Below are 144,179 nucleotides of genomic sequence, written 5' to 3'. Positions count from 1 at the left end.
TCTTTTTAATACAGTAGCAAATATACTGCCTGGTTTGGCTTCATGCCAAGATTAATTTTAAATTGGACCTCATGAAATATTTATGAGGTCCAATTTAATGGGATTGCTTTCTCTGGCATTAAGCCTGTGTGGATAGCATCTTAAACACTGATGTTTTTAACAGAACCTCAAGACACACACACAAGAAAATCCTTGGGTATTAATAGGCTTATTAATAAATTGTTTAACACTATGACAGTCTATGTTAGAAGTATTTTGACAGGCCCTTTGTAGTGAATCTTTACCTGCTTTTCTCTGAGCCCTTTGCACTCTGTCAAACAAACGCTGCTTAGCATTTAGCTAAATGGTAAATCATCATTAGCTAGAAACAAGCTGAAGTAAGCCTGGGTAAAGAGCTAATCACCCTTAGGTAGGCTTCCTGGGGAACTGACAATGCTCAGAAAGCTACAGACACCACTCAGCTCCTCTGTGGCTTTCTTGACTCACTGAGACACCATTTACCTTTGGTTTCTAATTACATTTAATAGTTCAATAAAAACACTATATTGAGACACACATACTTACAAAAACCCTCAGTGTTTCGTACAAAGAAAACATACTGAATAATTGATAAATCATTTTCCTTCCCTTTTTCAATTAAGAGCATGGGCCTAATCTCTAGAGCAAATTATTTCAACTGCATTTGAACCCATTTCTGAATAGCTGCTTCACTGCTTCTCCTCAGTGCTCACAGTGGACCTTTAGCAACCAAAGACATGAATGGAGTGCAGTGGCAAAGCCAGTACAGACCACAGCCAAATTTGACCTCAGCCTGCTACTACTAGACAGCACTGTTGATGTGTGACCCCTGTTAAATGTGGGAACAATACTGCTGAAACCAAATGACCCCCTAACTCCATGGATCAGCTCTGCAAGCTGTAACGTGGTGCCTTCAGTACAGATCCAAGTGGGTAACAGAGAACAGAACCTCTCTCTTTCCTACAGGCAGCTTTGGGAAGCCTGACCAAACAGGGGCTTGTCTGGAGTGGAGGGCAGTCATGTTCTGCACCACAAAACACAAAATACATCCCTGTGTTTCCCAGCAGGACCCTTTCAGAAGGGCCACAGACACCTCACATGTCTTGGGAAAAAACAACTAACATGAGACAGTCAGAAAAATGTTGTCCATCTGACCTGCTTGGTTCAACAAACATTTGCAAAAAAATAAAGGCTGCCTTCCAGAAAGGTAAAAAGTACCAGGTAAGCAGGAGTGAGTAGCACACAATTCAAAAATTAATTTATGTGTTTGGGTAACTGGAATTCAAGAGCTAAAAGAGGCACCGTTCCATGTGGGTGCCCTCTGCGTCTAGGACAAGTGACAGTCACAGAGTGGGACATGATTATTGAAAAATGTGCCTCAGTTCCTTTCTGCTGGAGCTAGATATGTTGCTATTTAAACCCCATATCCATATCAGCAGTACTGCACTGAAGGAGCACAAAGCTGGATTCCCCATTTGCCTTCCCAGGACCCAACATGCTCAAGAGTGAGAGCCCTTTAACAAAAATAGAGCCGAGCTACCAGGAGTTTGGAACTAAATATAAAAAGATAATGATCTAAATAATGAAACTACAAGGGAGTTTTAGGAAGGCAGATTGTAATTAGCCAACTGGAATTTAGCCAGGACACCACAGCTAACACCTCTGTGACCTTCAATCAACACTCTTTTAATATGCATGAAGTTGAGTTTCTTTATCATTAATAAACTGAATGAAAATCCAGTTGGAGCAAATACTCTGTTGGTTGATTTTCATCATTACAGAGCTGCTGGGATGATGAAATTCTTGGGGGGAATATTGGTGAATAGTCAGTTTTAAATGCATAACAAGCTAGCATTCTGTCCCCTCTCTAATACTTCTGATGCTTGACAGCTGTTGGACGTGCACAGAAAATGTTTTCACACTCATATCTGGGGCGCACAAGCAACATGCTTCGGATGTCTTCCTGGCAGAGACCCAACCACCCCAATTCCCACTGAAGACAGTGGGATGGAAGAAGAATCTGTAGAAGGACACCTCAAATTCTCTTTCACACCCCAGTGAGGCCACCTTGGCATATTTCCTGAATCACATGCTGCACCTTCCCACGTTATTAAGGCGTAAAAGTACCTGGTCAGAACAGCACAAAACCTGCTCATTTTGTTGCTCCCACACAGATCAACACCCCCAGCACTAAAGAAAAGCTAATCACAGAAAAGCCACGACTCACAGGCAGCCATTTCAAATGAAGGAATCCCACCCCACACAAAGCAGCTCTATGGAGTAAAAACTTTGAACCAGCTACCCCTGTTTAGGAGTGTTGATAGCAAGATTAATTATACTTGTGTTGAGAGGCAGAAGCTGCCACAATGATGTGTCACCAGCACTTACCGAGCAAGGATGTATTCATCACAAGTGACAAGACTGCAGAGAAGTGAAATTCTTGTTTAATATGTGTCTGTATGCTAATGCAGTTTGAAAACAAAGTTCTCAAAAGCTGGATGAGAAGAAAAAAAAAAGAAGAAAAAAGAAACAGAAGAAGAAACGCTTTAGCCAAAGTAAATGACAGGAAGAAGTAAAGCAATTTAATTTTTTTACTCATTTTACAGACCTTTTGAGATTTAATCTGCACAGCCATTAGGGATTTAAAGAGGACTGATGTTTAACTTGTTTGCCCATTTGACTTAAGACAAATCCATCTGACAACAACAAAGCACTTTCTTTGTCTTCACCACCACTTAATTTAAAGGGGACATGTTTACTAACAGCTTAATCTGTTTAATACAAATAGTCTTTTACATTCTTTAATCTTGTCAAAAAAAAAAAAAAAAAAAAAAAGAAAAAAACAAAACAAACCCTCAGAAACCATTTTTGTCCTTTCCAAAGCCCAAAGCTGGACATTGTGGAATGCGATATCAATAAAATACAAACACAATGAACAATTTATATATTCTTTATAAAAGCAGGAAAAATACCTTATTTTTAAAGTGTCTGTTGAACACTATATGTTTTTTTGTAAAAAAGCTACTAATCTGCAGGAATTCTATGGCAAATAGACATATTTATTTCACAGGACTGCATGCACAAAACTTTAGTTAGCATTCATGAGGATTAATGTCAAAGAGTATAATCACCACAACATCTCTCAATGTCACACTATTTCTAACAACTACTCAGGAGAGTTCAGTGGTCTTTTTTCAATGCACATATAGGCTCCAACTGCATATGGAATGCCTCTTTTTCTAATATATTCATTTCCATCACGACTGGTGTCACTTGGTTGTTTAATGCTAATAAAGATGGAAAATGTCTTATTCTGTAAAAGTGTTAACCACCTGCTGGTCAGGTTTATTATTTTCTGATTGCATTTTCTTTTCTTTGCTGTTGATGTTAATCACAATCCAGCGAAAAAAAAAAAAAAGAGTAATGAGAATCTACAGATTCCAATAGTCTCAATTCTGCAACTGTCTGCTGTATCACCTCAAATAAACAATTCAGCCCCAAGCCAGCATAACATGTGGGCATATATATAAGAAAAATCATTCATCATAAAGATGCACTTTATTGTCTCGTTGCATAGAAGCCTTGCCTTTCCTCTGCATTTCAATTTCTCCATCTGCAAAATGCACTAAGAACAATTCCAGCAAAAAGGTTTTGCAAATAAAAAGTAATATTCTCGTCACTTTGCCTGAGGACTTTGTTCAGGTAGTATCAAGCTATCCTGTAAGGTGCCAAAGATTAAATTTTGTGGTTCACATTTAAAATTATTAGTCCACAGGGTTCAGAGCCTTGCAGAACACTGTAGATGTACCATGTTACCATTTGTTCTCCTTGTATTTCAAAAATTCTAACAGCATCCATCTTTCCTCTTAAGAATGAAGGAGAAAATATATATATCTGTAAAATGCATTCAGGGATTAGCATTTTTAAAAGAAGGCAGTATAAAAATTGTGTATTCTTTTACTTAATACATGAGTGTTGCTTTAGGAATTAGACAGTTATTAAAATAAAGCCTTTTATCTTCAGATTCAAAAAGGAATGTAACGTAAAGACACTTCTGTCAAAATACTCATAGTGACTACATTCGTGAGTAAACGCAGCCATACAAAAGCTAAGTGATTATTAGTCCTGGTTAAACAAGGAGCTCGTGGAAGAAATGGGAGCAAGCCAGTACTAAGCATTTACATAGTCCTTTTCACACAAGAATTTAAAACATTTTAAAAAGAAAACAACAACAAAAAAAATGGCACTAGATTCCTGAAGCTCAGTCTTCTGTTGTATCTACTACACATGGATCTTCTCCAGGAGATGTTGGTTTTAACATTTGCTTTGTTCCATGTATTTTCACTCTGCCTCTGTAGCAGGTATGCTGAGTAAAGTGCAATTTTATACCAACATGCATGCTTTTGAAATCCGACAAATACTTGAATTTCACTGTGGAGACTTCTATAAAACCAAATTACACCCCGTCCTGTAAAAACAATCTTTGATAGCAATAATAAAAACATATGACAATAATTGTATTTTCACATTAATAGCAAAATAAAGAGCTGCTAGAAGGTAGTCTTTATCAGCTTACTACCATGCTATATTTTAAAAAGACCATGGCCACAGAATAGGTTAGATATTCAGAGCTTTATCTGAAAATTTCCCCTTAAATTATTATCTCAGGTTTTACATTGTTTTGGAGGAAGGCTGTCTATTTATATCGTGTTTGTATAGCACTGTATCCTATCTGTCAAAATCCTAGAAATAATGAAAAAAATCCTGGCAATATTTTCATTAATATTGTGCTCATTGCTTGATGGACACCTCTAGCTTGGTCTCAGAAATCTTACCATTTTAATCAGAAACAGAACATCTTTAAAAAACAACCCAAAAACTGCCTCAAAGCGTTTGTGAGAGAAGGACTGAGGGACCCACTTGGCTATAGGTGTAAAATGTGCATCCCAGCTTTACAGACCCTTTTTGAAAGCCTCACTGGGCTATTCTTGAAAGCATGAAGATACTAACTGAGAGGCTGTCTTTCTCTTTAGCTGCAAAGTATACACAGTGGGTAATTAAATTGCAATTAACTTCTAACCACCTTGTCTCTCAACAAAGTGATTCTCTCCTGTGGGAAAGGAGAAAGTAAACGGGATTTGGAGGTGTGGTGTGCTTCCCTCCCTGCTTTCCCAGAGCTGATGAATGCCTACTCCAGCTGGAAAAATATAAACAGCTCCAGTGAATCACAGAAGTTTGGACATCCTGCTTGGTTACTTGATGCCAGATATCTGATAATGCAGACACCCACTAATCCCCCATGTACATGGCATTTTTGGAGTAAGACAGAGTATGAATAGTCTGTTGGTGAAGGTGGGGACTTTAATTAACCTTACTTTGTGGGGATTTACAGTTTTAGACAATGCAAATGGTGGCATTTGAATTTTCTGCCTTATCTCTCATGCATATAAAGAGTAAGAAAAACCTTGTGTGTCCTCCTTTTTCAGAGGCAGGCCAAAAATGTTCCTTGGATGCAAACTCAGTGAAGGAATATAGACATAAAAAAATAAAGAAAAAAAATGAGGTTAAACATGAAGAGTTCTACAGTATGTAACAATCCCAAAGGCATGGGAGCAACCAGGCATTTTCCAAACATGACCTCTCCCAAAGCCAGTGAAATGCTGGATGTCACACTGGGAAATGGGACATTTTTTATTGGGTTTTAATTAAGGATGATCACTTCAGCTGTTCAGGCAAAAGAATATGCCAGAAGCAAGTGCAGGTGAAAGAAAACATCTTTTTGCCACAAATTTTTAATGCAGATGTTCATCTACATCAAGATCTTCTATGCCTGCATCTACATTAATTTAGATGTTCATCTACATCAAGATCTTCTATGCCTGCAACCTCACTGTAATGTCTCACCACTACCCAAAATCAGTTGAAACTGGGCAGGTTTCTGCATGGCAGGGGATATCAGTGTAAGGAAAATCCCCCTTACAGCTATAGTCTCCAAATCTGGGATGTATTTTGTTGTGTGGTGCTTCAGTTTCATCTGAAATGATACAACCTGCTAGACAACCAGTAAATCTGTTGTGGGAATGAAAACTTCTGCTTCTTTGAGAACACCCCATCTTCCTCAGCTTTTATAGCACCTGCAAGTTTTACGGATGGATTTTTCATTGTCTTTGGACTTTATTATTTCTCTATTTAGCACTGAGAGTAAATATCTCAATTTATGGATCAAATACTCTCAATTTCTCACTAATGTGTCTGTGCAGGAAAAATTAAGACTGCCCAACCCTGTGACATGTAAAAAAGCATTAGGCATTTGGTGGGACTGTCTGAGTTGCAATTTGAAAATTCCCACTTTCAGTGCATACCTTCTTGTGTCTAAATCCATTTCACATTCAAAATATCCTCACAAAATTTATCACACAAATTATTCTTATTTTTAAGAAGCTTTTCATTACTTTCAAAATCATTGGCAGTGTAGTCAGAAATTATCAGAATCAAGAGTTAGGGTAAAGATTACTCATTTATTCATGCCCTTTGCATCAAGAACCATGTATCCCCTATGAGGCAAATTCTGTATGTTTAATTTACAGCAGCTGGCCTGAGCATCACAGTAAAACCAGGCAATGTAAGAGCAAAGTTTCTTCACTGAAAAACAACAGAAAGTCAAAAATGCAACTTGTTATTACAGCAAATAGAAGACAAATTACTTAAGATTTTTCTCTTGTCCACTTCTCTTTTTGCTAAAGGAGTCTGCCAGGACATAGGGGGGTGTTTGCAAGTGCACTTGACAAAAACCATAAAAAATGGATGACAAAGAAAATAAACTTTGAGTGTATCAGGGCTCACAATCAGACATTCACCATGAATCTGGGTGAGCAAGCCCAAAACAGTCACGAGGATACTGAGGCCTTTCAGCTCCAGATTCTGTCTCTAAAGGAATGGTTGTTTGAAAGTGTTGTGTGCAGAGCACATTTTAGTAATTGTGCTCACTGTAACTATCTATTGATGCCAGAGAGAACTCCACTTTCACATGCCTATTGGAGGATGTGATGGCAAGGCATCCAGAATACGGTATGGAATTCTTTTACAATTTTATAAGTAATTAAACATTGATTTATGGTAAGTTCTGTGCAATTACAGTAAGAATTGAGAACGTATTGCAGAAAAGGTAAATTATTCACGTGAGTTCCTGGTTTTATTATAAAAATGCAGAAGAGGACCTGTAGAACCTAGCCATGCAGAATCTTATTTCATTATCTCATTATCTTTTATTGATGTGAGGAGCTAATCTGATTTTGATGCAACTCTGTAAATCTGGCATGGGGAAGAATCCATTCAATTGTTTTGGTTGCCATTTGTACCCTTCCTACTCTGTTTCACAGCTCAATTTCTCCAACCAGCCTTCACCTCTTATGATGCACCAGCATGGTTCCATCTTACCTCACCCTTGACACCACAATTCATGGCTGAGGGAAGGTTAAGACTAACTGGAGAGTTTGTCTCATTGAGGAAACTGGGAGGAAGAAATGAAAAATTGCAGTCACTCAAACCTGCATAAGCATCTATTTATTTTTAAAAATCACAGTGCCTTGTAGCAGAGGAGAGAATTGTAGTAGGTTATGTTAGTGACAAAATATGAGTATTTGATAAAATGCTGAAGTGAAATGCAAAAACCTGTAATCCAAAAGACACTTCTTTTATCAAATGTGTACAGGATAACAACTGCCAGCAGATAACATTAGTAGCTAATGTTTAATTAATGTCTGCTTAAGCCAGGTCTTGGCACTCAAAGTTTAGGGTCAAATAATGTTATAAAACAACAGAGATGATGAAGAGATAGACACAGATTAAAAGACAAAAATGGAAGGATGTGAGGTACAAGAAGAATGCTGAAAAGAGGCACAGATCTTGGGAATATGAAAATACAACACTGGCTTAATTCTCATTTGTATTATGGAGGCTTTATGCCTCTCTGTTAGCTTAAGGTGGCTTTGAATGAAAGAAAATTAAAAATCCATCACCACACTGGAGTTACTAGCATCATTTCATCTGCTTCAGTACTGATTGGTGAGAATTTAAATCTTACTCTTCAATAAAATTAAATTATTTAATACTAGAACTGGTTAAATACAGGAAAAAAAAAAAGTAGTATTGACATTCCAAAATCTAAGTAGATTTCTAATTTTTTATTCTTCATTCATGTATATTTACCTGAAGTCATTTTCAGTTGCATGAATGGAGAATATTTCAAAAAGTCATTCTTGATGTGAACACCCTGTGCTCATACACCCTGTGCCTGTGCATCAACAATTCAACGTAGTCTATTCAGAGAGCAAAACCATCATCAGATAACCAATCCCAAAGTACCAATACATTCTATAAATATAATCAACTGCTTTTTGGGCAAGTTCAGGTCAGGTTTTAGCTTGAGCTGCTTCAAATCTGAGTGATTTCAAATTTCTCACAGAGAATTGCATTGATTCTGCCACAGGAATAGGTGTGTTTCAAAGCAGCTTTTAAAAAATTAACCCCAAGTGAAAGAATAACCCTGTCACTTATATGGAAATATCAGGGGGAGACAATCCAGACTCATATCTTGCAGTGATAAATCTGAATACCAGATGTGCTAATATATAAGTCAGAGAGCAGAAATTCCTTACACATACTACCCCAATCAAACCTCTCTCATAAAGGAGGGAAATGGAAAACTGTTTTCATCCCAGCTTCCTCATATGAATCTCACTGTCAACAGAGTATCAACTGCTAATGAAAGGTTCCTTCAGACTGCCTTGTACTTTATTCTGAATCAAAGTATCATGACTGCTTTCACCTGCTCCTGCCAGGATAATCATCTGAAAGTTGATCAAACATATCTGAGCCTGTACAAGAGCAATAACTGATGGAGACGGATGCTGTCAGGTAGGAAGATGTCTTCACGCGCTGTTTGTTCAGCACTTGTCACCTCTGGATCACAGAACCTCTGTGTGCACCTTTCTTTTTTATTATGACAACACTGCAGTCCAGCAGCTTTCATTCCTGCAAGCTTGATGAAAATACGTGATGATTTTTTGAAATATGAGAAGAAGCTGCTTATCTCTGGAAAGATGTTTTCTTTGATGCTGGTGTAAAAATGCATGGAATGCATCTAAACTCAATTAAGGAATATTTGTAGTATCACTTAACCTCTTGCAAATGCTTCCTGGTCAATTGTAAAGGAGCTGACATTTTCTTTGAACAGAAGAAAAAAAAGGATCAGGGAGATACATATTAAAACTTACTTGTTGTGGGAATATGGTCTGGGAAGTTTCTTCCCAGGAGAGAAAAGTTTTAGGGCTTACATAAAATGTAGCATTATGTAACTTCATGTCATTGCTTACAGGTTGGATATAGAAAATATTCATTACCCAAAAGAAATAGTCCACCTAAAGGTGCTGGGCAGGTAGCAAATACATCAAAAGTTGGTTTTGTATTTAATTAAATAATGTAACTACAATGAAACACTGTACCCTAGTTCTTCTACTGCAGACTTTTACCACTTCCTAATGACAACATAAAAAAGCATTTTCCTACCCATGGAGTTAGATTTGAATACTCAAGAAAAATTGGTATGTTATTCAGAGCTGCTTTCCAGTTCATTCAATTCATTTAAGAGTTTCATTACAGCAGATAAACAGGAACATAATGGAAAAGATCTGAAAAAGAGCAGACTGTAGGATATACCTCTGATATCCCCAAACCTGAAGGAATACAGAGTTCTTCTAAGGTGACCATTCCAACCTAAATTCACAAGATGCTGTCAAGTGCTGTTACTACCTTACTATTCAAGTATTTTATGTGCCTCAAGTTATTAACAAAAAAAACCCCAGCTTCTCTGCTCCAAAAACTTCACACCAACATCTCTAGGAAACACTCTGGTGAGCATTCCTCAGCTCCTAAGGTCTTGTGGTCCAGATTCTCACAGCCCCAACTCCATCTGACATTGAACTGCTGTAGGTTGCCTTTGGGCTTTCAAAGAATCTCAAGCAACAGAAAGCATCAAATGAGTAGAGATTAGACTGCGTGAATCAAGGGTCTCCATGTCCAGATCCATACTGTGTCCCTCCAGGGGACTTTTTTTATCATAAAGCCTTAGAGGAAGAGGGAAAGGAGAGTGCAGTGCAACATCCAGCATTTTCCTCCCCAACTCCTTCAGACGAGAGTGACAACTCCAGGAAAGTAATTCCCAACAGGTCTACAAGCATAAATAAAAAGTAACAGAAACTGAACTGGTTTGGGGTTTTACACATAGTAAGAACAAGGAAAAGTGTCAAAAGTCAAAACACTCCATACTTTTGAACTTCAAATCTCAGCTGTGTTCTCTAACTTACATGGATGATACAACCATGACATCAACAGGCTCTTTAAAGAATGATAGTGGGCAATGAGAAATGGAAAATAAGAAAATTATTTGACTGCTCCAAAAAGGCTTCCTAAGGGAGGCTGTGTATTTATTCTGCAGTAGGATAAGGCTGAAGGTGACAGATGAGGAATTAAGCAGCCACCTGAAAACATCAGCACTATGAAATACTATTCACAGGGACAAGGTGCCAGCTGTCCTTGATTATCATTCAAGAATAGTAATGGAATTGCTAATGTACCATGGAAAAATCTTCTCCACCACACTTCTGCACACCAGATAAACATGGTAAGTAACCAAAAATGAGTGGAGTTTATGCGGGCAAACTCATAGAGTTTGTTGCTCAAAATAAAGTGCACTGCCACAGTATCTACACACAGTCACTGCCATGCACAAAGCCATCCACAGCCTGTCCTGAATGAGGTTTGCTCAGACACTCTTCATGCCAAATACCCAAGTATTTGCCAGACTTCCTGGAAGGGATTTACAGCCCATACTCCTAATATCATTATTACTGGCTGTTATCTACTTTTTGCACAAAAGGTACAAACTGTTGACCAAAGGCCATTTATTGTATCATGAGATAAATGACTTCCTGGAATTCCCTGGATAAAGGCACTGAGAGATAATGCCAAGCATAATGACCTCAGGTGGTCTTTAGACTAAGACTAAGCTTCCATAAGCAGGAGAAACTGGCATCTCCTACACTGTTTACTGAATGGGGCATATTTTAGTAGTTCCCAGTCAGTCTGCTTTAACACCAAAGAAACAGAAGATCAGTGAGGTTTGGAATTTTAAGTCCTTGTTCTTGTAGGGCTTTATTGCAAATAAGGAACAATCACACTTGCATATCTCTCCTGGTTCCTCCTGACAGAACATGGCAAGGTAACTAATGAACACACTAAACCATATGAAGAAACACAAATTTTCCCAATTTTTTTCCTCCAAAATATTTTTTTTCCAATTTGTTTTGCTTCGTTTGCAAAGTGTTTCTTCATAAAGGTTTATCAGAAGAGGAAGGCTCACTTTTGCACTGCTCCAATTCACACTGCAGGTGCTCTGCTCTCTGTTACCTAAGTGATTCAGAGTGGGAAGATTTTCCTTTCTGCAGGTTTTGGATCATCATGAGCAAAATATTCTAGGTCACTTCGGTGCTTAAGCCTGAATCCAATTGCATTGATACCTGATAAATACTTCACAGGTATACTTGAGATATTGTATCCTACCCTGGAAAAAGGTAGGGTAAATTAAATAGGGAAAAAGTAAATTGGATTTACTATGTAAAGAAGGAAAAAAAGATTCCTTCCACATGGAGCTCTTACTTCTAGATATAAATCATATTCTGTGGGAGATCAACAGAATTCTCTGCTTTCTCCTTTCTTCTTTCATTCTTCTAGTTCCTTCTCCCATGTAAACCTTTCCTTCTGTAATGACTCCTTTTTCCATCCCTCTTGGAAAGAATGCTCAAATGCTTTCAACACAAGAATACAATATAAAAATAATGAAAAAAAAATAATTAAAATCCTTGAAAATAGAGGATCTTCTTTACTACTGGACTGAAGAAGAAACAAAATCAGTAGGATGCAATCAGAAATAATTGAGACACAGAATGGAAAAAAAACAGTGTGGATTTGATAAACATCTATACTAAACACACTTGCATGTAATTTGCCTGAGATTTAAGGCCTTTTGATAGCCTAATCTAAAAGTTAAACACCCCAGGAAATGGGAAGAGCTGTTGATTGGACAGGGAGGATATCAAAGAAAGGCCTTCAGACATGGAGAAGTGTAGGTAAAGTGTTGGCAGGTCACCACAAGAATCAATACAAGGACAGTTTCACTCAAACTGGATCTAACATAAAATAAGAGCACACAGCATGGCAGAGGAGCTCAGCAGTAACTAAAATAAAGATGGAATTGTATTAAGTTTGACACCAATAATTTTACAAGTGATCTAGACAAACTAGGAAAGCATTTAGCTTCCTTATTGTAACCAGAATTGAAGCAGGATTAAAGACATTTTTACAACACTAAGAAATAATAAAACAAAACACATTTTGTGCTGGAAATCATGGCAAGAAAGCTCCTCCTGATGAACAAGTACAGTTTCATGTGTTTAGTCTCTCCTATCTGCTAATGTCTCAGTGCTCAGCAAAGCTCTCTTTATGAGTTAGAGCAGTAGTAAAAACACATACACTTCCTAATATTTACATGCAAAGAGAAATCTCCAGCTACACTTAACCTTCTCAGTGGGCATAAGAAAAACTTTTTCTGAATCTGTTTTGTTCTAATAAAGATCACTGCTTAAAATACTCTTTCAATGACTGAATATAAGCAAACAGGTAGTCAAATATTTTCTTCTAGCACTAGGTTTAAGAGGAGTATTATATCACTTTTCTTAAATAGACACCTAAATACAAAAATTTTCATTTTTTTACTTAAGAGACAGGCCACATTAAAAATATCCTAAACAATAATGTTCTTCTTCCTTAGCAGTTAGACAGCAAGACCACTTTCTAGAGATCAGTAAGGAAGAATGACATTAATCTGACCTACAAGAAAATTCTACTTCAGGAAGTGCTAAGAGCACCACTGTGAATAAGCAAAATAAGCAAAATTTCCAGATAAACACATTGGAAGTGAAGCATACTGGTTAGTTACAGTGTCAGACAAGAACAAAAAAAAAAAAAATGGACAGTCTTCAATTTAGAAATTCAACCTTTTTTTTATATTATTACAACTATTTCAGGGAATTCATCATCTTACACCTGTTCTAGCAATAGCCTCAAACAATAAAGGCATCACTTTTGGATTTCAAAATGCTATTTAAAACAAACAAACAAACATAAAAATGTTTTTCATGATGCCAGATGAAACAGGATTTATCTGTGCAAGGACTGGAGTAATCAAAACAGGTATTTCCAAGGTGGTTAGGAGGCACTACAAGAGGAATGAACAAAGCATTCTCACCAGTAGAAGACTATGGTTTATGGTAGAGAAGATACTTTCTACAGGGGACAGCACTCTTAGATAAGACTGTCTCAGACCTCCCACTAAAACACCATTTCTACAGGAGTTCACATCTTCCCCAAAATGTAATGATTTGGGATGAGAGGCTTGAAAATTGCTAAGGCTGAAATATTTGAGAAATGTTGACCTAAAAGTATTCTGCTCCTTCTCAGGGCTGGGAGGATGAATACATTTCTTTCCCTATTCCCTCCTCCCCCCACCTTTTACATATTAAATAAAAAATACTTTTTTTTGGTGGAGATGCTACTGCTCCCTCCATGACTCAGATCAGGATTTGGAAACATGGCACAGCAGTTGCTATAGCACCAATATTCTGTTGTTCTTGTGAAAATGTCCACAAACTCAGCCAAGTTTCGAGTTTCTGCACATCTGCCCACAGAGACTGAGTGGAAACTTTGACTGTAGAGAAAATAAGAAGCACAGCTGGACCCACTGAAGCCTGTTGGGGCAGAGACTGCATTCGTCCTCCTGAATCACAGGTCCATCCCCTGGCAGGGCTTGGTGAGCCTTTCTGTCTGTGTGCACCCACCAGGCTCACCAGCAATAGAAGTTGTACATTTTCTCCTTCTTGTGCCTTTTATTGCCTCTCTCTGCTATCCCCCCTCTCCTCAGTCATGGTTAGAAAAGAATTATCCCAGTAGAATGAGAATCAGGCAGAAAAGTTTAAGCATTATTGGATAAAGAAGTTAAATTACTAAGTTCAGAGTGGAAACTGGGCCACATAAGGAGGAACAACAAATGGCAGCAGATTGTCCAGTGCATCCAAGGATTTTGTCTTTGTTAGTGTCTCAAGCAATCAGAGTGTGCAGCTTTACAATCACCTTCTCAATAAATTTGAAGTTTCCCTTCATTCCACAGGATGGCATTATGAAAAATAAGTCTGGGAAAACCCCAGCACTCTGGAATTCCTCCATAACTTTGCTCCAGTGCCTCAGTAGTTTTGGACCTTCAGATGTTCATCTACATCAACATTTCATTCCATGTACCAAGAGGCCAGCAGGCTGGAAACCCATCACAGCTGGAAATGTAGAGGAAATGAGAATGGCGTCTTTAAGAACCTCTCTCCCTTACAGCAGGAGTTGAAAGGCAGTGCATGAGGAAAGTTAAAAATGTGGTCATAAAATTAAAGAATATAACCCTCAAGTATAATAAGTCAGGTCAGTTTTGGCCACAACCTATATGACACTGAAAATATTGCCTCGAACTTTGCACTGCTGAATTCTGACTGTCTGGCCCTGACTTTCTGAAAATCCAGATTGCCTGAAATCACAGTTCTGATTTGTGAAAGAGCTGAGAATCCAGAACTGCAAAAGTTGACCAGTTTTCCCTACAAGAAATGTAAAATATTCTGAAATGTAAGAGGTTTAAGGCATCTCAAATTCATAAAATTGACCACTTTTACCTTGCATTTCACCATTTTTTCACTCCCTGTGCATTAAATAGCAAAATACATTTAAACAGTGATTAACAAAAATAAACCACCCTCTTATGTTAGCACTATATAGAAAGACACTTGAGGAAGTTGATAATCATGCATTCAATGCTGGACAGAATGGCGTGCAGCAAATAATTCAGTGGCATACACTGAGCAATTCAGATAAAAAGAAACATTTCATAAAGCTTCTATTCAGCAATCTCTTTTGTATATGTTAAAGGCACAGACATCTCATGGAAAAAAGTAGCTATGCAATCATGTAATTTAATATCTATGTCAGGATGATGGTGAACAATTGAAAAAATAACCAGAATTAAGATTGTCCATGTATTTTCTGTTTTCTCTACACTTGACTTTACAACCTTAACACTCTTGTAACAAAGCGTTCGATATACTGACTTACCAAAAACCATTTTTTCACTTCTGGGCATTTCCATACCAGGGCTTTGTAAATTCTGTTTCTTTATTGAAGTCCTAATAACACGTAGAAAAATCAGGAACTTTTAAAAGTCACAGAAGATTATATTCAAAAATATAAGTTTATTATACCTTTCTAGTAATTTGGAATACTGAACCTGCCTTTCAAAAACACATGCAAATGCTATCATTTATCAAGTAAAGGTGTAAGACCATGTTCAGTGACCCATTTAGGAGGGTATGGGGGTAGAGGCCAGGAATCTGAAAATATCCACTTTAAAATGTCTCCCTTCTTTAACTTGGATCAATTAGGGAAATGGTTTGCCATTAAGCTATGGCTCTCCCACACACCATTTAAATACACACTTGACTCCCATTGAAATGGTCAGTTCAACTTAAATTAGATTGAACTGTGCATAAACAAAAGGCTACTGGAGAGCACAAAACTCCCATAGCACCCTCTGCTGATAAAGAGGGAATGGGATTAACATTCATACAGAGCAATTCCACAGAACAGGCAAAGTAACAGAGGAAAGTGAAAATGGGTTTTCATTGCAGTTCAGAATTTAAGCTGCAGCTTTATAAAGGGACTCTTTCAAGACATTACACTCAAAGGTCCAATCCTGCAGTCCTTACTCTGGCAAAATTCCAGCTGAAGTCAATGGGAATATTGCCTGTGTAAGGACTATTCAAAATTAGTCAAACTGTCTGAATATCATTCAATCAGCTCTAATCACTGCATTGAGAATAAAGGCCGTAATTTTAGCAGTTTTTGTCACTTTAAATTCTTCAACAAATACTTGCATTATTCTCTGTAAATCATCTTGCCAAGCAGTATTTGTCAAATAATTGGACAATTTTTTTCCATCAACCATTGAATAAATTATGAATAACAAGCACTGATTTAACCATGTGACTCCCATCAGTCAATTCTTAAGTTTCCTATGAAGGGCTTAACTGGAGGTTTTATTGGTGGCTTAAACATTAGAGAAAATCTCATTCAACAAGAACTACTCAGCAACCTTTCCATCAGTATTGACAACGTTAAACCTGAATGGCAATTTACTTTTTTAATTGTATGGACTACCATAAAAGTTAGCATATTTTTGACAGAATGTCTGATTTTACTTTTTCTTTCAAATCCAAAGTATAATTTTAGAAAAAAATAGGCAAAGCTCTACTTAGGAGAGATGATATATGTAAAGAGATTTAATAATATTTGTCAAATTAACATATATACTTGGAATAAATATTTATTTTCTCTCAGGCACATAAGCCTCACACAGGCACAATAGCTACATCACATTAGCAACATAATTTGTGTCTCCTAGTCAACAAATATTATGCTGATTCTTTCACCTCTGAGACAAATTCTAATTAGAAATATGAGGGTTATTGGGAAATTTTACTCTCTGCTAATAAAAAATTAAACTAGAAAATAAATACACATTTAAACAGGCATTTCACAGGCATTTAAAATAAAAAATAGGGAGAAAAAATAATTTTAAGTGAGAAATACTAGGGCATAACCATGCACAAATAGCCCAGTGACCAGTATCTAAAATATTAAGTGTCTTCTGGTTTAGAAGGAGAAACATTCCTTTTAAAGATCTATTATTGTGCAATACAGTGTTAGGAGAAAAACTTGGTTTTATCTGAAGTATGGCAAGTGTATGTCACTATAATGTGGAAAAAATAATTTTGGATATTAATGATGCCATCTGAAATTGTTCTTCAGTAACCCTGAATTACAGAAGGCATTACAATTCCATGCAGTGGCTTGTCCTACAGAAGAAATGGGGATTCCCTCTCCTGCCCATGTTGAGGTAACTATTTGCACTGTTTTTTACCTCATTAACTCTCATTAACTTTATATTTCCCTCTCATTAATTCACCTTTTATTTCAGGTAGTACCAGGAAGTGTAATTAGCTGCATCAAGCACATCTTCACTACACAAATTATTTAGCTGGTAACTCTGTTTATAATTAAGTGGTTTAACACCACTTTATTACATATTTTCAGTTGCTCACAACCCTGCCAAACCTGAGTTGTTTCCCATGCCAGGTTTCTGTCTTGGGAAGAAACTTTTCTGGAAAATTTCTGTGAAAGCCTTCTATGTAAGTGGAAAAACTGTTTTGTCTACATTCAAGACACGCCTTTCTCAGATATTGCTGGTGCAGTAATTGCAGAAAAAGAGATAATATTGGGGCATGTCTCTCTCCATGTGCTCAAGGGAGTCTTGTTGGAGTTGGCAGATTTAAAGCCTCTATTTGGCTAATATGTTCCATCTTCCCAGAGCTATGAAAATGGAACAACTATGACCATATTTTACCCCCAGAAGCTGACCAGCCTCTGTTCTTATCCTACTAGTCTACACAGAAGGTTTTTTGCAGCAGCGTAGGAAAACACAGACACCTAGATCAGAAAAACTGTGGCTTTTACACAGCCTGAGATCTGTGGATCCACAGCTTGGTGGAACAACCTGGGCAGTTTATCCACATCTCCAAGCCTGCCTTGAGTTCAGTGTGGGCCACCCACACAAGCATTAACTTGGTTTTCCAGAAAGATTTTCTAGCTCTCTGCTCTGTGTGATGCAGAGTTAGTGTTAGAGGTAGAACAGTTCCCTGCCTTGGAGCTAATTTGGGCAGATGGCAGAGGAGTAAAAACACCCTGACATACAGCTGTATGGACTTTGGAACTGCTTACTGCACTCTCAGTGCTCCCCTTTTGCTCTGTGTGCCAAGGGAGCACAGTTAAAAAAGCCTCCCTGACACCAGAGCTGGAACTGGAAAAAGGTAGGAGAAAGGACTAGACTGGAGCAGACTGGGATATGACAGAAGAAATCTGCATCCTACAGCAAAAATTAGAAAGCAACTTTGCATTGACTGTAAAAACTGATCCTAACCAGCACTCAAAAAACCCCACATCTCTAAATACACACCCTCTAGACTTGCTTTCATAATTATGTCAGTCTCTTGCTCTAGGTCTCTGCTATAATCACCCTGGTTTTCATATTAAAAACATATTGGGGTAGGTTCTCTGCTGCTGTAAATTGGCAAAGTGCCCTGATTCTCGTGGAACTGTGCCAATTTTCATCAGCTGCAAATCTGGACCATTCTTGCTAATTTACTTGTAAAGAAGCTCCCCACATGCCTCTAATCATTTCCATTTTCCCCCTTGACCCTTCCTGTGTTTGAGGTTGGGTTTTTATCCTAGAAACACGGTGAGAAAATGCTTTATTTTGTTTCATCAGCAAATTGGGATATCGTTAGTCACCATTTCTAGCCTCTCCTCCAAAATCAGATTCACAACAGGGTGCAGCACAGAAAGATCTGTGACACCTCCATGGTTTGGAAAGGTGCAGGGGGGGACACAGACAGTGCAGCTCAGGGAGTAAGACCTGCTGTCAGAAAAAGAGGTAGCATGTGCTCTGTGGCAGTTTAAACACATCTACAATGACCCTTGGATATCCCACTGATGTGTTTTTCAAAGGAAATCTTCTGTTTTCTATCACCAACCTAGTTTTCCCCCTCATTGGCCTTATTTGTGTCACCTTAACTATAAAGTTTTTATTTTTATGTTGAGCTGTGCTGCTAACTTCTCCAGAAAAACTTTGTCTAGTATTTTTTGTGAAACTCTCTTTTGATAAAACTATATATGCACTTGCAAACTTCTCCATTAAATTGTTAATCTTTGAAATACACTATAAGGCTGGAGCAGCAAGATATACTGTTGCACAATCAGGGTTATTTTTCCTTAGACTTATACTCCATCCAGGTTCTTTGTAGATTTGGGTCTTTTATCATTAATGACTTTATCAATTAAGTTTCCTGACACCCAAGAAGTTCACCATTGTAATTCCTGGAAGTATTCTCAGAACCACTTATCCCAACACGGTTTGTATGAAGCTGGCTACCTCAAGTTTTCCTCTATTGTATCACATTTTCCTGATTAATTACCTAAGTTTTAATAGGAATTCAGTTAGCAATTCTTTAGCTTCTTCAGATTCCTTGGATGAATGCCACATATTCTGACTTTCACTGTCATTTAATTCCATGGGTTGTTGCAAGCCCTGTATATACATCACTGCTTTTGGCAACACTTGCTCTTTGTAAATAGAAAATACTGAGAGAAGTTGTTCCTTGTGATCTGCTCTGATGAAGTTCTAAGCCACCAAAACACTTTGTTTCTGCATTAGCTCTTTGTCTTCTCAGTTTGTTCCCTCTGTGCCTTGGTGACTCCTCGTGTATTTTCAGCAGGTTATCACTGTAAACATTCTTCAAATTTCCTCTGAAGTATTTGAGGTTAACTACACTTGTATTACAAGCAAATGGCTTCGAAATAATAATAAACCCCTATTTTTTAACAATACACAGCAATGCTGTCATCTAGCTTTACTCATATTTGCCTTAAAATCCTGTCAGAGAAAAAAGCAGTCTTTGCTTTGTGCTCTTTACTGTCACTCATAACCTATTCAAGGTAGGATTTAGCCCATGTATTTTCCCTTGGTCCTATGAACTCTTCACTTTTCTTGTCTAAAAAAAAACCTATGGGATTTATAGAGCAGCCTCCCACTTCCACATCCCAATCTCTTTCCTACACAGGATAGAGAAATGAATTATTGTACCTCATTGATTTTTTAACTTAGCACCATATTTCACAAGTGATAAATTATACCCACATTATCCTGATGCCAGACATTAAGCCCTACTCAGAGTTTCCTTCAGGCTCCTTATATCAGTATCTGCAAGTTTTATTATTTTACTGAAATGTTCCTCTCTAGAGGTGTCATTTCCCCCTTGCTGCACCACAGATGCAGTTGTTCATCATGTCTTCTGTTCCTGGGTGCATTTTGCAAAGATGAGAGGTCTGAGAAACATTCAAGAAATTGAAAATTTTCATCTCCAAACACAAGAGGAGAAAAGCAAAATTATAGGAAAATACCCTTTCTTGTAAAGATTGTTTTTTGCTGCATACACTTTTGCTCTATGAGGAAATGTGTAACACTAAGCAAGAATAAGAAATATTTTTGTTTTTTATAAGTTGATGAAAGAAATAACAGAATACTATATTTTTCAAGAATCTTCATTTTTTTTAATTGAAAATTTCTGTAATGTACAGGGTGCAAAAAAGACAGGAAAATATTCTAGGCCTAGGCAAATGTCTGGAGAGTGGTCTGACAAACCCAATCTATTCAGATTAACAACAGAAATTGAGGGATGACTTGATGACATCGTTAATGTATCTTTTCAAGGAGAAAATAATACCAGTTAATAAAGAGCTCTTCAGCCTAGATGAGAGAGGCATAAAAAGAGCAAATGGTGAGGAGCTGATGCCAGACAAATTCAAATGAGATATAATAAAGAGTAACAGTCATGATGATTAATCACTTGAACAAACAAGCTCCTCCAAGTTATGAAATTTTTAGATGAAAACTGGATGGCTTTCTAAAATACATGATTTAAACAAATGGTTGAAGTTCCAAACAACTGCATAAAATTTGTTGTACAATCTTAGAAGGCCAAAGTGGGTGATCAAACAGTGCCTCAACCCTGAGTGTTTTAACATGTGGCAGCTTCCAGAGCCACATAACCATTCATAACTACTGCTTTTTAGGTTGTTTTTTTTTAATTTTCTTAAAATGCTAAGTTTGTGAAACAGTTTTCTAGCCCTCAGTCTTGTTACACAAAAGGTTCATTTCCCTTCAGACATACCAGGTAAAAAGCAGGTGAAAGTTGTATTTAGGAAAACACTCCTGTTTCAAATAGCATTTAACATAAAGAGAGGGGGAGGGAAGGAGAAAAAGACACAAACACCAGCTCTGGAAGTATTAAAAGCATGCTCTGAAAACCTCTGTGATGACAGTTTGAAGAAAGCAGCTTTTATGTGCTACTGAGCCCATCTCCACAATGTCTTTTAAATGCAACTGTTTACCTAGAAAATATCAGCAAGGGCCAGAATCTGGACTAGATGAGGCACCTTTTGATTGCAGACACTGAACTGAATCCTCAGCTAATAAATTGTTCCACACCTTTGTCTGAAACAAGAAAAGCAAAGGTCTTCATTTTCTCACAAGAATGCACAAGCCCCCTCAAAAGCAGTATGGTTTCCTACATCTAAGTCTCAGTATTTGTTGACTTAAAGAGTTTGTATGAATGACAATGCACATCACTGGTTTGTTACTTCTGTCATCTGTGCTACTGAGTGTACCTTGGCTCAGATCAAAGTTGAAAGCTTCTTAAAAGACACACAAACCACAATGTGACAAATAGCATGCTTTGTTTGACACAGCAAACAAGAAATTACTTTCATCAACCCAGGGAAAGAATCCTGTGTTTTCAGTGCTAATTCTGAAGGCTGCAGTGATGGAACCAGAGCTTTACTTCATCTCCAAGGAATGAGGACCTCTCCAAAGACAAACAGAAAAGAAGAAACAATATCAGTGCATTAAATGCTGACAATGGTATGAATTCAAGGCTTGCACCCTACAGGACACATTTGCAGAAAATTCACCCTTTGCACAATTAAATGGATTTCCCACAAAGTGAAAAATGTCTCCATTAAGCAAATATTAATCTGACTGGAAATTACAAATTAGAACATTCTCAGCACTTCACAAACAGATCCAAACCTAAACATTCCTACGTCTACCACATTACACAGCCTCATACCACACATGGTTAATGCACAGGCATCAGAAATACTGCAAACAAGATGTTTTGTTCTTTTTACAGCAACATTGCCTAAGCAATTGCCAACACATTCTTATAAAATATTTTAACATTTTCACAAATATAAAGCACATTAGATCTATAAATCCTTCCTAAATGTGCACTATTGGAGTAACAAGATTTTCACTAAGACATATGCTCAATAAAAATCAATGGTCATATGTGAAATCACATTTTGGTTGGAATCTAATTTGATCCAATAATGTATAGATACAAATTTACCCCTAAATTAAGCTTTTTCTCCCTGAGCAGGAAGAACACTTAACAGAACAGATTTTTAATTCAACTACAAACAAGTGACAGTATTTTCACTGATTTGTAAGGGCTTTAAATGAGATCAAACAACATCTCTACTACCCTTACAAACTAAAATTGCTCAGCTTTCCTACTGAGTTGGAAGCACATGCCTCAAAGTTAACAGAAATTCACAGAAAATGCAAACAGTAAGCAAATAACACAACAATGACAAATACATAGAATGCCCATGCACCAACAAATATGTATTTAATATATGTGACCAAAGAGCAAATGAGGTAAAACATTTTCAAACTCCTGAGAAGAAAGGGCAGACACCGTATTTTTGTAATTAAGGATGTCTGATTCAGTTCTCTTAAAACAACTTTTAACAGGGCAACTACAAAGGTCTGTGACATGGTGCTCCTTGCTGAGTCAAAGGCAGGGCTCACATGTGCAGATTTGCCAAAACCTGCCCTCCTCAGCCAGCAGAATTATTTCAAGCTGGAATTCCTCTTTAATGCGTTCAGACTCAGTTCTCATTGTTTATGACAGCAGTACACTCAATTCTCAGAAGAAATACTGGCTTGTAGGATTCCAGTAGCATAAATGTCCTGATTTCCAGTGGGAGAAAAAACCTCTTTGTTTACACATGCAGGGATTTACCCATCCTGCTCAATGTCTGCACCCTGGAGCCTGGTTGGGAGGCAGTGCCACAGCCCAGCATCCCTGGGACAATCCTACCCATCAACCCTTTAAGGGATAAGCTCGGGGCAGGTAGAGCCCTCATCATGCTCACTGCTCTCCACACAGGCTTTATTTGCTGTGGCAATATTTGTAACACATCCTTTTAGAAACCACCATTCAGTTTGAGCCAACCTGCACTATTGTACTGCTTTGCTTTCACTTATATTCCTATTTTTATCACACTTTTTCAACACAACTAACGCGGCAGGCAGCAATGTTTCATGATGTAAAGACATGATGTAAAGACGATATTAGTGAAGCTTACTACAGCTGCTATACTAAAAAGTTTGCTTCAAACCTTTGCCCCAGCACTGCTGTTTCTGTATCAGATTTATTCAGCCCACACAATTTAATAGTTCTTCCTGAAAAGTTACTCTCCTGCCATTGATGACAGCAGGCCACCTGCCTCTGCTAATTAGCAGTACCATGCCCATTTGCAGCTCTACAAGAAGAAAATAGATTGGCTCTTTGATGCATTTCATTCTAGAAGACCAGAAGCTGTTGAATCTGTGTCTTACTCCTCCTTTAAAACCTTAAAAAAAGGTTTTTAACTTTACTGCAATATACAATACCTCTGCTGAGTGCAGCTAACCTATGGCTAAAAATCCTCATTTTTCCTAAGTCTTCTTAAAAAGGATTCTGTAAAAGTCAATCATTTGAGACAGATCTAAGATGTCAGCACTATTTAAACATACAATTAACATTTAAAAATTATACACATGGATAAAACCAGGTATCATTAGTCACTTATTAGTTACCTTCAAAACAGGCAGCGTGTTCATTATGCTAATGTCCTTGGAGTGTTTAAAGCAACCTTTTGCATTTGAAGTGGAGGCTCTTGGTGAAAGGTGGCACTTAATAAGAAATGGCAATTACTAAGGCATGTTACTCTCCAGAAGACTGCAGTATGAATTTTAATTTCTTCCTGTCCATGTATCAGTTAAGGTTAACACAGGCATTTTAGTTTAGAAACAGTAGGAAGTACAGTAAAAGTGAAAACCAAAATAAGAGACGACACTAATCTTCTCTGAGATTCAATTAAGGCCCAGCACCTCTGGATTAAAGGCTTATTTTAACGAAAAGCCTTAATTAAGCATACATGTGTATAGGATCACCTTAATGAGGTATGACAGAAATAGAAGAGATTGCAAGCATTACTTGAAAAGAAGCTTATTAACAACTTTAGGAAAGTCAGTCATAGATTCTAAACAGAAATGGAAGGCAATATACTGAAAAGACGCAAGAATGCTGAATCATGCTCAAGCATAAAACCAAAATAGGCACAAGAGAAGTAATTTTCAATATATTTTTATCCATATTGGTACATGTTAGTGATTTTTCTACACATCAGTGGGTTGGGTTTTAAAAATTATTTCAGCATATTCCCCTTTCATTTTACCTTTAAATTTTAGACAGCAGAAAAATTGAGTTTTCTACTTTATTTCCTAATTAAAATTTATTACTGAAAATCTCTAAAAGTTTATACTGTAAAACATCTCTTCATCATATTTGGTGCCAGGATAACTTGCAAGTTCGCCTTTAAAACTGCTATTTTATCTTTTTATTCCTGTCTTTGAAAACAATCAGTGATTTAATGTCATTTTAAAGATAGCCACTTCAGCTGCATTTTACATCTTCTCCTACCGTACAGAGAGGTATTCTCATTTGCAGATTTGACTTTAAAGTAATTACTTGTAATTACAGAGAAGTGCATCCAGTAGATTAATCACTCCATTTATATGCTGCTCAAAGGATTAGTCTCAGGACAGCCTCACTGCTTTTGCTCAGAAAATGTCACTTCCACAGGAAAACAAATCTCTCAAGTCAGCAGCAGCTGAGAAGGACTCTGACAAGTATTTAAACCCAAAAAATCAAAGAAATTGCACACCTGGATTTGAGGCACCATCTGTGCCTGTTCTCCTTGTGAACAATAAAGGGCCACCAAGTGAGAATAACCAGGAAAATGGCCAGAGGAAGCCTAGACTCCTGCCAGAAGGACTTTTGCACAATTCTGGATCTGAAAGAAACACATCAGTGTTAATCAAAGACATGGGCAGTGCTTCTGGCTCAGAAAGCCACACTTGGAAGTGTGGGAAGTCCCTGAAGCAGCTGATGCTGTACTGAACACATTCCTACCACGTCCCTGAGCCATTTTCTTTCTTGTCTTGGACAAAAATGGGGCACTGGGGGACAAAGATCTTCATTTGACCCATGTGGATACCATTCATCTGACCTCTTTAGGAAGATTTCTTTTTCTTTTAGTGGTGATTCTATTATAGAGTTGCCAAAGACACAGGTCACCCAAAATGCCAGTGAGGAAGCTGCTGAGGGCTCTGAAGCACAAGTGCTGTGAGGAGCAGCTGAGGGAGCTGGACATCCTGGAGAAGAGGAGGCTCAGGAGGGACCTTATTGCTCTCCACAAGCTGAGAGCATGGAGGCTGCAGCCAGGTGAGTCTCTTGTTACAGATAACAAGCAGTATGGATGAGAGAAAATGGCTTCAAGTTGGGTCAAGGGAGGTTTAAACTGGAAATTAGGAGAAATGCCTTTACTGAAAGGTTTGTCAAGCACTGGAACAGGCTGCCCAGGGAAGTGTTTTCAAGTCATTTCAAACCTAAGCGATTCTATAAATCTATGATAATCACAGGCCTGCCTCCCATCTTACTACCTGCCAGGTTAAAAATACACATTAAAAATTGAAAAACACAGCAAAAAAATCTTTGAATCCAAATGCACATGGAGGAACACAACTAATGCTCACTACCCCCCACAGTACCACACAGACATGGAGTTAAAGGGGAAAACACTGCCTAGGGACAGTGGGATATGGGAAAGCCAGAAAGGAATCATTCCCAGGGGCTTCCCTGTGGGCAGTGACTGGTATCAAGCCAGGAGAGGCTCCATTCCACCCTCTGAGGAGAAGGGAGCAACACCTCCCACTGCCACCCTTCCCTCAGAGCCTGCGTGGGACTGTGGGTCCGGGGCTGTGCAGGGAAAAGGGACAAGAGGTTAAAAAGAATCATCATGGCTGGGAAAGACCTGTAAGACCAATGAGCCCAACCATTAACCACTGCCCAGTCCAACACAAAACCATGTCCCCAGAGGCCACATCCAGAGCCCCTCTGGTCACCCCATCTTGAGTCGTGAGTGGAGAAGCACTGTGCTGGTAAAGCAACAACCGCACACTGGAACTCCAGATCTGGGGTCCCCAGTGTGAGAGGGACACAGACCCGGAGGAGTGAGTCCAGGGGATGCCACAGAGATGATCAGGAGGAGGCTGGAGCACCCCTGCTATGGAGACAGGCTGAGAGTTGGAGCTGTTCAGCCTAGAGAAGGGAAGGCTACAAGGAGACCTTAGAGCGGCTTCAGGTGCCTAAAGGAACAGCGGGAGAGGGAACAGAGTGATAGAACAAGGAGGAATGGCTTTAAACTGAAAAGGGTAGATTTAGTTTGGATATTAGGAAGAAATTCTTTACTGAGAGGGTGGTGAGGCCCTGGCACAGGGAAGCTGTGGATGTCCCATCCCTGGAAGTGTTGAAGGCCAGGCTGGATGGGGGTCTGAGCAACCTGGGACAGTGGAAGGTGTCCCCAGCCATGGCAGAGGTGTAGAACAAGATTATCTTCAAGTTCCCTTCCAATCTAAACCTTGCTGTGAGTGTGAGACAGGACAGCCCTGTAAGCAGTGGTTCCTGTTTGTCCCAGCTCAGGGGCCTCACTTCATCCCCTGCAGCCTCCACCCTGGTGCCAAGTCATGTTCCCCTGCTGTACCAGGAGCGTTGGGATCACAGCGGGGCAGCCAACATCATCCCTGCCCTGTGTGCCACAGCCTTCCCTGTCCACAGGCCAACCTTGCAGAACAGCTCTGTGGGGTTTATTGCTACAGCCACATCTTTTCCTCAGCTCAGACAGAAATTCGTGATTCCTGCCATTTGTTTTGAATGCATTCCCTGAACATTGCAGGCAGCCCACTGAGGGTGAAATGAGGTTGAAAGGAAAGGAACAGACTTGGTGATTTATGGATCCAAAGTTAACTTCTGCACCTGGAACAGATGTTAAGCTCTTTTCCATGAGATCCTGAGGAGAAAACAACAGAAACTGTAGGTTTCTTATCTGCTATTGATGAGGCTGCTTCTCCTGAGAAATATTATTGAAGTCCTTGTACATGTCTGCTTGTGAAGGAACACTATTCTTGTCAAATCAGCTAAAGATCATCAGTGGAACATTGTGATTTCATATTGTACTATTTCACATCTCCTAAAATAAAGCATAAGCGTGGGAAGAAATGGAGGAACAGGTAGATAAGCCCATTCCCTGTATAAAAATGATACATTCTTGTTTATATTCAGTGTTCTGGAAGGCAAAATTAGCCTTTGGGATTGTTTCTAATTATATGAAATTAGAATGTGTTTGGGCATGACAAATTTTTATAGTTCATAATGAGTTTATTGAATATAATAATTATGAGCTCAGTAATTAAAAGTTTAAAATTACTGTTATTTTATTTAATATAAATGATAAATCAAAGATTTCGTTTGACTTTTTATAAGTTAAAACTAGGCTGTGTCAGAAACATCAATCTTCAATTTCATATTACAGTAATTGCATGTTAGGCTTCAAATACTGGAGTTGTATGTGTATAAAAGCATTTAACAATTCAAAAATATTGGCTAAGTACAGAGTTTCTTTTAATTTCCTATAATATGTACGGTTTTAAATACTTTATAACAATAATTATTCAAGATTGGTTAGGGGTTTTTTTCTTTTTAGGGCTACTCCTCTACACAAGAGACAAGAGCAATTTCTGCAGAGCAGCTGCTCTACAGTTATATTATTATATATATTAATATATTATTTTTTATTTTATTTCTATATTATATATTATATTTATTATATGTTATATAATATAAAATATATTATAATTAAATAATTATATATTATTATATATTTATATTCTATTATATATTATAATAATATAGAATTATATATTAGAATGTATTATATATATTATATAATATATATTATATTTATTATACTTATTTTATTTATTTTATTTATTTTATTTATTTTATTATTTTATTATTATATTATCATATAATACACAGTCATCAGCTGCAGGATCTTTTATTAAGAGTCCTTCTAAGTCAAGGACAAGGAATACCAAGAACTTTTACAAATCCCATGAATCAAAGAAATGGTCAGAATAATAGTAGATACTAGTCTAAGAAAAAGAGCACAAAAGCAAGAAAGATGCAGAAAAGGAGAATCTTCTTGACCCCAGAGCTCCACAGCTGGCATTAGATAAACCATTCTCATCTGTAATTTTTGTTTTTATTTAAAATAAACTAAAATGTGGAAGCTTTCTGTCAGAAGGTGATTTAATGCTAAACAGCATGGTATCTTGTTTTAAAATTTATCAAAATTCAGCAGTTTAAGCCACTAGGTAAAAAATGGGATCGTCATCAGTGGCTTAAAAGTGTCTTTTCATATCTGAAAAGCATTTAAAACATTATTCTTCCGACAATGAAGGTAAAAAGGTGAAACTAGTGCATCTTGATGAAGATGTATTCTTCATTAGAAGCAAAAAGTACTTTTAATGTCTATTGAATGTTATAACCTTCTTTATATTTTATTTTCAAGAAAACATCAGTGATTGTATTTAGTCAGGGGAAGATTCTAGCATTAAGATTTTTTTTTATGTCTATTTGAAATGGTCTGGTTTATTCCTTTTTCTGTAAAAAAGACATTTAATAATGCTTCATGAAATGTATTCTTTGTTAATCTATACCCAGCTTTGCTCAAAGTTAAAAAGGTTTGTATTTACAATGGTCCTGGGGGCTAAACTAGGGAAGAATTAACACCTGTAGCTAAATACCTTTTTCAAATTTAGAAGCAAACATGCAGCAAGATAAAAGTCACAGATGTGAGGGCTTGGAATGATGCCTGGTGAGAAAACTCACTTTTAAATAGTGCTATAATAATACAGTGGTGGAGCAGCAGTGCAGATATTGCTTAGAAAAACAAAGCCAAGGAGCATCCTAACAGACCAGGAGAACAAATGTGCTTCTTGCCTCTCAGTTTTAGACCTGTATTTCCCTTTGCTAAAGATTTCAACAGTATTTTTGCCATGAACATCTTCTTTTGTCCATCCTTTCTGTTGCCTTGATTAGGCATTCCTTAAAGAACCTTCTGGCTCCAAAATTTGCAGTTTTGAGCAAAATAAACTTTCACCATCGTTAATAACTATTTAATTTATTCTTTTTCATGGAAATGCCTTTTGGCCTCTCTGAAGATCAGGTTGGGTTTGCCACAGGAACTGTCACAGCAGTCCCAGCTCCAGAGGGAACCCATTAAACCAGGGATGCTCCATCCAAGCATCATCTGCCTTTAGAATCAGCTGAAGATTCAGAGGGAGACTTCAGATAGTGAACAACAAGTGAGTGCAACCAGTGACAGGACAAAGGTAATAAGATGAGGTAATTAACACTATATTTACATGGTTATAGTTCTAAAGATGGGAGGATTGCTGTTTTTGGGGGGGTTTTTTGTTCATTTTGAAGAGAGGATAGCAGGGGGAAAAACAGAAAAGAGGTATTGGGGTTAAAATGAACATCAATAATGAGTGATTATGGAAGCTAAAGGTGAAAAAATGCAGCCCAGGTGTGAGCATGTTTTCTGCTGTTATTAGAAAAAGTATTTTCTCTTTAAATCACAGCACTGACTGAATTTTCATAAAGCCTTTGTGCAAGGGATTCAAAAGACTGTGCTGAAATATTTTTTTGAACTTTCAATTGTTCCAGGGTTTTACTTTGTTGTATTTTCACCAATATTCTCATATTATTCCAAAACACATCTGTCAGACTTTCTCTTCCTTAATAAGGATTGTGTGATTTAAACATTAAAACTGCAAAACAACTTTGAATATGTAATTTAATGCAACATTTTCTTCTTGAGTTTATGGGTAATCAAGAAAAGTCTCAAGGGTCTGTGTCATTCATTTTTATCAATAGGGGTTTGATTCCTAAAATCCAGCAGTAATAGTTTAAAGGTTAATGCATGTAAACTCGTCAATAAGGTTCATTTTAGGATAAACAACTTGGTTTTAAACTTGATGCATAAGGATAAAAATTCTAGCATGTCTTGAGCTGTGATAAATGTAGGTTTTCATTGCTTGTATTTTTTCAAAGTGCTACTTTGAGAATCTCTCCACAGAGCCTTTTTCTTTGGCCACACATCCCTCCTTGTGTGCCCTACTGCCAGTTTTCCTTCAGAAACTCTGTTGTATAATTTTTTTCCTTCTAAGCACCTGTACAACCTGTCTTTCACAAGAGTCCTATCTGTTTGTATTATTTAGAAGTCCAACTTTGCTGCCAATCTCTTCTTGTCTGGAAGTTTAACTAATCCATTTCTGAAGGCTTTAAATAAGCATTTTCTCTTACCCTGGGGATATACAGAAGGCTTTCCACAAAGCCATCCCATTTTCTTCCTTTAAACAGTCTCTGACCACAGTGCTTGGAAAGAAATCAAAAGAAGGCATTTTTTAGGTTGTGATACAGCATGATTTCATGCTGTCCCTGCTTTGTTTTCTTGCTCACTCCCCCTGTACCCAGATTTTCACATGACAGAGGCCATCACTCCATATATTGGGCTATCAAAATGGGATAACAAATGTAACAAGGTGGGGTCTTAGGTGAACCAAACCACATGTAGTGAAATCAGTCCCCACATTGTTCCAAAAGCATAAAATGACCCAGTCGAAACCTCAAAGCTGTTGCTCTAAAACGTGGATTCAAATTGATTTATGTTTGAAGGATGTCATGACCTCACAAGGAAGCAGGTTAGGTGGATAGTTCAAATGAAGGGAAGATAGTATTCCTGATAGATCCTTTAGTACCTCTCAAAAATTCTTTTCAAAGATCAAAGGCAGTTTGTGCAAATTTTAGGTGATTGACGATATACATCTGTAGATGGATGAGCTCAGAAGGAGAATTTTTGCCTCAAAAATTAACAAATCCTGCCCTAGAATAATGAGACACTTGAGAAAGGGGATCACCAAAACCCCATGATTTGCTAGGATTTCTTTTTTCTTCATGAGAAATGGGTTTGGATGCACAAGCTGCCTGATGGGGGTTTTGAAAGCTTACACAGGACAAATACGTGCTGCATAGCAATGCCAGATTTATGCAAAGATTTCAGTATGAATGAAAGAGTTTACCCTTTCCTTCCCATCTAGGACTGGAACTCTCATCTAGGCACCATCAGCTTGCATTGTAATTATTGTAATTATTGTATGTTGCTCTTCCTTTCTTGTTTTGTCAAATACCATTAAGGCCTCATCATGGACAAGTTACTGGCTTCTTACACAAACCTTGGACACTTCTCCATGGATTCTGGTCAATCAACACAAGCAGCTTCTTCTGGTCTTCAAAGATGATAAATATCTATATTCTGCTCACACATGGATTTTACTGCTGAGGTACTGACACTGGGCTTTATCTGCCACTTGTGGGGGCAGGCAGGAATACTGCAAATGTTTCCACAGATTCCTTCTTTAAGAAAGCAGAGATTTCACGTGTAACACAGCAAGACACATCAAATTCATTGCTGAAGATGGACAAGCTCAGCTGTAACAGTGACAGTTTCACTGGCCTCTTGTGACCATCTCCTTTTCTCTTTGTGCTCTTTATTTCTCTTTCTTATGTCACAGCCTCATTAGACTTCAGAATTTTGCAGCAGCAGCCACAGTTCTTTATTATACCATTTGAATATTTTTTATTTTTAAGAATGCATAAATGCAATGCTGAGGAAAACTTCACAATTCTGAGATTTTATTTATACTGATTATTTGAAATTATGTCGTTGTTACATTCTTTAGTTAATCCTATTTTAAAGGATTTTTATACTCTGAAAAGTATAAAAATAAATTCAAGTTACTCAGCAAATAAACATGCACAGTAAAAAAATCCTGTATAAATCCTGTATGTAAAAGAGGTTCTGATAATTACTGAATAGCTAATCCATTAATGATTTTGGTTGGAAGGGGCCTTAAAGATCACCCAGTTCCAGCTCCCTGAAATGGGTACTGACACCTTCCACTATCCCAGGTTGCTCAAAGCCCCACCCAACCTGGCCTGGAAAACTTCCAGGGATGGAGCAGCCACAACTTCTCTGGGCAACGTGTGCCAGGGTGTGACCACCCTCCCAGGGAAGAATTTCTCCCCAGTTTCTACTCCAAGCCTACCCTTTCACAGTTTGAAGCCATTCCCCCCTGCCCTATCTGTCCATGCCCTGCCAGAAGCCCCTCTCCAGCTCTCTTGTACCCCCTTATGCTACTAAATAGTAAGAAATACATGGCCTGATGGTTTCTTTGTCTGATGATAGATTGATATGAAGTATCTGTATAAAGCATTTCTCAGCAAATGCATTATTAATGAATTTCATATGAAGAAAATCCATTGTCTGTAAAGAACAATGGGTTTTATTCAGTGATTTGTTGTTATTGTTGCTCAGAAATCAGGTGTAGTTGAGCACTCGTCCTTGTCATTTCCTGCTGAAAAGTGGGTAAAGAGATCCACACAGCATGGAAAATCCATACAGCACTGTGCAATAGTCAGGAAAGAATTTGCAGTTCAACCCAGAGTATAAATATAACTGAGTAATTATGTGTGCTTACAATTGTGTTTACTTATTTTATTTTCCTGAAGTACTGCTGAACATCATCAGCTGGAGGAAGAAATGAAGGAAAGATTCTACTTTCAGACACCATTTAGCTTTGAATAAGTGGACCCACTCAGTGGCCAACTCTGATATTGTTTTGAACACGACATGGTAGAGGAAGACTGGTAGTATTTGTGGACTTCTGGAGTTATGACAGTAGAGAGGCCTTTTTATCTGTTCTTGCAAAGTAGGTATAGCCTATTTTCTGCTTCACATAAACTCCTGATAGATTAGATTCTGGCCTTCATTATTCAGGTAATTATTTGTTGTTTGTACAATTCAAGGGGTTTTTTTTGTCTTCTCAAAAGTTTTGTTGATTTCAGTTTAGCACAACAGTTATTTCTATTTGGAAAACAAAGTAGGTGCACACCCAATGCCAGGCAGCCACTTCCTCAGGTTATCTGATGAAATGCCTGCATTTTACCTTGATGGCTTGCTCAGTGCACATGTGTATCATGGGCATAAATACATCCTGCTTTATTGCATTCTCTAATCTATCATCTTGAAAATATTAAGCAACAGAGACAAGTGGCTGATGGAACAGAGAGCTGCTTTGGAGAGGTGATGATGGTAATTAGAATTATCCCAACTGCTTACATGTTTCCTTCCACAGTATATTTTAGGGTAGTTTTTCTGCCTGCTCCCCTTTTACATTTTTTAGAAGACTTTTCACAGTCAAGTCTGTTTTGTGAATCAAAGTCTCTGAATAACCTTAGGTACAGGACTTCTGCTTCTTTTTACATCAATATTACCTGGAGGTGAACAACTGTCCACGGAGAGGTGGGAGAGGTCTGGAAAGATCTGCCAATTTCTAGCTACTCTGAAAGTCTGAAACTTCACAAGAGAGAGCAAATGACAGTGCTCATTAAAAAGGTTACTTTAGATTTGGCACAAAAAGGCAAATGCCTCCGGAATTCTTTTTGTCCTCGGTGTTTCGTTAGCTTTCCTCCCTCCAGGGAAAAGCCACTGTATCTGAAAGCTTTCCCTCCAGCTGGCTGCTGGCCATTAATCCTCTTGTGTTTGCCAGCTCAAGAGTGCTCACCGCTTGTTCTGGGCTTCACTCCTCTCCCAGGTTCCCCTTCCTCTAAGAGCCAACTCTTTTTTTTGTCCAGCTCTGTATCTTTTGTCAGGACAGAGATCATCAGCATTTGGTGGGAATTTAGGTCAGATAAAGGTGAAGTTTTCTTGTAGCCTGTCAACTTACTTTCTCTTTTGTTTTATTGTGTGAGAAATGCTGCATTTGATGTGTATCTCCTCTTGAAATGTAATGTCTCTGTTGGGAAAGGGGAGAAAAATTAATCAGATTTCTTTTTAAATGTTTTATAATTTTTTCCTCCAGTCAGTAGCAGTTGCCAGTTCTTGCTTTCAGCCACCCCATGTGTTGTTAACACAAAATTCACAATTTCATAAACTAGTTTTATTTTCACTCAAAGACAATCATAACCACAGAAGGAAACTGATGACCTTTCACAATTTTTCTTGTCAGCATTTTTTTTTTTCCTTTTCAGCTGTTAGAATGCTTTAAAGTCAGGTTTGGTTCTGGGGTCGTTTTTTTTCCTTTGAAAAAACAGGTGCTGCATTCATATTCCCATGTAGTCCATTAAGGGAGTACATTTTTATATAACTATTCAAGCACATAATACATGAGTCTTTTAATTAAACTACCTAAGTGAATATCTTAATGAATTAAATGTAATCATCTTGAAAAGTAATTTTGATTCCAGATTTTTATGGTAAGAAATATAATTTAAAGCTATTTTATGATGAAGCTCTTTATTCTTTTTAATAACCCTTTTTAAAAGCATATGGGAAAACACAGTTTGTAACTGAGCTATACAGGAGTAGAGTAACCTGAAATAATTTAATCCACAAAATTTTATGTGAATATGTGGAGATTTACAAAATTCTCTTAATACTTTAATTTTAAAAATATGCATGTGGTAGTGTTCACAGATTGATTAACTGGTTTTACATTCTGTAATCTAGCCTGTTTCATGCATACCAAGGAGATGAAATATATTGTAAGTAATTGTAATTATAATTATTTTTTCAGTCATGCTTGAAAACCTTTGAAAAATTTGCAGGTAAAAAGTGTAGAAAAGAGCAGTAACAGACCAGAGTAATACATGATGGGGCATGCTTAGTTAAATTGAATTAATTAGGTAAGCCTTACTCCTGCTACAGGTGTGTCACCAGACAATATTTATTTCTTAATAATGTTCCAAATGCATTGCACTTTTAGTAAGAAACTAGACAGAATGGATGCACTACAAAAGCTAAAGTTTAAAGAAATGCATTAAATCATTGTTTCATATAAATAATTAAATTATATAAATTTGAATTTCCTCTTCTTGAGCAGAATTTTGTCTTCAAGCCTCCTGGAAGGGATATATTGCTAGAAAAGAGCATAAAGACTTGAGAGAAGCAGCAGCTCGTAAGGGTAGGAAATTAAGAAAGCAATTATTTGACAGAAAATTATTTTGTGTTTGCTTCCTTGGTCTGTTTCCTTGGGGCAATTCAGCTTCCTTAAACCAGAGTGCCTAAATATCAGCTCCCTTTTCACTTATTCCTTCTTATTCATACCAAAGAGGCAGCACTGGAGACACTCAGCGTTTTTGTCAGTCTGTTCATTCCATCCTCTTTAGAACCGATGAAAAATCCTTCCCGGTAGCACAGAAAAAGAATATGAAGGTGAAAATGCTGATGTTACACTAGAAGTGCTCAAGCCCTTAAGTTTGGAATAAATTAACCTGTCAGCAGGTTGTGACACTCCTCAAGAAGCATGACTGGAACAGACAACAGCAACACCTTGATTTTCCTGCTGTTTGAAAGCTGGGGCAGCAGATGTAGGCCTGTTTCCCCAGAAGGCTGCCAGTTTCCCATGGGCCCAAGAGGCTGTGCTAAGCCATGAAATAAGGTGTCAGCAACAGGAGGTTGAAAAAGGCTCCTAAATATGCTGAAAGCTGCAGCTGAATGTCATTGGTCAAAATTTCTCACACTGAACCTCCAGTGGCTACAGCAGGAACCCTCCAAGCTGCCTCCCCTGGGCCAGCTTTGGGGTCTGTGTCTTTGGTACCCAGCTGCCCACATTTCAGCCCACAGTTTTAAAATCCAGGGGAGGTTTTCATCCAACCTCCAGTGTCCAGAGAGAGGCCCCAGCACCAGGAACTCATTCTCACAGGTTACACTTCAGGATTTTACAGGGAACAAAACGGGCACCGCTTCTCCACCTTCCATTAAGAATAAATTTATAAAGTCTTCTCATAACAATGAGACAGATTTGAATAAATTCAGTGCAAGCTGTGATTAAAGGACCTGCACTTATTTTTCTTAGTGGCTTTCAAGTGGGAACTGTAGATGAGTTTTCCTGCTGTTCGCTCTGACACTTTTAAGTGTTGGTTAACAAAAACATTAGAGAGTTTTCACAAGGAGCTATCCATTTCCAGACACTAAAAAGCTTTTCTAAAATAAAATTTGCTTCTCAAAATTGAACTGTGGTATTAAAAGGTCACTCCCTAAACATTAGCATAATCAAATGGCATCACAATAGCTTAAAAAAACCCCAAAAAACTATTTTTTTAATAACCCTGCTGCCTCTGGAAGAATCACAAAGGTTAAATGTCAAGTTTCATATGCTTAAATAAATATCACAAAATAAAAAACAAGGTCTGAAATATTAGTGCTAGGAAGGACACATATTGCTTGTTTCAGGATGCTACAGTAGCCCTTATTATACCTGACATTAAAATTTTTAATAATCTAGATCAAAGGAGATAAGAAAGGTCACTGAAACCAAAGTAGGCTACTTTTTAGCACTCATATACACAGAGAGCAGTGTTGCTTCAGCATGTTAGGTAGTGAATTTCTTTGATCCCACCTATAAATGTCACTCTTTATGTCATTTAATTGTGGTATAGCCTTTTATTAGTGCAATTAAATCTTTTCTAATGCATTACATTATCTCCAGCTCTGCTAAAACCCTGCCATTGTTTAGGAAGCGAGGTAGGTCACTGTGAAATGATGCAGTTGACTTTAGCTTCTTCCTCCCCCCTCCACATGATTTCTCCCAATGATTTTAATTTAAATCTCACCAAACAATATAATGGTCTTGGAATTTGTTTAGTCGTTTGACTTCCTTTATCACACAGAGATGGTAAACATTCTGTTGCTAACCTGAAGTGGCTCCAAGCAGCAAAACTAGGAGGATATTAAACCAGTAAAAGCTTATCAACTGATTCATTGATACGCTGTAAATTCCAGCCTTTTCATTTTACTTTTGAGGGTTGCCATAAGTCAACACATTAGTAAGCAATTTGCTGACATTGGATCACTTAAAAAGGCTTCCCCGTGGACAAAGTTCAGCTCGGCGCTTTGTTTCATCGTTTCATTTTATCATAGTCTTGTGCTGCTGTACAGATGACTGATGCAGCTTTGCATACCGATGGGGGATTTCACAGTCACTTTATGCCACTCTGTCCAAGCTTTAGGAAGTCTCAGACCTAAAATGTACAGGGTATGGTGTTTTCAGAAATAAATTCAATTGCTCTGCTTGTTATTCTAGGATAAAAAAATTTATTCAGTAATACGTATTAAAACAGGGTAGAATTTCATTTTTACATCCTAGAACGTGACAATAACAAATTATTAAAAATGCTGACTTCCTCTCCATTCATGCTGATAGTTCATGCTGACTTGCCAGGTAAAATTCTGGATTAAATTTCAGTTACATTTCTTTTTCTTCCCAACCTTAGACTTTATTTACTGCTTGATGGATAGGAGTTGGGTCAGGTAATACTACAGAAAATCCAGGAGTACCTCAAAGAACATAGTATCTTAGCAGCAGAGGAACTTCATAGATCCCTGTTTCATGCAGGAAAAAATTTTTCCTCTTATTTTTTTTTACAGGTCAGGTCTGACACCACTGCAAATGAAGACCAAGCATAATTCAGGGCCAGAAGTGTTTTCAAATGGATCAACCTTTACTTGATTGTGATCAGAAACACCAAATTACATAAGAGTTTGGTGTAATCTTACCTTGTTCTTCCTGAAGCCAGATTTTAATATGAAATCAGTAAGGGCATTTAAAATTGCAATGCAGCGATTCAGTTCTAGAACCCAGCAAACAACAGTCAGGTAAAACTTACCAGGGGTTTTATTGATTAAATACATAATCACATTAAAATATTAAAGATATAAGCAGTGTTTCACGAGTCATTCAGAGAGGCACCGCTAGGGATTGTTTGGAGATCACAAAGTGTAAATATTAGAGGAGGCCTGTGGTGGGACTGTTGCTTGTGTTTTTTGTTTTACACATACCACTGAAGGTCAGTGTGAATGTCTGGGTGGGAGAGACCGGGATGTTTCTTTCTTTACACTGAGCAGTTGTGAGGGGAAGCACCAGGTTCCCCACCTGCTCTTTGCTACACAGAATTCTCTCACAGAGTACAGGAGGGGCTGCTGCTTTTCCCATCACTTGGGAATTGAAATACATCCACAATACAAAGGCTCTCAGGGAACTTCTTTTATGTTACATTGCTAGATCAACATTTACTAAAAAGGAAATTAATCCAATTCTACTGACAAATGGATACATCCTTTCAATATCCTGTTGTGTTAGGGATCATTTGGGAACACAGTGAATCGTAGCAGTTCTCAGCACTGAATCAGACCACAGAATAAAAAGAATATGAGGTCATGCTAGCAGAAAATTTAGGAAGTTCAAAGCTTATATAAATTCTTAGTGAGTTTTCCACATAATTTGAGGGATTCTTGTGAGATCTGTGCTCTTGGTTTGTTTGGGTCTAGAGAATTTCATTTTAGCTACTCTGATCTATGCTATGAAGGGTCACTTTTGCAGCTGGAATGGAGCAAATGTACTGGTAGAGAAAATGTACCAAAAGAAAAAAAAAGTTAAATGAAACAATAGGAAAGTGTTCAGGTGCCATGAGGCTGTCTGACCTTGAGCTCAACCCTTCTGCCACCTCACCTCCCACTTCCCAATCCACACTCCCTGAAGAAATGGCTTCTTTTCCTATCAGTTTTCTCTCACAGGAAATGAAGAGAAAGGCTCACGTTGCCTGGTCATGATACAGATGTCAAAATGCCTCTTAAAACTACTGCACACAGACAAGCCTAAGGCTTGTGTGAGTCCCTGCAGAGCTTTCAGATACAGGAGTACATTAGGAGGAAGTGGACACAGTGAGCTAGGATTGCACTCAGAATGATTAAATTCAAGAAAAGCAATCCTTTTAGACATTTATTTTGTTGAGCACCTGTGGGAGCATCTTCAGATATGAAGGCCTTTATGCAACATTCAGAAACATACTCAAGACAGTAAGAAGGCATAAAAATCTATACTGAGGACAACCCCTGAGATGCCTCTTCTCCACTGTCTGTCACAAAAACCAACCCAAACTGATCAATGACAAAAAAATATAAAGAAATACTGAAGACATGATGTAGTGCCAGAGCTCAGGCTTGGAGGTTTCTGTGTCCACTTGAGCTCTGCATTTCCAGAAATACATAAGCATACCCACAGATAGCAAAAAGTATGATAAGACACTTCCATAAAACCATTGAGGGAATTGTGGGTCACTTCTCATATAGGAAATAAAGGGAAATGTAACCTTTCAGGTGTGGAAAAAGCTGGCGCAAGCAGAAAGGTTTGTTTCACTATGGATGTTTGAGAATAAAATTAAAGCTTAAAGCATGACAAGGGCCCTTCACATTTGACATTTCTGAAATCTTGGACAATCAAACACTGGAATATACTGCCTAGAGACAGCACAGCAATCCCATCACAGACAGCCCCTGCCAGGCTGGTTAAATACCAAGAATAACACAGCTATGATCCTGTGCAGCTGGATGGATCAAACATCTCCAGGTCCCTTCCAGCCACGTGATTCTTGAACTTTAAAAACTGCCTAAACTCTCCTGTGAAATGGAATTTAAAGTCTGAAGCTGTTTAAGTTACAGACAGTTTAGGAAGCATGGTGGTCAGGGGTTTAAGATGCAAAAATTGCCCTTCAGTCAAGCCATTAAGCAATTGAAAATTACTTACAAATTACATAATGAGCATACTTAGCTATAAACAATCCCCACTGGCCTAAAGCAGAGAGTTCAAAATAATTGCACACCTGTCTTAAAACACAGGGCAATGATGCCTCTGAATGTAGAGCAATCTCCATCACTTTCCCTACCTCAGCTATTTTAGAAATGCAACCAATTTGAGAATCTCAAAAGCAGGTTAAATTGGGAGGAGGAAGAAGAGAGGAATTATTCATACCAAGTACTGACAGGATAATTTCGAATGACAGATTCTTCTTTTTTCATTGCTTTTAACAAAAAAAGACACAAAACTCTGCTATAAATCACACTTTACCTTTATTGAAAACACAGTAAAAAAAAAGTTTCCTACAAAACATTCAGTGTAACATTTCAAACAAAGGAAAAAAAAACATATTACCACTGCTTTCCACGAAACAAAAAAAATCAGCCTAGCTAAGGCAACAGATATTTTCAATTTTTTTTGTAACACAACAAAATACCCACAACAAGAGAACATTATAAATCATAATTCTGGATGACCTAAAATGAACCAGGAAGGGTTTGGTGGGGAGAAGGTATCTACACCAAAAACTGTTGTGATTGAAATAACACTCAAAGCACAATTTTTCAGCTGTGTTATACCTTGGTCAGATACATCCATGTGAAAGAAAAGTCAGTTGCTCAAGACTGTGGAGTTTACAAAACCTAAAGCACAAATCAGACCAAGAGGGAACCACCAGTTCCATTCAGCATCTCCCACCCTCACACGGTTTATGGATTGTGCGTAATTTTTAATTATTTTTGTAAACTGTGATATTAACCAGTAACACCGCAGTGACAAACCTGAATGTGCACAGTGAAGGTACCTGCTGCCATCATCACAGCCCAGTCAGCAGCACCAACAGCTAAGAATTGTGGTTTTATGGTCATGCCATCCAAGCACACTTGAAGCCAATTCCATGTGACAGGGATCAGGGTGCCAGCAGCACCCTGAGAATATCCTCAGTCTCCTCACTGGGAATTTAAAAGACAAAATTTTTAATTTTTAAAGACAAGAGCAACATGTGATTTCTGTTTAGGTGGTATGCAGTTGGGTCCCAAACCCCACAGGAAAGGAAATGAACCTTTTTTGTGTACATGTGTTTCATACACACACACCAAGATTTCTCATGACCCAAATGTATCTTCTTTTTCTATCCACTTCTCTTTAAAGCAACAGAAATCACACCAAATAAGGCAAAAATACTTTGGAACTTACATTTAAGAAAGTAAAAGTGACTGAATTTTTTTTGTTATACTAAGCCAAGGAGGAGAAAGTACTCACTAAGATTTTGTGACTCTTAATAATTTTGGTCCAAACTGGAATAAACTCACGGTTATGGGGGAAAAGGGAAATCGTGCACGGGCTAATTTTCTTCTTAAGCATTTAAACACACCCACTGAATCCACTGCACAAGTATCACCATCATGCCACTTCTCTGAATGGTCAATTCACATGGGGAGAGAGGACCCAAAATATACTCACACACATGAAATACAAAATTCCAGAGAACAGGGGAAGAGCCTCACCTCAGCACCTCATAAAGCCTGACCCTGATGAGAAAACAAGAGCAGACACAAAGTGTGTCCACCTCCCACTGAGGGAGGCAGTGAGAGCTGAGGTCTCTCTGTACATCCCACAGTAGATGAGCTGCAGAGCAGGCCCACAAGAGGAGCCAGCCTGCAGTGACAGCCACCCAGGGGCTCCCAGCAGCCCAACCAGCTCATTCCCCTCACTGAAAAGTGGGGCTGTGCCCTCATACCACTGGAAGCTAAAAGCACAAATAGATGCAATGGCTAAACCCTCTCATTCATGATTCAAACTGACTTGAACTCTTGGTAATTTGTTAGAGGACCCTCTAGTGACAGGATTGCTTAAATGGAGTCTAGTGGTAAAAAATTAATAAAAGTGAACATTTTTGTAGTGGAAGAACAGTTCTAACAAGGTAATCTCTCTGTACAGGCTACATGGAAAAAGAAATTCATTAAAATCAAAGCAAGTGGCCCAATACTTCAATAGCTGGTACCTATGGAAGCAGGGAATAGATGAGGAATGCAAAATAAAGTCCTGTTCAGGACAGGAGCTTCATCCAGTGATGCCGACTATAAAACTTAATGTAATGGGGATAGGGAGAAAAGCAACAGCAACACTTGGGGTTAGTGATCAACAAACACCTAGAAGCAGCATTCCAAAGTGCTCAAGTAGGTACACATCTACATTCAGATACCTAAAAGCCTTTAAGGATTAGGATTTCCTAATTTCTATGTTGAAATAAGGCCTTCATACAGACAGTTTCTAAATAGCTTGGAATTCAGTATGTCAATATCAGCATTTACAGAATATTTCTCACACTATCTCTTTGACTGTTTGGAGTCATATTTGTTAAAACATTTAATGCTATATATATATTTTAAAAATTATGAGCACTAAATGAAACTAAAAAGTTATGATAAAATATGGTAATTAACATAAAAGTAGCAAGCATTCCCAGGTTTCTGTTGCCAAGACAGAGATACCTTCAGAAGTTCACAGGCTTCTATAAAAGTCCAAGATACTGTTTCATTGTGAATCACAAAGAAGGTTTCAAGAAGTGATGAATTTTTTTTTCAGTGTCAGTGAATTACTGGCTTATTTAGAGAACATACAATTGACATTTGTATACTAATGATACACAATCTTCTTTCTCTTTGAAAGAAGAGTTTTAGGTGCTACAGTTGTGAAATATTTCAAAACCCTTCAATTAAAATTGCCTTTAGTATGTTTTCTTACAGTACATAAATCAAATCTATGTGGATTCTTCTTCTATTTCATGTTTTGTCTGTCCCAAGGGGGCAAGGTAGAAAAGGGGACAGAAGCTATATCACCATGTGGCTGGTGGCTGTGGCCTTAGTTTGCACTTGCTGAATGGGATACATTTTTGTAAAGTTCAAATCCTGACAATGTGACTGATAAACTGCCAGATTACCAACAGCAACTTCAGTGTTCACGGGTTGGGGAGGGAAGTCAGTGTAGGTAATATTGTCTCAACTCAGCACTAAAATAACAACACAAATCCTAACACTAGGAGGTAGGGAATCTTATTTCATTAAAGCAATTAAAGCTTCACAGTTCACATTAACACTTTTAAATAAAACTAAGAGCATTTCTTTTTGAAGAGGTTATTTACATGGCCTTCATGTCCTGTCTCTGTTTAGAGTATTTCATCTTGATTTTAAAAAATGCTATTTTCAAGATCAGAGACGATGGTAAATAGAATTTAGCTGCTTTCTTGTTATTTCTAAATTTTAGACACCAGTCCACTAAGGGTAAGGCTCAGCTGCTGTACATACACTACCACCCCACTTCTGGAAGAGGAAAAAGAGATGGGAAATAACCTAAAGCATGCTTCAACAACTCAAGAAAAGACACATGCAGGAAGAGGCCAACAACTTTCTTTTTCTACCTTATTCCTTTCTAATTTAGACTGTAAATTCCTTAAGAAAAGGGCCATTGTGTCTTCACAGCACTGGGCACATGTGAGCACCTCAAGCAGCATCAGCTGCTGCACAGCCTCAGGTGAGTGGCAGAGACATGGTGGGATGGACAGGGGCTGCAGCCACCCCTGGTGACACAGAGGAGGATGTGCCACTCCTGGTGACACAGGAGGGGACATGTCCCCAGGATCTGCTCCCGTGTCCATCCTGCCAAGCACCTGCTGCAGGAGCTCCTGCCTGCACAGGCAGCCCAGCCCTCCCTCCACCGGTGCTCCAGGTGGTACTTGGGAACCAGACATGGAAAACAACTTGTCAAATTTTTAATCTCTATGACACTAAAACAGCCAACAGGCTCAAAGGTATCAGAGGAACAGGGCCAATAATAAACAGCACATTACAGACAGTAAACAAAGTTCCCTATGAATGCAAAACTGTAACTTGTACATTAAACCAATACTATTATTTTTTAGCTTAAAGTGATAAGCATGTGTGCTTTATGCTTAAAAACCCCACAAATATTACAGTTCTGCAATTGCATTTAATATTGTGCTACCAACACAGAAAAAAAAAGCCAAAAAACAGCTAAATTAAAACACTCAGTTTACATCTATTTTTTGGTCTTGTGTGGTATCTAGTTGAAGATGGAAGCATTGATGTGCTTTTTGCCTCATAAGAAGTGAGGCAGATGTTAATGTTACTAAGATCAGCTGTATATACCTTGAAGGTATAGACCACCTGACTCTACATGAGTCAAAATACTAGGAATGTATTGTCAATATCCATTAATGAATTACCAGTTGCTTGTACTTAAGTGACCATATGCTTCTGTGAAAAAGTATACAGTGACCTGTATCTTGCATGCAGTGACAAAGCTTTGCATAAGCATGTCATTTTCAAGGCCAAAGGCATATTTTAATGTAGACAGTGTCACAATATCAGCAGTTGATTTTAAAACAAAACACTGTCAGTAGTTACATAGGGTAGTTCTGAATTTCTCACCCATCTTGGAAACCACACAGCACCTCAACCATCTCAAAGAGTCCAGGGTAAAGTTTTCCCTAATGTAGCCTTAACCCACACATCTGCCTGCAGAATCCAGCAGAAGGGGTGGGGATAGTCGAGGCTCTAACATTTGTTTTGAAAAAGAGTTTTTAAAGTCTTGCCTGAAGCTTGGGTGCTTCTCGACAGGAACTGCCCCTGCTCAGTTGAAGTAATTGCCCAACTCACTTGCAGAAGCCACACACAAATTATAGTCCACCTTCTTCTGTGTTCTTGGGTCACTGATGCCATGACAAACACCTCTCCAAAGGCACAAAGAACAAGACCTATGCTGGTTCATACTCCTAGGTTTATTTCTAATATTAATTTCTTCAGAGTGTATTAACTGTCTTAACATTTTAACAGAAATATTTCTATAAAGCTAACTGGCCTCACACACCACGAGTCACCTGAACAATTAAGACATGAGAACAATTTTGGTCATACAATGAGTTGCATGAAAAAGTGAACACATGTCACCAGTTTTTAACTATGATGCCAATACATAAGGCTACAAGCTCTGAGAATATCTGACTGATGTCCCTAATAATATATCTCCCAGTATCTTAAATATAAACTCATTTTAGAACAACTTTTAATTATAGCTCTCTGTTATTGGTTGTAGAACTTAAAGATTTCTCACTAAAGTGTCAGCATTAAACAAAGAAAAGATGCTTGTAAATCTTAGTGAAATCAAGTAATTTTACTTTTTCTTCCAAGACTTGATACAACCCATCAACAGTCAGTTCAATAAACCTTGGATTTATACTAATCACACACACACAAAAAAAAAAGTAATTCTCTAGAATCATGTTTACTACAGAAATATTTACATTATGCCCCAGTTCAGGTCAGAAAAGGCAGCTGCAATAAAGAGAAATCCTCATGTGTACTGGAGCGTGATTTTTGAAGCACTTTAGGGGAAAACAACCAAGCAGACATTCACACACACAGCAATAAGGTCTACAGCCCAGAGCAGTCATCTCAGGAGAAAAGCCAAAGAGTTTCTGACACAAGGTTTACCTTACTTTGGAACCACACTGGAAACCAAGTTGTCACCAACTAAGACCTCAAACTACAGACAGGCAGTTTTGTTTTACACAAACGGGAAAAGAACAGGAAAATTTTCTGGCTCCCTACGTGATGGGCACTCAATGAAGGTGTCCCCATTCCAGTCTGTTTGAAGATTACCTGTGGCTGAGCAGGACAAAAGTGCAACCAGATTTTGAATACTTACTTGGTATTTTTCTTTACTATAAACTGCTTAAAGGATTCCTAAGGCTGCAAGGAAATGCTACAAGAAAGGACATTATCACTCACTGATGCCATCTTGAATCTAAGGCCTCTGAGCAGTTACACTGTAACACTGCAGAAATTCAAACTACCAAGACTGAACACACAAGTTTTACTTACCAAACCACCTATTGTCACCTCTATAACCTTAGAATTTAATTTATGATATCTACACATATGGGCCTATATACATGTTCATGTGTACATTAAAAAACAGGATAGTGACAGATAACTGGATTATGCCACTGAACAGAAATCCTGGTAACTGAAGTATAAATTCAGAGAAATTAAATTTGAATTAAAGATTGTAGAAAACTGCAACTGCAGCCTCCTAGGCCTGTGCTCCTTGCATCGATTCCAGGTACTGCTTACACACATCAAGAAGTGTGAAGCTCTTACTTGATGGAAAAGTTCATGGAGAATTTCACAGGGGGTACTGGGCAGGGGAAGGGACCTCCTGGGCACAACTGCTCACAGAACTGTGAGAGCTGTGACAGGGGGTCTACACAGCTTTTGACAAAGCATACTAGGCTCAGATTTAACACTGAAGTTAATGTTCATCTTGGATTTCCATAAGACATCGTTTGACCACCAATAAAGCAAGCTGGCATTTAGAGCCAAGGACAGAGAGCTGAAAACACTGGCCTGCCAAGAAAGCTCCATGACACAGCCTACTGCATCCAGCACCGAGGGAACTGTGATCTTTCCTGTCTTTTTTAACTCACTCTCAGTAGAGCTGTTTATCTCCTGTCACGGAGAATGACTCCAGGTACTTTACATTTCCAGTAAGGGTCATATTGGCCTTCAAGTGTATGTTTTCTTCTTTTCTTTTTTTCAATCAAGTCACAGAGTTATTCTTTATAGCTGTGTTTGTGTAAAACAGGAGGTACTGTGCATTCAAATGGTAGCAAATTTAAAAATAAGGATGTGAAACTTTCAACAAATAAAAAGGAATGCATTTTTCTCTTCAGCTTCCAGTCTTCAAGGCACCTCCTGCATTAACTTACTGGGAAATAAACAAGCAGACCAAAAGTTCACTGGAAAGAGAAGAATCTGACACACCTAATCTCCTCAGAAGCACACAGCATCAAAATGAGACAAGGCTCAAACCAAACTAACAACTAAAAGCAATATAAAAATGCTGATGAGATGACAGGAATGCCATGAGGTTGATGTTTTCAGCTCTGTTGATTGTAGGTGATTGTTATCACAGTGTTTTCTGATGGCCATTTGCAGAAGGCTTTGTCTCCGAGTCTCTTGGATTGTTTGACAGATGAAGTTTATCTAATCCTGCAAAACATTACAGAATAAGGAAAAACTAAGACTCCCCCTTGTTTCAGGCACACAGGTATCCAAAAGAACACAGACAATCCAAATTCTACATTGTGATTGTGGACTACACATTTGCTGAAGACCAGAACTGATGTTCTACCTCCCTGTAAGGATTACTTCTGAAAAATTCCCTCAGTGTTGTTTAAGTGAGAAAATCCATTACAGTGGGCAAGCATGGAATACAGAGAATCCTAACTTTCTACTTTTTAAATCACAGGCTCAGATATTAAGAACCAAGAAAGATTTGCAATAGTTTACCTTGTCACCTACAAAGACCTAAATAATTACCTAAAGTATTTATTTTAAACTATAACATCTTTTTGTAAATCATCCACTGCTGATCTTAAAGTCACTGGCAATGACCAAATCACTTCTCTAAACTATTTATATGTCTAACTACATTTTTTAGGACTACACTATTACTGATTTAGCTCTGTTTCCAGCCATTTGTTCTTATTGCACAATTCTTTACCCTGAGTGCTAATTCAAGTCTCACATCCTGTCCCAGGCAAGCAGTTGAATTACTCTTTTTCTTTTTTTTTTCCCTTGGGAGGGGGGAAGATGAAGAAAGCTGGTGAACTTAGCCATATTTCATTCAAAAGAGGTATGATGTCAGTCCTTTCTTGCTTGCTACAGTTACTCTCTGAAATCTCCTATCAAGTCTCTAAAGCTATGAATAAAACCTGGAAAGAGTTTCTTATTCATTTTGTGTAGACTACATTGAATGTTTTACTGAAGTGCCATGATGTATGAAGTTAAATCTCTTGCACTGTTGGAATTGAAATTCCAAAACTGACTGCACTACCACAAAACCAAAATCTCCTTAATATTGTCTTATTTGTAGTCTTAATATGTGAATTTTTTGGTCATAGGCCAATTTTGGTTCTCATTCTTTGAATTCCATGGGACAAAAGACACCATTTGTGATGTACAGCATGGAAAAACCAAATTTGTGCCAGGAAAGTGCACATTTCAGGGTTTGAGAGTCTCTACTTGTGTCAAATCCAGTGACCATTACCTTACTATGACTGCATTTTTATGTTTGTTAATCTGCCTTCAACATCTGTAATTTTTTATTGAACACTTTAATTATTTTACAACAATTTTAAACTAATCTTCTACCAGCACTCTGACAAGTGCTTGGATTTTGTTTCAGCATCACAATTCTGAAAGCAGTTAACTAACATGAAAACTAACATGAGTAACTTCCAGATGATGCAAACTGAACCCTTAATTACAAAAAACACTAAAGTTTCAACATTAATTCTTTCAATTTAAGCAAATACTACTCTAAGGATCTAAAGAGAGAGGAGCTTTGTTAATTAGTAAAAATAGGGCAACAACAATACAAAAATAAAAATTTCTCCTCTTAGTATCAAATGTGTTTCAATCTTTTCTTTTATGGTCAAGAAATATCAATGCAAAATTTGATGAAATTTTTGATGAAATCAGGTACAGGCTTTACTCAGACACTTCCTAAAGTTCTATATATTCTGTACAAAGATTTTCTGAATAGATGTTCCAAAATAAGTATGACAACAAAGTAGTTAAGATCTCTGCTAACTATTTTTAGGTAACTAACAAGCTGCTTTAAACAAAAAAGGAAAAAGCCAACCCATACACAAGTTGAAGTTTCAGTTTGGAATAACTGCTCATAGCAATGAGAATGTTTCTGAAGAAAAGACTGAAAATCCAACTGGAGATCAATAATTACCACAGGTGTATCATTAAAATCAACACTTTACCCCTAGCTCTGGACTCTTCAAAAAACAACACAATGTTATTCATCCTCACACCATAACTTGGAGAAATTTCCACAGAAAAAGTGTATTCTGTGAGCTGTGACAGAACATTACCAGTAGCACATCAAGGTGTCAGTGGTGGAGAAAGGGAGTGGTCAAGCACCCAGTGAACTTTCAGGGCTGTGTTACCTAATGCCTTCAGGAGCTCTTCTCGCACAGCAGAAGTGAATTTTCTGACCAGACACAACGTTGTCATGATAGCAAAGAGCAAGTTGTAAGATAACACAATATAGAAGTTCCCCAGCCAGTTGAACCTTCCAAAGTCTCCAAGGAGATCGAATCTGGTGATTCCTGTTATTATAAATATATAAAAATGTAATATCATAATATATAAATACATAGCATATATAATAAAGTATTTTAATATTTTTTTTTAAATAAATATTTCTAACTTTTTTAAGAAATGCAAAAATTTCCTTCTATTACATTTACATTTGGATGCAAAATTCTTACAGACAGCACACCAAAAGACACATGGCTAAACACACAAGACAATGTTGGTTGGTCACTACAAAACTGTAAGATACCTTCATCAAAATATTCTTTTAAATTTCATAGTAAAATGGTTGAATAATGGGAGTTGAAATGAATTGTCTATTCTAGGTAAGAACTTCATAATTTCAGTAAATGTGACTAGGAAAAACCAGCTTTAGTATGAAAACTACTTGAAACCTCAGCTTCTATAAAATCCTTCGTGATTCCAGAAACAAATGAAATGCACCTTGAGCTTTCTTTTTTTTTTTTTTTTTTTAAAAAAGATATAGGGAGCAAACAGCCTTTCTATGAGAGCCACAACATCTTATGGTAAACACTAAACCTTTTAAGTGTTCTTCCAGAGCACTGCTTTTGAAACCCAAGTTTAAAGACATCTTTCCGACTGCAGTTTTTCTCCTGGATACACCCACCACCAGAAGGAAAAGAGGCTGAAAGATGGTGCTGACAGGTCTCCTTCACAGGGCACCTCCAGCCCTGACACTTGGGCTTTGTGCTGATCAAAGGCCTGTCAATCACTAATTAAGTTGAACAACATTTTTCTGAAACATGGAAGCATCTACAGGGTGTAGGGCCCATTGCAGAAGGCAGAAGAGGAAGAAGTACAGGTTGCTCCTTTGTCAGGTGTCATGGAGTACTGCACTGAACACAGGGCAGAACATTGAGATGACAGCCACATGACCATTGTCTAGGATTCAAAAGCTGCTGTATTCCCAAAAATCCTTTGGCACAGATGATGTCAAAAGGAAGTGTGCCCTCACAGTAGTGCAGAAGCAGGAAGCTGACCCTGTCCCAGAACTAAAATGGCAGCAGCAAACGAGGCAATGACAAAGCAGCCCCAGCTCTGAAACTCCTGAAAGCTCCTGATTTTCTATCATCTTATTTTGAAAGTGTTTTGGGGCTTTTAAAAACTGACTTCAAAAGTGATAATAAATGAAGAGACAGAATTAAGGTTCAGTTGTACTTCTTCCAAGGCTAAATCCAACACTCTCATTGTAGCTGTATACCCAAGACTTGCAAGCCAGCTATCACACTGTTAAAAGCTACACACACTTGTTATACTCAGCATCAGTCATTTAAATTAAAACATGAGAATTGAATTTGGTCGAAGGAAAAAATACTGAAATTAAAACAAGTAGTTTCAAAGGATGAAACAAAACAATCACTGATGAAAACAGCAAAAGAGGCAGGGAGAAATATTAAAAAAAGCACAGAAGGTCTCAGCACAGAAAGAAGAAACCATCTGTCTGAATTAACTGGTAAAGAGATGAAGGACAATAAACACAGAGCTGCTTTCCCACTTGAAGGAAAACAGTGTCCTTAACATCCCCAAAGCAGCAAGCAGTGTTTTAGTCAGACTGTGGAGCCACATGAAAATTAAGAAAGTCAGGTTTGAATGTACAGGCTTCCAAAACTAAAGGAAAAGGAACAAAACAGGCAGAGAACTGGAATTCTCTGGAAAAGGAGAAACATTTGTTGATACATAGTGGTCCAGAAGAACAGTGAGCCATGGAGCAGTGTTGCAAGGACAAACAAATGAACCCTGACACTTCTGTTAGAGTAGGTAGGGAAATTATTGTCCATAAATTACATACAATTTCTTCTTACAAACAGAAAAAGTCACTGCTCTTTAGAAAAGTGACATAGGAACAATCTGTAAACTCATGGGAGGAAAAGGTTAAAAAGGTTTTGATTACTTTCTTACAGAAGTAGCCTCTACTCAGCCCACAGAGAAAAAAACAAGATTTTTAGTAACTCTTCAGTAACTGAACAAAAACTTGCATATCTAATGGCACAAGTACATACACACAAAAGTTGATGAAATTTTATCAAATAAACAGTTAAAAATTCCTCAGGTTAAAAGTAAGTAGTAGGCTTTAGACAGCACACACAAATAAAATTTAAATCCCCATTTGCTTGCATGTAATACTCAAGTGTAGAATTCTAGGAAAATTTCCATATGCTAGAGTTCAATTTTCTCTGGAATTCTTTGGTTTTGTATTCTTGACTATTAAGTGCCTTGCTCTCAATTGTTTCTCTGTGATTAGCAGTATGGTGCTGGTGGGAAACATTTCAGAAGGGCTACTAAAAGGCTGAAAAGTTCTGGGAAAATATGAGTTAACTTATTTAAGCAAAATAACTTAGTTTAAAACTTTCCTGGAGTTCCAGAAGAATGACAGATTAGACATATTCACCACCTATATATCTAATTAGAATGCTATGAAACACGTAAGAAACTATTTCCATTTTTAAAAGCTGAAGAAGGTCAGCACATGTATTAGATAACTTTTGCTTTTTCACCTTTCCCATAAGGATAAAGTCTAGTCTTTTCTGTATAGTCTAGAATCTTGCTTTTTTAATAAAGTGAAAAGACTATGAATCTGCTTAACATATTTATTTCTTTTCATCTATTCAGTGCCACAGGGCAGTGGCATGTAGTGCAACACACATTGATATTTCTGCAAAGCACCACATGACTCACTGTACTCTAATACACTCTATTAATCCTGTTTGGACAGCTGTGACTGTGCATTTGTTAGCTGTGTGTTAATTGTTCCATCTTTTTTCTTCTTTTATTTATCTCTATGGCAAACTATTCAGGAATTTCACTTGTTAGTCAGGTTTTTAAGTGAGTTTTACCATTAATCTGTTTCCTATGAGACAACAATGGACCCAGCGTGTACTTACTGCCACAGAATCTGGTTATTATCAACTGGTAATCTCATGGATCATTAACAATTAATTTTATTTTCTTTTAAACAAGTCTTGAATACAGTAACTTAGTGGACACAAACTTATGTTACAATTCTATTCCAAAACAGTGATTTTTCTGTGTAACATCTGGCTCCGCATGCAAGAACTATTTCACTTCTTAGGCCTTTTTCATACTGGTTATACTTTAAACCTGCACTGCTTTAAGTACTTGAATTACTCTTCTGCATTTTTGTGGAGTTTTACTACAGACTTTTTTAAAGTAAGTTCGAGAACACCTATTAAGATTCAATGCTCCAAAATGCATTCCAGAGGGTTTTTCATTTGCTATAGAAATAATTTATAGTTTATTAAAATACTTCATCTGTAGATATATGTAGTATCAGAATATACAATATAATTTACTGGAAAATTATGAACTACTCTTGACTCAAGAGTATTCTCCCTGAAAGGAAAAACCAACTACAGAACTACTGAGCACACACTGCTGATCTGTGGGCCTGAGCTCAAACTTCTAAGCTTGTACTTGAGACTTGTACAGCCTGAGGTGAAGATTCTTGTTTTGTTCTATTTAATGTTCCCAATGAAATTCACATTAGCTACAAGGATTCTGCATGACTTAAAACATGTAATAGCCTTGCAATTTAACTTCAAGAATTCAAGCTGAAGATTACCTAATTAAAGTGAAGATACAACACGTCTTTCCAACTGGTTAAAACAGCTTAACTACTTTAAATGCTACTGCCAATCCTTAGCAATAAAATCAGCTCTTCAGTTCTGATATTGTAGACTCCAAATTGTTAAATTTTAAAAATTAAGTTAACAAAAAATACAAGGATGCTACTGTAAGGAAAGCAAAAGGAGCCTGATATCACGGCTGATTAAACTTATTTAATGAGGAATCATTAACTGTTTTTAAAAAGCATTTGCACTCAGTGTTACCTCAAATTTCAGAAACCAAATCTCAAATGTATTTTTTGACAGTGAGCATGAAATTATTTCATACTGCTCTGGACAATCAGTTTTCCTGTACTTTCATCTCACAATCCATTTTAAGAAGTTTCAAATCTGACCTTCTTAAATAACAGTCTCTAAAAATTGCTTAGAATATTTTCTTTTTAGAAAGTATGTTCTGCAGTTCATGTACACAGATGTGTGTTCTACAGTTCATGTTCATGTAGAAATGAAGGCCAAAGATACATGCTTTTTCCACTGAAAGTGATGGCAAGTTACATACATATTATGGGAAATACAGCTACAGGCTCTTTTTTTTTTCTTGCATTTTTTAATTCAAGTAAACATCTTTCAGAATGATGTTACTTCCATTTCACTTACCCAGTGTCCTTGACATCACTGGCAAAGCAGAGCTCAGCACCAAGATTGAGACACAGTTTCCAATTATCTGTATGAAAATGACAAACAGCATTTAAATGATAAATGGGATTTCTGAAGGGAACACAAAGAAAAACAGTGGTCAAGATGAAAAAGAATTCTTAAAAGGCACATTCTTCAAATTGAACCTAAAGCAATTTACAGTAACATATTGTTAGTCTTGCTGACTTCTGTCACTCCACTCCACATGGTGTCAAACAAGATGAAGATGATCCAAGAAAAAAATCAAATATGTATTCATGTGCTTTTAATCAAAGTGTTATGCATGCTCAGACTCAAAATTATTCAAAAGAACCATGTTGCAAAGTATCAACTGTTTACTTACTTCCTGTGAATGTTTTATAAAAGAACAATTCCATGGGCTTAGAATGGATGACTGATACATCAGCTTAAGCCTTGGATGTAACTGCTTGCAGGATTAGCACTATTTAAAAAATTACAACAAAGAGCTTCCTTTCAATGCAATGCCTGTTGTCTACTTTAAATAATACAAAAAAAATTCACAGCTGTTAGATTTTACTCTTGTTCTTGTAAAACCTTTAAAAAGAGTAATTGAAACTTTCTTTCACAAGGGATCATTTTCTTCAGGTCTGGTTCTATCAGAAGCCAAAAGGAAAAAAAAAAAACAAACTTGAAAGTTGGTAGACATTTGTACATTAAGTATTTATTTCCACATTATTCCTGGTGTAAACAATCAACAGGAAATATTAAGAACATTCCAATTCTCTCCTATTTATTACTTTAATCATTCTGCATGCATACCCACTTTCTCACTTCCAACAATTTGTAGTAAAAGTATCATAATCCATTACTTCAAGAAAAAAAATTAGAAACAATGAAACATACTGAAAAAATAATTAAATTCAACATCCGTTCCTTGGTTACTGATCACTTCCCCATGTCAGCTGTGGGAATATTTTGCCAAAAATCTAGGCATGTTCCTCCAAATTAGGTAACAGCATTGGTTATTCTAAAGCCAGTGCTAAATTGTAGAAAGTCAAATTAGCTTCAGATTGCAAAATGTTGCTGAATAGCCATCCTCAGTCTTAGTTTCATTATTCAAATTTGAATCACTTTGTCTTATTACTTCTAGCAACCACACTGTTCAGATCTCAAACAAGCTCCCTGAAGTACAGTTAACACAATCAAAGTTACTCATTAGCAGTAAGTTCCCTTTGAAGGAAGTTCTTTCACTTGCTTTTCTATAGCCAGTTAACAAGCTCTGCCATTCCTGGCTTTTTACAAGTGAATGGATGCCATCCAAACTAAACAGAGCACATCCTTTTTCCCACTCATTCAGCATTTTGACAATCTTCCAGTTTGTGTTTACACAGCTTACAAACAAATACTGATCACTGCAAATGAGCCATTCAGGGCAATTAAATAAGAGAGTCAGCTTGTCTTGGGTGGCAAGAAAGACAGGAGGGGCCATCCCCATCCCAGACTGTACCTTACCTTTGTCATAGTTGTATCATCCTTCCTGGGAGTGAAATTCTCAAAAAAACGAAGACTGTAGAAGCCAACGACAGAAGATACCATAAGATAGCTGTGAGAATCAAGGAAAAAAGGAACCTCCAAGGAATGCAAGTTTCACTCAAGTTCTCACCAGTCTAAAAGTCTTAAGAACTAAAGAAAAGGAAGCAAATCCACTTCAAGTGTTTGAGAAGGACTATCTTTCTTCCTTCCAGGTTAGTGCCTTGTTGTATTACCAGTGTCCCAGAAAAGTAGACAGAATACCTGTTAACAGACAGAATTCTTTCAGAAAGGATACAAAATCAAAATGATTTCAAGTGCTGCTCCCACAAAGCCAAAGGTGGATAAGGAGGCATTTCCTATTCCAGGTCCCTAGAAGGAAAAAAATACTTTGCATAACTAAATAAGATACATGCAACAGTTCAAATAGTCAACTTCTACCCATAACAAAACTTGTAACAGGTATTTCATGTAACAGGTTCCATGAAATATAGCCTTTTCTCAATTCAGTGTTTCAGGGGCATTCTGATGTCCCACCCTCCAAGTCCCCCCACCCCATGCAATGGCACCAGCAGCTTTCAAACTGCAGTGAAATGCATGGCAAAGACACATCTGCAAACTCCAGATTACTGATCTGCTTCATTGCATCATTCTATCTACATGAAGCTTCTGCACTATTTTAGTAGGAACTCACTACAACATGACATATAATAAATGTTTGTGTGGGCACAAGAATGAAACCTAGCAGCCAAGTCAAGGTCAAGGCACATTAGTTTCCATGTTATTAAAGCAAAAGCTCTTGCACTTCTGCAAGGCTTCCAAAGCTTTATTACAATTATAAAAATTGTAAGAGAAGATTACTTTACCCCTGATCCCTTTGGCATTGCAGTCTCATCAACCAACAGGTAAAGAATGTTGAGAGCAACTAAAAGAACTGAAAAGGACTATAAAAAAAGTAGAAAGTCATGTTATTGACAAGTATTCCACATTTTTAAAATCTACACATTTATCCTCATCAGACTCCATTATGTCAAGTTTCTTATAAATGGTCAAGAAAAGATTATCAAGATTGCTGTTTAAACACTCATCACAAAAAATTTAATACTACTCCCTCAAATAACCAAAGAACTCTTCATACTTTTTGCTGGGGGAAAAAATGAAAATTCTTACTGTCCAAATCAGGAGCAATATCATGACAGCTGGATAAACTAAATTCCTTTCCCAAGCAGAAGCTTTTTTCCTCCGTTCTGTTCAAAAAAGAAAAAACATTAAGCCTAATACCACAGATCACCTTAGAATAAAACAAAACAAGTAAGAACCATTGTATGAATCATTCCGCTATCTGTAAGCTCACTATAAATGTAAGTAACAACAAGATCCTGATCTGGAACAAACATCAGCCAGTTCATAAGAACATCCACCCTGTACAACTATACAAAACAATAGCAAAAATATGAAGCCTCTCTAGAGAAAGGCTGGGGAGACAGAGACAGGCAGATTTTCCTTAGAGGTATGTTTCCCCATAACCTTTTCTTCCCTTAGCAAACAGCAGTTCCACAAAGTTTAAAATCTGCTGAATTTACAAATACACAGCTTACATGTATATTTTAGCATGACCTAAAGGGACAGAACAGAATTTCAGATATTTAAACAGTATTTTCCTTTTGCAAGGTAGGAAAGACAAAACTAACTTCACTGAAAATTAGCATGTGCAAGAAAAGAAAACACTTGAATTTTACAGAAATAATTCAAACACAAAAAGGAATGTCCTAGATCAGCCCAAACATTCATAAGCATATTATACATTAAAAGCTCCATGAAAAGAAGTGTTGTAATTTCTCTAAAAGAATGTTAAAAATAAGATCCAAATCAGACTCCTTAGTTAATTTATTTTGTTGGAGGGGTGCAATGATTTCATGTAATGTATTTGCAAATGCACAAATTTGGTTAAGAACAAACTGGAATCAATCAAGCAACTACTCCAAACTGAACACAGCACCTTAAGGTCATTTAGTAAACTACAGTCTACATGAAACACTAAAAAGTTCATTACCTAGATTTGTTTTCTTGCTTTTCACTTTTTCAAGCTCACGTTCCAACTCTACCGTCTGGTATTCCACTGTGGAAGATACACCTTTTAAAACAAAAGACATAATTTTCTTTTAGATGTGACTGCAAGGCACACAGTGACAGTTTGGATTTCGGAAGCATCGCATTAGCATTTGTGACTTGAAACTGGAGGTGATTTGAGAGATTTGAGATTTGAGATTCTTCAAATACTTTCCAGAAACAGCAGTCTACCCAGAAGAGTTCAGCACAGAGGTTTCAGCATCATCTCTGATCCCAGCCTGTTCTTCTCATGCTGAACTTTCACACAAGTCCAATTACCCAGTCATAGTGTGACAGACAAGATGCCTCAAATGCCTCATTCTTAAATCCTTATATGATTCTTGCACCAAGATGTAAAGAACCCCCCGATGCCCTTCGGGAGCATTATTATTTAGCAAAAGTAGGTCTTTACTTTTAAAGTGGCCAAAGTTCCAGATTCAGCTTCTGCCCCTCCCTCCCTTTCCTCAGAAAGCTGTTTCCATACTGCTGACCTGCTTGCTGATGGATCTTCTGCTCATACCAGCTTGCCTGCTCCGTGTCTCCATGCCACAAACAGGTATTTCCACAACCACCCATGAGACCAACCTCTTCCACTTTCCAGCTTCCAACATACACATCACTGTTGTGTGACTCCTCATACTTTCTCCTGTACATCAGCTTAGCCCTGACAACCATCATTTTAATTCCTTTGTTCCTACTAATCTTCTGCCTGAAAGCTGCTCTTCAACTTTTCTTCCTGTCCCAAAGCAGCCTTGAGGAAACCCAAACCACTTTCTCTCTCCATCCTTTTTCTCTTCAACCTTCCATTTTCTTCCAACCACTCCTCTTTCCCAGTGCAAACACACTGGGGTTTCCCTCCTTGATGCCAATTCCTCTACAAACCCTGCACAGTGTTCAGGCACTGACACAGCTCTGCAATGCTGACTAGAGACCTGCTGTTTCAGTTCCCATCCCATTATTTCTGCTTCAGCTTTCACTCTCTGCAATCACAACCTGGAAATATTCTGCTTGGGATAAGTTAGAAACACCCTCCACCCAAGGGATGAAAGTGGGGCAATCTCACCTGAAAGTTAAGGGCTCATATTTTCCCTGTCTATTCTAGGCCAATTTCACTCTGCAATAACACACCATGGCAGTGACAGTTCAGGTCAGTTTAAGGTCTAAAACCCAAAGTCCTCTCTGTTGTTCTTTTGCTGATTTACATTCACACCCTTCACCTGGTGGCCATTCCTTACCCTCGGCTAACCTGTAAGAGCACCATGCTCCATGTACTTTTTTTAAACAGTCTCTAATAAATTTATATGATATTAATATGCTTGTCCAGGCTTTTATCTCAGATCTTGACTACTTGCCTACAAAATCTAAATAGCACTTAGGCTGCTGGCACAGTAACACTACTTTGTAGTCCAGTCTCATTATTTCCTTATTTTCTGTTGTCTTCTCATCCATTCAGCAACCTCAGTACAAGAAAAAAGGTGACTATTTTTATTGCAGACTATTAAATACTGATTTGTTCAATGCAGTCAAATCATCAATGAAACATCCATTTAAAATTTTAAATGTTTAATTGAATTAACTGAATATTTCCTTTGCACACATTTTTGCATATAACACATAACTTCTGTGCTATGTCTAAACATTTATCTTGGATATCAGTGACATAATGAATATGGGGGAATATTTGCAGGGCTTCAAATATATAAATATCTCTAATCTCAGGACTATCCAGTAAGACCTATACACATTGTTACATTACAACACCTTATCACTTGAAGTGCCTGAAATACAAATGTCAGTTTCATTTCCTCAGTGTGTTTTTGAAAAATTAATCATAATACACAGCTTTTTAGAAAAAGTCTTTTAAAAAACACAGGCTAATTACCACTACAAAATAAGCTTTTGTGATGATGCATTTCCCCCAAAAAAGTCTAAAACATCTGTTTTATGGAATGACTAATTACTGTTACGTGGGAAAATGGACAGCTATAGAGCTCAGTGGGAAAAACACTTTCATGGAAGCAGTTGAACAAGAAGGAAAACTCAAGTCAGCATCTGAGGTCGTCTTCTTCTCTGTAAGTGATTCAGGAGTCTCTGAGGAAAAGCTCAGTTCAAGATATATACATATATATGTTTTTTATTTCCCTCAATATAAAAATCCACACTGATTTCATGGGAGTCTATCCAACAAATCAGTCATCACAGTAGGTCCCTTAGATACAGGTCAGTAGAAATTCTGAATCATATCTAAGTGCAGTTATAGTTCCTCCTTAAAAATAGTTGCAAACAACAGGTTGCTACACAAAAGGATATTTTACGAGAGAGGCAAAGTTTCAGATCAGTCAAAAGAGTATTTGAAAAGGATGCAGCTAAATTCTTAAAAGCTCTCTAACATTAGCTTTATTTCAAACACGCACAAAGTTCAATGTCAGCGCTGTCTAGCCAATAAATCAAATTGGTAGACGAGACTTGTTTGGACTAGCAATGAAAAGTTAGAAGGGATTCTCCAAGAAAGCCACAAAGCAGCTCATTTAAGGTCAATTTAACGGTATTATTCTGTTTTTCTTCCAGCCCCGACATAAGATTTCAGTACCTCAAAGGAAATTGTAAGAGTATCTATTTGCATTCCCCCAAGGTGATTGGCAGTTCACCACCAATTAGTTCAAAATTACACTGTTACTAGTGTGCAATAAAAACAACACCTTTCATCTTTCTTACATAGGTAAGGATACCTTCAGAGCCAATAACTTTGATCAAGTAAGTATTTTTGATCCTACCCCACCCGTCTCTTTGGATCCAGGAAAACTAATAGCTGAAGGCAACTTTTTTCTTTTAATATAAAAAAGTCCCAGCTTTATTCTTCAACTGTAGGAGTGATGTGGGTACTGAAATATAATACACTGGAAACAAACATTTTCCCAAAGCCCAGTATCTCTTCAATAGATAAAAATACTAGGGTAGATAACACAATCAAACTTTCCCCTCCCTCCTCCTCCAATTTTCAGTTAGACACTGCAGACACCTGAGGAGGAAGAAAATTAGTTCCCACAAAGAAGATCTACAGTTTCACAGATAGATTTATTTTCAAATATGAAAAGCTTTACAGTCATCAAGTATCACTTAAGCCTCTGCTCTGGTCCTCTTCATTTTAATAAAAATTTGACTCTTTAGATACACATATAAATAAAGTATGTATTTCACAGCACTTTACTGCAAACCTGCCCAGCAGGGTTACTTATGCACCAGGGATTTCTACCACCAACACTGTGGAAGAGTTGTAAAAGCCACGGCAGAGGAAGTGTGTAGCTGAATATATCTGCCATGATACAGCAACAGACACAATCTGTGTGCTAAAACACAGATTATGGCCTCTAACATTACAGCCCAACATTTAACTGATGTAATTAGCACCACCCCCATTTATATACACTTTTTTCAAATGCAATAAACATGGTAAACATGACCCTTCATAGTTCTGGATTTAACAATGTCAATGTTTCCAGTATAATTTGTATGTATTAGAAAGACTTCTGGAAGAGAAGATGAACGTTTCCATGCTTGCCATAATGAGAACCATGCTTAAATTGACTAAAGTATCTACTCACAAAATCCTGTAGAGTATCTTCTTGCATATATAACATCTTTCCCCAACTGCATGCTATGTGCAAGTTTAGATTTTCATTTACTTTTCAGCTTAAGTCCATTAATTTTCTCTATCCACTAACCTAGGGGTTTTCAAGCATTCCTTTAGATGGGGGTGTCAATGTCATTCCCTCAGCATTGGAAACAGAGGGAATTCAGTCTCTCTCCTGTCTCAGGACATTTAAGCCCCACGTCTTTCACTGCTCAAGAGCAGGCTGGTGAGTGCTCCATGGAATATGGGTGGGCTGCAGTTCCACTCTTCACTGAATAACAAGCCATGTGCTGAAAGCAAATCCAGTTGCTTGGCTGGTGTTAGGGGAGCTCCCAGCACACATCCTAAATCCATATCCAGGTTTGTACTGGACAGGCACTGTACTGAAGCCACCTACAGACAGCCTAGGTCCACTCCGTAAGTGTAATTAAACTGCAACATAAGCAACTGTTGAGAGACTTCTGCAAGAAAAAGAGCAGCCAAGCATCACCTAAACAATCCCATTCCCCCTGTGAATAGCAAACCCCTCTCTGCACTACTTCCAGTAGATTCTTGAATAACTATAGGGTCATTGCTCTGTGTTGTACACAAGCAGAATCACCATGACAACATAAAATATTCAGTATCAAATATTTTACAGTTCCCAGATAACATCAAACAGACAGAATGATTATCATTACCCCATCACAGCTTCAAAGACACCCACTGCATGCACCTTTTTGTGTGCCTGTGTGTGAATGCACATACATGCATGTGTCACTATAAACACCTGAAAAGGTAAATGTTACTTTTAAACTGCAGTGATGGCTGATTTCAGCACAAAGAAGTCCCTACTCCTCCAATAAGATGACCACCATGATCTCTGCAATCAAACATACTTCCCCTGACAAAGCAACTTTGAAAGGATACTTAATGAGACCTCAAAGAAGGAAAGATTGAGATATATGACAGAAGACTGAAAATCACGAGAGAAAAAACAGGAAATTTAAAAAATAAGGCTAAGATAAATCATCATGACACATTGTTGTGCTGTCTTACATGAAAATTCCTTGGCTTTAGAAACTGCAGTAATTGTATAAATTACAGATGGATGGCTTATCCATGGAGCTAAAAGCACATCATAAGATTCATATAACATGATTTCCAGGTTTATAGAACCAATACATTTTCCATAGTTGGTGCCTGCCATGTTGCAACACTCCTTTCTATTCTAAGCCAAAGCTTCATATTGTTCATTAAATACTTTATAACAGAAACACCTTATCAAGAAATGCAAAATTGTAAGACTAAATACAGTAAGTCTGAAAACATTTTTATAATTACCAATTTCCATTACTTATTAATAGAATGTTTTTAATTATTAAATTCACCAAATAACTCCTAGAATATAAAGGAGTGCTCTGATTTTTAATGATTACTACCTAAGATTTTAAATAATCAACTGAAACACAAAATATCATCCAAATTAAAAACAAAACTCATATTGCAGGAAGTCAAGCTTCTTGCTAATTAAGTTCACTGTCCTTCAAACAAGGCTGAAATAGAGTCATTTACCAATCCAAGCTATTTTGCAGTAAGGGTGGTGGGTCTGGACAACCACTCAATTGCACTCTCAGGCTCAGAACATTCCCCCATTAGAGAGCTGACACACAATTCAAAAACAAAACCAAAGCAAACCCCACATACACAAGAGCCAATCTTGGAAAACCCAGTGAGGAAATGTACACCTGTAGCATTTGTTACAGGCTAAGATGTTGAAATTTTCTGGTTTGAAAGAAGAGGCTACACAACAGTGAGACCAATACTCCTGACCAGAACCACTCTACCCTAAATATTGCATCTGAAGCAGTACCATTACAGGTATAGCCTACATACCATTAAGCTTCCTCTGAATTGCTTCTTCCTCTAAAGTGATGATATACATCTGCTCATCTAGGTCTTCCAGGATCTGTATTTGGAAACAGAAACATGAACTGAGTCTCAGAGACATTTGTTTTCCTGACTGCACTTACATAATCAGATTCACATTGCTCCTGTAACCTGTAGTTTAAATATACAGTCTGCAACTTCACAATAGTGACACAAATAAGATCTTCACAGAAGATTATTCTATTCTGTTATACAGTTGTATCTTTACTGTAAGCAAAGTTACTTCAAAGTTTTTATTTCAAGTTAAGGCTTTTATGTTCAGTTTCAATCTAAAGAGACAGAACAGTATGTCTGACCTACATGCAAATCGTATCAACCTTCACACCCAATTCAAACAAAAATAACTAAAGATTTTGAAAAATTGTATTAAAAAGCAACTTTTCACGTAAGCCAGTATTTCATGCAAACAGAAATTACTATTGGAAGCTAAAAACCAAATAAATGAAACCAGTCTACCTCAGCTACCAGATTCTTTGAGACTAAAGATAATAATGGTAGGTATTTTCTTCATATTTCCGAGGTTGAACTGACTAATGAAAAGGAATGCAAGATCCAAGTGCACCCAAATTTTAATAAATACAAACTAGGACACCAAAGTCACTAGAGCACTTGTCTTCCCTCACAGCATTCAGAGCATGAACTAAAGAGCATCTATGTGTAACAAGCTCTTAAAGATGACAACTACCCATATTTCACCCATCTGTGCGTACCCCCAGATACCCTTCTTGTTATCCAGACTTTCTTCGCTCTTGTACTCTGCTCCTGAACTCAGAATATGCCCACACTTTTCAGACACAGATAAAACGCAGCAGGAAATACTGGCAATAAATAGTATTAGTAGCAATGACATAAATTGAAAAATCAGAAGTCGTCTGTATTATGATAAGAAAACCTTTGGATAAAAACAGGCTTTTGTGCTATATGAAAAAACATGAAACAAGTACAAAAATAGTGGTTATAGAAACTCTGATGAACTGAAGAGTTCTGTAGAAGTGTAAGCATTCTAGAAGAAAGTACCAAAACACCATTCTAGTTCCTCCCAGGTAGCACAGGAGGACAGAATTGTGTAGCACTTACTGTCGGCTTCACCAGCAATTGACCCATTACTGTAAACATCCGTGAGAGCCCCACTGGCGTGCACACTGCAGAGGAAGGAAGAGCATGCAGAACAGTCATCTGACAGTCAAAGACCAGTTTTTTATTTGGATGCTTTGTGTGCTATTCCACATATAACTATTTTTCGGTTTTGAGAAGAAATGTGAGAGCTTAAAGCTCCAATATGAACTTTTAAGCACATTTTGAACAAGACAAGCATCTCTCCTCTCCAAGAGCTTAACTAATTTTTTTTCTTTTTAATCAACAACACCATATAATCAGAGATCTTAAACTTGCTCAACTAATTAATTTATTCAAAGCATATGGCACCAGAGGCTATGTCTTCACTAGTAAATTCAGCAGTACCAGGATGTATTCCTGGGCTTTAAAACTGGATTGCCTACACCAGTAAACTGTTAAAACTATTCCTGGCATTATTTCCACTGGGCCAGCTAACACTCCCCCAAAATGATTCTCAGTGCAGCTCTGGAGTTCAGGCAGCCCAGGGACCATTATCATGAGCCAAAGCTGCAGAGACACCTGCTAACTGCAGTATCCTGGATGGAGTGACACTGGCTGGCCACAGCACTGGAGAACATCTCAGGCACATTTCATCTTTTAGCATAGGTGTAGCTGCAAGGCCAAGTGATCCTGAAGCTGCTTTGCTCTGAAAGTTATCCTTCAATTTCCATTGACAGTAGGCTCAGCTACCAGACTTTAGGTTATTTTCTATGAAGTAACAACAGGTCCTTTCTGATCCTAGCCTGTGATGGTTTTCAGGAATGGTACATGTATGCTTCTTGGGAGAAAGGCTGAACCACAATAATAGAAAATTTTTAGTAGAAAACAACAGTTTAGGGAAAACAGCTTTCAAATACTGAAATGTGTTGGAGACAAAGGAATTTATAACAATATGGATAAGCATATACATCTTATAATAAAACATCATTATAATAAAACACTTGTCATAAAAAGGAGACAAGATTTTATTGTGAAGATTGCATTTCTTTTTATTAACTAGTGTTTCACTGTAACCACTGTGTATTACAGGAAAAATATAACAGTATTCAAAAATCTAACTTAATCTAGCCTGTCTTTACTACAGAAGAATCCTGCAGGAAAAGGAAAAAAGAAAAATGAAGTGATGCTCCAAATCACCTCTGCAATGGGCTTTACTCAAATACTGCTTCAGCAACTAAACCAGATGAAGATCTAAAGCTTTACCCCAGCAGCTGCCCTCCTGCTGTATACTACCCTTTCAGCTACACAGATCTAACAGCTTGGAGGGCCTTCACCTCAGTGATTTTCTTAAGTTACACATTTCCAAAACCTAGCATTTAGTCACAATAATTTAGGTGAACTGGTTAACAAGAGCCCCAGAACAGAGGCTGAGTTTTCAGCTCTGTTGAAGCAAACTGCAGGGCAGATTTCAAGTTTTGTAAACCAACTTCCCATTAAAGTGTTCAGCACCTCTGTGAATGCCACTCTGGAACAGCCTGCATGAGATGTTGAGAAGCACATTGTTTAATCCTCCCACCTTCCTCCCAAGTGGATTTAAGAATCTGCACATACAGTGAAGCTAAGGAGACTCACGAGGTCTCTTTCATAGATCTGTTTAAAGGATATCACAAATTATCATTCCCCACCCTTTCTCCACAGTGACAGCCCCAGGTAAACTTTGGACCTGTCAAGCTTGGAGAAGAGATGAAACCAATCTAGTAATCTAGAAAGGGAGAGGTTCTGTCCCTCTCAGCAATTTTCTAGAAATTATTTAAGGAGGGGGCTGAGATTATAAATGGGATTTGGAGCCTTCCATCATGTTTCTTATTCCCCTAAGCATGGATGACTGAGCTCTGCTTAGGAGCAGGAGTCAGTGTAAGGTTGTATTTTTACTTCATTTGTTTCAAATGCAATTGTGTAACTGACCTGCAGACCAGCCAGAGACCAGCTGTGATTATGAAAGCTGGATGCACTGTCTTCCACCTCCTGCCTATACAGCAGTATTTTCAATTACAAAAGGAAGAATGGTAGTTTACTGAATATAGGACAAAATGTTCCAAAATAATTTTCTCACCATACTAGTGGTCTCCTGCAGACATTTCATTTAAAAATTGTGCTTTTCTTTGCAGAATGGAGTCCCTATTTCAACTACCTGCCTTAACAAGTTAGAAGTCGAAATTGTTTTGGATGAGGTGTAAAGTTTCTCAAAAATTGAAAATGTAAAGTACCATTTATTTGAACTTCAGAACCCAAACCTAACAAATTCACACCTAAATTTAATCATAAAAAGAAAATCCCACTCAACTTTTACAATCAAAAAGTTTCCCTTAACCATAAAAAAGAAATTTAACACAACACACAAAAAAATCTCCCACCAAAATATCATTCATCTTTTGGAAATAAAGATTTTTGAGGAAAACACTTACACAGAAGTAACAAGCATCCCATCAGTGATATACAGGAATATAAATACGGGAGGTAGAATTCCCAGAGGTCTGTAAAGAAAACATTGAGCACAGCTTTAGCTTATTACCAAGAGGCTACTTATGTCACAGAAATTAACATCAAAATGGCACTGACTGAGTTAAGACACCTTCTTCACAACCTGTGTAATACTCACATAGCACAAAATAGAAATACATTTAACTGGAAACCTGCAGTTCTGTATTTACAATGAAACTGGGTGAAGGTTCTTTTGCATTCCATACCATATAAAGACTCCATACTGGCAGCATCGTTGTCTATGAGTGCTGAAGCCACCCATACGATTCCAAGGATAAGCAGTGCAAGAAGAATGAGCATTACAAGGGTTTCCAAAATCCGTGCTCTGATGCCCTATGAGCAGAAGAGGGGAGAGAGAGTAAAAAAACACAGCCAAGAAGTTTGAATCGGGTACTTTCAAACGTTTTTAAAACTATGAATAAATAGCAGATCCTTCTTCCTAAATACATACTCACATTTTATCATGTAGACAAAAGCACAACATGTAATGCACATTTAAAAGGTAGTGCATAAAAAAAGGAAGTACTTATGGCTTTATAGTGGCCCGATTGCATTTTTCCCCTTAAACCCATAGAAAAACGTTTTAAATTGCATATGCCTTACAGTTCTCATTAATCTCATTATTCCATAAAGTACTCTTTATACCACACGATTTTGTTCGAGCATTTTTAAAAGATGGATTACTTTTCTAGTACTTTCAGCAAAGAAAGTGGATTAGCAAATTTTTATCTATGATTCCAATCAAGGGAATGGAAAGCCAATTATGGCAAATAGCCAAATGGCCCGGCAAGCATTAAACCCCGTGCAGGTAGAATGCAGCAATTCCCTTAAAATCCCTCCGCAGCCGTCAGTCTGCGGAGCCCTCCAGCGCTCGGCTGCGGAACTGCCGCTCCCGGCTCCCGCGCGGGCACCGCTCCCACCGTGCCCCGGCCCCGCCGGGCGCGCACAGAGCGCGGAGCGGGCACAGAGCGGGCACAGAGCGGGCACAGAGCGCGGAGCGGGCACAGAGCGCGGAGCGGGCACAGAGCGGGCACAGAGCGCGGAGCGGGCACAGAGCGGGCACAGAGCGGGCACAGAGCGCGGAGCGGGCACAGAGCGGGCACAGAGCGGGCACAGAGCGCGGAGCGGGCACACAGCGGGCACACAGCGGGCACACAGCGGGCACACAGCGGGCACACAGCGCAGAGCGGGCACAGAGCGCGGAGCGGGCACAGAGCGCGGAGCGGGCACAGAGCGCGGAGCGGGCACAGAGTGCGCACACAGCGCAGAGCGGGCACAGAGCGGGTACAGAGCGGGCACAGAGCGGGCACAGAGCGGGCACAGAGCGGGCACACACCGCAGAGCGGGCGCGGAGCGGGCACAGAGCGGGCACACAGCGCACACAGAGCGGGCACACAGCACAGAGCGGGCACAGAGCGGGCACAGAGCGGGCACAGAGCGGGCACAGAGCGGACATACAGCGCACACACAGCGCACACACAGCGCACACAGCGGGCACACAGCGCACACAGAGCGCGCACGCAGCGCACACAGAGCGCGCACACAGCGCACACAGAGCGCGCACACAGCGGGCACACAGCACAGAGCGCGCACACAGCGCACAGCGCGCACACAGCGCGCACAGCGGGCACACAGCACAGAGCGCGCACACAGCGCACAGCGCGCACACAGCGCGCACAGCGGGCACACAGCACAGAGCGCGCACACAGCGCGCACACAGCGCAGAGCGCGCACACAGCGCACAGCGCGCACACAGCGGGCACACAGCATAGAACGCGCACACAGCGCAGAGCGCGCACACAGCGCAGAGCGCGCACACAGCGCGCACACAGAGCGCGCACACAGAGCGCGCACACAGAGCGCGCACACAGAGCGCGCACACAGAGCGCGCACACAGCGCAGAGCGCGCACACAGCGCACACAGAGCGCGCACACAGAGCGCGCACACAGAGCGCGCACACAGAGCGCGCACACAGAGCGCGCACACAGAGCGCGCACACAGCGCAGAGCGCGCACACAGCGCAGAGCGCGCACACAGCGCAGAGCGCGCACACAGCGCACACAGCGGGCACACAGCGCAGAGCGGCGCGCACCTTCAAAAGATCACGGACCGCGGCACCTGCTCCAGTCTGAAACTGGGACAACGCTCAGACAGCTGAGTGCTACATTCACAAACATATATACACCAACTGACACAAAATATCAGATTTACTTTTAACTGGTATCACTAATTTAAATAATTTTGAGCAATAGAGTGATTGGGATGTTTTCTTCAGGTATCCAGGCCATTAAGGAACCATCAGACTGATATTCAAATAACGTTTTTACTTTTATTTTTCTTTGTTTGCCAGTATACATCTCTACAAGCAAATCCAACTTGTTTCTCATACATGTTCACCCCAACTTAGGGATATTTTATTACAAAGACTACTTGGTGTAGTTAAAAGCAAAAAATCTGATTTGCATTATTATTATTATTTTCTATTTTTACCACATCTTCCCTCACTGCTTAACCAGGGGTCTCCTTAAGGGTAATATTTATACAAGATTTACTCTGAAAATTATGCTCTCAACATAATCACTGCCTCCAGCTATGAACGAGGACCCCAGGCATCCTAACCATAAGCACTGATCTCTTCTTGCTCACCAGTTCCTCTCCTCCCCCCCAGTCCTCTGCAGAACAGTAAGATTACCACTGACAATTCACTCCAGTCTACTCAGGGCAGAAAAATTTCTATATTGCACAGCACACACAGGCTATGATTTACACTCATTTAAATATAGTGAAATTATATTTTTAAGAACTTGGGTGAAGTGATAGAAATATTCTGTCATAGACATTAATGAATACTTGGTAATGGTTCAGGATAAAAAAAGAAATTAAGATACTTAAAGCCACATAGGTAAATACTTAATCTCAATTAGGCACCCATAAGACTGTGCCCTATGAAAACATTAATGTTCCAGGCACATTAGTTCATACTTACATACATTAGAGTACCTGCCAAATAGCTGCTATTTGAAAGGAATGAAAGGTACAGAATTCCCCCCCCACCCCCGTGCACATGGAGAAAACCTCTGGAGAATCACGGAATGACTGAGGTTGGCAAGGACCTCCAGAGGTCACCTGGTCCACTCCCTGCTCAGACAGGGACACCTAGAGCTGGCTGCCCAGGAATCTTTTGTGTACCTCCAAGCTTGGAGACTCCAAAACTTCCCTGGACATCCTCTGACTTCATTTTCAGTAAGACAAGCTGCCCCCTAGAGTACTTCTGTTTTAAGGCAGTCAAATTTTCATTTGACATTTACTTTCCCTTGGACAAATAATGCTGTGATCCTGATTAAGTTGGAGGAGTGAAAAAAAAAAAGTCACAAAATACACAAAATGTAATTAAGCTTGACATTATAAAATTAAGTGGACAATTGAAATGCATATTAAGGTGGTGGGCTTTCATACACTCAGTGCTGTACACTAAGAATCTTGCTATGACTTCTGGTTACATTTCTGTGCATGAGGAGAAATGGGTGGGAAAGAAATAAGTAGGAAAACATGGAAAAATATATTCCTTTTTAAAAAACCTTGTCTAACACAAATACAGATTAGAAAGACTATTTGCCACTCAAAGATTAGAAATTTTGAGTCTGTGACCAGGACACATTTTCATCAACGGAAACAGATGAAGCAATGGTTGGTTCTTCAAACACCCCCTGAAGATACCAGGGAAAAAAAAAAAAAGCCAAAACCAAGAATGACATGAACAGAGAGAAGAAGCACCCTCACTTCTGTACACACTGGGGTTATTCCTGCTTTCTGGGGACATGCAGAAAAGAGGAAAGGCTGTGTACACTAAGAAGGAGAAAAAGATAAACTGGAACACAAAGAGCAAAATTATAAAAATAATGCAAGCTAAAAAGAAAGGCAAAAGGGTTGAAAAGAGTCTGATCTTTGCTCTTCAATTCATACAGAATCACTGGGTTGGAGAGACCTTCAAGATGATCAAGTCCAACCCAGCCCTGACACCTCAACTAGACAATGGCACAAAGTGCCACATCCAGTCTTTTTTAAACACATCCAGGGATGGTGACTCCAGCACCTCCCCGGGTAAACCATTCCAATACTTTATCACCCTTTCTGTAGAAAAACTTTTTCCTAATAAATGCAATACAATTAATACACAAATTTCTCTGCATGTCAGTAAAGGAAACTGACATGCCCCCAAAATGGACTCGGGATCAATGGTTAGGAAGCAAGAACATCCGCCAGTTTGAAGGAAGATAGTACTTCTCTTTCTCAACAGTGATTTTGGTTAAAGTAGCTCTCCACTTTAAAGTCTTTTTCTATAAAGGTATCTAGAATAAAACATCAACTGTCATTGCACTACAAGTCCATAACAACATCTCTGGTAACTGCTGAACAGGAACACAAAACACACCCAACACCTTACAAATTCTTCCAGCTGAGTTTCAGATTATCCATAAAGCAAAAGTCACTCCTGAAAGTCAATGCCCTGGGTGGTTCACTACTGTCCCTACGAAAAAATCTGACATCTTACAGGCTGACTGACACATTAAAGAAGTCTCTTGAGGAAGACAAAAAAAAAATATGATAAACAAAAACTTTTGGAAGCAAATTAATACAATCCAATAGAAACTGTAATTTAACTGCTTATCAAGAATACTGGGGAAAAGAACTGACAGATTATAGCCTCAAAACCCCCACCTTCTCTTTTTTTAAACTTCAAAGTTTCACAGCTTATGAGTCCACAGCTCACCTACACTTTCACTCACAGCATATTTTCAAAATCCGCCTAGTTTTTTAACATGAGCACTTAACCAAGTGAAGTATTTTATTAAAGGAAAGATATTTAAAACATCAATCCCAGCAGACTACAACTTGCCAGAAGCCCAGTAATATCTGTCATCTATCTGCACTAATGGGGGAAGTGAAAAAAAAAAGAGCATTTGAAGCTCTCAAGGCCTGCCTACAAATAAAAGCTGTCCTACAAACACATTCTAAGGATCTTGTGGTTTGTACAGCCTTGGAGATACCTGACTCTCAGACTTCTAATTTTTTAAAATTCAATTGTCAAGACATTCAGAAGTTTTTATAGCTTAATCCTGAGCTACTTACGCTGCCTGGAGCACCAGGCCTAAGGGTGTATGTTTCCAGAAAAGCCTAATTTTAGCAGGAAAGGTTTTAATTATTTTAGAAGTGTTCTGACAAATTTTTAATTGCTACTCTGGAAAGCATCATCAAAATCTTACCATGTTTCTTTTCTATTATGATTAACACAGATAAGTCATCCCAGATGACAAATAGCCAAAAGATATTAAAAAAACAGCACATGGCCAAAAAACGTAATTCTTCATCTGAAAAACCCAATGAAGTACAAATGGCAACAACAGTCCTGAAGGGATAACAGATGTCATACAAGCAACTCAGCATAATTACCAAGGAAACCACTTCTCCTCTGCAGTACATTTGTGTTGAGGGATGACTCTTATGCCACTTACAACACAGTAAGACCTTTCTTGCTATGTGTGTTCACACGTAGCACCTAGAGACTGGTTTTACTTTAGAAGATACCATGTGGTTATAGGTCCTTACAGCTTTCCAATAAGGGAAAGGAAAGCTTGATAATGGAGACCAAAGTGTTGGGGGTTTTTTTCCTCCATTTAAAATTCTGTAACTATTTTGAGTTACACAAATGTAACAACACAAAATGCTTTGCCATTAATCTGGCAACAGTAACAAATGAAGACCTTGCTCTGCACACTGGTTGTCCACCAGGTTTCAGGCCCCTCAAACAACCAGCAGCTGGCACAGGGATCTGTCCTGACTCACAGGGACAGCGCATAAAGCAAGAAACCTCCTGCCTGCTCCTCCGTGTGTAAACACTGAAAGTTTAAAAAGAAACCTCTGACAACTGCCATTCTAGCAATGCTAAAGTAGGACATGCACCATATTCCAGGAAAGACACTGTGGAAGGTAATGCTATCTTCCGAGCAGTGGCACAACCCCAGGCCAGAAAATCACAAGTTGCTATTTTTTGGGAAAGAATTATTAAATAAATGAAAGCAATCGAGCCATTTGTTGCCAATTTTTTGCTCTGCCAGTGATGAGAAACACAAATACTATTCTTCAGAAATTTAAGCATAGCTTTTAATGCTGTCTAATGCTGTATAGATTTTAACATATATGTAGAGATATTTACTAAGAGTTCTTTTGTTTTAATGCAATGAATGATTAGAAAAGAAAACCTTTCAGTATGTTATCATCTCTTTTTGTAAGATGCAAAATTCCTGGTAAAGTGAACGAACTACAACCCCATCCTTCCCTTAAGAAAAGGTATTTCTTTCTTGGAACACTACCTGGCTATAGAGATTTTGATGGATATATTATTAGCTCCTATAAAATAGACATTTTTGGAGCTACATTGCCAATGCAGGACATGGAATGGCTTTTATTAATTTCACATTTTAATCCAGCTGCAAAAAAAGATAATAAAACACCCTACCATCAATGCAATAAAAATTACATGTTACACACAAAACCAGAGAGTGCTAACTAAGTTTCTATGGTGCTGAATATGTGAACACAGTTCTGCTTGGACATCTTGACCTCTTGCAAGGCAGGTAAACATCACTTTTTACACCGTGCCCTGACCCATGGGGAAGGCCTGGGAAACATTTCTGCAATCATGGCACATTTAAAGTACACATGACGCCCTTTGTTCTCACGTGACAGAAAAGAGTCTTAGTAACCTCCAGATTTGTTCAGTGAGGGGCTGAGAGCAACAAACACACATGATAACATCTGCAGGAGAAATGGAGGCACTAAAAAAGGGAGAATTACACAGGGTATAAGGTTGGGGATGTTATATATTAACCCCAATTACATTTTTAGCATGTGACACCCCGTCTTCTCAATTTGTTAGCATTGGTGAAGAGATGAGTGTCCAGTATTTCATCCATTTCTACAGTTTGACACCAGACTTGGAGCAATCCTTGCTGTGACCTATTCAAGGCAGTCGACGAACAAGTTTTTAATAAGTAAAAGAGAACAATTTTGCATGAGGCAACATTAAACATATACTACATTTAGCACACTGGTATTTATTCAAGGGGTCATTGCCTCATGAGACTAGAAAAATTATTAAATCAAAAATAGATGCTGTAGTTTTATGAACACAGTTTATTTTTAAAATGTAGCTTCAAATGACTCAGAACCCTAATGAAGCAAGCTAAGAAAATTTTAGTCAAGAAGTAATATATTCAGGCATCAGATTCAAGTAAGTAGGGAAAAAAAAGCCCTGACATTTCCTTGGCCATATAAGAATCAAATACTTCAGGCTATAACTAGCACTGACTGTGTCTTCTTCCACACCACCTCCTCCCTCACAGAATCTTCATAGCCTATTGGGATTTAAGGATTTAAATGAGCACTTTTCATCACAAGTATATTTTAAAGTTTATATTTATTTTCCATGCAACACAACCATGAAAAATTCAGTCATAAAACATTCCCAGCAACATTCAGTTGATTTTTCTGTTAGTATCTTTTGTCAAATGGTTTCACAGTTGTTACCATGCTGTCAATGGAGCAAGAGTAGGCCGCCAAAATACTGAACTGTATCAAACTTAACAGCCACACAGTATAAAAAACAAAGTCCATAAAATTCTGAAAATTCAAAAAATGGAAAGTTTTGTTGGAAAGAAAAATAATTTTTTTTCTTTGGGTAATGGCAAAAGACATGTAACAATAAGCATTAGAGTTACGCCTGCCAAGCTGGAAGTGGAGGACCAAAATCCCTCAAAAGCAGATCTCAAGGAAAAGACGTCTTTACTAAACAGCCTGGTGAGGAGGCCATCTGTTCAGGACACAGTACACCTACCAGAGTGACTACAACTCTATGCTCCCTTCTTCAGTGTCCCAGAGGAGCATCCAAACCACAATGTTATAGCATAATTTGGGGTCCACACCCACAAACGTTCCTGTTGACACCACTGCACACAAATAACTCAGTGAAATAACCTAAGGACCAAGATAGACTCCCTGCCAACTTGAGTCCTCATGATCAGGATAAACAGTTCTTTCTTACCTTTTTCCCTATGATTTATTTAGTTATCCAATGCAAGATGGACTCCAGCGAGAATGATTAAGGTGGGATTCATTTATTGCCTAGCAGTTAAGGCACTGTTTCAAATACGTGGAGGGAAATTACTCAAGCAAAGAGCAGACCCATGGCTCTTCCTCATTAGGCACCATTCTTGTAAATTTAACAAAGAAATAGTACATTAGAAGTATTATTCCTTACAAATTTTCTATCAGAATACATACAAGAATACAGAATGCATACCAATTTCTAAAAATGAGGAAAAGCTAGACACAATTGCAGCCAAAATGCAAGCACACACTAACTGGAATAAAACAATCACAGTCTATAACTGTCAGATGCACACAAAAACTACCCTGCTGCAGCTTGCCCTAAAAAGGATGGATCCAGATCTGTGGACATCCAACCCAAACCTTCTGGGGAAAAGAGAAATGAGAAATGAAAAGATAATCAGAGTAAAATGGTAACTGTCCCAGTGTTACCCCTTCCCCCCACAGGTTTGCTCTGTTGTTCCATTCACTAGCCCAGCTCTCACTAATTAGCTCTCAGATGATCCACTCCCTCCACCTACCAGGTTTCCCAGACTTTCCAATGCCACCTGCAACAACAACATGGGAGTTGTGGGATTTCTGATACTATGAGTTTCCCTCTAATAATTTACTTTTGGATCAGAAAGAACCTTTCCTGCTAGACTGGCCTGATAGGAAGATAAATAGATGTTTTCCAACTTCTTTGTAGCTTGGCAGAGCATTAAGATAAGCAACAGTATAAAGAAAGACTTGGAATTTGTGATTGTGTTTCTGGCAGAATGAAACCCTGAAGACAGTTACCAAAAGCAAATGACATGTACAAGCACACAGGTCACTTTTAAAGTTACAAAATAAGTAAAGAAAACAAAAGTCAAGTCTATTACCAATTATATGAATAATCTCAAGAAGAAAGCACACTTCTAGGAACTGGTGAAAGTACCAGAATGCTGGAAGTTCCTATTAGTAAGCTGGGAAACTCTTGAAAAGGCTTTAAAAAAAATTTTTTAAAAAATGGACAGGGATGGAAGAAAATCTTTGGTTCTCCCTCCTTTGTAAATAAAATTGTCTGCCTCACAAATTTTCACCATGTTCACTATTCACAGATGTGTAAGCTCCTTCCTTGTCAGTTCAGAATAAGCGATTCCTAATATAGAGCAATCCATAATGTGAAGTAATTTAGTAATACTAAATAAGTGATATAGACTACAGATCTAAATATCACATAGTTATCAGTATCAAAAACTCACTGCTTTCAGAGAAGGAAAAAAAAGTGCTATCTCCCTAGTAAAGTTTCATTTAATAAATAAAAACCCATTAGAAAAACATGTTTATTGTTTTTCTACGATTAAGACAATTCTATTAAACCTTTCCACTATCAATATCAAGTTCTATGGAAATTTTCTTCTTCTTGAATTAAAATTACAATTATAGTCAAACTGTAAGTATTTTTCAATTCTATTATAAAGCAACAAAAGTGCATAAATAGATTAAAATAGAGACAAAGTTTTGCTTGTTCTGAGTGGTCACTACTTGATGTTAATGGAGACTCAAATGAAGACACTGAGTAATGTGGAAATATTTAAATATTCAAATCCTAAGATAGTCCCCATGCATAAACCATCCATTTCTATAAAACAAATCACATTCTCCAAATAAAACTAACAGCAAATCAATTTAATGTTTTTCACCATTTATTGAAATAAATTGAAAAAACCACACTGAGATGGGAAGATGCTCACATTGCCTCTTGAAGCCTCTTAACTCAGACATGCCACATTCTTAGATGCATATGCCTGTTTCCATTGACTAAGAAAGGGATTTGAATCACAGCCATTTCAGGGATTTTGCATGTCTGAATACTTCCTTCCCAAAGAATGGCAAATTTTTGCATGAAATATTTCAGTTTTAAATTAAATTGTTACTTAGAATTCTATTATAAACTGATGAAAAAAAATACATCTCAGGGTTTTTAGATACACAGCTATCATCTACCACAGACAGAAGGGTCTATAGAGGGCATTAAGAATGCCCCATCCAAACAAAAATTAAAAGCTACTTATTTCTGCCTAAAAATGTCTTAGGAAGAAAAAAATATTTCAGAAGACAGTGCTTCAGTTTACACCAGTGACAAACTCAGATTCAAGCTTAGCACTGGTAGCTGTACCATCTGCACACTTTACAAGTAGTAGTATTTAACATGCTTAACATGTTTTAACATTTTTGCTCATGCAAAAAACTCTTTAAGCTATCCTAAAAACAAATAGAAAGTGTAAAAAACAAAAAAACAACAACAAAAAAAAACACTCAATTTATCCACTGAGCAGCAGAGGAAAATATTCTCCCTCTTACTCCATTTGCAGGCTTCCAGCTACATGTTAAGGCTCTTAGTAGAAACTGTGGAAATTCTACAAAGCATAAGCATGCTACATTCAGCACAAATGTGCAAGTTCAGGGCAACGTAGGCGTGGGGAAAGCACAAAAGTTCAGCAATGCAGCCCATTCCTGGCTGGGGTGAGGTGGAATAACTAACGCTCCAGTGCTAGCTTCCAAAACTGAGTAGTTTTACAGATGCCTCTACCTACTCATAATGTGTCACCTCACAGTTTCTCACAGCATGCTAGAGAAGTCACTCAGAAAACTACATTTCAAACTAACACCATCTTCTTTGTGTAGTATTTTTACCCAAATATTGCTAACAACACTCAGTTCACCTTGTTACTCTATCAATTTCCATAGCTCAAATACATTAAAACACTGCAAGAATACAAACTAAACTGACACATTTTGATTCGCTATCTACATTACAGAATTGGTCACAAAAAGTAATTATAACCTCAGCTCCATACACAGCTGCAGAAAGGCTGAACCCCTGCTCAGATAACGAAGTGGCAGTGACGCAGCCAGTGCAGAAAAGCTGTACCAAATAAACTTCACCATCAGCTCATCTCCTGGTAGCCTACCTTTTTGTACCTTACACTGAGGCCTCTATAAACAAAGTACCCTCTAATTTATGGAAGCAACCAACTGACATTTAACTACTTCAATGAAACGGAGCACAGATCACATCTCATCACATCTTGATCCAATGTGTGCAGCAACCAACATTCCTTTATTTCCCCCTCAGCTGTCCCCAGATACAGACCTGTTACTTATATTCAACAAACCACAGATCTCCTCCTTATGGTAATATAAAAAAGGCAGATTTTTGTATATAATGTCCCCAACAGACTTAAGCAAGAAGTCATATAAAAACCTGATAAAATACTTGATACATCTACAAAACCAAATTCACATTAAGCCATTATTCCTCATCTGGCAAGTTTCTCTCTCCTAGCCACCGATTCTTGAATTTCTTTTCATCTCGCTCTCATTGAAACATGGTTGGCCTAAAGCTGACAAATAGATGGATGTTATTTACCTGTCCAGTGCAGCCTTTGATCCTAAATGTCTAAATACAGACATTTAAGCCAAAAATAATTATGTGTTCTGTAGTAAAGATTTTAAAATTTAAAAAAATAATACAACCAGGATTCCCAACCTCTTTTGACTTACCTGTAGTAATTCTCATGCTCTTACAGTCATTGTGAAAGGACAGCAGGCATCACTACAAACGGATTACTTAGACAATTTTAATTTCACACTAATCTACAGTAGAGTTACAGATTCCAGTCAGATTCACAAAAGCAGGCCAAACACTCACCAAACCCTAATTTGCTAAAATATATACCTTTAGGGTAAGAATATTTTTCCCCCTTTGCAGAAGTGCACATGAAGGACTCAGTAGTATAAAGCTGTAATTTTAACATGTCTCCAGAGTTTAGTTCAACACTTGTCAATGTTACATGCTAAAAAGTTATACTAAACCTTCTCATCTTCCCTTTCCAGCCATTTTATAAACTCCTCTCAAAGTTAGTATTTTCTGAGGCTATCCTCCACATTACAAATTACAAACACATTCTACATTTAGACATGTACAAGCTGTTTCTGAGACTTTGGTGGAAGCAGCAACCACACAAAGGTTCAGGATAGACACCATTCTTAATGGAAGATTTACAGTTAAATACAGTCCCTAACTCTGAACCTTACACCCCACAGATTATGTTATGGCTTTGTATAACTGTCAGCTAAGCATATTTTCATTTTAATTAAGAGAAGGAAAAACTATGATCAAGCTATTTGCCAAATCAAAATTCCAGAATCATCAGGATCTGCTTCTAAACAACAAACTCTAATAAATTTTAGGTGGTGTCATTTTAAAGGACTCCAGTTTAAAAACTGGACTTTATATCTGAACATAACATGTTAGTTTATGTCAAAAATACAAACCCAAACAGCTGCGTTTGATGTGACTGATTAAACAACTTTTGTCTCTGGTATTACTAATGGAATGAATAAATGGGTTGTAAGATAATGTACAATAATTCAGTTGCATACTAGTAAACATTCCATAGAGATCAGAGCACTAAAGTCTCAGTTCATGCTAAATGATTTTATAGACAAATAAATATGAGCTTAAATGCCAAATAAACATCCACTGTTAACAGGGCACCTCAAGACTATTTGGTGAGCCATATACATAGTGGCCTGTGGGTATTGCAGTCAGGGCTAGAAGTAAGCATAAAGCACAGTCAAATGCTGTTTGCAAACAGTGTTCAAGGTTCTTGAACTCTCCAAATCCATTTTACAGAAAAATCAAGGTAATTAGCAATCATTTCATATTGGAAAAGATTGCCAAGCCACTTATTTGCCAGTATTTTGAAATATAGGAAATATTTCTTCCCGAAGTGAAAAAGTTTCTAAAGGTAAATACTTCAAAGCTAACTTAGAACATACTTCCTACGTTATCATGACACACTGTAATATGTCTTTTACAGTAGTCTACATCTATAGTTGTACCAGAGTTCTACTGGAACAAACAGCAAAGCTGGGAGTACATATTTTCTATAAGAAAGATACAGAAATTAGAATTTTCATACCCACAAGAAATAAAAAAGCAGCCGGTTCACTTTTCACTGTATTTATTACTGTGTTTAGTTACTTGGAATTGGCAAATACAATGCACTGCAACACAATACATCAGAAAGTTGAACTTAGTTCAGTCCTATTTCATAGTGCAATGGCTAGGAAAAGTCATTGCTATTAATAAGGTAAATCAAAATACTGAGGAGGAGATGGAAGATATACACACTATGGCTATTCAGCAAGCTAACAACAGAGTACAGCAAAAAAAGCAGCTTCAAAATTGTTAATAATAGTATTTTTGCAAAGCTTCAACTTTCACCCTCTCCTCAAATAAGTAATTTTACTTACAAAATGTATTTTTAAAAGAGATTAAGGGAATAAATCTGCCTTTAAAAGCAGAAACCCCTGGTTTTCACTATTTTGTGAGGAACCTACACACCCCATGTTTTACTTACATGTATTAAGCTGCAGTTACTAAAATAGTTAGGGCTTTGCAACCACAATAGCCAAATCTTTATACAGTAGCAAGCACAACACAACCACCGGCCCTGCTCACCTGCCTTCAGCATATGAATAAACTGCTACATTTTTAAGTGGTGGTTTAATTAAAATAAACTGAGAATTTGGGAAGAGCCATCAAGGAAAGGCAAGCAGATGGAGAGACTAGCTGACACATAACAATAGCTGGTGAAATATTACTCTTATTTTCTGTAATAAACACTAAGATCAAAACATTACGCAAGTTAAATTTCCTTGAAAGGTTCCCAGCAGGAGTTTTCCTTCTTGTTTGTGCAGTACACGATTTCCTCTCACCCACAAAAAACATACCAAGAATGTGCATGTGCCACTAACACTAAGCAGCACTTCCTTAATCACTCATTTCCAACAATTTATGGATGATCAGTGGCAAAAACGAGCAAAAATAATGAAAGCATGCAATGAAAGCTCATTGAGACAAACCGGCTTGGACTTCCTACTCATTTCTGTGTCTCTTTAAGATGGGGGTCTGATACAAATTAGCCACTGGGGAAAAAAGTCATCTGGTCATAAAATACAGTACAGGGTCACTTTTATGTAAGTTTGCCAAAAGGGACATAAACCAGGACAATTTCAAACTGTGACACAGGATAGAAGTATATTAAAAAAATCTTTGTTCCTCCTCCATTGTGCTGTCATGTTGCTCAGCTTTATAGACATTCTGAGCACCAGCTCTGGCCTCTTCGCTTCCACCTGGTCTACCTAATTAATTAAGCAAGGAAGTTACCTCAAATTTTTGTACTATTTGTTTTTATTATCATGCACTTCCTTTGATGTCCCAGGAGTTAACCTCTTAATCCACAGACTCTGTGTGTTGTGTTCTGAACATTTTGGGATGTCTGGATAATTTGGATAATTGGTCAGGATGTTGCTGTCGCTCATGTTAAACTTTATGCTATGACTACAAGTTCAAAGATCAGTATTAAGGTAATATACTTCATAAAGCCTTTTTAAAACTCTACATTTGTGATTATGCAATACCTAGTTTTTCCAGTTTCTCACAGTAGTAAATTGTAGTATTTGTATTTTCATACCAGGAAATTACTCCAAAACGTCCTTCTCTGTCAACTTCAAATAAATACAAATTTCCATTGAAGTTACATCAAGAGAAAGGTCATATTTTAAAGGTCAAGAAAAGGTATAGCAATTATCTCCTTGAAAATGTTTGCCTCCTTCACACAGCAGCACACATGTAATTTCTGTGCAGTCTGTTACCACGCATGGAAACATCAGCACTGTGACCTACTCAGCTGCAAACAGCACAATTTTTATTTTTTGGAGAGAATGATAAAGAGTGAGGTTAATTCTGACATTAAGAAACACTGTTGACAACTTTGTTTCATAACTACAATCTGAGCAGATCAGTGACAAGGAGCTAAAAGATAATCTAAACAAGAAATGTAACTATGCACAGTCTCTACAAAGAAAGACAGGAAGAACAGAGAAAAATGTAAAGCAGTTTTTGATACTGATGCAAGTGATTAAAGTGATATTAGGTACACCAAGAGCTCCGTTAACAGCAGTGGCCAAGTTGCAAGGTATTACGATTGGAAGTCTTGAAAAATCCAATTCACATGTGCACACAAAAATACATGTGTGCATACATAATGGCAGATACACAAAGACATACATATATAAAGATACGTATATTATACACCTCCAGAATCGGCTGGATTATCATTATTATTATTATCCTGACATCAGAATTGTTTAAGTGCTATTCAATGGAAACAACCAAGAGCAAAGAGCAGCATTTAAGCTCTTTAGAAGGGCATGATCAGCCCCCTCAGGCCCAAAATATCCTTTCTGAATTCACACAGTGGATTTCATGAAAAACTAGCAAATAATCAGTCTGAATTTCAGTGCAGCACTGGACATTCATGTCCAGTGACTCATTTCCCTATTTCTCTCCTCTGCACAATTTGCAAGCCCTTGGTTGTTTTAAACTGCTGCCCTGGGGAAGCCAAGTGAGTCTCTAAAAGGCCATGTGCCGTTTAGAAAGTACACCAGCAGCCAGGGAAAAGGGCCATAGGAAACTGGAAGATGGTTAATCAAACCTGTTGTGATTCAGAACAGTTAAAGTAGCAACGCTGCCATTCAGGAACATGGAATGAAAAGTCATACAAAGCTCACAACAGTAATTTGTGAGCTATCTGAAATATCAGAGCATGAAAAAAAGAAAAAAAAAATCACATTACATTCAATACATAAAATAAACTTCTATAGCACAGTCTGTGGTAAACAAATGGATGCCTAAAATCCTCAGGAGTCAGACCCATAGTGATGATAATGACTAAATTTACTATTGCTATTTAATCTGAACAAAGACATCCATTAAGAAATAAAAAAATAATTTCAATTTCAGGAATGAACCTCTTTTAATTATGCATTTTTAGAAGTTTTATTAAAGTCCAACAAGTAATTCATATATGAAGACCTCCAAATAGACATCTTCACTGCACACACCTACGTCCCAAGTGACCCATTTAGTCATTATGATGAAGGTAATTCAATGACAAAATGACCTACATAAAAGCTTCCACTGGAACAGTCTCTTTATCCAAATTTTAATTTGAACTGGATATCTAGAATCAACTGCTTTCCCAACTCCCAACTGGAAGATTAAAGATCCATGCCAAACCTCTTTACTGAATGTCTTCACATTTACAGTAGATCATTCTTCTCTTAAATGCTACAAGTTTTGCCAAATGTATGAAATGTTCTTTTAAATTGAGATCACTAAAATCTGATTTTTCCAGTGCACAGTAATAGCATTTGACCAATGTTTTATCTCTCTGGTCCATTAGTTGATTTGATGAATGACAAAATATGACTTTTTAAAAAAACCTACAAAAATTAATTTGTTCAAATTCTAAAATTCTACAAAGTAATCATGGTCTCAAAATCTTCTTGGAAAAGAGGTGAGAAACATGACAAAAATCTACAGGAAGTAAAAATTTATGGGAAATACTCTTCCTTTGCAGATGGTAGAACTGAAAACCTTACATGCAATCATGAATTTGATTAATCACAAATTTTCCCAGATTCTAATCACCCAATTATGTGATGTAATTCTTTAAAACATATATAGCAATTATTACAAGCAGAATCCTTTTTCTACACCAGCATCTGAAAAGAACAGCACATTCAATTTTAACTATCACCTTAGTCCTGAAGTGCTATCTGCCACTTAATTTCCAAAAAAACAATCAAAGACAAGGTATGGTCACATTACAACATCCAACAATTTCTGAATGTTGACCAGCAGCTTTAAGGCTCACTCCAAACCAGCAAAACAATTCGATCCATTTTGGATAATTTTAAACAGAGCAGTGAGGTAGAACAGATACTGCATAAAGGCCTAGAGTATTTGTACCAGGAATCACACTTGGCTTCTAGGATGTTCCAAAAACATCCAGAACTCAAAGTAAAAAAAAAAAAAAAAAAAAGAAAAAGAAAAACCCCCCAAAATTTCCTCCCTTTCAGTATGTGGGTTTCGATACCAAAATCTGATTCCATCTGCCCCCATGACAAAGCTAACTCTAAAGCACCAACAATCATCTTTTCCTTGGAATCTGCAGAAGATGGAGATTCTATCTTATCCATCTCATCTCACAAATGCTTTCAAGCATAAACGTGCAGTGGTGATCCGATTTATCTCAAATAGGATTTATTGATAGCCAATACCATAAGAAAGTTACACGTTAACTATCAAAAGTTTCACATAAAGCACAAGTTTCATGTGTCTGAGATATACAAAGCATGTGTTGGAGCCAGCAGAGCTCCACCAGCAGAAGTACTTTACCCAGTATGCTAATGGAGAGAATCCTTAGCTTTGTTGGATTGAGCAAGCACAAATCCCACTGAAATCAGTTAACATATCTTTTAGAAGAAAATACAAATATTAGCTGTGGCTAGATACTTAAGTGTCAAAAGGGAAATGGAGTGGCCTCCACATCAAAACTAGAAGAACAGAGTTGCTAAAAGCTCTCAGCCCTGTAGATACCTGAAGTGAATGAAGAAGAACAGGAAGTGTTCTCCAGCCTAGATGGAAGAGTTAAACACTCAACTTGAACACAGCAACTCAAATGAGTTTTCCCTAATCCCACCAATAACAAAAATGGCAACTTCGCTGCCTTCATGCCAATTCCTGTCAATGCAACCAGGAATAATGACGTTTTCCTTCCAAACAATTATCTCCTTGTGGCTTTATGTTACACGCCATGCTTCAATGACTCAGTTTTTTGCATTCATTTTTAATTCATTTTAATTCTCCAGATTTCAAGATCACTTTCCAAGACCCTTTGCTTTCTAACAATTGTCATCTGAAGGGAGCAGAACTCCCTCAAGTGAAGTATCATTAAAAACAAAAATGTAATCATTTCGATGATAAAGATTAATGGAAAAGTGCTACAACTGGTCCCCAGACAGTCATTAGTGTTCAATCTATTTGATATTTATGATTTGAAATTAATTTTGATGTGCCTCCCATTATAGTAATTTTTCACTGTATTTCTTTAGTTCACGTGTTAATACAATCATCATCATCTTTTGTTCAAAAATTGCTTTGCCAAATTCCCTGCTTCACTGAAACACTCAGCCCTTTCAACCTGAATATATTCAACTAAATTGAATATTTTAAGACTTTTTTTAACATATTACTGTTATTACTGACCATATTTTAACCTTTTTGGAAATGTCTAATCCTTAAAATTCACAAATCAAGCTTGTTTCCTCAGTGTTATCTTATTTAATAATCTTTCCCATTATCAAGAAACCTGTCCTTTTCCTTGTTATTTTATTTCTAGTGCATTTCTTGAAGCTTCTCTCCTTTTGACATCCCAACAGAATCATCTTCCAAAAAATAAAATCTTGATTGAATCATTTCATTTAAAGAAAAAGAGTAGTCTTCTTTAGTTCAGTACACATGGCTTTTAAGGCATCCTTTTTCCCCTGTATGCCTGGCCTGTGCCAGAGCGTGCAGCTGTATACACACCTTCACATAAACACACACACGCCAGCACCAAATGGTCCCCAATATGTAATTTCAGTTTTATCAGAAACAAGGGCTGAAAATTAAATGTACACTGCAATTATTCTCTATTTAATTGTGTTTTCCTACCTTTTTTAAGCCAGCAAATCCTTCTGACTCCAGGAAGAAAAATGCAAAGGGCATTAACACAAACAAACATAGATTTGAAAAAAGGGAGGCAAGATTCCACAAACCTGCAACAAACAAGAAGAAATTTAAATTATAAGTTTCACAGTTAAATATATTATATTTTCCTCCCTTACATGTAGCAATGTAATACTGACACAACAAGTGCCATTGGGTTATGGATATAGTTATTTACAGGTCACTGCTGAAAAACATTCATTTCTCTGCATAATGATCTTCAAACAAAACCTAGATACCACTTACCTTTCAACAGCCAAAGTCTGAAACCTTGGGAGACAGACTGCAAGCTCAGGTGTACTACTTCCACAATCTCATTGAAGGCTCTTTAGAGAACCACTGTAGAATTTCTCAGGACAAAAGTATTTTACTACTCTCAGAGAATCTCACAAAATCCAGTTCTGTATACTCTCTTTCTCCCATATTTTTTCAAGCAAACCATGGATTTTAACATGAGCAGTACACAAATGCCATCATCACCTCCAAATCAGAAGATATCATGGTAACAGAAGCTTTCCACAATGGGCTGACTGGTTCAGTAGGAAAGAGGACAGCAGCAGATATTTTTATCTCCACTTTATAAGGCTTTCAACATCATCTCCCATGAAGCCCCTCATAGCTTAATTAATCAGGTATGGGCAAGGTAAGTGGACTCTAAGGCAGAGTGAACACCGGCTGAGCTTCTGGGCTCCCAGGGTTGTGTCACCAGCAGTTTGCCACCCCAGGGGGCTGATGTGGGGTTAAACACCCTCATTAGTGACCTGGGGGAAGGGAGAGGGCACATCCCCAGCAAATCTGCTCAAGAGACAAAATGGGGAGCAGCAGTGTCCTGCAACTCTGATGAACCTCAACAGGCTGGACAAATGGACAGAGAGCAGAGGAGAGAAGACTTAAGGAGATTTTATCCATATATATAAATATCTGATGAGGGAGGAAGAAAGGAAAACAGTCAGATCATCAGAGTGGTTTTCACAGAATTGAGGAGAGGCAATGAACATTAATTGAAACACTGGAAAATCTACTTAATCATAAAAGGAGAGAAAAAAATAAACCAAACTAAAAATTCCAAACACTTTCCACTGCCACTGTACTCAAGCAGTACAAAAGGCTGCCCACAGATTTTGTAGTGTCCATCCTTCAACATACAAACCTAAGAGGGGAGTGCCTTGAGCAGCCTTTTCTGACAGACCCTGCTTGGAGCAGGTTCATTTCAGAGGTCTTTTCAAACTTAACCATTCTGTCATCTATGTGCAAAATCAATAACAGCCTACAACAAGGACATCTGTATGACACATATGACATCTGCAGGAAGAGAAAGCATTTGGAAAACAACCTGAAGTGATAACTAATCTCTATTAGGATATCTGCTCTATTAAGACTTTCTAAGCTGAACACTTTCTGAACAGCCAGTTTCTGGTGCCTAAACATGAACCCATCATCAATCATGCAATCAGAAGTTGTGCAGGATGCAGGGTTTCTTCTCTATAAAAGCAGCAGCTTATCTGCAATTTAGTAGCTAACAGGTCTAACTACCATCACATGTTCAGCATCCTAAAAAAAAAAAAGTCTGCAGAGAAAAACCAGTTTCTTTCCCCACCTTCACCAAAGCACACACATTTCCATAAATCTGCAGGACTGTGTTACAGCACCTGAATATCACTCAAATTATTATTCCCCATGATAAAAAAATGTGACAGCTTTGTTTGCTTCCTTCTTCCTTCCTTCCTTCCCATGTACAGGCTTCTTTTCCTCTTTGAAACTGGCCATCTTGTAAAGAACTGGGGAGGAAAAAGACATTTACTGGATGTCCAGGGTATTCATTATCACAAGGAATTTCTGCATTAGATCCAAATGTAAAAAGTTGACAGTGATTTTTGCCTACACCCTCTCAAAAATGCTTCTACCATATACTTCCTTTTCGCTTAAATGACAGCATTCAAATTTGAAGGAGCAATAAGAGCTAGAGGGGAGGAGGGGGACAGGGGGCCAAGAGAACTTTAGCAGTTGACAGCAGCAAGACACCAGCAACCAAACTCAGCCAAATAGGCTACAGAAAACAAAACAAGAAAATTCCAAAAGATGCGTGAAATATAACACTCATTTGCTAAAGAAAACAGACTGCCTAAAGGTGGCTAAACTCCACTTAACAAAGAGGGGGATTTTTCCTTTTGAATTTGCTTTGCCAGGAAGCTCCTGTTACCATTCAAGAAACATTCAGGCATAGCAACATCAGCAGGAATGTCATTAACAGCCCTTACAAGGGGACATTAACTCCAGCAGTCTGCACTTTTTTTCTTTCCCCCAAAAAAAGACACCAGAGGAAGACTAGAAATACAACTTGATGGGGGTAGGAGTCTTATTTCAGCAGTTTTCTCCAGCTGAAGACAGTGCATTCAGTTACCTAATGCAAATTTGAATACCTTGTCCTAATTTCAGCAGCTCTATTATATGAGTATCTTACAACATAAAACAGTGCTTAGGAGCTGCAGAGTACACGGAGCATTTTAAGGGAGGGGAGACTGGTGCACATCCAGGATGATTAAAAAGTTGCAATCCAGAAATTTACATATTAGTAGCATATAGGAACCACATTTACAGAATATTAAACTACAGAGCTACAATATGCACATAAAGTTAGGAGTGGCAAGGACAGTACTGTTCTGCTGCTGACAGACACATGCACTTTCCTCAAAGTAACGATTTTCTCTATTTTTTATCCTAATTTGATAGCTCAGAAATCAAATTAAAATAGACCAAAAAAAATAATTATTTTCAACTTTACTGACTGCATCATAAAATTGCCTAAGACACTTGCAGACATCAACCTATAGAAAAGCTTTAAGCAGTCAATTAGATTTTTTTCCTTTGCATTTGTAGTGACCTAAGACTGTTCCCCATAAAACAAGTTAATAAAACATAAAACTTAAAAATTTCTTAATCTTTGGCAAACAGATTAGACCCCGAGCAATTTCCCATTTTTCTTATTTGTGGCAGTTTTATTACGTTTTACCCCCACCTGGTGGTTGTACCCAAAAGCAGCACAAGGGAACACCACTGTCAGAACTAGTTGTGGATTAGTTCAGCACGTATTAATTAGATAAGTGTTTATACTGGATCCAGGTTTGGCCTTTCTGCCTAGTTTCAAAAATCTGAGGCATTTATTTTCTGCTTTTTTATTTTCCAGATGTAATGCGACAATCTACAGAATAAAACCCCTCAGTGTCAGGTTCAAATACATCAGATGATAGCAGTCAATCATAAATCTAATAAAAATGAAGCGTTTTAAAGCAACACAAAGCGTTTTGACAACGTTTGCAAAGCAGTACACAGCCCATAGGTGAAGGGCAGTAGTATTGCGGGGCTCCGAGACCAACCCAGTCTCTCTGAGCTTTAACACATGGCACTTTGCAGGACTTAAAGGTAAGTGCAATATAAAAAGAAGAATTGTTTTTTTGCGCCTGTCTGAGCTCGGGTGCTGTGAGCTCTCAAAGCCGCGCGGGTTTCCCCGGGTTCCCCGGGCGGGGCGATCCCGGCGAGAGCCACGAGGGGGCGCGCTCGGCCCAGGGACCGGCTCGGAGCCAAACCCCGCCTGCAGCTGCCCCATGCTCACCGCGGCTCCTTCCCCTGGCCAGGCACACCCTGCAAACACCACATCGCTGCGCTGCACTTGGGAAATATAAATTATACTGTGCATCCATGAAGTGCTATTTTCAAACATCATCACATTAGAAGTTGGTCACTTGCAAATTCAAAGGCTTTCCTATTTAATAGCAACTATTACAGCAGATCTCTTACTAATAAAACTTTTGAAGCAGCAAGCGACAGTAAAAATTTCTGAACTGGTTGTTACATAATTTTCAGTCTCTGATGGATTTTATTGCCCTTTTTCCAAAGACAATTCAGACACAGAAGGAAGGATTCTCTTCCAATAATTTTTTTCTCATTTTTGGGAGTAAAGAATAAAAATCTCTGAGTAGCTAAATATGTGTGAAAAATTGATTTAGCCTGGCTTTTTTTCCCTCCCATGTAGAAGACATACCAAATTAGCAATTCCCCATGACATGTCACAAAACACATCACAAAACAACTCAACTAGAGAGAGCCTGTAAAGTCACAATCTGATCCGCCCTTAAAAAGCCAAACTGCAGGTGCCACCCGGCTGCTCAGGGCTTTGGCCACCTGACTTTTGGAAAACTTTCAAGATCTCCCAGTGTCTTTAGACAACCTTTCTCATTGTTTAACCATCTCAGCTATGAAGAATGCTCCTTTATGTCCTACAAACATCACTTCTCACCCCTCACTTCACCAAAAAAAAAAAAAAAAACAACAGCAAAAGCCCAAACAAACAAACAAAAAAAAACCTTGCAAGTCAGGGATCTGGAAATTCATGAATTTATGTGTGAAAATTATTAGACATTTAGCAAAAAACATGAAGTTTTCAGAGAAAAATCCTCCAAAGCCAAATTGCTCTCTCTTCACAAGACTAAAGAGGATGCCACAGTTAACCTGTAAACTATTTGTACCAGATTAAAGTTTCACATAGTGAACATACTTTCTGCAGACAAACCCAGAAAAAAATGTCCTGTTTCCACCAGTTATTTTATTGCACATCTTTATCACAATACTTACGTTCCACAATTTTCCTTGTTTGCACATAAATCACTAACACCTGAATTTAACTATCTAGTCCAAGCTGCCCACAGCTAGCAAGTTACTTAAAACATGTTTTGATTTTGAGAATAAATTTATAGGTGTCATCATAAAGACATATAAATCTTGCATTAACATAAAGAAGTGTGAATGTTTCAAGTTAGCTTCTAGTAGCTCTTATTTATATTAATATTTGAAGCAGTGAATTTGGTTTAATTCCACCAAGTCTGCAAAATTCTTAAAAAAAAGAACAGAACAGTTAAGATAGACTTTTGTGATATATCACACAGCAGCAAAACCAACTAGCCAACAGCACATTAACAATTAGCATATTAAATGAAAATGAGTTATCAGTTTGAAAAAAAAGAACGTATCTGTGCACATATAATGAAGACATCCATTTTAATTACATTATGCTGAGTACTAACCATGAATTAGTGAGCCATTTAACCACTGAATATAGTAGTTTTGTGGAAAAGAAAGCAGGATCTCATTGCTGATTATTGAGAAAGGTAGAAGCAGGACTGCACCAGCTGAAACTGCTAGAGTGAAGGTGCTCAAGAACAGCCTGAAATTTAAAGAAATGTACCACTGTTACCACCAACATGCTCTGAACAGCAGGGGAAAAAGTGATTAAACTACCTGTTAATCAATGTCTAAAGGCAACACATTCTTACATTGTAAATGGGCAGGAGAAACTGGGATTTCCAAAACATGTAACTTCCAAAAAGCAAATTTAAAACAGTTTACAGTACCCTGTACAAATAATTTGTTTTTATCAACTACTGTGATTATTCTCTTGCAAAATGTATGCATTCAATTCCATTGTAATACAAAGGTTAAACTACTGAAGCTCATTAAATATCTCTTCATAAGACCCCTCTGTCAGTTTTCATTTCTCACATAGACACATAAACAAGAAAAAAGATTCAATTTCTATATTCTTAGTACAATTTTTTAAAGCAGAGCAATGTTCTAACAACTAAAGACTGAGTGCAATTGCACATAAATATTTGAACACCAAAATTAAAATATAAGTTGGTTTTTTTCACAAAGGAGTTATTCAAGTTATCATCTCAGATGTAAATTCAATATTGTCAGATGTGTTTCAAATATTCAAGCTTATTCTTTTTAGATCCCAAATACAATTTATACCAAATGCCATCTTGTGGCATTAAAAAGAACTGTGTCCTTAAAAAATATAAAGATCAACAAAGCCTTCTTACAGAACTAATCTAACGCTATAATAAAATTAGACATAATTCTCAATTCAAAATTTCTTGACAAAATAAATAGAACATCCCTACAACAGAAACATCTGTAAGCTGCTTACAGAAATCTTACTTTTCTCTATTAGTCCACAAATACATTTTTCATTCATACAATGCTTAGAAAAGTATAAGTAACTAATTTTAACTTTTAAAATAGTCTCATATTACTGTTGTTGGCTTCTTAGATTTTTTCTTTTATTTAAGGATGTTTAAGTATTCTAAGCCAGAACTGGGAAACCTAAACTACAGCAAAGTGCTACAGCACTTTGGCTTTGTTTTCTCATCCCTCCACACCTCAACTTCTGACAATTATGCCATGTAAAGAAAAATCTATTTACATATGTTTTAGAGTTATTGCTTTTAGGAAAATAACATGCACATTTAAAGAAGCTTAGGCCGAGAGAAAGAAGAACATTTTATATTTACAACAACACTTTTCTCCAAGCTTTCCTCCCAAGGGGATGCCAGCACCACCAGGGAAGAGGCAAGAACAATGTAACATGGTTCAGCCAACATGTGATTGAGAGGGCAGCAACAGCCACGGAGGCTCTGCACATCCTGATGCATATTCAAATAGGAGATACTCATATCTAACTTTACACAGGAAGAGGATAAGGAGTTGCTGGCAGACCAGTAGGTCTGGCAAGTGCTTGTCTTCCACCTGTTACTTCCTGCAGCTTTCTACAATGATCAAAGGTATCTTCTGCAGAGAGAGCTAACTTGCTTTGCAGGATCCACTGCCTCCCTTCACAGGCCTTCCATTGACTGCTGTGGCAACTTACAATACCTCCCAACTAAACACCTTTGTTTCAGAGACCTAAATGCAGGTCTTGCACTCAATTCACTCTTGCATCAGGTCCTCATGCAACATTCTGGCCAACTTCATACCTACCAGCAGAACTACAGGAGAAAAAAAGGCCTAGACCAAACTTTCATAACTATTTTCATAACTCACTAGACCAAATCTTTTTCCCTGACCCTCTAGCAATCTATTAGTAATACATTTAAATATTTCAAATAGATTCTTATTTATTTGGAAGCACAGAAAATTCCTATCACAACAGTACATTCAGGAAAAGAAGTTCTGCCAAGAAGAGCTATACATACGATATTCTGTTAACGATGGCATCTTCATCCTCTTGCTCATCTGAAAATTAAATTACATCAGGTTATATTCAATACTCACTTGTATTTTATCACTTTACTTCAGGCTAAAATGTATATATAGATAGGAATAATTTTAATTTACAATTAAAATTCAGACATATTGATACAATTTATAAGCATAAATATTTTAAGAAGGCTCCTTCTGAAAATGAATGCTCTCACCCTGTTTTCTCATTAGTCAAACTCTTTTCAATCAATGTAACAACAAAGTTATTTCATTTTACTTAAATATGCAGATCAAAACTTCTTGGAGACCTCTTCCAGAAGGCTCTATGGCAAACATGCTTTCAGACTACTACAGCCACAGCTACTGCTAGAAACTGCCCCTTTGGGCATCTCTGGAACCACAGAGAGCGGGAAAGCTACAGGAAAGTCTACAAGTCCATACTAACTACTGCTAGAAATCATTTGCAGTATAAATGTCTTTTTAAAACAAGAAAGCATACCCAGACCAATAGTGATGACTGCTCAGTTGCTTCCCTTTACTTACCCCTCTTCCCAGCTCCTGGGGATTCGGGGGACGGGGAAGGAAGAGAGGTGGTTATATTCTTTTTACTTGTTTTGGATTTAAGATACCATTACTTCCTTCTGGTACTTCAGACTTTAGACCATTTTTATTCACTTACTCCTCACTTAATACTTCACTGAAACAATCTTTTTGAAACAGTATCAACATTTAACTCAGATGAATCACTAACATCTTTCATTTACTCTTTACACCCTTCTCTATGCAAATCAGTACACAAATTAAGTGTTTCTAAATGTGAAATAATGTAGGCATTTTGAAAGAAAAATTTCTGAATTTGAAATAATTTTACACTCAGCATTCTAAAGCTTTTCCTATTTTCCATAGGAGATAGAACACCTGCCTTTATTCTTAAATTTTAAAATAAATTTGATTTAAGTTCCTGAGAGTCATGCACACAGTTGAAATAAACACATAGCCAATAACCTCATGCTATTTTGAAATTCTTCTGTGAAAGGACCCAGAGTTGTTGTTTTTTGGATGGATACCTCATGGCTTAGAAAGACTACGTCAAGGTCTCTTATGAATCATTTTGGCTAAAAAGCTTCTTGGAAAAGCAGTGAACATTTTGTCCTCAAAGACTTCCAGATGTGTTAACTCTTCAAACATTTCTCATCAGGAAGATTGTAGCAGGCTACAAAGTGTGCCTAAGTATCTGCTCACAAAGCTTTCATAAAGTCAGGCCAGCTGCAGAGCAGTTCCCCTTCCTGGCTAAGAAGATAAACTGCCAACAAAAGGTAATAAAAGTGTCTTTGCATCTAACAGTGTTTGCCAAACCAGTTTCCCCTTCCTGATCTTCTCCATCTCCAAATGGCAGCAGCTTTGTAATGTCCAAATTACGTACCAGGATCAGAAGATAGTATCTGTCTTACTTCCTGTGTTTACAGAGATGTACCTTCTTTCAAGGAATTAAATTCCATGAAAAGTTTTAAAAGTAAATGAATCCATCCATGAAAGCAGCTCTATCATAACACAGGCCACTTAATAAACAGTTTCCAGTAAGTTCACCAAGATCAGCATACACAAGAATGTTTCTACAGCCTATTTCAAGCACCAACGTCCCAGATAAGCTGTCAAGAGTCAAAGACTCTGCAATTTATACTGATTTTTATGCTATTTGTCTTCAGACAAATACTGAAATTTTTTTTTCAGTATATAAATATAAAAATACTGTATAAAATACAGTAAAAAATACTGAAGAAAATGACAGGGCTTCCTGCAGACTAGTTTTAAAATGGAAACTAGACAATGTTTCCAAAGGGAAAAAAAGCAGAGTATTACGTCAACGTATTTTCTAAACTTGAGTGGTGAAGTCATAAGAACCAGGTTCAGACAACTGAGATAATAACTGTACCTGATCAGAGCAGGACTTTTTGAACAAATACTGCTAGATCCTTTCTGTAGCACTGGCAACCTTTCACTTTACTCGCAGAAGCTCAGAACATGATTTTGCTGCTAAAACACAGCTGAAGATACTTGCTCTGGAAAAGCTGATGTGAAAGGAGAACAGGATCTCAAGGCAAGGGAGGCAGAAGCATCTACTTTGACATTAACCCCTTTCTTCCGTCTCAAAACAGTTAACTCTTAGTCTGCCATACACAACCAGTTCAATCCCGGCTGCCATAGACCAGTAGCCTAGTAAACAGTTTTGTTGCTTCTACCTTCCTCTACCTCCATGGAGATGGACAGGAAAAGAATCCTCTATTTATTTGAAAAATTTTTTTTTGACATATTAAAAATTTTATGCTTACCTGCTTTCCTTTTGTATCTTGTGATTATAAAGTAGGAAACTATATAGAGAACAGCAAATAGGAGAAAACAAATCTGGAAAAAAAAAATTACATTTATTAGGTCATGAAGAAATGTCTGGATTATAATAAGCAGTAAATCTAGTCTCAACAATTTAAAATTGAATGCAGATCAACAGGAACGTATTTTTTGTAAATTTCAAGACTTATATTTTATATCTTATTAACAGAAAATGAAACCCATTAAAACAGCTTGATTAGAGTAATAGTTATTGCACCAATTATATGGTCAGCAAGTTCTACTCTAAAATTACGATAAAAGCCTTATTCACAGTGTGATTTTGAGGGAGGGGTGAGTGGAGTGGGCTAGGCTGTTTTTGAAGTTTGAATCCACTTGATTTGTAAAAGTTATCAGGCTTTGGAACCCCTTTACATGTACCTTAGGGGTAATTGTAATTTATATAATGGGCTCTTGAGGATCTATTTCGTCAACATATGTGGAAAGAAACAAACATGTTTACTATTTGCATCCTGTCTTGAATCAAACAAATTCCAGGTGACAACACACACAAGAGAGTCTCATGCCTACAGTGGATGTCCAAGCATGAGCTCATCAAGCACAATGTTTCCTTCACAGTCAGAAGCCAAGGACTTCCCTTCTCATAAGGTTGGTGGTTTATTTAGGTCAGATGCACCTTCAGCCCACAGTGCCTCAGATCAAATTGTTTATAAGATTTAGCACTACAACTACAATACAATAAAGATAAGACCAAAACACCTACAAAAATGCTGGAAATCTTACAGGAAAGAAATTGAACAGCAGGAAAGTTTTAATCCTCCAAACCTTTGCAAGGTAAAAAAACAAAAACAAACCCACACATTTTATTTGCTCCTGAATGAGACATCAGTGGCTCAACACTGCTTCCTTAATCCTGGGTGCCTACACCTATTAAAACATGAGTCAGTCAGAAATGCAACAAGAAGAAAGCATGCCATTCGGTTTTGGAAATTTTATTCACTGGACAATAGCTGACCTGTTTCTTTAAGCTATCATTTTTAGATTTGTTGCCTTTAAGACTCACTGTCTCAAAAAAATCAAGAGCAGAAAGGCTATCCTAAGAGGAAGGGAAAAATGAAAGTGAAGGTAGTGACAATAGCCCTGATGAATCTGCATCCAAATAACAATACTGCATCCAAATCAGCAAATCACAGTGGAGAAAAATGTACTCATGAAAGACAGACTTTCTAAGAAATGAAAGGGTTATATTTTTCTAAACTGAAAGGGTTATTTTTCTGATGTAGTCAGACATTTCAGATTTTAAAAAACCAAGCATAACCAAGTATGACATGAGTATGGCATTTGGGTGACTTCCAGGTGCCTCCCAGAAGTACAACAGTGCTCTGAAAGTGGCAGCCCAGCTCATTCTCTGTGCAGGAAACACACAGCAGCAACACCCAAAATACAGGCACTGAAAATGAGATTTCATAACTAGATCTCTGAATTCTGGTCTTTAATCTGAATAGAGCTTACCTCTCCAACTTTCTTAACAATTCGTCAGAGAAGAGAAAGTTTTGATAAAGAATTCAGTCCTTCAAATAAGTAGTTCTAAAGAATGTTATTAAGATTTAATAAAAAAAAGTTGGTATATTTTTGAAACAGGAAGAACAAAACAAACTGAGAACAACCTTGGTTTTTCAGAGTACTCTGACACAGCTTGTCCTGTCAGTATTGGAAAATGCAACACCAGTGCTGAAAGAGAATCTTTCTCTAAGCTTCCAGTTCCTCTGAAAACTAGATCAAGGCTACAGCTAGAGACATCTATCTAATTTTAGGCACCCACTTTTGAAAATCAGGTATCACATACACAGGGTAAGTGAATTCTTTAAAAATCTGTCAGATGCAAATAACACAGTGTAACCTATGTAAAAGAAAAATACAGTCAAGATCATTTTTAGTTTAATTTTATTTAAAACAAGAATAAAAATTACTCCAATCTTGTTTACACCTTCAAATAGAACATATGACCTTTATTCTATCCGTGATAGCAAGGTTACAATGAAAATGTGGGTCTGCAATTAAAAGGTACCACTGAGATAACTGAGGTATTTTGAGGGCAGAGCAGACAAAAGCTGCCCAGTAACACAAACTGTCAAATGCTGGATTTCTGGTTTTAGATAACAGCTACTCTGCAACCCAGCAATAAGGGGTAACCCTACATCCTGGTGTAATTTTCCCTCTACTTCTGTCAGATTAGAGAACAATTTGGTAAATGTTTGATAAAGCTGTTTATTACTGAAAATTCACAAAATTTTGAAATTATTGGCAAGAAAATAAATAAATTCTAGTAAGCAAAAGCTTTATGATCTTTAAAAAGAACTCAGATTAAAAGTCCTTCATACAGACCAAAACAAGTTAAACAGCAAACTCAGAAATATTACTGCAGTCTCAATTTACACTCAGTGAAATCTCTGATCCTGAACTGTTTCTAACCATGCATTCTGAATAGCTTTCTGAAGGAAACAGTTCAAGTCAGCATCCCAACTATTTTTAGAGTGGAACTCAGTTAAGCTGGGGAAAAGGAATGTGTAGTCTATGATAGCTGAAGAATAGGCTCCACTATCCTGTCAACACTACAACCCGGGGTTCTTATTCCTCATATTGTTGTTTGTTTCAGGATATTTTTGTATTAGGAAAAAAAACATCCAGCCTTGTTTGTATTTGCTATAGTTCCAATTTGTGTTTCTCAATTATGAGTGGATGGGCTTGTATGCAGCATTCCAGGTAAGATTTTACAGCTGTATGTAACAGCACTAAGCTCTTCTTGCTGCACTGAAAACAATTCCACACTCACCTGAGAATCACACTGGTAACTCAGCATTAATGTCCTCTCAATGGATCCATCAGCATTGTCCTACCCAATTGCTTACAGCAGAATAGCTCTCAAGTTTCAACAGAAACTTGGTTTTAGGGTTCAATTTCGTCACCGTGTCTTTTCCTTTTTTTTTTTAGCCACAATTTAATGTCACACCACATACAACCATCAATTCAATTTCTAATCACTTACTAAAAACCACAGGTAGTCATACTGAAACAAGGCACTAATCACAAAAGTGAACACCATACACAAAACAATATTGATACCTTCAGTAAAAACAAACATTTAAGAGCCTACCTATATTCTGTAAACTCCATCTTTCCTTCAGAAACTACTGTGTGTGTCAGTATTGGAGGCAACACTGGAATACAATGTTAAATCCAAATTATATTGCAAATTGTTTCCAACCAAAAAGCTGTGATTTATGCCATCCCTCATTTCTACAGCAAAAAAGGATGTTGCAAATACAATAAATAAATCTAGAAGAAGCTATATTCCTCAGATTCCCAAGTTCTCTGCAAGCAGTTTTTTACTGGAGCTCAAATGAAGCTTTTTTTGGGTTTTACTTGGGGAGACAGTCAAGACATCATGCACAGAATGTATCCAATTGTGATGAAAAAGGATTTCTGACATCTCCCACTTCACGAGAAATAATACCTTTCAGTCTTAAAGTTTGTTTCCTTAAATTCATTCCAAATTTGAGGGACAAAGTAGTTGTGGATCCATTGCCATAATTAGACAGGGAAGCTATTTTAAACATAACCAGGGTACATTCTGACCTTACAGGGGAAATACACTCAGTCCACATTTGACCAGGTGAATCAAAATATAAAGGAAATTACAAGGAGCTTAAGAATTGTCTATGGTTATAGCCAAGCAGTCAACCAAAGCAATTCTTAATAATTTTTGATGTGTTTGTGTGTGTCCCCTCCACACCACTTAGTAATTGAAAACAAGACACAGGGATTCTGTGCCATATCCCAGGGCTCCTTTTTAACATATGGCACATGGAATCTTCAAATCCCAAGCATATAATTCATTTACATCTCTTCCCATGGACTAAATACAACCTCTCGTAGGACAAGCAAGAAGAAACCTGTCTTCTCCTGAAGCCCTTAATCTTTATTCAGGAAAGGAAGTGTCTTCTGCTCCTGCTTAGATTACACACCAGACACACTAGGTAAGGCTGCTTCTGAAGACGCTGCACTACATTCTCATGTCTCTTGTAAGCAACTGCTCCACAGTGTCATACCTTTGGATCTCTCATCCAAAGGTATCCAAGTATAATCCACATCATACTTTTGGATCTGTACCACACAGCTCCCAACTCCTGTGAAAATGGAGCTGGAGATTACCTGCATAGTATGTGCCTTTAAGGGGCCAGCAGAGAAGGGGCCAGCATTAACAGTCTGAACTAGGTCACATTACATTGTAATTATCCCACTGATAATTACTAAGGATCAGCTGACACTAATTTGTCCATGTGGATGATCTTCAAAACTCTGGCACTGACATTCATGCCTCAGATTGGGAAAGCATCATCTTCTATTGCAAGTGTAAGAGCTACACTTTCATGCTAAGAAAGCCTATGCTCAAAATGTGTAAGATGTTTCTTCTCTCTTACAAACAAGATTCAACCATTTTTTACAACTTCAATTTGTGTGTGTGCACATTAAAAGCTGCATTTTCATATACAGGATTCTATTTATATAATATAGAATTATTCCAAACTGTTGTGAGAGAGCTGTATTTCACACTAGGAAAAAAGCATATAGGTGCCTTGTCCAGTAACTGTTCATTACCTCTCAGTCAGTGTGCCCTGGTAGCACAAAACTTAAAGAGCATCCCTGGCTGAATTACCTGAAGCCAAGCCAATAATCATGGGAAGTAATTCTCTCTCACTCCAAGCAGCATTCACCCTGTCACATGTAGTTGCTGTCTAGCTCTGAGCCACCAGTATAGGAGAGAAGTTGGTAACTGCAGAAGGGATGATCCCCAATGGTCAGGAGGCTGGAACACTGGCCTGGTGCAGACAGGCTGAAGGACCTCAGTATGTTCAGCCTGAGGATAACAAGGCTTCAGGAGGACCTGACAGCAGCTTGCCAGTACCTATGGGGAGGTCATTAAAAAGAGAGCTGAGCTCTTGGCCATGTCAGTGGGAAGATGAGACAGGAGGTAAGAAGAAATTCCCTCCATGAGGAGAGCCAAGCAGTGGAACCAGTTGTCCAGCAAGGCTGCACAATCTCCATTCCTGGAGGTTTTTAAGCCCTAAACAGTTTGATACCATGGCTAAGCCTCGCCTGAGCAGAAGCCTGGGGTCCCACTCTACCTTATTTTCTAGTTTCCTGACTAAATAAGTACTGTTATAAACTTAGTCACTTCATAATTTATACCATTCTCCAGGTCATTTATGAATGTGTTTATTAAGTGTAAGCACAGGCCCCCATAGGGCTGTGTCAGGGATGTCCTCCCACTGTGGAGGAACCAGATATGTTACAGAACAACTTTTAGAGCAAGGAACCAGCACAGAACTCCTTCACAAAGAGAAGTCCCACGCCTTAGTAATGTTCTTTAACTTAATATGCTTCCAAGCATGAAACACAGATTCAACCCAGATTCATTTCCACTTGAAAAGCATCAAAGCAAATAAGTGATAGTTTCCTCCAACTTGATTGCATACTAGCATGAAGAACAGGGAGAATCTGGAGGAGCAAAAGACTAACAGCAAACAGCATTTTACCATGCCATGTATGAATGAAAGATCAAGAAGCTCCAAAGAGTAAGGGAGGAAAGGAAATAACTTTAAAATGAAACAGCTGTGTCAGTATTAAAATAAAGTTACTGTTATTACAGCCACAAGCATTTCTATGCAAACAATTGACAAAACAAGGCTACAGATGTAGCAAAGAACATCTCCACTTCTAGCTGTTACTTTACAGAATGTATTCTTTTCCCTAAACAGAAAAAAACAGCACAAAAAAAAAGAGAAGGCTGAGATGACTCTGGATAACATGACCATGTAGAATATGTCAATTTACATGCTTAAGTGTTGAAAATGAAACAGTATTTTGCCTGTGATTACTATTACAGAAAATAAAATTGTTGCACTTCTTAGTTTTAATTTCTGTAATAGAAAACAACAAACACAGCATTACACATCCATCTCTTAGTCCTATAATGCTGCTGAAGTATTTTAATGTGCATTAAAATACCACAAGCTTCCTCCTACTGTCCCATTTGGCAACTGCTTTTGTTTACTCTTAGAAAAGATGGCAGGAATAAACAGCAAGAAAATACATGTGGAGACAAGCAGTTCTGCTTGGTCTATTCCTAATAACTCAATTATCCCACTGACATCTAAAAAGCAAACAAGGCGTTCCAACTGTTTTGGATGTCTCAACAGTATGTGACTTACAACCAACAAAGCACACTAAAGAAAACTGAAACTTTTAACTATGGTCTTAGTTTGACCTCAGCATTCATTGTATCATCTGGTCTGCAAATCTCATTTTTCTCAAATGAGACATTAACTCTGATGTGGTAAGATTATGTTCACTTTAAACCAGCCAACATTATACACTTGGCATGACACAGTAAATTTCATATTATGAAAAAATATCAAATATGTGCTATGACTGTCTATGACTACAGATTAATTTTGCTTATTAACACTGCCCACCATACCTATGATTCCCCACCATATACAGTTTCTTCTCAGGACTCCTCCCTGGCTTAAAACATTTGCAAGCAGTTGACCCACTTTTTTTGGTTCCTATGTCATGAAGAAATTATAAATGGTTCAGAGGCAGGTGCCTAGACTTCCTCATCTAGAAAAAACATCCAGGATCCAACAGAAAGCAAGAAATACTTAAAAATATATTCTGTGTGCTAGAAATTCTGCTGAAGATAAAAAACAGCTTCTACAGCCCTTCAGTCAAAAATGTTTTTCAGCATAGGTGCAAGATTTAAAAACACTCTAGAATTAACACCAATAGCACCAACCTAGACCATGTAACAGTCTGTCCCTGAGTGAGCCATTATTCAACACTAGAAAGTCAGGTTGTAATAATCGCTTATATTAAAACTTGAGTCACACCATTAAAAATTCATTTCTGAAAACATAACCTCCCTAAGTCTCATTCCTACAGACTTGGTATTAAGACAGCTTCTTTGACTAATATTAATTTTCAGGGCAAGATGCAGAAGATCTTGGAAGACAGAGCTAATAAACTTTCTCATCCTAACACATAAAAATACTCTCCCTTGTCTTCTCACACATACATCCTGGAGCATTTTTAAGTGACACCCCCACTCCCAAAATACAAACATACTTAAACTGCAATATCTGTATGTTTTCGTAATTCTCACCAATTATGCATACTCTCTACTGGATATAAGTTACTACAGTCTGAAATTCAGCAAGTATTTTAGACATGTTCCCATTGTCAAATTCAACTAAAACCCATCAGCTTCAATCTTTTCCATAAATACATTAAAAATAGAAATTACAGTTAGATAATGGAAAAAATAGGATAATCAAGGCCTAAACAGGCACTTAAAATCAACAGTAAAACTGAAACACCGTGTTTTGATGACAATTGTGAAGTCTATCCTGGAAATCACACAAGAAGGTAAAGAGGTAAAATATCACACACATGCACTGCTTCTATCCTCTGTACATTAACCCAGCTATATGCAGACTTCGATGCCATCAAAACATATACTACCTGCTGTAGGAGCAGACATGATTTGGAAATAGAGAAAATAAAACATAGACCTGTAGAGTATTTTCCAGTTAATCAAAATTTTCAAAAATTATCCACGTGTTCAAATATTAAAACAGTACAAAGCACATAGCTCTCTCTTGAAATCATGTTGATGGTAGTTAGAAACAACTTTTAACATATCCAGCTAATCAGAAACCTAGAAATCTCTGTCTGGGGAGCAACACTATTATACATGAATATTCAACTCCCAGCTGATAAAACAGCAACATGAGTTTTGAAACCTTGTGAGAGTCAATTGGGTCCCAAAGAGCACAGGTCAAAGCTGCTGAAAGCGTGAAGCAATCTCACCTGTCACATGAATGCCTAATCAGGGGGTTAGAGCAGCACTTGTTCCAGGTCACCTCTACCTGGCTCTGCTCACCCTCCAGAGGGATGCAACAACCAAGGCTGGTTATCATTAGATGTATAAAAACAAACTCCAGTCACCACTTTCAGAAGTTTCTCCTCTTCCTGTGTTAGAAGTTGTATACAAATTCTTGAACACAATTATTCCTAAAAAGGCAGTGCCCCAAGTCATTTGACAGCACATGGGTACATGAAATAATCAGTGGTTTTCAAGGCAAGGGGGAGAGCATGGGAGTAGAGAGTGATGCAGAAGTTAAGACTTCCTCAACAAAAGTTATCACTGTTCTCTTAAATGAGGATAAATACTAAATTAGATAGGAAATGCTTAGAGACAGGAAAGGAGAAAGTAGTTCAGTTTAGAAGAAAGAAAAGGAAAAAAACCACTTCAAATACAACCAATAAACTTATTCTGAAAGGAATGTTTTCATTAGTCTTCCTTAACCCAAAATTCTATCTATGTCTATAGAACTGAGCTCTTAATTTCTTATCATAATGCCACTGGCAATGTGCTTCAGATTCTCTCTCCACTCTGGCTTTACCACAATTTCCTCTGCTACTCTGGCCATCTGCTCACCTATCTCCCAACCCTCTTTAAGCTCTCTGAAAACACCTATTTCCAGAGGGTCTTGTGCTAATAAACTCAGGAACACTTAGCAACCTCCTCACAGCAAAGACTGAGTTGTTATTACAACCCTCTCACCTCCCAGTTATACCCTGCCATCTTACCCAGTCCCTCACTCCATGCCCAGCCACTCAAACAAAAACCCAAGGTGGATATGTTTGCTTTGATCACACTATGAAAAGCTGGTTTTGTTTGCTGTCAGTTCTTATGTGTTTCACTACATTTTCTCAAATCTAATTATACCTCAATACAAAATTTTCTTAAACATATGCCTGAACTCTCCATGAAGTGTGTTGCCCTTTTGGTCAACTGCTCCTCCAAAGAAACACACCAGCAACTTGAAAGGAATTAGTCTGAACTGTAACTAATTGCATATTTTTACACTTCAGCCTTTCATGCTTATTTTACATAAACAGAAATAGTGGAACTCTACAAAAGCTGCTTCTGTTTTGGGAATAAGTATCTCTCTCCACTTGTCTATGCCAAGTATTTTGAGATGCCTATTGATTCCAGATGGATCCACAGTGCTGATCCCCAGGACCAACAGCCAGAAGATGATTCATCACTTCTTCAAGTTCAGTACAGCACCCATGTTTACAAATAGAGATATACGTTTAAGATGACAGAATTATGACAATATTTTATATATTTAATTATGTTAAATGTGCACCAATCTTTCAGCTTTGTGTCCCTCATCACTGCTACAAATACTCCTTTATTCAGTCACAAATCATTCCCAAAATATTTAAGGGAAAAAAGAAAAAAGAAGCAATATTGAGAAATCCAGGCAAAGCTATTTTCTGAAATACAAGTATTTAAGATATAAAGTAGTCCTCAAGTTTTCAGTGTACAAGTAAAACAAATTGAAAGGCATCTTTTTTTAATAAGAGATAAACTTGCATAAGCATGCAAACAAAAACATTTCAGTATTTGTAATAAATTTGTTCTTACAAATCACCCACGCTTCTAATCAGCACTTTCTTCCTGGCCCACTATCAAAATATCATCACTGCTGGCAGAAAAAAGGGTCTGTGAAAAACCTCAGTTTTATAAGTATGCACAACTGGTCACAAACAGGAGCCCACTAGCAACAGAAGTGCTCAAACCAGCTCCCTTGTTTTACATCCTTACAGAGGGCAAATGGCAGCAGTAATCACACTGTATTAATAGAGGAAATAAAGAAATTCAGTTTCTTAGAATAATTATCATGTGAAGCCTGCACCCCTGAAAACATTTAGTCTTTCAAATGGAAGTGTATCACATTTAACATTAAACTCTATATTACACCAGTTTCAATATCTGCCTGAACTGGCATGAAACACTTAAAAGTTATAATAGCAGTTTTGTATTTGAACATTTTCTGCCAGGACTGATTTTTTTTTTCATTACATATTTAATAAACTTATTTCCAAATATACTCACTCTGTTTATTCTTAAGCTTCCTAAATAGCAGTTCTATGGTGCTAATAATAGAACCTAGCAGTTCTGTTGTGTTCTTCCACAGTCTTCCCCACACTACAAATGCAAGCACAGTGTATTTATTTTGCCAAGGAACCCTCATAGCCAGGTGTCCATGTATATTTTTGCATACTCAAAATCCTACATTTTTTAAGTGGAAAAAGAATTTTAAAATTTAGCTTGTATTTTTAAAAATACAAGCTAGTACTGCAGAATGAAAGACTCAAATTGGGGAAAAAAAAAAAAAAGGAAGTTAATATTCTAACAAGTAAACCCAGGGGACTACAAAGAGGCTCAACCATTGCACTTGGTCCATTTACATTTGAAATAAACAGTTCACAACAATACCAGCGGAACATGAACCCTTTATAAACAGGCATAGTAACAGGACCCAAGAGAAAAGCAGTTCCCTAGAAGTTAAAATATTTTCCATGGATGTGAAAGATCTCAGCAAATTATAAATTAAAGGACCAAGAAAGGTAAAGTAACAGAACACTGTCCTGCCTTTACAACTCTTTCATATGAATACTGACCAAGTACAGAACACAAACCCTTTTCTGTACTTTGCAGTCCACTAAAGCTGCTTTTCAGAAAGATGCCCCTTCTAGCCAAAACTGAGCATGAGTCTGGCTTTGTTGAAGTCAAGGATCTCACTGGCTCCAAGAAAACTCTTGGCTGTGCCACGTCTCTGACACTGGGTCACCAGCTCACAGTCTCCACACTTACTTCATTGCATCTGAATTTTAAAGTTCAGACTCAGACCAAGTCTGAGTCTTGGTGTTTTCAACAACAATTTGAACCAGCAGATCCTCTGCAGAGCAGATTCATGTTTGAAGAGCCATTCCAAAACCAGAGCCACACCTGATTAGGGAGTTAACCACCTTCTAGTAGCACAGACCATCCTCATGAAGCAACAAAATCCAAGGCAGATGATTTTGTTGCAAACAGGCACCCTCTTGAAAAACAAGTGCCATACAGACACTCCAAATGAGGTCAAGAGCAAACAGGTCTGAGTTAAATTAAGCATTAAGCCACTGAGTCACCTCAAAAGCAGATGAAGGATGTATTTTTTTTTAAATAATCTTTTACTAACCTTGCTCAATCTATAAAGATGTGTCAGAAATAATTGTTTTTTGAAGATGGAATTAGCAAAAGTTAGCACCTGCACAAAGAGACAGGCATCACCACCAAAAGGATAACAAGCCTTGAATTTTTTTAATGTTACACAACTTTATGGAAAGCTATGTAGCTTGCCAGTTCAGAGAATACATGAAACAGAAATAAAGCATTACACCAAAGCTAAACTCAGCATGCCCTTAGGATTTCATCAGAAAGTACAATATAGAAATTCTGTATTCAAAGAAAATTTGTAAGAGAAAAGTGAAAAGGATTTTCTTTTCAACTACATCATCTTACTTTGATTTCTCTTCTCTCATGAATGCGTCATTTTAGCTTTAAGTTAAGACTGTGCCACACAACTAGCTCTTCGAAGATACTTATTACAGACAAATTTCTCTTGCTCCCAACAGGCATAGAGAGGTCTCCTCTGCTGTAATATTCCACTACAAACTGGAATTGAATGGTTTGGGTTGGAAGGGACCTTAAATATCATCTGTATCCATGGGCAGGAAAAACTTCCGCTAGACCTCAAAGCCCCATCCAAACTGCCCTGGAACACCCCAGGGATGGGGTACCCACAGCTTTTCTGGGCAACCTGTGCCAGTGCCTCACCACACTCACAGTAGAGAATTTCTTCCCAATATCTAATCTAAGTCTACCCCACCCCAATTTCAAGCCACAACCTCTTGTAATGTCAAATGCTTCTCTTAACTGCTCTGCTGCCCCCAGCCCACCTGCAGCTGGAATCAAGGTTTAATGCATGTGTCAGAATGGAATATGTTCCCTGCTCCAGCTGAGGAACTGATGATTACACCCACTACCTACACAACAACTGTCTATTTGCATATTTTAAGAAATTCTATTCACTATATAACTTCATGAGCAGCAAGGGTAAGAATGGTAAGGAGAGGATGTTAACATAATTGCACATGTAAGCAACATACTCTGTGTGCTCCAGCATGCTCAGACTAACCACAAATGCACTCATATTTGCAATATTCTCCTGCAGCTGTGTGGGAGCCACAGGAGGCTGCACACTCAGCTGGGGGTGGCAGCACTTCATGCACTCATAAAACCTTGTGGTGTTCCAACATAAATTAAAGACAAGATCACAACTGTACCAGTGTATAATTTAAAAGGCAAAATTGTTATTATTATTTCCACTGATTAAACAATAACAAAGGTGGACTGTGATCAATGTTAGGATCAAAGTAAAGAAGAGCAAGATTATTCTGAATCCACTGTCCAAATAAAACAACACTGCGCCTCTACAATATGAGTTACTGATGTCCTGTGTGATTTCTCATATAGCTACACCAGTAGGAAGACTTACTAATTGCTCTGGAGAGGCTAAAAAGTCCCACTAACTTTGGAGAAGTATCTGCAGTAGAGATAAACTAGTTCTTTAAGAATTTAATAGACTTCACTACTTCTAAGGCTGCACACAGCCATTCCTTCAGACTCAAAAATCTGTGTTTCCTACTGAATAAAACCACAATATATACCATCCAATTTATCAGAACAAGACTCTGGTGAAAGTAAGCAGGAGATAACTAGCACACAATGGAATACAAATGGAAAAACAGACATGAGGGAAAAGAAAGATTTGTACATACATTCATGTTTTCATACCACAGAGGTGATTAAGATAATACTTAGAGCCTTCTTTACAAAGAAGTATTTTACTTTTTGTGCCCCTCCACTGTTCGTGGCTTCCAGGACATATACTACATCCATGCCCAAAGAAGAGACATTCAAAAAAATCCCACAAAGTAGCTGTTCTTCTCAGAGGCTTGTTTTGCACTCTTCAGAAAAAAACATTGCAGAAATAGAATATTTCACAAGAAAGGTCTTCATATACTATAGAAGAGTAATTAACACATTCCAAGCAAGACTGCTATCAAGTGACCCAGCCATAGCACTACATAAATCAGTTAACCATGGTATTTTAGAGTCTCCCAACAAGGCTGAAAAACACTTAAAGCTAAATAATGAAATCTTATTTTAATTCAAGAAATCAAGTTTTTTCCCCCAGACAACAGGGATGGCAAAAAAAAACATTATTCCTTTGCTGAGCCCGGACAGCAAGTTCACAGGGCACAGCGCTACATGTCTTCCTTGTGCAGCCTGTATTTCCTTCCTGGAACTGAAGAAGGAGAGACATGAGCCCCATCAAAACACCTCCATCAAGCTTTCAATAGTCCTGAGAACAATTACAAGGCTGTCAGAGAGGAAACTGCAACTGGTCTGTCTGCACGCAGGGTGTAGTGCTGCACCTGCCTATGGAGGGCTGAGAGAGATGGGACAGCACAGGCACTGCTGGGCACTCCACTGATTGCACGGGGCATGAGGGGTCAGGGAAAACACAAAAGTTACACACAGCACTGCAAACAGCTCAGCAAGGCAGGAGTATCCCAGTAGGACAAGCAGTACCATGAAATTCCATGCACACCTGACGGCAACAAACTGAGGGCTGAGGTGTTCACAGAATCCCAGAATGGGTCACGAATGGAAGGGACCACAGTGGGTCACCTGGTCCAACCTCCCTGACCAAACAGGGTCATCTCAAAGCACATGGCACAGGATAACATCCAGATGTTCCTGGATACCTCCAGGGAGACTCCAAAGCTTCTCTGGGCAATCTGTTCCAGTGCATGCTCACCTGCACAGTAAAGTTCTCCCTCATGTTCAGGTGGAGCTTCCTGTGCCTCAGTTTCTGCCCATTGCCTCATCTCCTGGTGGTCGGCACCACCGAGCAGAGCCTGGTACATCCTATTGGCACCTCCCCTTTAGCTACTTGAACACATAAATGATGTCCGCTCGCAGTCATCTCTTACCGAAGCTGAGCTTCGAGATTGTTGCACCGGTACCTGTTCCGAGAGCACCCCTATGGAGCACACAGATGCCCTGCGTGCATACACAGCATCTCCATCTTCCGCTGAAGGCACAAGGAGATAAAAACCCTCCAGAGGGCCAGCGCTAGGATCCTCCAGCTCTCGTGGCACCTCAGAGAAGGTGCATTCACCTCTCTGCCCACCCGAGACAGGCCCCTGAGTCCCTCCGGACACTAGGGCGAGGGGCAGCAAGGACAGAGGGAGAGAGCGGGACAACCCGCCGGTACCCAGGGCTGGGGCAGAGAGCAATGACAGGTCCTGACCAATCATACCATGGGTCCGCGGGGCACGACGGCACCTACCGTGTACTCCCGCACTTGGCTGTGGAAGTTCTGCTCCCGGATCGTCACCTCGTCCGCTTCCATCCTTCATAGTACCGCGGCCCCCGCGAGCAATGGCGGCCGCCGCCGCCGCGCCTGCTCCTGCCCCGCCGGCGACGAGCGGGCCACCATGGCCGGAGGCAGCCCGGCCGCTCCCCCGGGCCCCGACAGCTGCTGAGCGGCCCCGGCTCCGCCGCTCTGTCTATACCGTCCGGCTGGCGCGGAGGAGGAGGAGGAGGAGGAGGAAGGGCGGGAAGCGCCGCCTCAGCTCCTCCTGCTGCGTCACCGCGCAGCGACCCCGCCAGGGGCGGGCGAAGGGGAGGGCGGGGTCACACCGCGGGGGCGTGGCTTAACCTTAAATGGAGGGTGGGGAAGTCACGCCCAGAGGCGGGCTAGAGGGAGGAGCGAGAAGGAGGCGTGGCCATGGCTACTGAGGGCGTGGCCAGGGCTGTTGGGGGCGTGGCCAGGGCCGCTGGGGGCGGGGCCAGGGCTGCTGGGGGCGGGGCCAGGGCTGCTGGGGACGGGGGTGGTTTTACCGGCAAGGCCCGAGTCACAGAATGACGGAATTGTTCAGGCAGGAAAGCCCCCCGAGATCATCGAATCCATCCTGTGACCGAACATCACTGCGTCAGCTGTACCGTCAGCTATACCGTGGTATAGCTAAGTACCATGTCGTCTTTCCTTAAACACTCCCAGGAACGGTGACTCCCCCACCTCCTTCGGCAGCCATTCCAATGTCTAATCTCTCTTTCAGGGAAGAATTTCCTCCTGATGTCCAACCTGAACTTCCCGTGGCGCACCCTAAGACTATGTCCCCATCCTGTCGGAAACAGGCCAGCTGTTTGTGCCCGTGTGGGGACTGGCAGGGACAGAGTGTCCTGGGGGACACAGGGGAGAAGGGACCCTGAGCGGCAGGACAGGAGGCTCCTGTGGGGAAAGCAGGGCAGGAGACAGTGGTGGGCATGGGGAGAGCTGCTCCCTGCAGGGAGCTCCCCAGTGAAGGGAGTGGCAGAGCAGTCTGGACCCCGGGGGTCACTTGCAGGGGTCACCCGGAGCCCGTCGGAGCCGGGTGTGGGCAGGGGTTCAGCTCCCCGCTCGGGGACACGACAGCCACCACTGTCACTGAAGCCGGCAGGGAAACATGAGGGAGCCGGGGGTGCTCGGCTCTAGTTGATCCTCCTCAAACTCAACAATGTAAACGCATCCGATTTTCTAGTTTGAAAGAACACTTAAAACTTCAGTCACAACTTTTATTCCTCTTCCCTGGAGCAGGTTTTTGTCATTGAGTGATTTCTGCTTTCTCTGGTTTTTGCCCAAGTGCTGTGATGAGAAGGTACAATCTCCCTATTATTCCCTGTTCCCTCTACATCCATGGGCAATCTTCTCTTTTTCTGACTTTGCAAGTAGATACACAGAAGACTATTAATCTAGGATACACTATAAATTACAGGTTGTGATTTAGCAAATCAAGCTTTTATTTCAATCCAAGTATGTATCATTAGTCTAGAGAAGTTTCAAAAATAAGGATCATCATTTTCTACTCATTCACAACTATTGATACATCATATATGCTGTCAATGCCAATTATAATTCCAATTATATTAATTCTCCAGCCTCTGGCCCATTTTCTTGGTTAAAAGCAGATGGTAAAGTATTTATGAATTTTTAGAGTTAGAAAAAGTAATCTTTGACTGATGTATTTCTTGTAGTCCTGATGCAGAGGGTCCTGCAGCTTGAGTATGGCCAGAGCTCCACCTTTGTTCTTTTGATCCTTGTGAAGATAAAGACGAGGTATTTGCAGGCACAATCATATCATGGGTGTGGCAGGCCAGAAATGTTCCCATGCTTTCTCCTCTTGAAGCCCACTGCTCAAGGAGGGAGACTTCAGGCGTTCACTGAGGCTGTAGGAATAGAATACTATTAAAAGCAGAGTTAAAGGATCAGGGAGCACCGTCTTTGAGCTGCTTCTTGGGAAAAGCTGTCCTACTTTACAGCTGTTTTCTGCACAGCACTTGATTCTGTCTGATATTATTACTTGTCTGGGGTTTTCTTCTTTGCCTATTCCTATTTATCTTCAATCTCCTTTTCTTCTTCAGATGCTGAAAGTGATGAAAGCATCCCTATAGTTTCCAAGATGAATCTGACAAAGAATTGTACTTCTAGTTGAGTCTAGTTCTAATTTCAACTAGAATTAGACTTGTGCTGTTCTCTGCTCAGGTGCTTGTCCAGAATGAACAGCGTAACTGAAGGCAAGGTTATAGGTAGACAAAATATCTTTTATTATAACAAACACAGATGACAAGAACAGAAAATTGTCTGGCATGTGCAAACCTGCCCCAGGGAAACCAAATTCTCTTAGAACTGCGTATAGAAATATTGGAACAGTAAAGTCAGGATCCCAACTTTCATCATCTTACATAAAAGACCCACACAATAAATGACAATGGTACTGGAGCCAGGCTGTTAGGAACTGAATGTTAGGCCTTCACTGGATTTGTGATGAAGAGAGAAATGTTGTCACCAGAGCAAACCTGCTCTTAAGAACTAGGGAGACCAGATCAAAGAGGAAAAACGGGAACAACCAGAGACTCAGCCAGGAGTCCAAGCCTGAGGTGAGGGTTAGTTCCTGAGCTACCTGGGAAATGACTCACCCACTGTCAAGAAACAGCATTTCAGGCATTTCTAACTTTATCTGCAGACATATTGAATACTGGAAGATTGTAAACAAAAATAACAGTATTTTTGTAGCTTATAGAAAGTAAGATTTAGAAGACCTGAAGCTTCCACTCCCACTTGGGCAATATGTGTTCTTTTTAATCTACTGAATTTGAAGTAAACCTAAGGAGGAGATACAGTACATAATTTGTCTCATACTGTGGACTGTTGAGTTCTTTCTTCCAGTTCTAGCAGATGAATCATCAGAAACAACATACACATTTATATTTGCTGAAAAGGCGGGGGGGATGGAAACAGCTTCGATCCTTTCTTGGGCAGAAGTTACTGCTCAGTTCTGAGGTATTTACATCACAAAGGAAGGTCAGAGTAGCCACCACAGCAAAATCTATTTATACCAAAGGAAATTCAGTCTAAAGGAGGCAACTCTTGCAAACTGATGAGAAGGCTGACAGATGCATGCATTGATCTGATAGGAGTACAAAAGTAATAGTTTGAAGCATATTAGATGTAAAACTGCCAAAGCAAGTCTGTGGTACTTTGCATCAGAGAGTGGTTAAAAGACTTCTAGGTGTTTTTCATCCATATCCCAGACAAAATGAGACTGTGCTGGAGGGACTGCCCTCAGCCATTCTTACGTCCTCCTCAGTAACTCTAAGGGACCTGTTGTAATCTAGGTGTAAATAGAAAACTTTCTCATAGTGGTAATGGACAGATACACACAAGAGCAGTAATAAAAAAACAGACTTCCTTCTAACTTACATCTGGTGGTACCTAACCCCCAGCATAAAAGTTGAGAAGATTTATGAGATTTTGCTCAGTTTATTGCTTTTCAGATTAGTTTTAACACCATTTTTCAGCTTCAGGATGACCCAGTAAGTATCTGGTACTCTGAATACCCAAGGAGAGTTTTATGTGCACAGGATTACCTCTAAGATTTTCCAAACAAAAACGTTGGAATAGTCAAGGCAATAAAAGTAATTTGAATTGTCAAAGTTGGAAGCTTTTAAAGTTGGAACTGTTCTCTAGGAAGGTTCCCTCAGAATTTGCCAATGGATTTCAAAGCACTCTTTAACTGTAAATGCAAGATTGGCACCATGCCTTTAAGTCTAAATTTATCTCACAGCATTTGAATAGGTGATACCTTTTTTCAAATCATCTTTTATTCAAATGAAGCTTGGCTAAACAGAAAATAGGAAGTTATTCTCTCTGTTAATATGACTAGTTACATACTTATATTCAAAATATTACCTAGGAATTAGTCAGATTGAAGCCCAAAGCTTCAAATCACTTTCGTATGATGCCAAGAATGACCACTGACTTTAAAGAGATATTTGGGTATATACATGCCACAGGTGACACCCAGCACTTTATATTCAAAAACAAATTTTGGAAGACAAAAAAAAAAGATTCAAAAGTTAAAATATCTTGATCATGGTATAAAAGAAACATAATACTATCAAAATTATGTATATTAGATTCATTTATTGGGTGATTTTTTCAGTGTCTTATATTGGGTAGTCTAAAACATAGAAAGAATTGCATTATAACTTCAGAAATCCAGTTCCATCAGTCTTGGATCTGGATTCAGCTTAAAATATTGCTGACTAACATGTCATTTCTATTCATAACTTATACTTTATACTTCTTTGCTTTTTTTTAAGAACAGAAACGTTGGGCTTTTTTTTGTTCCAAATACTTCTCGCTTGTATTTTCATTGCATTAACCCAGTAACAATAACTCCCCAGCTAAATGCTGTATAATAGCACAATATATCTATTTTAACTTTTTGAAACAACCAAGGAAAATAAATTTGAATTAAAAATTACAATGTTGGCACAAGAAAAGAGGACGTAAACTAGTTTAGTATAGACTCACATAGGTATGTGCTGGATTTTATAAATATATAGTCATAAATATATATATATTATAAATTTATATAGTCATAAATGTATTGATGAATACATAATCCCCCCAAAAAGAAGAAAAAACCACAAAGTATTACCATTTGGTAATTATTCCATTACTGTTGGAACAAGCTTTTAAAATCAACATTTTAGTAAAAATCTGCACTATTTCTAACTTAAAGCTTGGTCCACTTGTAAAAAATTAAGTGATACTGCTTTCAATAACAAGGAACTGGATTTGGTAATGAATAAACCCCCTTCTAACCCTTAAGTTTCCTTCAGTGACAGGAGCCTAGAGTCAGTACCTGCAGTTTATTACAGTCAGAGGCATAAACTCTGCAGACTGTCAGGTAAAGCATAAGTCACATCATGAAGCTTCACATCATGAAGAGAACAGTTTCTCTTCCATATCTAGGCAGCATGAAGTGACTGAAAGACCATTTTGCCTCCATTCACCCTTAATGGGGCTTTCATGTCCCATTGGGAGCATTCAAAGCACTCTTCAAATCAAAACATGGCAAAACTCATACCACATTGCAGCTTAAACTTCATTAGGAATAAAATGAAAGGTAATCTTTAAGGATATGTGGCTGCATAAGTCAAAGTTCACCTGCTAAGTAGATATGAACGAGGTCAGGGTCATCTGTGCCATGCTGTGTACCCATGGCTGTTTGCATTGATTCTTCAAGTAGGTATTTATTGGTAAAATTCTGGAATGACTGTCTGGGCCAATATTGTTACAGAAGAACCAAAGAACTAAATCAACTAAAAAAAAAAAAAAAAAAAAGTGTCCTTTTCAACAGTTTACTGTCTTTTTTTAGCCCAGAAATTTAGTGTTAGACTCAATCAGCCTCTGAAAGGGGTTCAGCTAGAGTGGATGGATGAAAAGACTGAAATTTCATTACTTCCCCTTATGGTGTGCTCAATATTTAATTCCTGCTAATCACAATTCTCCTCAAAATCTCCTTTTCAGTCAGTTAAAAAGATTTACTCTAAGTAAATTTACCCTTTGAAAATTTTTCTCAACCATGAACTCTTTTTTTTTCTTTCATCCCTGAATCCTCTCCAAACTTTTAACCTACTTATTAAAATGCAGACACAAGAACTGAAAGCAGTATTCTAGGCTCAGTTTCAGCAATTCTATGAACAAATGTAAAATAACCTTCTTATTCTATGCTTTTTGTTACAGACCATTTAATCACTATGGAGGAAAACAACGCACAGATTCAGAGGTGAAAAACATGATTACTTCCCAGAAGTAAATGGAATGTGCAGTTGAAGATATTTGTATTTACTCCTGTCTTCCTGCTGTCAGAGGCCTGGCTGCAGGTGAAAGGCTGCCTTGTGGTTTTGATTGCCATGTCCACTTACTTCCTTACAGAAAATAAAGACAATTTTAGGGACATTTTAATCCAAATGCAATAGCAATCATTTCCTTGACATAGAAAATGGTGGTTACTCTGAACTTCCCTCATACCAACCAGCAGCAATCTGTAATTTCTATTCTGATCACTGCCCTGTAGATACAGCCCTGGTTCTGTAGAAAGGACCTCAACCCCTTGTTCCTGGTGCATTCATGGAGTTTTGACTGAATTCAAGCCTCTTTTGTTTTCTGCTTCCCAAACATTTCAGATTGCTTTGTATGATTAGATCATCTTTGTAATTTACCACTCCTACTTCCAGTATTTGCCAGCATTTTTGTATTATCTGCCAGTATCATTAGCAGTGATTTGTCAACCAGAATAAATACATCCTTAAAAAATTACATTACCATCTCTGTGAGGTTTTTTAAATTTTTCATACTATTTTTTTCCTCATCTTTGGAAAGTTCCTGATGTACTAAGTACATAAAATAATTATTTTACTGGTTACAAGTGTTATGTTTACCCATATGTAATAGAAGCTTGCCAATATCATGGATTGGTTTCATGGCAACACCATAAGGGGATTAAAAGAGTTATCCCAGAGTGAAGTCAATATTATTTGTGTTAGCAAATAATCATTAAAAGCTTTAATGTTGTTTTACCACTGGCTGAATAATAGCACCAAAGGTGTCTCTGAAACCAAAGTGTCACAAACAATTCTTCTGTTTTTCCAGAAGAGACACTCTCTTCACTCTGTGCCTTCTCTCCAGCCTCTGTTTAGTTCCCACTCTAGAAGTGCCTACATGGTCCCATTTTAAATGATCCCAGGCCCTGCTGCACTTTGGTTTGTTGTGTACACAGCACCATGTTACATCTACACAGAGCACAGAGCTGCAGTCTCACCTCTCACTGCCCCATGCTTGCCCCACAGGCTTTGCTGATCATTTACCATCTTACTTTACAGTGCTTCTCTGTCCTTTCAGAATATTCTCCTTTGATTTGTGGGTCAGTCAACATCTTGCATTAGATATCTGAGTCTGCCAATCTACTATTGATTCTAAAAGATGTGATCATGCATTAGCTGTATTATAAATGATGAAATTGCAAATATCCACCCATATGATCAGTTCCTGACTACTTAACATGGCTGTAATCATTGTCCTTTAAAAAAATTAAATCATTAATCTGCTGGGCCATCTGTGCTTACTCTGAACTATCCTCAAGATATATTTTATTAGTTACATAGTTTTGAGAAATGGAATTTTACCATTTTTGGAGAAGAGAGGTTGCACTGTGAAATCCCTAAACAATAACTGAAAAAATATTTGGTATTAGTTAAATAATTTTATTTTTTCTCTCTAAATTCAGCATCTGACTCACCATGACTAAGATGCTTTTACTGTTAAATACCACATGGAAGGCATTTCAAAAATCCATCCTGTATTAACTACAACCGTTTTTCAGTCTGGGTGACAAAATCACACTGTATAAATTTAGTCTTTGAAAGTAAGCCATGCACCTTTTATGAAGGACTTTTATCCAAAATGCTAGAAATTTTAAAGGAAATTAATCATCTTAATTTCTTAAATTAATAGGTGCAAGATTTATTCTTAAATCATAGATACTCCTTTCTAATTAAATTCAAATGTGTTTAATGCATCTCAGGAGTGTTAAGATAATAAGTAGACCTTTTCTGGAACTTAACATCCTCGATCCCTGTCAATAATTATATTGGGTGGCTAATAAAATATGATGCCAGGCATTTTTTAAATCTTTATCTTCCTCCTCTGTCTCATTAGCAAAATGAATAGGTTTGCTCCAGAGGCATCACCTAATCTGGAGAATTCAATGTTGTTCAAGGACACAGCAAATAAATTTCAGCAGGTATTCCTTCCTGCAACAGTCATATATAAAATGTACTTTTACAGCATCTGCCAGTTACTCGTTGCTGTATAAGATTATTGCCATTGTAAAAGCCACCAAAGGCTGGAAAACCAAAAAGTCTGTCAGGTGTGATCTCCAGACATGGAGAACTTTATGCAGTTATCAAAGACTACACTCCTCATAGAGCTGCAGTGTCCAGTAATTGATCCACAGAAAACATGGCACTCATCCATTCCACCAGTGGTCTATCAGAAAATGCTGACATCAAGAGTGAAAGTTATTTTATAACAGAAGACAATACTTATTTTCAGAAACTGGACTCAGCTCTAGTAAGCCTTTTAACAAAAATTATGCCATTAATGTGAAATTAGCTAATTTGTTCTTGAGAGTTTAATTTCCTTTCTCAAGTAGACATTACATTACAGTAATTATACCTGAAAGTTAGGGGAAAAAAATGGCAGGATCCTCAGCCCCTGGGATGATATATAGTCCTCTGGCCCTCATATAAAAGCAAAAGCCATCTCTAGTCACTTGGGTATATCCAAGTATTTGAATGGAGGACTCCAGAGATTTCATTTCATTTCACTTGAAGGTAGGAGGACAGAAGAAGGAATAGGTTGTGATTCATCCAACTCTTTAAAATATTTCCAGCTTTCTAATTTTAGGCCCTGTACACCATACATTAAACTCAAATGATACCCACCCTGCCAGTGATTGCAACTGCAGAGATACTGCCTGCTGAAGCTCCATCTCTGTCTATGCAACACGGCACATATGTGATATTTGACCACATTTTACATGCAGTGTGTCACACAGAATCCCAGAGTCTTTTGAGTTGAAAGACACCAATAAGGATTGTCAAGCCCAGCTCCCTGCTCCTTGCAGGACTACCTGGAACTAAATCATGTGACTAAGAGCAATGTCCAGATATTCTCTGAACTCTGACAAGCTTAGTGCAATGACCACTTCCCTGGGAAGCCTGCTCCAGTGACCACCCTCTCAGTGCAAAACCTTTTCCTCACTGAAGTCCAATCTGAACTTCCCCGACACAGCCTCATTCCATTCCATAAGGCATCCCTTTTAAAAACACTATCACACTGTGCCCCTTTATTTTTTTTCCCATTTTATTGAGCTGTAGCCCTTGGCTTGGGCAAGAGGAAAGGTCAGTCTACACAACATACAAAAAAGTATGTGGGTGTCCTACAAAATCTCTGAAGCCAAGGTTTGTCTAAAGACTACTGTCCAGATACTTCATCTTACTCTGTGAGGAATCACCTATTTAAATTGTAGAGATAGTACAAAGCCAAAAAAGTTTCATAGGATGTATTCTTACTGTTTTACATGAAGTGTGTTGATGCCTCAAGACTTACTTGCTTTTACACAAACAATACTTTTTGCATTGTTTTTAATTTGCCAATAGCTAAGCATAAATTAAAAGAGTACATTAAAAGTCACTCTAAGGCACATAGGAGAACCTAAATACACAAGAGTCACTTTATCCTGAATAATAAAAACAACAAACCATGGGAAATAACTCTGTAGTTTGTCACTGGTAAAGTATTGCAGAGGATGTAGTTTTCATTGCAGTACCATTAATGCTGCATAGCATATGACAGCTTTGCTATTTATGCAGTCATGTCTGCACTGTTTCTGTAGCCTGACAGCCCATCTCCCTACCCCACACTCTGTCCTGTCATCACTGGGGCTATCCAAGTGCCAATACTCTGGACATATGCTAACCTGACATCTTCCCCACCTTTAAATCCTTGCCCACAGTCCATTTATAGTCACCTTCCCCAAAATTAGCACAATTAGAATATACTTTCAGACCTATTTGCTGTCTCATTGTGTATTAACACCTGAGTATCAACAAAATAAGAAAACAACCCACGTTCTCACAGACGGATCTTCTCCCTACTTCAACTCTGTTACCAAAGTGATATTTAGTCTGGAATGCATTCAGGCTGCTAGCAAAACTGCTAGGGAATTAATTATTGAACATTGCTCTTGTCCTAAATAACACTATGGGCTATGGCATACATTTGGATTTTTTATTGTAGTGGCAGAGATAAAGTGCCAGTGAGCTCATCATCTTCCCAGGTTCTCTTCACCCCACAGCTCAGAGCAAAATACCGGCAGCACCCTGGTGAGATGAACTTCCAGCCATACTCCTTGCCTTCCTCTGTCTTGCAGCTCCACCACTGACTCCCATATTTAACACCATCACCACGCAGCAGGATCTGCTGATGCATCCCTTCATATTTTCTTTTGGACCTTGAGTCATGCCACGCTTGAGGGAACATTAGCTTTCCTCTCAAATAGCTCTGCAGTAAGTCTTGCATTCCTTCTCTGTGGCCTAAAGCACCTTATAGAATCTCTGAATCAAAAACTATTTTGTTTATTCAAGTTCTAAAATTTTCACATAATTTGGCATTGTGAAATAATCCCACAGCAGACACTGTACAACTCCAAGTTCCCTATATTTAATTGATTTTTGTATTACTGCAGGCTAATAACCTCCATAGAGCCTCTGCAAAACCCAAGTGAGGATTTCATTTGAGCACTTTGTGAAAGTACTCAAGCAAGAACTTTCTGGGCTGTAGTGCTGATCCTGTCCAGCTTTGTTCTTGTTCAATTTATCCCCACTACCCCTCAGCAGCACTGACACAGCCATACATGGCTGGCCAGACCTGGGGAAGATAACTAGCAAAAATACAAAATTTAATCAGAATGAATTCTCTGAGCCAGTTCATTCTGTGTTCACACAACAGAAGGAGTGTTGTAAACTGAGCACAGAGCTACTGCAGCCATCACTATTGCAGAGAGAAATGCTTGTGAGCTACAGTGTACATGGAAAACCATCACAAATGTTTTTCTGTTTGGCCAATGCCATTTGTAGTACTGAGAGTAATAGAAAATGTGATAAAATATATTGTTCTTTTGCTCTGTAATCACAATCCTTACAAAGAATTATGAGTCAAGACATAACTGCTGACCAATAATTTTCACAATGGGCTATGGAATAAGAAATACATATGCAGAATGCCAGCAGGACAAATTCATTGCATTTTTTAGGAGTTTGTCCAAAGATCCACTCATGCAGTATATTCTAAGTGTATATTTTCAAATAATTGAATTAATTTAAATATTGTATGCATACTTACACATAGTGTGGGTCTGTGTATTTATGTATGGTTTGTGTGCTTATTTTTATTTAAAATTCTCGAAAATATAGTTACTCTGCTATAGTACTGAAATAAGCTTGTACAGAAGAGATCATTGGGTAGTGTCCTCTAGAGAATTTATTTTCAAGAGCCAAATTACATAGTTTGTATTCTGAGTAAATTCAAGAAAGGTATGGGTATGAGTTTTTCTTGTTTTTTTTTCAAAATCATGGTCTAGAGACTTCTGAAAATGATGGTTTTGCCTTTACAATGAAGCAGCAATTTATGTCATTCTTTCACGTGAGTTTGTGTGAGTATACACATGAAAGAAAAATATAGGTTAATTACTGTTGGAGGGCCTCTTTAGCTTATAATTTTATTATTCAGTGCCTCTTTAGTTTATCATTTTGTTATGCAGTGCCTCTTCATCTTATAATTTTATTCTGCAGTTTATATTTTATTTCCTTAAGAGAAACATTGAAGTTTGTGCCCCAAATAAATTATTTATTTTAAAATAGACAATATATTTTAATGGCTGCTTGATACAATACAAGAACTAATAAGCTGAAGTGTTTTCAACTGAAAAATTTATTATAGACAAATCTGAAATATATTCAAACTAAAGCATTATCTTAGTTATCTTCCCTTGTTAGATGCATCACTGAATGCACAAAGTCATGTAGCTCAAATCAATGTCTTCACTTAAACTATGCTCTGGAAAAAAATGGCAGTTTTGACTACATAGAAATATAATAAGAATTCCACAATGTGACCTATAGTTTTTACTGAAATAAATTAATGGATGGCATGCAGATGCCAAGATTAAACAGAGTAATAACAAAACATTAGTAAGCACTTTTAGTGTAATTAAATTTTTGATGTATTACAATTTTTAGTGTGTAATTATTTTTGAAGGAACTGGAGAGTAATACTGGATCACACCCTACCTAGTTACTAAAGAATAAAGTATGGTGATACTTTTAAATTCTATTGCAGAATAATGGTGTATTGTCCATCACAGATAATGATGGCAAGGTTTCTCTCATCTGATAATCACTCACAGTGATTACCTAATAAAAGGACAATCCCCAGTACTGCAAGAACCTCTGGTCAGTCCAGAATGTAAGCAAGCATTAAGATGTGCTATATAAAGCATCTCAGCTTGCAAGTGACCTTGAATCTGCTTCCTTATTGCTGGAGGTTGGGATTGTTCCATGGCTGTGTTCCCAGTCTGCATCAAGAGGCTACTGATAACATCAATCTTATACACGAGTCTCTAAAACTATTTTTGATGTTGGCCTTGAACAAGTATAATAATTTCACTTAATCACTTCTGTTTCTACACAAAAACTGGAATCTAAGCTGACTTCTAATTTTTCATTCTTGTGAAATCCGGCCACAGGTTTTCTGTCTGCCATCAAATATCTGGAATCACAATTAGCTAAAATATGTCAGATGCCCTGTGACTCCCAGCCATCTTTATTGTACAGAAGTTCACTTTCAGCTAAGAGTAGAATAAATTCTGTTTGACTGAGAGGTCAGTCCTTGGGAAGAAAAATGGGAAGTGTGTTCATTCGCATATTCAAACATGCAAATTGAATGCATCCAATTTGCGTTATTTGTCTCCTAATGAGAATGACCTTTCCTGCTGATGGGAAAAAGCAATTGAAATTAGGCATGTGAAAGATATGGAAAATACTGAATTCCAACTCTTTAACAAAATAGGTCAACTGCTTGATCCTGTGAGTTAAAAAATAGTCCATGTCATATTGAACCTCAAATCCCAGTGCTCTCTCACCTTTAAGACACGCAGATTAGGTTCAGTATCTGAATTTTGCTACTCAGATGTATCTCTAGTAACGCTTCTTGCCTAGCACTTCTCTTCACCATCCTGTACGAAGAACATCTAAACAGTTCTCCCACCACTAATATGGCTCAGGTTAACACCACAACATCTTTATAATTAATTTGCATAACAGGATATGAAGCTGTAAAATTCAAAGATCAAATGACCTGTCCAAGGCTACAAAGAGGATGTTACTACATCAGGACTGAAACCCAGTTACATCTGGTCTTTGGTCCTGTGTGGATCAAGTTTCTTTCAATATCCAAATTGAAACAGAAAGAAGCCACGATCAATTTACCAAGAAAAGGAACATTAAGATCACATAGCTGGTGTTGTTCTCCTATGAATGCCAAAGAATAAAAGAAGTCCTGCACATGGGAAGCTCCTCCATAGACAGATATAATCATCACTATTAGTGCCATGCATTTATTTGCATTAACTATCTTGTCTAGTAGGAAAAGAAAAAGAAAAAAAAATATGGTCAAGTTGCCTCTCTTCCTTTCAAGCTTCCTCTTTCATTTGCAGAGCTCAAAACCAGGCAGAAGTGTCATCACAAAGGTAACAGATCTCAGAACTGGAACCACTCATGTGCAGGCTTCAGGACTAATTAAAGAGTTCAAAATTCAAACCAACATTGACATGTCTTAGAAGCAAGGGCACAGTTATTTATTCTTGTTACTGTTGTTTCTTCTTCATTACAGGGCTGCAGGAGTCCCCCATCATGGATCAAGGCCCCACATTGTGAGGATTTATTTAAATACTTAATGAAAATATCACACCTGCAATTAAGAGTTTACAACAGCAATTATAAGATCAAGAATAAAACTGACTCTTCAGTTGACTTCTGTAATCATAAAATTCTAAATACTAACATGTGCCTGATTTTAAGTGTGTTTTCCCATGATGACTTAGTGGAATAGGATGCAGTAAGTTTACCACTGCCATTCTGGAAATGCATCCAGACAAATGTGGGTTGTCCTAAAAATAGATTTCTTACTTTTGCCACTAGTAAACAAAGATGAAATTTCCACTCAGGAAACAAAACTTCAAGCTGTACAGACTCAGCCAGCTCCCTAGGTACACATATATAATTGTGTAGGCTTTATTCTTGACATTAACTTACTTGTTAGTGTGCTCTACTTTTCAGAAAATTATTTAGGAGAGCAAAGAAAACAAACCCTTTCATGACAATGTAATTACACAAAAAAAGGAATAACAATGTAATTGTTCCTATTTTCACCTATTTTCAAAACCTGTTTCAGACTGGGCAACAGAAGGGCCAGCTGTAGCTGTTGAATAATGAATTCTCCCTTAAAGCAGCATGGGAAATACAGAGATTTTTGTAATCTTCTAATAGTGTTGTTGCATAATGGATTTTGAGTGATCTTGCTCTTTGCTGCTACTGGAAGAAGTTCCCTTTCCCACAGCTAGCTACCTCTTTTTGTAGTTGAATCACAAAATAAAGCCAGTCCAATTTAAATACTTTTTAGTTTCATCCTGTTCAAATCTTGAATTTGGTGCATTATGCCATGACTCCTGGTGTTAACATGGGGAAATGCATTACCTGGACAAATTTGTGGCAGACTGAGGTTGACCTAAAGTAGCTGCAAAAACTGCATGTTTGAAAGATGGCAATCACTTGAAAGGGAAGTCATCAAGTGAAGGAGTAGATTAGGGTGGTATCTAGTTTTAGCTACTGCCAGACACAAACTGTGTAAACACGGGGTTACTTAAGGTCATGTGAGTATGGTTTTGTTTTGCTGCCATGACCTTTGCATGAGTCACCTAATGAGGCACCCCCAAGGCCCTTGCCTGCAGCTAAGCCAGTCATGGAAGGCAGGTTTTTCACCTTGGGCTAAGGGAGTCTAAGGCACTGATCATCTTGTCCCGATGCAGAAGCCTAAGATGAATTAGATGGGGTTTTTTTTTCTCTAAAAGTCATTATTTCTCTCCATTTGACTATAAACAGAGAGCAAGGAGACTGGCTCAGCTGTAGGTGTCTTGACTAAACTGAGGGAGAATAACTGTGTTGTCTGTCAGGCTTAGATCAGTGTAGCTATTTCAAAGTACTTGGAGAGAAGGGTCTGTAACAAGAGATGTCGCAGGCACGGTCCACTGCTGTACTCTGCTTATGGTCATGTAAGTAAAGCTCCTGATCAGGAACTGTACCTTAAATCAAAGCTATATTATACATAATAACATCATGCTTTATAAGAACTAGAATTAAAATATAGAATGGCAACCAAAATCTATAAATAGATATCATTGTTTCAGTACAAGGTTACTGACACCCCGAAGAGACCTCCAAATGCTTCGTTGTATTTGTCTCAGACACACATCATATTTTGTATGTTTAGCAAAGCCACAGGAAAAATGCAGAAAGACTTTGGTTAATACCTAGGAGCACCCCACTGAGCTGAAAAAGCTGCTGGAGATTGTCTCTGGAAATGATGACCTTACACCATGTACCAGAGACAGGGGATGGACAGTAGCACTGCACACTGCTAATGCTGTCACTGCTTCTGTGGCAGTGGCACAGCACGTACCCTTGTCACTGTCTTCACTCTTATAAGTAAATAAACAAGCAAAAGGGTAAAAGGTGACTTTAACAAAGTAACAGTACCTGTTAAGTTTAAGGAATTTGTTTGTTGAATTCAACCTTTCCCGGGTATTTATTCTGGAGTGTCACTCATAAGTATTCTTTTTCTAAAGCTGCCTTATCAGAATTAAAGAAATAGATAATAAAGACAGATCTTCAGCAAACAGAATTCCAACCAGGATGTTAAAGCTAAGTAATTAACAACCAAGGAGAAGGAACAGAGGGAAAAGGATCCCTTGGTATGTATGTACAGGTTTTTAATGAAAACTGCTTTCTAAATGACAATACAAGTGTTCATTAGATAAGGTTGGTGTTTAGCACTAAGTCTCCCACAGAGAGAATTCTTGGCACAGAAGCTTTGATTATATAAATTTTGTGTGAAAAATGCAAAGTGCCATAATGTGGGACTTTGATCAGTGCTGCTATTCTGATTTACAATTGAGGTTTTTTTAACTATGATGGGCACAACACACTAATTTAAAAGCTTATTTTAGGTGTAATTTACCTCTTCCTTTCAATAGCAAGAAAGTAATCTGATTGCATTTTTTCAGCCATCCTTGTGCAATGTATTAGATACCTTCCTTATAGTTTAAAACTAAAAATGCTAATGGATTGGGGAAATGGGTTTCTGCTTTCACTCAGCATATCTGTCTTTTTTATGCTTGTCTTTTGGATCATTTATCTAAATAATAACCTTTAGTACCTACTCCTTCCTTCCAATGAATTAAAAGATATTAATGATTAAAATCAGTGAATATGCATCTTCTCCCTACTTGAGTTTTGCCAGCTGAGGTTTCCATTTTCATCTCATGCTTTTTTTGGAGGGGAGGGGGCAAGCTCCAGACATCCTTGTGTGAAATACTCATGGTTGCTTTCTAATTTGTCTCAATCAAACAGCCTAAGTGAGATTAAATTAATGGTAGATCTCTTTTAAAGAGTATCACCAGTGAGTACTGACTCAAATGACAGTAATTTCAGGTACTAAAAGAGAGAAATTACATTAAAAACTCAGGAAACAGCTTTCAGTCAGCAAATCTGTTGGGGCAGACCCACAGAAGAAGCAAGAATTATGCCTCAAGGGGAGGTGCTGTGGGTGGAACTTCCTCAGCCAACAAACCTGGAGATGCAGAAGGATACACTTTGTCTTTACACAACTTACACTTGAGTCTCAGAATGATGAAAGGAAGCAAATTTTGTACAAAGGAAGCAGAGAGAAGATAAATGACCAGCCCAAGGTCAGGTACAAAGATGATGGAAATGTGGGAGAAAGTGCCAGAACAGATATTTTTCTAGACTCTTCGTGTAGTCAGTTTTCAGCAGGCCTGGCTAAGCTGTCTACAGACCAAGACTGCAGGAATTCCTTAGCACATATACCCTGGGGAAAAAAACAAAACCAAACAAAAACCCAAAAACAAACAAACAAACCCCTAACAAACCAACAACCAAAAAAACTCCAGCAAGATTCTGAACAACAGGGTTGTATCTTTAAAACACTACAGAAACCACTTTCTTCACCTACCAATACCTTCTGCAAAAGATGGGACTGAAACATCAGAAGAGCCAGCAACTTTGTACTGCCTTAAGACTCTGTGAAATGTTTTCCAGATGAAAAGTGTCCTTCCACAGACAATCTTTCCCAGCAGACCAAATTTCAGTTCTGCTGATCCCAGTGGTGACAGTATGACATGGGGAGAGGCAGTACCTCCAGTACACGGATGCTGTGCTGGGTACTCATAGCAGAGTCACTTGCACTGTTCGGAGGCTCTCAGTGCTTGGAATAAATTCATTCCAGCAAGAAGCTTTTATTCTGTAGAGTCAAAAAAGCTTTGTGTTTAAAGCCATGTTCTTACATTAATCAGGCTGTTTTCTCCTTTGATGAGAACAAAGAGCCACCCTTATGAGCTCAGTCAAAAAGTCTTTCTGGTCTTTCCTGTGGTGATAAATATTCTCAATAACTGCAAATTACAAAAGAGCCAGAATCTACCTATGGGCATTATGTAGTCACTAAGGCACATTTTCATGGCATGTGGGAGGTGATCAGGGGACAATAGCAGATAGGCAGCTAAAGGAATTGTATTCTGCTCATTCTGCTGAGGGCCGGGAAATAATAATCCATGAATATAAAGTAATAGGAAAGGAAATCTGTTAACCAAGATTATCTCAGCAGGAAGCAAAAATGCTATATGAACTTCCATTTCCAGTGAATCATGCCATTATGCTCAATTTCATTGCAAATGTGAAGCTTGTCCTCGTGGCTTGTTCTCTGATGTGGGATCACAGTCAAAAAAAAGAACAATTACAAAATGTTCCCTTAATTCCAAATTCCTGTTTGGTAAGTGATTCTCACATGATGCAGAGATCTAAAAGTGAAATTTGTGACATGGAAACTGGATTTCCTCCTTTTCTGGTATTTAGACAACACAGGAATGTTGGAAGAGTCCCTGGCAGGAGTTTCTCATTTATTCACATTTTGGACCTTAAGAAGACTGTATTTAGCAGGTACTCAAAGCCAAATTGGTAAATGTGAAATAATAAACCACAAAATTCTGGAATAGAATCTGAAATACTGTTGTAATGTATTTCTTTTGATATGGCACCACTAGATTTGAATTCTGGATGTTGAACAGATTGGCATTTATTTAAATATTACATTTTCTTGACTATGATATTTATATTTTGTCTGAAATACAGTTTTAATTCTTTGAAAGTATTTTTACTTCAAAAACAGGTGACAATAATTCTATCCATATATTTTTTTGTACCAGTAACATGCCCATTTTCACCCAAATTTGGGATCATGGGGTTCAGCAAAATACATGCTCTTCACATTTTGCTTTGTGACATGAATTATTGAAGAACGCAAATACTGGCATTTTCTCTCTTTGAAGATGCATGAAATTTCCCATTATTGGAAAGCTGTCTTGCCCTGAATAACAAATTACATGATGAGACACAAGGAAGATGCAAATCTTAGGGTTCTAAAAGCACCTAATATTTTCTCAAATTATATTCAGCTGTATTTATCTTGCATTCTGGCATGCTGCTGGATTACTGTTATCAATAAATCTATAAATAGGATGCAAAATGCATGTGAGCTGTCTGTGCAAGAATAAAGAGTGGCCCGGCAATAAATTACAACATAATATATAGTTTAAAATGTAGCAAAAAGGAATGCCTTGACAAATCAATGCAACATATTTTGTCAGTGAGGATGAAAGATTCATTATGCATCAGCCTAGAAAAAGCTGAATTTCTGAGGCATGGGTCATCTAGGACATATGATGTAATCAGAGAATATGGAAACATGCATAGAAAGACAAAAATAATCTTCTGAGTAATAAAGCCATATTAAATTGTCAGGTAAAATCTAAGTCCTGTGCAGTACTTCACTGTCCAAAAGAGGTCAGGAGTACCACAACAAGCAAATGAAACCTAACTTCCTCTGGATTTGGTCCCCACAGCAGGTTCAAGCCCAACCGATTTTCTGAAACTGGGTTATGTGTGCTGGTTTTCATTAGTGTTTTTCTCATGTCTGCTAAGGTTTTAGCTCATATTGAGGCTCTTTAGTAGAGCCAAGAAATTCGTTCCTCTGCCCAGTTTTCAATGAAACTTGGAAAACTGTTTTGGGGAACTCCAGGCATCTGCCAGACATGACTGGCTCACACCCAGCAGGCTCCATAAGCCTGGAGCACAGCGGAGACTAAAAATAAGACTGAGCAATTGGTTGTCCTGCTGACAGCAGCAAACTGCCATGGGACATTTCATTTCCCCTGATCACATGGATGACAGACAAGCTGTCACCAGCTGTGCAGAGCCAGGAGGATGCATACCTGTGGCAGGGACACAGGCCCCAGCAGTAGCATCACCTTATTCTGAACGCTGGTGAGGGTGGAGATACCCCAAGGGAAGTTGGCACCAGTCACAGAATCCCAGAATGGGTTGTGTTGGAAAGGATCACAGTGGATCATCTGGGCCAACCCCTGTCAGGGTCATCCTAGAGCACATGGCACAGGGTTGCATCCAGATGGTTCTGGAATTCCTGCAGTAAGGGAGACTCCACATCCTCTCCGGACAATCTGTTCCAGTGCATGGTCACCCACACAACAGTTCTTCATCATGTTCAGGTGGAACTTCTGTGCATCAGTTCTCACCCATTGCCTCTTGTGCTATTGCTTGGTACCACTGAGAAGAGCCTGGTCCATCCTCTTGGCACCCTCCTATAGATATTTATATACATTATTGAGGTCCCCTCTCAGTCATCTCTTTTAGAGGCTGAACAAGCCCTGCTCCCTCAGCCCTTTTTCATAAGAGAGACGCTCCAGCCCCTTAATCCTCTTTGTACCATCCACTGGAGTTGCCCCATGTCTCTCTTGTCCTGAGAAGCCCAGAACTGCACACAACATTCTGGATGTGCCTCACAAGGGCTGAGTAGAGAGGCAGCATCACCTCCCTGACCTGCTGGCAATACTCTTCTGAATGCATTTGAAGATCCCATGGCTTCCTTGGCCACAAGGACACACTGCTGACTCATGGACAGCTTGTCGTCCATCAGCACCCCCAAGTTCCTCTACAGAAGGCCATGAACATGCATGTTGGCTCTGGCACACTCAGGAAGAGACACCTGAATTTGGCAGTGTTGGAAGAGGCTTGAAATGTGGTCTTGGCAGGTGGAGGAGTGTCAGGGGCTGGTGTCCCTCAGCTCCTTGTGAGGCATCAGCAAGAGCCTCGTGCCCCACGGGAGCCTTGTGACCACAGCCAGAGCTGTGAAGGACACATTGCTCCAGTCCCTGGTGTAAGAGGAGGGACAAGCCTTGCATTTTCTTTCTGGAGCATGTCTAAAAACAGGCAACAAAGCTGGTGGAGGGTTTGTAGCATAAATTCTATAAGCAGTGGCTGAGGGAGCTGGGGTCGTTTAGCCTGGAGGAAAGCAGGCTCAGAAGGGACCTTAGCACTCTCTACAAACACCTGAAAGGAAGCTGTAGTCAGGTGGGAGATGGGCTCTTCTCACAAGTAACAAGTGATAGGACGACGGAACACAGTTTCAAATTGCACCAGAGGATGTTCAGGTTGTTCTTCACAGAAAGGGTGACTGGAATGGACTGCCCAGGGAAGCGGTAGAGTCACGGTCCCTGAAGGTGTTTTCTTAAACACTCTACTTAATGCCACGGTCTAGTTACCGTGATGGTGTTCGGACTCGATGTCGAGTCCATAGGTTGCACTCGACGATCTCAGAGGTCTTTTCCAACCTAATTTATTCTATGATAATGCACGAAGGAGGGGATCTCTACAGACCGAGAGCTCTTGATGCAGCACTCCAGGCTCCCGTCCCCTCAGCGCTGCAGCCGCCGGCGCCCAGCAGGGGGCGCTGTGCCCGGCATGGCGCCCACGCGGCGGAAGCGGCAATCCGGCCCCTCTCCAAGATGGCGGCGCCCAGGCGCGGTGCGGCTGCGGGCGGGATGAGGCGGGGGGCAGCCGCCCGCGCCCGCCGCGCCGGGAAACTGGACCGGCTGCGGCAGGCGGTGCAGGACTACGTGCAGAAGGCCGGCGGCCAGCCGTCGTTGGCCTTGCACAAAGATTCGGAGAGGTACAGTCGCAGGAGCCGCCGGGACGCCAGGAAGGAGAAGCGCAGACTAAAGCGGAGCCGCCGCCGCCGACTCCAACGCGGGGAGCTGGTGGAGACTCCTACGGCCCCGGCCGAGCAGGGCACGGCCAAACCCGCTTCAGCCAAGCCAGCCCCGGCCAAGCCCGCTGCGGCCAAGCCCACTCCAGCCAAGCCGGCCCAGGCTAAGCCGGCTCCTGCTGCCCGCCCCGCAGCCCCGGCCAAGCCCGCCGCTGGGAAGCAGCGGCCCAGGCCGGTGTCAGCACCGGCATCGACAGCCCTTGAGTCCCCCTCGGCCGCTGCAGCCACCTCGGCGCGAAAACGAGCCCTGCTGGAAGCCAACGAGGAGGAGGATAAGGAGATCCGGCGGCTGGAGCGGCAGCTGGGGCTGGGGAAGCGGCGCAAGAAGCAGGAGGGGCCCGCGGGCGAGCGGCTGCCGCAGAGCTTCCTGCGGGACGGGCTGGGATACGTGCTGGGAGCGCTGGGCACACGGGCCGGCCTCAGCCAGCTGTGCGAGAGCAGCGACGAGGAGGAGCAGCAGGAGCCGGGACCGCGGGAGCGCCCGCCGGGGAAGGAGGAGGTTGCTGAGGACGAGGAAGATGCTGAAGACGAGGAGGATGGTGAGGATGGTGAGGACGAGGAGGATGGTGAGGATGAGGAGGCTCAGGAAGATGCCTCACACCCCTCCGAGGCGGATGACGTGGAAGGACATTGGGACAGCGAGAGCTCGTCCCCCGAGGACGACGAGGTGCCAGAGGCCAGCGAGCCCTCGAGCGAGGAGGAGGAGGAGGCAGAGGTAGGATGTTCGCCTCAGCACAGATCTGCTTCCCCAAAGCACATCCTGCAACCTGAACACAGAGCAGAGTTGCATCGCCGCTGTTACGCCCAGGTGTTTGCTGTCAGCCGGGCCACCTGGAGTGTTGTCCTGGTTCCGAACAGCCGGGCCCAGCGACAGTGTTGACTTGAGGGGTCTGCCAGGTCCTGGGGACACTTGTTAGACGTGGAGGGGAGAGTTCCCAGTTCAGGCTGGTGGCAGGTAATACCCTACAGCACAAGGCACGTGGGAGCAGTGTGTGAAATCTGCATATAAAAGGAGCTGCCCTGGCATTAGAGTGTAAGGATACGATCAAGCCCTTCTGCAAAGAGAGTTTGTATTGAATTGAACAGCGGTTACATACTGAAATGTTACTTTCTGAACGATCTTAGAGTATTAGGTCTTGTTGAATGGGTGGAGGAGAGGTCACACAGGTCATTTAGCCCTCATGGGCCTAAACTTAAACTGTCGCTGATAAAACTTGAGTAAAACCAAGACTTAAGGTGTCAGGTTTTAATGACCATAACTTAAAGTTAGGGAAGAGAGACTTGGCTGTTGTCAAGTTTGTCATAAATTGGAATTTTTTTCCTGCTTCTTTTCTTCATATTTTTCATTTGGCGTTGATTATTAGATGGTGAGATATATCCTTAACTAAAAGTTTGGTACTTTAATCTTAAATAGAAATGTGTATTTGTGTTCAAGATTCTGGTCTCATCTGATACCTTGTTTTCTTGTTTTCCTCCCAAGAGTGATAATCACGATGCTACAAAGTATGTTCCTCCTCAAATAAGGAAAGCACAGGAGACACTAGATGACAAGAAAAGAGAAGAACTGGGAAGACTGAAGAAAATGGTGAATGGTCTCATTAATAGGTAGTGTAATAAAGAAAGTCATTAATCTTTGTGGATCAATGTGACAGTGCACATCATTCAAGCCAGGTGGCAAGGATATGACTTTTGTCTTCACAAACTGATTTTAAGTTGGCAATCATGTCTGCTATTGTTAAGAATAATTATCTTTATCAGTATAAATTCTTCAAAGTTAGTCATTATACATGTTGAAAAATCTAGAAAATAAATTAAGATTGGGCTGGATTCCACATAGCAGTTCCCTGCTAGTGCTAGATATAATTCACTCAGTGTCAGTTGGACATTAACATTCATTAATTAACATTCATTTCAGTTTTTAGAGTATTTTTTAAACCAAAAAACTATTACCAGTTTTCATCTGTTACCTGTAAAACATAGACTAGAGTTTGTTCATTGATTTTAAATTTAATATACCATATATGTGGATGTATAAATTATTTTCCTACTTAATTTCTTCTAAGATCCTGATGTGCCACGGTTAAAACTGCTAAAACCACTCTCTTTTTGTAATAAATCTATTCAGTGTGACAGTAAGCAGATTGACAGTGTTTTGTAAATACTGTTGCTAACATGTTTTTACATGTAATTTTTTTTAAAACTACACTAGAATTGAATGTACTATACTTTTTTAGTTCAGTAAACACAGAAAAATACAAAAGGTCCCTTTCAGTCATTTAATCAATCTTCAATCTTTTCTTCTTAAGTCAAAGTAGTTTCTCTAAAAAGAATGGTTGTTTGTTAGGTGAACTCAAAATTGTGGAGCCATGTGAGGAGAAGAAAGAGTGAACATTGGATTTTGTTTCTTCATAGGCTTAGTGAACCAAATTTGTCCTCCATCAGTGGACAGATGGAAGAGCTCTACATGGCCAACAGCAGAAAGGATATGAATGACACTCTGACAGACATTCTCATGAATGCCTGTGTTACTGCCGTTGCCATGCCTGCAAGACTCATGATGGAGCATGTGCTTCTGGTCAGCATCCTTCATCACAATGTAGGAATTGAGGTAATTCTTGTGCTTGGTACAAATTTTGTATAATAATACATATTATAGAGTGTTTTCATTGACATTTTGTTTGAATTGCCTTGTCACTTTTAACTTTGTAGCACTAACAAGCATCTTTAGTTGAGTTTCATCAGTATTTTGTGGCTTATTTGTAAGGCTTTCATAAGTGAAAAGGTCTAAGTCCATTGCTTTATCTGATTTTATTTCCTCCATGAGTTACCACTGGTCACCATCATTTTTTTCTGCACCCAGTAATCAAAAATTTCTAACTTTCAGCTTCTCTTCTTTTTAGTTACACTAATTCATTTCTGTTGTCATGGATACATGTGGGTATTGTTTTTGAACTGTGTATATCCAGATAAGAAAAGTGTTACATCTACAGGAATCCTTTTACAATGGTGGATAGCCTTCTTTTCTATGCAAATCATCAGTGGAATTAAGTAGTTATAATATGGAATATTAAAAACTTAAGCATGGCTATTTTTGGAGGGGATTTTGGTCTGTGTTTTTAAGCCTAATGGATGAAGTAAAATCCCTCTCACCCAAGCTGACACTGAAGCTCCTGATGTCAAAGGGAAGATTTTAGCAAATTTCAGTTACATGTCTGTCAGGAAACTTTCAGCAATATGTTCCTATTAAATTACTCTTTTTTCTTCCCCTCTACATCTCAATGCAGAAGATGTATTGATGCAAGTTTTTCTGTTTGTCATACAGTGGCCTGAATGCTGGCTCTGAAACCATATTAAATATCAGGTAGATGTAATTACTCAACTTCCTCCATGTAGACTTGTCATTAAACCTCTTTTTTGTCTTTCTGTGCTCTATGAAAGGCACTTCTGAATGCAGATATAATGTTTCTTTAAAATAAATGTACAGTATGCATTACATGAAAGTGTGATAGTGCAGCTGCACTGAGGATTAGGTTAAGCACTGCAAAGGTTGGCCTGTATTTATAAATTATATTAATTAAATAAATTATTTATAAATTATAAATGTGCAGTCATTGGATAGTTAACACCTAAGCTGGTCAAGGCTTGTAATGCAAGTCAGTACTGCTGCTGGGACTTCTGGTTTTCTTAAGGTCAACAGATTTTTAGCTCAGTAATAATGGGTGAGGGTCTTATTTAGCACTAATGTATTCATTAACTCCCTGTGTTTCAGAGCCTGTAGGCTTTCTAATCCCAGCCTTTAGCATCAGTTCTCTCTTTAGAAATAAATAAATTCCAAAATTTATTTTCCCAGCTGGACCACTGACAAATGTCTAAGAATTATCCCCACTTCAAAAGCAGCTTCACCTTATGCTCAGCAACTATGAAAACTTGGTATTTTGGGGATTTTTTCCCAATATTATTTTTTATCCTTCTGTTAAGGATTTTTTCTGGAATGCTGAACTCAGGAATGTGTTTGCTTTTTGTCATATAGCTTTTCCTGGATGAATGACCAGCAGTAACAGCATGCTAGCCTGACAGCTGGAAAGATGCTAATATGTGTCTATGAATATTATGTAAATAAATGCTGATGTATGGGTACTGTAGGTTCATAATACTTGTTTTTCTTGCACAGGCTTTAAAAGGCAACTGGATGTCAAATATGAGGAGTAAATAACAGACTTCTGCAAAAACGTAGATAAATTTAGATATTTGTGTATGTAAATATAGAACATCCATTTTGGTTGAGAGTAGCAACAATATTTCTTTAAAATTGATAGTGGCAGTGACCTAAAAATGAATTTTACAGATGTCTGTAAAATCTACTTACAGTTAACTGCTGGGTTTTTTTTTTCCCCTTAATGGAATTGTTGCCAGGTCGGTGCTCACTTTTTGGAAGCTGTGGTGAAGAAATTTGATGAACTCTGTAAAAGTGATGCTGAAGGGAAAGAATGTGAAAATCTGCTTGCCTTGATTGCTCATCTGTATAACTTCCATGTGGTTCATTGCCTGCTGATCTTTGATATTCTGAAAAAGCTTGTTAGCACTTTCACTGAGAAAGAGATTGAGCTGATTTTATTTCTTCTGAAAAATGTGGGCTTTTCCTTAAGAAAAGATGATGCATTGGCTTTGAAAGAACTGATCACTGAAGCCCAGAGGAAAGCAAGCACAGCAGAGAAGAAATTCCAGGATCAGACTAGGGTATGTGTTTGTTCTAAAGATTTTATATTCTCAAGAGTCTGTAATAAGTACTTGGATACATAGTTTAATTTACAGAAACGTTTTCTGCTACATTCTATTCAGGTTCTAAATTACCATTAGTGTGGCATTCAGTTATTTGCATTCTTCTTGTCTGTCTTTCTACATTAGTTCTTAGGACACAGACATCAAAATGCTCCTGATGGGTGAGACAAGGCTGGTTTGTGTCTTACGCAGTGGACAGTTTTTCTGTTCCATGATACTTTGCACACTTCAAATAATGGTCACTGAGGCATGGTGTTGAGCAGATTAAACTTGTACACAAATTAATGTAATAGGGGTTAAGGAAAACATGTTGTATTTAAATTTTGGTGTATATTGCCAGCTGAGCTGCTTATTCTCACAGAATGTTAATTTCAAAGTACACTCTTCTACTTTATTTAACAAAAGAATATTAAATATTCTTAAGAATTAGAAACCACAGAACTACTTCTTTTCCCAATAGGTCCGATTTATGCTGGAGACGATGCTGGCCCTTAGGAACAATGACATGCGTAAGATTCCTGGTTACGATCCTGAACCAGTCGAAAGACTCCGCAAATTGCAGAGAGCACTGGTGAGCACTTTCTTGGCTGGTGTAGCCTTTTAGTCTTAATCCAGGAGTAATTATTTGTATTGGATGTCAGCTTTCTTGGGGGTTTTTTGTTGGATTGTTTTGGGCTTTTTTTGACAGATTGGGTAATCTGTCTAGAACAACCTAGTATAAAAGGGGTGAAAGTAATTTATCAATGCATATCAGGATAAGAGTCCAGGCAAAAACAAGCTAGGTAACTTAGTTCTGTAGGATTTCCTCTCTTAAATTTTTGCAGTCCTGCTGATACACTTCTAGACTTTGTTATTGAAAATTCTTATTTTGTTCAGAGTTTAAAATTTTTGTTATTTGAACTGTACAACACATAAAGTGGTTTGTTGTGTCATTTTACGTAGTCACAAGTGTTCAAAAGGAAAATCATGACCAGATTGTAAGATGCTGCAATGTCAGCATCCTCTGAATTCTAATCAAACTTTTTAATTGGAAGATGTCTACTTTTTAGATAAGTATCTCGTTTTTCAAGTAAAAAACCTGAGAGCTCCTATATGATTTATGCAACTTTATGCATTTAAAAAATTATAGCATATGGGAAAATTGTACATTCTGTTCAAGCTGCTGATTGAAACAAAGGTTGGGGATGAAACATGGGAAGATCTTTACGGCAATATGAACTTATATGTTTAAAATTTTTTGTTTAAAAATAATTTTAAGTAATTTAAGTATTTGTTTTCTGTAAGAAGAAGAAAAAAAAAGTTTCAAATAAAAGCTTTTGTGTTGGTTTTTATTTTTGTTTTGTTACTCAAGGTTCACAGCAGTGGTTCAGGAAAAGACACTCAGCTCCGCGTGTCCCTGGAGTCTCTCCTCAGTGCTGACCAGGTTGGGCGCTGGTGGATTGTGGGGTCCTCCTGGAGTGGAGCACCAATGATCAGTGATACAAAAAGCCAGGCTCAGCAAAAGCTGCACGTGGGAAAGGTAAATCCAAATCCTAAGTCTAAGTGTTTGTGATCTCTTGAATATTTTTCTTACACGTCAATAAGTTTATTTCAGAGCCCACCAAAAACATCTTCACATGCTCTTGTAAGACCAAGCTTTTGGACTGTAAATTCTGTTTTCAGGTTTTTTTTAAAACATTGTACTCATGTGCTTCATAAGAACTGTTACTACAAATATGGTACATCTTGTTTTTCCTTATCCTGTGGAATTACTAAGGCGAAAAATGAGACTTGATTCAACAGTGTCTTTGCTAGTAGGAATTCTGCAGGTTGTGGTGTCTGTCTGTGGCATATATCCAAGCTGATTCCAAAAGTAATGTGATGAGATGGTCATGGTGATTTACTTATATTAAAGAAGCAGGTCTTAAAATTAATCAGCACAATTAAAGTAGATTAAAATGTATTTCCATAGTTGAAAAAGCTCCTGATTATGCCTGTGCCTCTGGACAAAAGCTCAGGACCTTTGATTTGGTGATTCATGATTTACTGGAGAGCTTCATTGATGGTGTTATTTAAGGTAGTACAGAAATAACTTCTTTGAGGGCAAACATAAATAAAGTAACATATAACTTTATTTTCAGGTGAGTTCAAAAATAATGGAGCTTGCTCGTAAGATGAGAATGAACACTGATATCAGGAGAAGTATTTTTTGTGTCTTGATGACAAGTGAAGACTTCATGGATGCCTTTGAAAAACTTCTGAAGTAAGTACGGCCTAGTACAGAAATCAGCCCAGAACTAAAAATAGATTGCTAATACAGCATTTCTGGTCTGGGCTCAAAAACATTCAATTGATAATGCAGTTAAAAGAAGTGCATAGCTAGGGATCCACACAGGGTAAAAAGGGTAGGAGAAGGGACTGGAACCTTGGTGTAAGGATTAATGGGAGCAAGCAGAACTGACTGGCAGTCAGAGGAAAGGAATAGCCCCTTTGTCACTCTTGCCTATAACTGTGATTTGCAGCATCTTTTGATATAAGGAGACTGTTTCTTTTTTGCATTGGAGCTGTGGATCCCAGTAGAGTGGATGGAAGGCTACTGCAGGCTTGTTTCCTTACGGAGGCAGATCAGAAACCCCTGCAGAACATCTCGGGTTTTTTGATGGATTGCTGTGATTTCTGTACTACTGCCACTTCTTTGACTTCTTGCCACCTTGTTAAGCCATCTCTGCCCATACCTTGCATGACCTGGTAGTGTTCTAGCATGTCCACTTCCCTTCTGCAGAATTTATTAGCTTTGGGTTTTCTTCACACTAAGACCAGTTCCCTTACCCCTTGACAAGCAGCTCTTCAGAAGATGTGATCGGGGAAGAGCTCAAACTAAGCTATTCCTTGTGTTTGTCTGAATGTTAATTGTAAGTCTGTAAGAACTGGGAGGGGACATCAGGTCAGAACTTTTCTGTCTCAGCCTTGTAGCTCAAGGGTATTGTCTTACCAGGAGGGCATGCAATTATTTAATTTGCTTACTGAACCAAAACAGACTTTGCAATAAAGTCAACTAATATTTGATTAAATGCCACTTCTGCAAAACACAGCCTGGACTTAAGACTGTGATGGAGTCATTCCAATATCTTAATATGGCCTGTTCAATTAAAAGAAATTAGCTACTGCTACAGCTCTTGCCAAGACCTGGCAGCTCAATTTGCAAATTGGACCTCATCTGTGCTATTTAAGTTAGTACACAAATCTGAATACATACAGGCTTGGCAGAAAATCTCTCTGCAGGCTGCCTGGAGAGTTGATGCTGATGTTTATACAGCAAACTCTAAGAGAGGAATTCTTAAATCTGCCCACATCTGGCAGAGTATAATGGAAAGTGCACGTAATTGTCAGTGAAGGAATTAACTTCAGTGTGAACATGTGTTCCAGAGTGTGTGGGAATTTGTATCTGTATGTTTGATGTCAGTCTTGTGAGGAAGAGCGTACAAAGAAATATTTTAACTGCTCTTGTTGATTTATCTACTGTTAGTTCTGTGGCAGAGTAGAGGTGTGGTTAAAGGATAAACTATTTGAAATCCAGGCTGCTATAGTTTTTCTAGTCCCTTTACTCCTTACTGCAAATGAAAGTAATTAGTTTGAATCCAGAACAGCTCCCTGAAGTGGCTCAGTGATTGCAGAGGTGTCAGTGAAGAGAGAGAGCTGGGAACATCACTGGTTACAAAGAGGAGAGAGTGAGACTGGAGCCTCTTCATCAGCTGAAAGGCCACACCTTCTTCACAAACCACAGTTTCACTCAGGACAGAGGATGAATGCTGCTTAAGTTTGATGGAAAGGCAATTTTTGAAGTTATTTTGTGTACATAAAGAATTTGACCAACTTCACATCTCAGAAAATTCTGAGCCACTCATGAAAGGCTCAGCTATCCTATTGGAGTGAGATGTGTAATTCAGGATAGCAAGTATCTACCAAAGTGAGTGTATCTACTAATATAATTTGGACTGACTTTTAAAGGGGATTAAAGAGTTGCTATTTTTGATCTGAAGGCAGTGATAGTCTTGGGCTTCAACTGATGATAACTAATCTACCTGGGGGGCAGCATTCTGCTGATGACAACCTCCTTCAGAGGCAGTTATCCCATTTTCAGCAGGATCAAGATATACAAGTCCATGGGAATACTGTAACTCATGAATAATTGAATCAGTGAGGTGGTTTCACATTCTTTATCAAAGAATATCAGGGTTATGAAATCTGTACAGGTTTATGGTGAAGCTCAGCAGTGAAAGTCCAGACTCTGAAATTTTAGAAGTTTAGGAATTCTAATTCTGTGAAGAAGTGAAGGTAAGAAGAAAATTGAATATCCAAGTGTTGTCACTTGGTTACAACTCTGGCAATGTGAATATTTCCTAAATAAGCAAGTCATGATAGGAGTGATGATGAACAAGTAAAAGGACTGTGTGTCAAATTAGTGGTTGCAGTGTAACTTCCCAAGTCATCTATTAAATGCAAATCTGATGGCTGAAAGCCTGTATACTTGTAGAAAAAACCTTTTGTTGCTTTGAAATCAGATGGAACTTGGCTGATGGAAGAACAGGTGGGTTATGACACAGACACAGCACTTCCAGTACTGACCCCTTTTGGACTTCTAAAGTTTTACTGCTCATTAGCCTAGAAATCATCCCAGATTTTCCTGTTGTAAAACTTTAAATTCCAGGGAGTTTGGTCTCAACAGCAATGTTTTCTCTGTAAGTCTGGTGTGTCTGTGGTCACATGCACTGCAGATGAGGTGTGTACGAAGGAGGGATATTGGCATCAAGTAATGGCCAAGTACTCTAAGAGACAGTAGGGCAAGTTTCAGTGGAGTCAAATCTGGTTAGAAAGTACTCTTGAATTGTACTAATGCGCTGTGAAACTTGAAGTAATGAAAAGAAGTTTGTTTGATATTTTTCAGATACTAATATGATGCATTTTTCATTTTAATTGGTTTTAATGCTGCCAAGCATTTGGCAGCATTCGGAAGTTAGATCATATTATTCACAGACCAGGTGCATTGTGAGTTAGTCACCATTCCAAGCCAGAATGTCTCAGCTCTCTTTTACACTGGTCAGCTATTGGAGTGGGAAGGCTGCTTGGTCCTTGGCCTTCATACTGAGGCAGCCAACATAGACATAGAGATGCATACATACATACATACACACATACTGTTTTCTCTAGGCTTTTTTTTTTTTTTAAAGGTGCTTTGTAATCACTGACTGTATCCTCTTAGGCTACTATCAAACAAAAATGAATTTCAAGTATCATGTAGCATGGATTGGACCCAGAGATTAAATAATTTGTATCACCAAGTAAGAAAAATGTCTAAGAATATTTTCTTATCCCTACTAAGTACCACAGTAGTGAAGGGCCCTGGAAATGTTTATCCAAATAGGATTACACTGATCTGTAGACTGGTTTTCCTCCCACGACCATAAGCAGAAGCATGAGATTATCACAATAGAACCCTGCAGTTCTTGTTTCACTATTTAGCCTTTGTTTCACTGTTGAACCCCTGTAGTGATATCTGTAGGTACAGTGCTACTGCTGGTATCTCTGTGCCCTCTCTTCTGTTCATGGCGAGCTGCAGACATGGAGTGGGTTACCTTTCCTTCCCTGAGCAATGATAATACTTTTATCATTCTACTTCTGTTTATTGAGGTGTTACTTTTGTATCTCCTCCTTTAACACCCATAATGCTTCAGCATTTCCACAGTGCCATACCAGGATACTTGTTTAGCCAACACTGTTAAAGGTCGGAGTCCATTATGAGTTTTAAAGACTTTGTAGGTACTTTGTAAGAAGTAGAATTTAATGTGATGTTAGGATAACTTTTAAAGTATTACTCTTAGATGTTGACTGTAGCTCTTACTTTGTGTCAGCAAGTTTTTCCTTACAAAATATTTCTCCATTTCTTGCTAAATTTTAGGCTTGGACTGAAAGATCAGCAGGAGAGAGAAATAGTTCATGTCATCCTTTACTGCTGCTTACAGGAGAAGACATTCAACCCCTTCTATGCATTTTTGGCTAACAAGTTTTGTGGGTATGAAAGACGATTTCAGGTAAAGACAAATCTGTTGCTTCATTGGCTTTGTGTCATGATTGTGGTTAGGAAGACAGTTACTGAATACCTGAGAATGGATGCTTGCCTCTTAGGATCTTGATCCCAATGAAAAATTCTGCTGGTATGGCTAAGCATTAAGTAAGGCATACTCGTGGTCAGATCTGAATAGGAAATGAAATGCTGAATGTTTTCTTCCTTCTGTTTTATGCATTTTAAAATAATTGGAACGGTCTGATCAAGCATTTCTGTTAATTAAAGGAGAGCTTATAAAGAATAGAAGGTCAAAAGGTTTGTTATGTTGTTGCTCATGTAAACAACCACTTGATTTGTAGGATTATTTTTTTTGCCTTTGACCCCTAGGTGACATTTCAGTTTAGTATTTGGGACAAAATCAAAGGCTTGGAAAACCTGTCAGCTGCTGCCATCTTCAACTTGGTTTCACTGCTGGCTCACTTAATAAGGACAAAATCACTGCCACTTTCAGTTCTCAAGGTTGGTGTGTTTTCTTTTCAAATCCTTCTGTGTTTTCCCTGCAGTTGCTAGTTCTATGGAAGGCATATTTTCTTTGTTACCTATCTGGTACTTTAGCTGCCATGCTGAGACAGACTTGTTTTAACATTACCAAATTGTTCCAATTGATTATGATAATGCTGACATTTGGGGAAAGGGAACCTGTAGTGACCCAGGCATAAAGAAAGTCTACTTTTTTTATCTAGAGTAGCTGTGAGGTTATTTCCTTTAGTGTATCCACACTTGGAACACAGTTGGCCCCTTCATTAGCAGGCTTTGCCAGTGGACTCTGTGCTATGGTTTTTAGCTGCTGTTGTTTTTATTAGACAAGAAAGTGCTGAGTAGATTTCTTGGATTTCAGAATGAGGAGTCCATAGATTTCTATTAGAAGAGTAATTGAAATGTATTAAATAGGCAATTAAATGGATTGTCCCAGGTACTTACAAAGTATTTATCTAATTGAGAAAGGACATCTGGTATTCTGGTACCAGTAGGCTTCTATTTCTTAGAAGGTTCTTTGCTTTCATTATTGATTGGCTTTTGGAGGCAGCCTTCTCAGGTAATTATTCTGTGCTAAACTCAAGGCTCACTATATGCAGAGGCAGTTGGTGTGCTAAAAGTTCTTCGTTTAGGAGAGCAGACCATCTGTTTGAAATACTTGAATTAATTTAATTCTCCCTCTCTGTCTGCCAGGTAATTGAGTTCAGTGAACTGGACAAACCCAAAGTCCGTTTCTTACGACAGGTATTAAGCACACTGTTAACCAAAGCAGATGAGGAAGAAATTACTGACATTTTTATGAGGTGAGTGATCACTGGCATCTCCAGAGAACCCTTGCTGAGTAGTAATTAAGAAGATAAGAAATTTGCCTATTTTGTTTGGAATCACACTGTGCCTTTTCCACACATCAGCCCTCCATCCCTTAAAATGTGAGCTCTCCTGGCTGAGTAGTTCAAGTGTATCATATGTGTGTTGGTACAGGCTATGACAGAGATACAACTGTGTTACACAAAATAAGGCTTCCAGATAATCAGTGTAGCATTTTGGGGGTAGGATTTTCATGAGCAGAGCTCTATAATTCCCTGTTGCCTTTATTTGTGCCATCTGTGTGCAGTGGGGTTCACTCTGCCAGCAGTCATTGCTAGGTTGTATCTTAAGAAGAAAAAAAGAAAATGAGGCAAAGGTTTGGGGTATTTTTAATGGGGTTTTATCAATGTTCTCTGAAAAAATCTTATTTTTGATATGGGACAGGGTTGCCTGTAGAGGCTGGGAAATTTCCATCCTTGGAGAGGCCTACAACTTGAATGAATAGGACTTGCAATGAAATGGCATAGAAAAAATTAGGTGGTGATGTTTCAGCTATCACGCAGCAGCACGAGGAAGCTTGAACATGGTGTTTGCTTTGTTCTTTGCTGTAATGTAATTGTTTACATAAAGCAAGCCTGAGGCTGCAATATCCCATTTTATTGTTGAGGCCAGTTGTATGTCGAGTGTTTGGGCTGTTTGCCAAACCAAGGTAGAGTTGGTAATTTGAAAGCTTCTTCAATAAAACTTCTGTTATAGGTTGAATTTTTTTCTACAACTCTATTTGAAGAAGATGATAAAATTAAGAAACTTCTGAAATGGAGGAAGACTGAGTAATATTTTTGATCTGTGTCTTTACAGGATATCTGACAACCCCAAACTGGGAGTGCTGCGGGAAGGCTTGAAACTCTTTCTTACCCACTTCTTACTGAAACATGCGCAAGCCCAAAAGAGTGCTGAAGAAGCTAGCTTGTTAAAAGAGAGAGTGGAACTAGCAACCAAGGCTTTAGAGTCAAAAGAACCCAAATTGAAGCTGTAGTTACGTTTTTTCTAATAAAACACACAGAAAAATTAAGCTGTGGTCTTTCGGACCTAAATAATTGAGAACGAGGAGAGCAGTGTTACTCCAAAGGATCCGTTTTTTAATGTAAACAGTTACTTTGCTCTGTATGCAAGTTAGAGGTTTAATTGGAGGTGATACAAGGCCTTTTTGAAGAATGGGAAAATGTAGTTTTGTCATGTCCCTTTTTGGTACAAGTGTTTCACATTGACAGTTGGTATCTGGAGAAGAGGGTGAATTACTCTTCTGTGGTACTTTGTCAGCAATGGTGTTCTGCATTACATTCTAGTCTTTCATTTAAAGTAATGAAAGAATCAGCCTTAACTAAAGGCTTTTAGTAAGGAACCGTGGTACTCACCTGAAGAAAGGGGCCACTAGATGGCACAAGCACTGGTGAGTTGGCTGGGGAAGAAATCAACTTTCTTCTTAAAGTGTTGGAAGTTATTTGCTAATTCTGTGAATTGATTCCCTGACTGTGGTCAGGAAAAGATCTTCAGTTGGATTCAAAGCTGTAGCAAAGCAACTTGAAGATCTGTCTTTGCCCAATTATATTGGGTTTAGAGATCACAGCATAGTTTTATGGCTTTTTTAGCCTGTTCTTCACAGCTTTAGAATTGGAAGTCATTTGTGTCAATCAGATTTTTCTAGACATAAACAATATCATCAATATGAGTCCTAACAAGAGAATACCTCCCTTGAGAGTTTGCTCACATTTTGCATTCGGATGCTTAAAAAAAAAAAAGTTAGGTACATTTCTTTCTGTAGCACTCTGTTAATGGTTTGTTTCTTTTGTCACCTGACCACTACACATTAAACTGCCATTTTTCTAAATGCTTTGGTGTTTGTGTTAGCTTTACTCTGGCTGGCCTTCCAGGAAGGGAATGACGTTAAGTTAGGTAGAGAAGGGAAGTGCTTTCTTTTCTAGAATGTGAATCTGTGATCTACCACTGTTGGAGCTGTCAGCCCTGTTTCTGTAGCCAGACTTGCCTCTGATGTCCAATGGGTCATTTACTTATGGTCCCTCCCAATTGCCTTTGATACCAATTGATCTGTCCCTGTTGGGAAAATTTATTTTTTAATCAAATTCTTAAATGTAATATATTCTGCTTGCTCAGGTGTACTGTTTCCAGGTGGAGAAGTACTTTCCCCAGCAGCCC

At 38.5% G+C, this 144,179-nt stretch overlaps 2 protein-coding genes across 3 annotated transcripts; one reads left to right on the top strand and one right to left on the bottom strand.

Moving 5' to 3' along the window:
* Positions 1-40,084: 40,084 nt before the first annotated feature.
* On the bottom strand, positions 40,085-109,015 carry LMBR1 (limb development membrane protein 1). 2 transcript variants are annotated; one of them, XM_086865282.1, is made up of 17 exons: positions 108,665-109,015; positions 94,265-94,337; positions 91,928-91,967; positions 89,978-90,117; positions 84,846-84,949; positions 66,285-66,411; positions 66,003-66,071; positions 63,559-63,623; positions 62,428-62,500; positions 56,866-56,946; positions 55,983-56,059; positions 55,679-55,756; positions 55,111-55,184; positions 54,795-54,885; positions 53,283-53,349; positions 48,873-49,034; positions 40,085-46,899 (listed from the first exon to the last, which is right to left on the bottom strand). In XM_086865282.1, exons 1-17 carry the CDS (start codon positions 108,725-108,727, stop codon positions 46,817-46,819), a joined length of 1,467 nt encoding a protein of 488 aa, XP_086721408.1. In that variant the 5' UTR covers positions 108,728-109,015; the 3' UTR covers positions 40,085-46,816. The 2 variants fall into 2 exon arrangements, with proteins under 2 accessions (XP_086721408.1, XP_086721418.1); XM_086865292.1 differs by lacking the exon at positions 89,978-90,117 and having other exon boundaries at positions 108,665-108,858.
* A 14,431-nt stretch (positions 109,016-123,446) lies between these two features.
* NOM1 (nucleolar protein with MIF4G domain 1) lies at positions 123,447-143,853 on the top strand. The gene is made up of 11 exons (XM_086865270.1): positions 123,447-130,514; positions 131,280-131,404; positions 132,212-132,407; positions 134,213-134,536; positions 135,039-135,149; positions 135,930-136,097; positions 136,699-136,820; positions 140,514-140,646; positions 141,009-141,140; positions 141,852-141,961; positions 142,824-143,853. The coding sequence occupies exons 1-11, from the start codon at positions 129,279-129,281 to the stop codon at positions 142,999-143,001; spliced, it is 2,835 nt and encodes a 944-aa protein (XP_086721396.1). The 5' UTR covers positions 123,447-129,278; the 3' UTR covers positions 143,002-143,853.
* Positions 143,854-144,179: the final 326 nt, after the last annotated feature.

The sequence above is a fragment of the Cyanistes caeruleus genome, chromosome 1, assembly GCF_971803275.1.
Source record: "Cyanistes caeruleus chromosome 1, bCyaCae1.hap1.1, whole genome shotgun sequence".
Lineage (NCBI taxonomy): Eukaryota > Metazoa > Chordata > Aves > Passeriformes > Paridae > Cyanistes > Cyanistes caeruleus.
Note: the sequence above shows the minus strand (reverse complement) of the source record. Positions and strands in the feature narration are given on the sequence as shown.

Coding starts and splice junctions, on each gene's coding strand:
- NOM1 (XM_086865270.1), top strand. CDS start 129,279: ATGCCACGGTCTAGTTACCGTGATGGTGTTCGGACTCGATGTCGAGTC. Junction 130,515..131,279: donor AGGAGGAGGAGGAGGCAGAG/GTAGGATGTTCG, acceptor TTTCCTCCCAAG/AGTGATAATCACGATGCTAC. Junction 136,821..140,513: donor GCCTTTGAAAAACTTCTGAA/GTAAGTACGGCC, acceptor GCTAAATTTTAG/GCTTGGACTGAAAGATCAGC.
- LMBR1 (XM_086865282.1), bottom strand. CDS start 108,727: ATGGAAGCGGACGAGGTGACGATCCGGGAGCAGAACTTCCACAGCCAA. Junction 91,968..94,264: donor AAGATACAAAAGGAAAGCAG/GTAAGCATAAAA, acceptor TTTAATTTTCAG/ATGAGCAAGAGGATGAAGAT. Junction 53,350..54,794: donor ATGATACAACTATGACAAAG/GTAAGGTACAGT, acceptor ATTTTCATACAG/ATAATTGGAAACTGTGTCTC.